Here is a 143,266-nt window from a genome sequence, read left to right as displayed (position 1 = left end):
TGTCTGCCTGGAGCTCTTTAGAAGTCTAGAGTGGTGTTTTTCCCACAATCAGCACCAGCCTTTATAGACTTCTCTCATTGAGTCTGCTGAGCGCCACGTGTTTGGGAGCATTTTAACAGTTTTTTGACAATGAAACCTGTTGGTAACATGATGAACTGTTAAAACAGGGACTTTGCATCTAAGTTTTTGGAATTGTAATATTTTTATAATAGTATTTCTGACGTTCTTATACAAATCTATTGTCTTCACCTTTTTAAAATAAGAAACAACATCACGACTATTACTACTATTTATTGGTTCATTCAGGCACGTTGTGAACACTGAAATGAACCACTGTTTATTTGTTTATTTTGTTTAAAATGAAAATAAATGCAGGTAAATCAATCAAAATGGTGCCACTAATTTTTATATCACTAGAAATTGTTGTTGTTCAATAACACTGGTCATTTTATGAAAATCTTTTTTTAAAAGTTCTAAATCTGACTTTATCCTAAAACTCACACTTACAATTCAATGGTGAATGATTTAATCTGATAAAATAAAAAAGAAATAAGACACAAACATCTTGTATCTAAGAGAATGATAAGAGCATGGAATAAGTGTATGATCAATGTAATCATACATTTGTTTCTCTATGCACAGCCGAAACAAGCCAAAATAAATATGGCAAAGCTTGAAAGCAAAAATTACTAAGATGACTACAAACACATCTAACTGTGGTGAAGTTTGTGCTCCTTCAATCTAATTTGTCTCTTTTGCTTTTATGTTATCCTTGGCTTGAATGCAAACACATCTTCAAAGGGAGTATTTGACCCCTGTTCCCCTTCCCTCCACCCACACACACACACACCGACTACTCCTTGCCAACACTGTTTTTTAAATCTCCTTGAAGATGGACACATCAAAGACATCTGTTGGCAAGAGTGACCCAGTCTGACCACTATGACTGGAGCGTAGTTTCTTTAAACAAGCAGCAATCCAAGCTATGATTCTGCAGGTCACCTGCCTCACCGCAGCCCGGGGGAAAGAGAGGATGAGGAGAATGAGGAGAGGGGGTTGCGGGAGTATTTCTCCCCTCCTCTCACACCTGCCGTGGAACAATTTCCTTTCACGTTGCTGTTGTCCAGTCTGTTTTAAACATGTAGCCCTCTTCTAACCACTTTCCCCCTCCTTTTCCCTTCATCATTCTCTCTTCACCTCATCTGGGCAGCATTAGCAGGGCTGCTGACACGCATGACTCTGATGGGCAGCATGGAGACATGCTAAGTGTGCCAATGGAAAATTCTCCTCACAGCTGACAAACAGAATGCCCCATAACCAGGCCACTGCAATACTGCCACCTGGGTCAGCCTAGTGTCTGGAACACGGGTGGTGGTAGAACAGATGTCCTTGAGGAAAGATAAAGACAGTTAAGGAAAGAAGAAAGATGCAAGACTTTCTCCAAACATGGAGTGCATTGAGCAGTGGACTGAGCTGACAAGAGGTGGGTCCTGACCTGTCACTCAGGTTGATGCATTAATCTGCTGAAAAGCACAGCTGCTCCCACAGCTCAAGCATTCCCAGAGAGACTCAGCTCAGAGCAAATTGGCTGTCCTCTCAAGTCAGAGTTGCTTGACTCAGATCTATGGACTTAGCTGTTACCTGAGGCAAGTCAGACCAAGAGGCCGCCTCCCTCCCAGCCAGCTCTCCTAAATTATAGCCTTGGTCTGCTCATAGTGCCTCAGGCCATGTGCGTGTACAAATGCAGTGGCTAACTTGTTGCTTTACACATAAACACAAGTGCAGGCAGCAACACATGGAAGAAAAACACATTAAAATAGACAATGCCCCCTTTTTTGTGCACTTATCTTCGAACAAACTGTTCCAGATTAGCAGTTTCAGAGGCCTTGGACATCCTCCCCTGCAGACAAAATTTAATGCTGTAATTATCCTGTAATAAGGCTGTAAGCAATAAATGCTCTACGCTCAACTGTTGTATATTTCATGAGGTTTGCTGTTTACAGTTCTGCTATAATACTGTGGCAACATTATGTTTGTATGCATTGTACTGAATATATTATAGTGTAAACTATTTTTTTAAAGTTCCTTTGAGCACTAGTGGCCTTTATTTAACAGTGGATAGACAGAAAAGGAGGCAGAGAGAGTGTGGGAAGCCTGGTAGAATATTTTTTGTGTCTCACTTTAGATGATATTCTCATTAACACCTATATTGCAAGTAATTAAAACGCCAGTTCTTCTTGGTCTGGTCCATGACACCTCATTGTGCAGTTATGTGTGGTAAGAATGAGCCATTATTGTAGATGTAAATGCCACTACACAGAAATATGTTGTATAATGTCTCCCTACTGTGATAGTTCTTGATTCCATCATTGTAGGTGTTACGTTTTTCAGAAGTAACTTGGGGTAAGATAACTGCCTGAGTTAGTTTTCAATGTCTCCCTAAAATGAAACATTGAGGGCTTCATGTTCATACACTTTGAATTCACAGTGTAAGTGAGCTATAACCCCTGACAGTGTTGGCTGACGATTTGGTTTGTTGTTAAAAGTCACAGCACAGAGAAGAAAAGCTAGTCTCTTGCTTAAATAACTTACAGGTTTAATAACCTATGTCAAAGTTTAAAATAGCTACAAACATAAAAAGTACTTAAAGTTATCAGCTAAATTAGGAAATAACAGCCATGAGGTAATGTCTAATATGTGTATGTATTTTGCTGCAGTGATATCATCTGAAGTAAGCATGCTAACCAGCTAGCGCCAGCCTATTTTCTTGAAAAAAGTACTTTGTACATCAAGACTGGACAGTGAGTCATTGGAAAATGCTGGCTGCCCTCCGTCAGACATTTAGCTTATAAAGCAGATGGATTTCTGCCAGAATTGCAAGTTCATATTCAAGAGGGAATTCTTCTTGCAAGTTATGCATTTGTTGATAAGGTAGGGTCTCAGTAAAATCTGAACAGGAAAAAATTACTTTAACCATAGCTATTATTCTATTTATGGAAAGATTAATAGAATACTATCTAGACCAAGATATCTAGACCTGTTCTTCTGTTGTTTGCATAGTCCATGTCACAAGTGAATACTGCTGCACTGCTTTAGATGGGAGATAAGAGCATGATGTTCATTGTATCAAACACTTTGGAATCAAGCAATACAAAAAGATCAGAGTCACCAGCATTAGCAATATGTAAAAGATCATTAAAAACTCTTAAAAAGGGTAAATGTTGCATTGTGTACAAGCAATGAACAAACACAGTATATGAGTCAAAGAAACACTGTATAGTCAGATTCAATTCAATCAATTTAGTGGTTAAAATGATTATCCAATTAGCCAACCAATTTAAGAGCTTTGCTCTATGGCAGCTAACCAAATACTGTGTATGTTTAGTACAGTTGGTATAGTGCTTGTTGTAACAACACATGTAGCTGTGTGAATTGATGGTGTGATCTACCCTGAGGTCACCTCTGCTTTAAACCTTAAAGACAACACAGGACAGCCGTTGAACAACTGATAAGACTGAAAAGGCTCTATGTTGACTACAATGGGAAAAAGAATACACAAAACACCACATGACTGCAGAGGAAGTGAATAGGCAAAATAATCGTCGACTTGAAATGTAAAACTAAAACCAATACCTTCACACTTCACAGTACATCTCACTTTCAATCTTTCTTGTTTTCGCAACTCGTCTTGCTTTCAGAATTTTGCTGTCGGCAACTCAAATTAAGACTAAGTTCTGTAATCTATCTGTACAAGCCAGCAAGAGAAAGATGGGGAGAATGAATGCCTGAGAAATGGGGACAAAATGAAACAGATAAAAGGGGATACGTTACAGACAGAGACCGAAAGAGTGTGTGTCAGTGTTCTCGAGGTCTGGCGTCTTTGATGTCGGCCGAGTAGTGCCCACATGTCCAGCCCCTCTCTGCCAGGAAATTACAACTCCGTCCCCCCGGAGCCCTGCTGACTGCTGCGAGAAACATTCTGTTTGATGTTCTAAAGAAGGATCTCCGATGCAATTTAGCCTTTCATCTCTTCGCCTCTCTTTTGTCCGAGATACATCCAGACTCAGACCAAGTTACCAACATTTTCACAAGTCTAAAGTATTTTATACTGCTGTGAACAATAAACAGCTTGTTATCCAAAGAGAGAACAGCAAGAGAAAGATGTGTGTGTGTGCACTCTCCGTCCCTGTAATCAGCAGACATAAGCGATGGTCACCTGTGTAATTACTCCTTAGCTTGTTAAGTTCTCACCTCAAGGTCCATTTTGTAGCCATGTTGTACGTTTTAATTATGGTACAATTTCTGAGCATGTTAAAGGTACTGTCATCAATATTTGTTTATCAAAGGCTCACATAATGCTTCAGGGTTTTTCTCCCCTACTTTTAATGTGATTTGTACCTGTTTAGGCCTTGTTTAATGTCTTCAAAGTTACAACGACATGCACACCAAAGGAAGTTTTTTTTCTATAAAAGACACTGTTCCTGAGGTCTAAAATGCCTTGTTTGTTGTCCAGACATCTTTCCCATTACTTGTCTATATCACCACGAAGCCCATTAGAGTTATGCCTGTAAACAAAAAAAGATGCAACAATGCACTTCCACTTTCCACAATCCACTTTGTCACCAATCGACACACTGCGGTCAGGGCAGACTATGCCATTAAGGAAGAGGCCTTAAAGACACAAGAGCTAAAACAGAGCATTTTCATACAGTAGGGCACAAGAAATGATCAATTTAATGGTTTTGAATGAAAGATTTTTGTTAATCTATGACCTTATTTGCAATCTCTGGAGTAGATGGATGGTAAAACAGAGCAGAAAGAAAAGGTAAAATTGGACATAGACTGAAAAATGGACCAGAAAACAAATGTAAAATCAAGTTCAGTGAAGATAACATTGCTCTGCACATGTTGGTTGCTCCAATAGGCAAAACTATTAGGCTATTTTATTAGTATCTTTGAAAGGGTCAGTGAAATCCTCTCAATACTATATGTTTGTGTTGGGATTGGGTCTTACAGGCCTATTGTTTTGCTTTCAGTGGTGATCTTGATGTTGCCAATAAGTTAAAACACAGCACTCCTTTTCTTCTCCACCCTTTTGAAAATTTACTTTTTTTCCCCTCTCTCTCTCAAAGCCTGTTTTTTTTCTTCTCAAAACCATCACATATCGGATCTACCAATGTAAAAACTCCACATCCAACATCTGTCTTATTTCTATTGGCACTGATATCTACATTTGGCAGGATTTCATTACAAATTTGATACCCAGAGCACAAAAAAGAAACTGGCTTCTCAAGATTCATCAGCCACGGTTGATGGGTTCAGGCAGACACAAACAGCTGTTTTGTGTTGCCCTCCACTTGCTCTTAGCTTTATTAATCAGCTCTTGGTTCACCCTGGTGATTTATGATACAGTAACACTTGAATAAGAGATGTAGACCTAAGACCCAACTGGGGGTGTTTTCCTCAGCACGGAATCAGATTAATGTTCAACAGCCTGTTGTTTGGCTAAAAAGGAATATTGCTTTTCGAATGTAGCATGATTTCCCAGTGCCACTCGGCATTACCACATCTTTCTGCCCACTTCTCTGAGGTTGCAAGGTAAGGGCCAGGTGATAAAAACCAACATTCACTGTTTAAACATCTTTTCTGGTTTGGCTTATTTCTTTTGATGTGACCGGGCTAAATAAATAAATGTGACCAAAGCAGATGATTTGACTGTTTGGAAAAGAGGGGGACCTTTTATGACATCACCACATTGAAACCACCACTGTTGACAATGTGTTATTCTGAGTCCCAGGTTTTCTTTTGCCGCTGGACCTCATGAGAGTTAAGTGAGTAACAGCCTGACTTTGGCTGACCCTGGCAAGCATTAGACCTGTCCACTTTGACTTTCCACTAAAGGGCCTTAATAGCTTCTTTTGTAACTCCACTGGCATGGAGCAGTACGGCTAATAAGACTCATGAACAAATGATTTCCTAGGTGAGACAGCTGCCTTTGATTTGAAATGGACTCAAAATTACAAAGCGTGGGGATATAGCTTGCATGAAAAGTCCCAGCAAACAGTGCAATTAGCAGGTAAGTGAGAGTACTGATGAGTGATGATCAGAATCCCAATATTTGACAGCGTGCAGGTATACCATCATTGCAAAAGCCACATAACACCAGTCCATCCATAGGTGAGTTGTGCTTCAACTAATTGTACATGATAGGACTGTGCAGTCAGGGGATTTGTTTGAGTTAGCCTTAACCTGAAACATATGAAATGCTATAATTTCTTGGCAGGCTTATGGGGCAAGTGTCTGACCTCTTCCTGTGGTTCTTTTGTTCTGAGAGGGGCTGGGAGGTATCAGGGGATGGCTTATCACTCTGACACAGGATGCCAGCAGGGGTTCATAGTGCAAGAGGGGAAGTGACAGTGTGGCACTTGTTTGTTTTCGTAGGGAATGCAGCGATATTGTGACACATGGCTGTGCACCTCAACAAAAAAAACAGGAACAGTAATGACGTCCCCAAAGATTGTCAAATTGAGTCGGTCGTATTATTATCTACTGCATATTTGTTAAATCGGGTAATGGGGTCAAGGTTTACTGCTCTTCATATATAATTCTCTAAATTTGTTTTAACCTTAGTTCAAGCCTCTGTAATAAAATTGCACGTGCTTAAGAAGACACATGGAATGGGGCAGACATAAAGTCATGTTTTGGTTTAGGGTATATGTGCATGGTGAGGGGATGTGGTTCTAAGGTCAGGCTTAGACACTTGCATGGAGGGGTGATAATCTCACTCTGTCACAGGTGCATTTCCCTCGAGCATCTGTGGTTTTACAGACGAGTCACACAGCTGTGCGTGTTTGCGTTCCCTCCGTAACAAAATGACAACAGCTGCTGGAGTTTCAGTATGAAGCCCTGGTGCAGCTTCAGTGACCAAACTGATTTCTAAAATTTGTGGGGAAAAGTAAGACTGACTTTTGCATTGAGATGTTGCTGTAAACTCAAACATGACTGTGAGCCTCGAGAATGATTTTAATGTGTAGCCTTTTATTGTGAGTTAACTGCATGCAGGAATGTGTTCCAATGACAGTTTTGCAGAGCATGTAAATGCTCTTTGTACTTAGCAAGAAGAAGTTGCACCTAGAGATATCAGTGGTGAAAAAGGAGATCAACTACTTAAAGTACCAACACTCTATTCAAACATATTTGAATAAGAGTAGAAATCCTAAAAAGTACTGATGTTGTTTATTATGTCTTACAAAGTGTGAACCAGTTTCCCAGCTTTATAAACGATTCAGAATTTAAGTGTTCTGAAAAGCTTGAAGTGTAAACTCCAGTTATTAATGCCACCAGTGGCTTAGAACTGCACGTCAGCATTCTGTTTCTTGAGTGTCTTGCCTACCAGCTTCAACAGGGACATGATATATGAGCAAATAAATGTGATTAATAGATTGATTTCCAGATGATTCTCTAGAAGGTCCATGGCTTGAAATTGGTTAGAAACAGGCTGGCTTTTGACAGAGAGAGGCAATTCTAAGTGGCTTCATCTGTAATTCATACATTTCAGACAACAGTCCGGGTTGGAGGTCTGAGTTGAGTTAGTCCAGACTCAATCCAGACCTCCTTTTAGGAATGCAATATGTTATGAATTACAACATTTTCTATTTTGAAATGAACATTTTAATAAACAATCAATAAATAGATCAATAAATAAATAAAATGAATATAGACTGCATCTGGAGAACAGTCATTGCAGTAAAATGTGGTATTACATCTTTCTCAAAGTAATGGGAACTGCTTCAAAGACTGTTATGTGTTGTCTCAGGTGAGGTCAAGCACCAGTGATTCACAGGATTTTTTTTTTTTGTATCTACACCCACCCGACAGTTCACCATATCTTAAAAACTTAAACCCAGTCAAGGTTAGCTGGAGCTTTGTAAAACTGTTCCAATCCATGTTATCGAGTTGTCATTGTTATCTTCCAACTACAGTTGCCTTTTTATAGGCTAACAAAGTAGATTACTGGCAGCAGCCACAATGAGACCCGCAGCCTCTGTGGTGTGTTTCTCTTTGAGAGACAGTGAAAGTGGAGGAGATGGTGGACTAGTTGTGACAGCAAAAGAAAAGAAAAGAAAATTTGAAAAAATGGGCAGCAATTTTATTAACAAATATTAGCAATTAACAATATTAGTTGATCTTGATTTTAATGGCAGCGAAAAGAGGGATGAGAGGAACAAAGGCTAGAAAAGTAAGTTATAGATAAAAGAAACAGCAGGCGGAATATGTTGTAATTAATTAGATTAATTAGCAACAGGTCTGTCCCGTCAGGCATAAAAAAACACATTAGAGAGGTTCAGCAGTTTGCAAAAGGCTTGGTCTAAAGGGGAGGGGGGTTGTGATGCAATGCCAGAATATTGTTCCTCAACATAAAAATATGAAGACTTTGAATATTCCACTGTACATTATATCAAAAGGATTTGCAGAATCTGGAGACATCTTTGCAAACAAAGAGACATGGCCAAAAAAAAACAATCCTGGATGCCAGGAATCTTTGGGCGCTAAAGGTGGCACTGCATCAAAAACAGGCATGGTAGTGTTACAAAAATCCCTGCATGGGCTCTTTTCTTCAGATTTCAAAATCATTGCATCATGTTTCTGTTAACATTTTACACACCATTCCAACCCATTTGCAATTTGGATTGTATAAGGTGGTTTATGAGGTGTGTTGACCATTCAAAGCGCTCTTACAGAGCAAGTTACATTCATGGCTGCTTATTGTATGTAGTAAGTTCCTTCCCTACTATGAACACACCAACAGGGACTTCAGAAGAAATGTTGGGTGAGAATTTTTCCAAAAAGTTAAAAAAAATAACTGCTGTGTTTTTGCACTTACACTTTCTTTATTGACGGCATAAGTGCATTCACTCTGGCAGATATAGTATCCAGTGTTGCACTTCAAGCAATTAAAAAGCTGAGTGTTCTCACTATCTCGACTAAGAGTTGGAAGAGGAGGAACCACAGACTAAACCTTAGCCTCATGAAGGTGGATGTGCTGTCAGAGTTGATGTCAGTGTTAATGCTACTGACAGTAGCTACCCAGCAGCAGATTTTTACCACACACTCTCACTGTGTGCTTTGTAGCACTATTTAGCGTCCATGCCTGTAAAACTGTCATCTTTACTGAAGAAGTTGTCAAAAAAGTTACAGCTTTAAGCTGTAAACTTTTACATAAGTTGCAGTCAAAATTTATAGCCCTTCAGTTCTGTTGTGCAGGCATCTCGCCATGTTCGACACGTCGCTATCAAAATTCATGCATCAAGTATTTAGGCACAAGTTTTTAACAGTTTACAACATGGAACTTTAATTCAAAATGAGACAATGCAATTTGAAAATTGGAGAATATCATAAGTAGAATAATGTGGAATTCCTTGGATTTTCAGTTCTTCTCACAGAAAATATTCCAAGAGGAACAGAGAAAGGCATTAACGGTCTAAACTTTAGATTATGTTTCAGTCAGTTCCAACAAAGCAGTCAATACATTTAGATATCTTTGAATTGTTACATACATATAGTGCATTTAAGATCGTTGTCAAAAAACATGCAAAAAGTGAAAAGTTTTAAAGTCATGAACATTCAATTCAAAGCTGTCAAAGAACAAGTATCACATTATGAGAAAAAGAAAAAGTCTGAAGTTCATTAGCTCATAAATCATAGTTGAACATGTTTGTTTTTGTCTACTCAGAAAAGAGAACAGAATTCAAAAGCTGGTCAAATGCCTCCATCCCCTGACCTCCTGGCCCCTGAATCCCAGGTCCCATTTAAACCCCAGAACTTGAGGGTCAGCTGTTTGACCCCACCCGTTTTGGCTCAGCACGCTAATGGCCTGCCACTGTCACTGCCTGCCAGAATCTGACAGCTCTGTGAGACCCTATCGTATTGGGCAAACTGGAGTACACAGGCCAAGGAGGTGGCAAAGGGCATTTGACTGTGCACTTCAAATCTCAGTATGTATTTGTGTCACACAACACTGATTTCTGTTCCACTAGAAACACACATGCACATAGGCCATCGTTTCAGACATGAATACAGAGGGATTTTGTGTTTGTAGTTGATGGAAGCATGTAACCCACTGAATATCAAAACAAGGGTGACTCTGGTGGTTTCACAAATGGCAATGCAGAAGAATTGTGAGTGTCTGTGTAAGAGGTCCTGTGATGCTGAACAATGGTTCCTCTTCATTTGGTCATGTGGTGTATGTGCATGTGTGCACGTGTGATTTTTTTTATGCAACTATTTGAAAGTGTGTGAGTATGTGTGTGTCCACTGCAGTGCAGCTTAGTCACATGGAAACAGTGCTAATGAGGGACTACTGTTCACAACTGGCACCAGCAGTCAAACCTCTGCTGCACTCACAGACACACAACCAGAAATGAGAAAGTCTGGCAGTAAACAGTACCACCGGACACGATTTTCCCCAGGCCTCAATGAGAAGGTTCATTCTGTCATCATGTGACAAATGTCACACATTTTGTGAGGTTTGGTGCCTCGACAAAAAGCAACTCCATAGCAGTTTATAGAGTTCTGTTTAGTGTCAGAAAAACTTAGATTCATTCAGGCAAATAGGTACACAGTTCTGACATAGCAAATGTTTGTCACATGACTGATCACATGAACAATCAGTTGTTTCTGCAAGGCCTCTGTTACATGAAAGAATAAAAACACATCCTGGTCCTAAAAATCTGTCATTTGCACTGATGGATACAATTTGAATTTTCTCTTCTTGACTCCGAGCACAACTTTCGATGTAATGTATAGAAACAAAAGCTCACTGTGGTGATAAAGTACTCTAACTTTGTAATTAGATCTCCAGGCATCTCTCGGTGTTTTGTAAAGCTGCTGTTTTTGGTGTTTTCTTTTATTGGCTTTGTTTACCCAAGCCTTATTCTTTATTAGTCTGCTGTTATTTTTATCGTTTGACCTTTCAAGTGAAGGTGGCAGATGCCAGCAAAAGGGAATACAGAAACAGTCAATTAAAGACCATAGTTAGTTCGTCGCAAAAACATTCACATCTGCTCACAAATACAAACACTTGTACATATAGTCATTCATATTCACATGAGCACACCAGCATATGTAACTTCACAGAGAGTTCAGCGACTATTGTACCAGCCACAGCTCCATCAGGAGACTTTTGGCTAGAGGGGATTGCTTTAAAAACCTTAATCCCTCGTCCCAGCTTGGGGCGTTTTCTGGCCACTGTCCAGCGTGCAGGTGATATACTATAGGACAGAAGCGCTTGTTATTTGCTGCTTATGCATGAGTGTATCTAGTGCAGCAAGTTTATTGGAAAAAAGCCAGCTGAAAGCATTTGGCCATACCTACTAAATCTTTGTTTGAAAACTTATTTCAATGAGAGAACCAAACACAGTGTGTAATTGTTGTTCGTGTCAGACACAATCTACTAAAGACTTCTGTTATTGCTGCCAGATGAAGATGGGTCTCAATGTTTGTCATTTGGAAAACAAAGGATCTTCCCTTATTTTTTTCCCAAATATTCTCTTCTGCTGCCTAATTAGAGAGTTACATTAAAGCAGCCAGCGTGACTCAAGAGGAGCCACCTCTTCCCAGATCCTTTTGATGGAGGAGATTCGCTGCTTTAATTACCAGTCTTCATTCATTCGTGCTTCACTCAGATCGCTCCATGGTCACATGATGGGAGATTAGCTGCTACTTTTGGTCATGGTTGGTTGTTTGAAGATCACACAGCTTCTGAAGTGTATATTGTACAAACACACTAACTAACAAAACACTTTCTCTCATCGGCGCAATCTTGTCAACGCGTTAGACTACATGATTTGAAAGACTTTTGTTTTTGAAGAAGAAGAAATGAAAGACTTTATCTTTGTTTTATTCATCAAAGCACATTTTTCTGAATCCCAGGCTGGTAAATCACACAAAGAGAATCAAAATTTATGTAAATTTGAAGAAAATTGCACCAAAAATGTGTACGTTCATTAAATAATCCAGTTAGATTTCATAGTTGGGTACTTTTTCCTGTACCTCTTCTGTAACTGCTGTTCTGTTTGCAACATCAAATCCTGCAGATGCATTTTGTCTGACGGCACACTGGTCAAACCTAAGAAGAATGACTGTTCTTTGGTAGAATTTTTTCAATCATTATTATAGTTTTTTTTGCTGATAAAAACCATACACAATTGATATTGCCAGAGGGAAGATGTTCAGTGGAAACAGCAGATGAGCCTGAGACTGTGAGTGATACATTATTGCCTAACCTTGAGGGACTGCTTGGATGATGGCGGGATCAGAATAGTGCAATCAATGCCACATGCCGCAGGGAGTGAATGCATGCAGAGTGGGAATCCATCACATCTCCGTGACAAGACCGTCTTAGAGTTTTGTTTCTGTTAGGAAATATCGTGATATGGGGTTACTTCGTGTGAACGCACACGTGTGCTGACCCAGAAATTCAAAACAAGTGAATGAAACAAAGAAAATAAAAAGTGAGTGAGGATGGACTATTAAAACCATGTGTTTGAGGCAGTGCCATGCAGCCACTGATGCCTTGAAGACATGGCAGGGTGTTTTGTGAGCCCTCACTTTGCTTCTCAATCAGAGAGAGAAGTGACAGAAAATCAAGGTTTGCAGAGTATGAAAGGGGGGGAGGAAGGTCTGGCTGGCTTTGGTCACGGTGATGTGGAAATAAAGTTTTACATCCCCAGCTGTTTTATAGTGCCATTTACAAGACAGCAGGTGCAAGGCTATTAAAATCTCCCTTTACTAGTAAATTCACTTCAAAATTAATTGCACAGCCGTCCTGTGTGACGACTAATAAGATGTTGAAGCAGGGCAGTAGCAACTTAAGATGAGAAGCAGAGAGGAGTGCAGAGGGGTAGTTGCAGAGGGTTAGAGGTTAGTGCAAGTAGAGTTGAATCACCTTAAGTTCATAAGCTTAGCTTTAACTCTACTAAAAGTTTGACTCTTTGTCTGCCTTCTAAGCTGCTCAGGAATACACACACACAAATGTTATCTGCTCACACACAAATCAGCGAGGCGCGGAGAGCAAGGCACTCCCTCTCACGCAAAGAGTTGTGATTGTGTCAGTTCATCAGGCGTCCTGCCAAAGGGAGTGAAAAAGTTGAGGTGGGGGGAGGAGGCACACAGGTGCTGAGTCTTAAACGTGGGGGAGGAGGGGACAAAGGAAGAATCAGGGTGAAGCAAGTGGACGTATTAGGAAAAAGGAGAGAAGAAGGAACCCTCCTTCCCTGTCTGTTATTGAGAGCAAACACACAGTTTTATGACTTCATGACAGCCAGTGGCCCCAAACAGTGCAAGGAGGCAACTGCACGCAAAAACCAGCGGCAAAAAAAGTTTGAGGGGAAAAGCGTGGCGTCCGAATGTGTTAACAAAAGGAACTGAAATGTTTTATAAAGATATCCAAGCTATGATATACACTTGCCTGCTGCATGATAAACACTTTCTGCAAGTTTTTCCCAAATGTCTGTGTGAGAAGCTGGAATAACCCTGAACTTAAATCTGTTCTAACATGAGTGTAAAGTCTCTTTTTACTTTGATTTTTCAGAGCAAGTTTTCCTTTGCCTTTCTGTTCCCCACTCGAGTACACACACATGCACACACATTAAATTAGTCTCTTTCTAAAAAAGAAAAGAGGGAGGAGGAGGGGAAACATGCTGGTAGATTGTATTTGCTCAGCAGAATTTAATATGAGCGAGCTAGTGGTGCTTTTCTTCTGGGGCCAATTCCCTGGAGACACATCCATCTCTGAGAGATGGTTGGGAGGACAAAGGAGGACTGCCCCCAAGGCTCAGCCCAGACGTGCTTAAATACACTCACACACATAGAGCATGATGGTGCACACAGATAGCAACAGTTACAAACACACACATAGCCATGCACATATTCACACAAGTGCAGTGCTCAGACAGAGTCCGCCTTGTCTGACAACAACTACAGACTTGGAACAGAGGGAGGAGGAGGGAGCTAAGAAGAAAAAGAATTGAAAGGGGCACTGAGAGGTAAACTAAAGTAAATGGATGGACTAAAGGAGAAGGCATTTAATGGAAAGCGACATGCTGGATGCTGGGATTTAAAAGACAAGGAAGGTTGCTTTGAGTGGAAGAAACAGAGAGAAAAAGAATGTAGTAAGCAGTAATGTCCCATGGCTTCCCTGTCAGTCACAGGAAACAGTGCAAAGACATGTTTATATGAAGAATTATGGCAGTCTTTCCAGGCAGCTTGTGTTGAATCTTCACCTACTTATGGTCAGTCGCTGTCAGTCATTTCTGACTGCTCAGTTAAAAAAGTTACACATTCCCTGAAAAAACAACAAAGCAGATATTTTTAAAACTGGACTTAGAATATAAGTAACTTTAGAAAAAAAAATTGCCATTCTAGTGTACCCCTCAAACCTATCTCTACATATCAAACCCAACTGTAACCTATTACATAAATGTAGTTTAAGGAATTGGATAATTGTGTTTTGGTTAGTTGGTATAACAAGTCTCATAATCACTCTGGTGAGAACCCCTTGGAGAATTCATGCCCTGGAACAGCCTCTAGCCCTGCTTAGTTCATTTCCTGTTCCTGACGGAGGCAATGAAGGATAATAAGCTCCATGCTACACTTACTGCTCTTGATGGTGGAGTCACACAGCATCTCTAAGAAGGCCATCAGAGGAGAGTTACAGAAATAGCAGGATAAAGAACTGTCTCATTAACCCCCCCTCCTTCCCATATGTTGGATATGATGGATACGCAGACTTCCTTCAGAGAGAAGATCATGTTGAAAACATGTCATCAAGAGTGCAAATTGTGATGCAACTATAAAAAGATGCTCATCTTCTTGTCTAAAGTGATGGCTGCAGTGAAACACCAGTGGCACAGACCGGCAGTTAGATATAGAAGCCACAGTCCCCTGAGGGTTATAGGCAATACAGGCTGCTCTGGAAGCAGACTTGAATAGATCGTATTAGAGGCCAACAAGGCTCTAAAGTGCTGTCATATAATTGTGATTGTTCACGAGGAGTGATGAGTGTGCACTGTCAGTCAGTTAAACCTTATGTTCTGTAAAGTTTCTCTTTCATTTTAGCTCCTTCAACGCAATCATAACACACTGCTGCGGTAATTAAATTATTCAAAAAAGAAAACGTGATAACATGCAAACCAATGAGTTGAGGGATGTGAGTGATTCATAGTACAATGCTGCAGCTTGAACCAAACTTAAATGTGATCGTTACCACATCTCCTCTCCCCTCAGTCCGCCCACAGCAATCCCAAAATCATAAACAGATCCTCAGTTATTTCACAAACTGTGCTGCTGCCTGGGTCACATTTATCCCAGCCTGGCTGCAGATACCCATGACCAACCATATTACACACTTACCCAATTACCTAGTGGGACTTAGCAGGTGGGGAAAATGGGGCACACTTCTCACACACATATGCACATGTACGCAGGGTTAACATGAGGCTACAGGGGTCGTTAAGTGCACAGAGTGAATGGATACTGAAAAAGTGCACCGACTTGTGCACAGGCCTGGCCTCATCCCAGCTGGCTTTGGGCCGCGATACAGGTGCCACACTAGATCACCACCCGACCCGTACAACACCCCCCATGCATATCGCTCTTCAGCTAGAGTTAACTTCCACAACAGGTGCAGTAGGTTAGGCTACAGGCCCCAGCGTGCAAGGAAACAGACTATTATTATTGTGGACCTTCCTTCCATCATCTCCTCTTTTATTCTTTATTTTTCTTAAACGTTTACTCCCTTCCACCTCTTCTCTTCCCAACGGCCCCAGGGAGCAATCGAGAGGTCCAACCTGAACGAGTAACCCGAGCGCAGCTCTTCTGCATTGTGTGAGGATGTTGAAAAAAGCAGGGGAAGAGCGGAGGATATGTTGGACAGCTTGGCGTTGTACTTGTGTGTGCATGTGTGTGCGCTTGTGAGTATGCGGTGTTTTTTGGAAGCAGTAAATAAGACCACGAAATGATAGATTTCTAACTTACTGGCACTTGCACAGTCAGGCACAGGATTAGACACACTGCTTTCACTTGCTGACAGTTAGATGGTAATCCATCCATCTCAGTGTCCACTAACAGTAACAGCATAATAAAAACACAAAAATGTGAACAATGTGCTGTCTTTGTATACTGTTTACATGCACATGCACATGCAGAAGTTTTTTTCAAAAGACATTTAATTGACATTCAGTGACTGTTCTCTACTGTATTTTTTATTTTTTGCACAGAAAAACTTTGCAGCCTACTGCATTTCATTATGTGAAATCCAGATGTTCTTCTTGGCTGCTGGTGAATGTCTTCAGCTGTGTATGACACCGCTGTTGGCCTCCCTACACTGAGCACAGACAGAGAAACGACGCCTCAGGGCAAGACTTTCTGCTCTTTCTTCCTGTCATCTCTTCATCCAGCCTCTTCTTTGTCTCGTTCTTTCAGCCCCTTCACTTACTCACACTTTTGCACCCTCTTCCAAGTCTCACCTCTCATCCCATCATCCACATCTCCCCCTCTTGATGAGTCTTTTTGCCACTCTTATCACTTTGTCTGCACTGGGAGACAAGGTTTTTCTGACCAGTGACAGGTAGTCAGAGGGCATGTGGGAGCTGGCTCCAGAAAGTCTACCTCTATGCCTACTTTGACACTAGCGCTCCCTTATTCACACACACTCTTACACACACACATTCATAGTCATGTGGAGCCTGCATGGTGGACCAGTCATGTCAAATGTCAGCTAACAAATTACTCAAAGGAGTCTTTGGAGTTCAAAGAGAGCAATGCTCATATCTGTCAAGCCAAACACTACATCAACTTAGTCATTGTTTTGAATGAATAGTACTCATCAAGACTTCAGCGTTGACATTTAAAGTTTGTGCATGATATGAGCAAGTCCTAGATCAGGGCTTCCTCTTCTTTGTTCTGAGTTGTATGGAGAATATTGTGGAATGAATCGGTTGGGAGCAGGTCATGGTCACTGAATTGTTGAAGAGATGTTGGATTGTGGTCGATGAGCAAAAAAAGAGAAGTTTTGCTACAGTTTTTGTTCAGATATTCATTTTCTAAAGCAATGCATGTCCGCGAGCCCCTAATACATGTACAAATCAATCACTCTGAAGCATTGTGGGATCTCTGGAAAATAACAAGTAACACAGATTCTAGTATTCTGATGGCCAGGTACCATGTAACTTCTGGGTCCAAGTGTTCTTTTGTGCCCAGGGATTGTCACCATTATTGTCTTTTACCTAGCCTTTTTTCCCACCTCTCTCTGGAAAAAATAGCAAATTACGTGATTATGTTTTATCTTTGAGTCTCACTGATCAATTATTCTTATTTTTGTGTTGTTGATAGGGACCTTAAGAAACCTTGAATTTTGGACAGTTGTGTCATTCTTCCCTCTACTGATGATAATATGCAATTACACAATGATTTTTATCTATAACAATAATATTCCAACAATTTTATAGAACCTTGGACAATTGCAACGTTGTGTTCAACAAAATAAACTTTCAGGATTTCAGCATCTGCATCCCTCAGTTAAAGCAAACATGTTGACTAACTGTCACACTATGCCCAGCTTGCTAGATAATGTTAACAAAGAGCAAGATCCACCTAAGTACACTACACAGCCTCACCTCAGTAGTCCCATTGACCTAAGCCAGACAGGTCAGTTGTCAAAGCTTCAGTTGGGGCATCAAAATGAATCCGATCAGACACAGCTGACGGACCACCGTCTAGACAAAGAGCAGACCCCTTCCTAGTATTGTTTGTTGGTGGTTAGTGGTGGGAGAAAAACAGGAAGACTGTGTGACGAAGCCAGTAAAAGCTTTGGGCTGGAAAAAGTAAAGGCTTCCTGCCTTTAGATGTTTCTTTTCACAAGAGCTGACTGGGGTTAGGGTTAGGCAGAGCTATTGTCTCAAAGGTTGATGTTTTGTGTGATAAAACATGGGATGAGTCGTGGGTCATTGCCTAAGCTGCGCTGCCTTTCTTCAGCCACACAGTGGCAGCACTGCATTGATATGTATTTACTCCCTGAGAAATTCTTCTTTTGGTGTATAATTTAATGATTATAAGCGTCATTGTTTAGGGATGTTTTATGATTTTATGAAGAGTTCAGCCTGCACGAGCAATTTGTCTTAGAGTGGGTTGTCCAAAAAACACCAATATCATGTTTCTTTTTTTTTTTCATAAATTGATGTGTTCTGCATGAGTCAACTAAATTAATGCCAAGAGATAATCACGGAGTTCCAGAGGGGCTATAGGGTTCTACAGTGCTGATGTTTTGCACTTTTTTTCCCCAAAAAGTGACAAAAAAAAGATTAGATAAGATGACCGACAGATTGATTGTTTATCACTAATTTCATGCCCTCATCAGAGACTGAATAAGGAGCAATGATGGCCATTCACTGGTAATTACAGACCAGGAACATCACACTGACAACTGACTTAGTTTGCATTCTTAAAGAGAAAAAAAGGTTGCTATCACTCTCTTGACTGTCTATTGAACTTGGATTTGGAGCAAACAATTTATTACCTTTGCTTAACTTAGTTTAGAGTTTGGAAACAGGGAAAATAAGTGGCTCTGTCCAGAAATGACTAAATCCACCTACTGTATCACTCAGACTTTTTGTTTAACAGACAGCTTTTCTGTTTAGCTTATAAAGTTCAAAATCTCAAACAACCTAATGTAGTTTTCATGTCCCAGATTATTCCCAGAACAATCACACTCTCCCGTCATTTTAAAACAGCAGGAATTAATTTAGTGAACTTTCAATGTGCCTGACTATGCTCAGAGGTGACAACGGCCAACTTTCTGTTTTCTCCTGACTCCTATATTATGCACAGGTTACTATAGTTTCATCTTGAATAGAATCACATGATAGGTGTATTAATTCTCTCATTTGAACTATCTCACTGACTAACATGGAAGCCCTGCCGCAAAAAGAGTTTTCATGTTGCAATGATCACCTTTTCATTCTCTCTCACATCAGTGACTTTGTGCTTTGTTTCACCAACTTGTGTTTTATAAGTCAAGTAAACATAGAGTTTATGGATCCACAAAGGTATTTATACAGCACATAGCTCTCACTCCCCCCTCATTTGACCTGTTTCTACTTTCCTTTGGCCCATGTAACTTCAAGTATGCACATGCCGGCTATGCTAATGATGTCAATTTGTTGCTTCACCTTCGTAAAGGTCAGAGAACTCACACATTTCTCACATTCTTGCTTCTGCCGCCTGCTCCTCCCCCTCAAAGACGGGAGTAATTCTGTGTCCCAGACATAACATTAAGCAGTGATCATTTTCCCCACGCGAGGTGGTTGTTTCACATCGCCGTTTGAGTGAGTGGCACTGTAATTATGAGAATTTACAGCTGAAACACAGGTTGTGACATTCCTCTACCAGCTGGAGGTCTGCCTGTAAATCTGGCGCCTTAACCTGTGGATCCTCCTCCACTGAAAGCCCACAGAAACTGCTAGAACCATTACAACATTGGTGGTTACAGGTGTACGTTTGCATGTCCACATGTTAGTTAACCATATCAAATAAAAGAAATATCACTGATTTATATTTGCTAAAACAGCCTCATTTACTTGACAAAAATATAGCTGATGTAGACTAATCCTTTTTCATTTCCTTGTTTTTCCAGTGAAGAAGAGCACCGAATGTATTTTATAGCTGCCTCTGACAGCTATAAAAGATGATCACTTCTCTTTTCCTCTGACAAAGACAGAGAGTCCTAACATTTTCTCCCCGTCAGTTTTGGTTCTGTTTGCTGTGTTGTATGGTATATGGCAACTTTAAGTTATTATTAAATGTAGCATGAAAAGAATTGCTAAGTAAAAACACAAAATCCCTAAATACTGCGTTTAACATCAGAACGATGGATCACTTTATTGCCTTTCGGCGTACTGTTTTGGTTTACTCTTATCTTTCATCTTGTCAGTGATGTTTCAAGATGTAACAGGGAGCAGTTTACAACAGCAACATCAAAGCCCGAGTAATCTTACTCCGTCCTGCCTTCTCGGTGTCAAATGGCAAACATAAGTGATGAACATGCAGAACAGTTAACAGGCCTGTAGGCATGATTTTTTTCCCACTTGGTAGTTTATAGAAACTAGTTAAGAACTAAAGGGTGAGGAAAAAAATTCAAAAAACACATTTTTGACCAAATCATGTCTCAAAATATGAGGAAATAAGAATTGAAACACAAAGTTATAATGGCGAAATACTCTATAATGTCATAAAAATTGCACTTAGAGAATGCTGTAACATTTCTACAAGAGCGAGGCATACAAACACAACACAGTTTTAAAGTTTTAAAACAATAATTATGTCCAGCTACATCCAGTCAATGTATTTTATTATCAGGACGAAAATCTGGGTTGTAGCCACACCCTCCGCTCATTTACTGTAACTGTAGACCTTTTGAGGCTCAGGAGTACAACTGTCTCAATTATCTATTGTATGAAAAGTAAGATTACACAGGACAGGTGTTATGGGAATGAGATACAGGGGTTCTTTTAGGCTCCAATCCACTAAGGAATTCACCGTCATCACAAAGATTTGCAGATTAAAACTTCTGAGAGGGCCACTTAACGTTCCGCTGCAGCTCCACAGGGGTGAGCAAGTATGCCACTTGTATTTGTCAAACAAGCTGGTGGCAGTTTTCTCTGTAAGGTCACAGGATCGTCTGGTAAAAGGGGTGCAGGGAAAGGGTGAGTGAGGCCTAGAGCTGGGCGCAATTTGGTGCCAGAGGATTTGAGCCATGACTGGAGGAAGGGTCTTAGGCTGAGTCATAGTTACTCATGATGCCAGTCGAACCCAGAAACCTTATGTCGTCATTACAGCTCTTTTAAAAAGTGTTGATATAGTTGGAAATAGAAACTGCTAAATGTGTTTGGACAGTTTAAATGTGTGTTAATGAAACTGTATTACTTTGCTCATGGTTGATGTGTTCTTAAGACTTGAAAACATCAGGAGGAAATATTGTGCTTTTTGTTTAGCCTTTAACTTTTTGTGAGAGTAAAAGTTCTGACAAAGTGACAAAGTTCACCTCAGAGAGAGTTATTGTCTTCCACTGAGGGGACTGCCCCAGAACTTCTTGAAACTCTTTATTTGTAGTCCATGCGTTTCCTTAGTTACTTGCCTACATCAAACCTGACAACAAGAGCACAGTGTGCATGTTGGGAGGGAAATTAAACTTTTTTTTCTTTTCAAGAATAACAGTAAATATCTGTAAAACTGCATTCCAGTAAACAGAATGATCAAGGTTGATTTCAATTCCAAGGTAATAACGTTTAGGGACATTGATATGTTTATAGGTTTTTATGTTTATTTTACTATATTGTTCTAATGCACATTATTGCCATTTTGTGCACACTATCATGATTTTTTTATAAGAAATGTGCCTTATAAATTCATTTCACTGACTTAACAATATTGCTTTCTTTCTTTTTTGCGAAAACTAGACACCTTATTTATGCATGCTTTCAATGGGACAATTTCACCTCTAGATTTCCCCATAAACCACACACTGAACCTTTAAACAGCCAAATTGTAACTTGTTCACAATAACAAGGCAAGTACTCAAGCTTAAATAGTATGTTGTCAGCTGCATACCACAGTTTAGAAAGTTAGAAGCTAATGTTGGCGGGACCTCCGTTGTTATTGTAGGTATTTTGTCCTCAACAAAAACATTGGTCATATTCAAATCATTACCCGTTGACTGGGGCTATATAAAAGGTGGGGTTCAATAGTTCCCTCAAGGGAGATTAATTTAGTACCTAATTTCGTGGTAATTCGTCCAAAAAGTCAAGTACTTTCACAAAAAATTCATAGGTATCATCCTCATGGTGGTGCTAGAAAACTGTGGGAATCGCCCATGATTAAGATTTCAAATAGGAATAAGGCAAATTGTTTTGAAATTATGAAGGTCTGTATTGATGCTAGGCCATCTGGTATAGGGGAAGATGTTTTACAGTACGAGACAAAACTTTCACTCGCTGATAGAGTAAAGTTTAGAGGATTGCTCCAATATTTGTTGAAATATTTCAGTCTGCACCAAAATGGTGGCGTAACCAAACAACATGAGTATCTTCAAGCCCATGCCACTATGGTTAAAATCACGCTGAGATTAAACTTGTCTGGTCAAATCTCAAGGAAATAAGTAAAAAGACAGGTCAGTTTACGCAGCAGTGATTTACATGTCAAGATTCATGATTCACTAAACTGATGCATGCTTCAGAATAAATACGTGTTTCACAGACTACAAAGCCTAAGGTGCGTATCGAACCCTCAGGACTGTTTGACCTCACTGAGCCCTTTAAAGCTCAAGCAGCACCACTCGGAGTCAGGATTGTGTATCACTGTGGAGCCAATGTGCTGCCGTGACGACTTTAGGGTTATTGCAGGACACAGAGAAGAAGACCGCAGGAGACCTGACGGTGTCACAACACATTATTATGGTCCCCACAAGAAAAACAGCAACTGGACAAGACCTCACAGAGAGAAAGAGGAAACAAAGTGGCAAAAGTAAGGGACAATGAGGAAGAAACCAGATGTCATAGAAAGAGAAATGATTCGCTTACATAAGAAAATCGTGGTCAGAGCTTTTGTGATCCTAATGTTAGAAAAAGTTTTGGAACTTTGTCAGGGTCCAAACAAGAGTCACCTTGGATGGTAGTGATGGAAAAGAGTAGTTATCATCTTTGTTTTTAACTTTTTATCTCAATATGTTGTACAGCTGTTTTCTGGGAAAACTATCATGGTGTTACATGTGGTTTTCTTATTTTGGCTATTTTTTTTTAAAAATATTGTGTTCCAAGACATTTTTTCTTTATTTTACTGCTTTTTAAAAACAAACTGATGACATTATGTGCTTTGCGTTTGAAACAGACCATTCATTAGTGTATGTGTTGCTTAGTCTTCACACTAAATGCTCCATATTTCCGCTATTTAGTAGATGAATTGCTTTGAAACTCTTTCAACTGTCAGTATGCATTGCCATTAAGCCCCCTCTCCTTACTCCAACCTCCACCCATTGGCCTGGATCAGAAAAGTAGAGTTCAGCAAGGCACCATGTGCTCATTCAAAGATAAGCTTAACACCATTGATTGCCAGGACAGTACACTGATACATGAGAGGAAAAAGCCTAGCGCACATCCTCACTTCTTTTAATCAGGTGTGCCGCACGCTGTACACTTGCTTGCATTCAACACTCCATATCACACTTTACATTCAGCCCTGTATCTCCATAAGCCTTGTATTGCTGCTTCCAGTTAGTTTACTTCCATAACCATCATTCACACTCATCTACAACCCTGGAAACACATCCTCACCAGCAGCCTGACACCTCCACTGCAGCACAGTGGTGAGAGGCAAGAGGAGTGTTGGGCAGAAGGAGAGGTCATCTTATCTGTGGGACAGATCCCATACCCTGAGCTTTCATCAGGATGTGGCCAGGAATGATTACAGTAGGTCACCTGAAGAAATGTCCACAAAGCCTGTCTCTTAGTCACCACACCAGGGGCTCCAGTGTAAGGGAGGGGGTAGCTGATGATCTGTATTTTCTCAGAGATCTGTGACTCAGAGCATCATTAGCACTCACACACTACAGTTATTCAAGCTGTGTAAAACGCCCTTTGGTGCCCCACCTTTGTTTGCTCCATTAAGAGTCTACCAACACTCAGGAACGTGGTGTTGCAGAAGAACATGGAAATCAGACATGTGCAGTTAGTTATGCATTGGCCTAAATTTCTTGGATCATACAAACAAAGCCAAAATTATGGATAATCTGACTGCTGACATACTTAACAATGGAAAGTTTGCCAAATGCCATATTCATGCAATATTTGATACAAGGCACATGTTCAGAAAGAATCTGAGGTGCAATCTCTGGCCTACTGATTTGCCTTCAGAGAAAAATACTCTTCTTATAATCCTGTATAGCATTTGTGTTGCTAAACTAATACAGAAAAAGCACAAGGTGCTGTTGTGACCTTTTTATCTAGCCAAAAACAGCCCTCTACCCTATGATAGCAGACTGAGGGTCCTGCGAGAGCTGCCATCTGGCCCCATTCTCGGCAAGTGCATGGAAACTCTGGCTGTCCAAGGTCCTGGTCTGATCTGTCATAAGCCAGGATGGGTGTCCGGCCAGCGGTCAGCGGGTCGACCCATTTGACGAGTGCTTCAAGCAGGGGATACAGAGCGGGAGGGAAGAGGGAGAGGCAGAGGACAAGAGCTGATTTGTGTTTCAAGGGCTGATTATGCGTGCTGTGGCGCTGGTTTCCTGGATGTTGTGTTTGTGTTGGAGAGAGTCGCTCCAGGCAGATGTTGCAAATGAAGGAGGTGGTGTTGTGTGCTGACATAGTGGGGGTCAAGTCATCCCAAATGACATCTGATTGGTGTTTCAAGAGGAAATATTTGCACTGATAGCAAAAATTCATATGAATTTATCCACTTTGGGAAACATAAAATAGGAGGGCCAAAGAATTGCTGGGGTTACAACAATGTGTAACACTGTGACAATCAGCTGCCAGCTGTGCCCACCCACATACAGACCATCCATTTGTCAGTGCAAGCACATAAACACAACTTAAACAAATACAACACAACCTTTTACCTCCCAGCAGCCATCTGTATACACAATCAGACACCTACAAACACAACTAAGCACACGTGCACTTCTCCACACACAGTAAATAAAGCTGTGGAATGATATATGGTCTTGATAAGGTCGGTTGTTTCATTATAAGGCTCTTACAGACAAACGGAGATGCAAAACAAACGGGAGAAACAGGAGCCTTACATGAAATGCAGCCTGTGAGATTAAATGTATGATCAACAGCCTTATACTACAGTAATGCCACAGGTGATTTATTTCATTTTCCCTGAACATTCACTGGGGTTTAACCTGAATTAAAAGAATATATATTCTTCAAAACAAAGATCATGACGCACAAATAACTTACATGTGTGACATGTAAAGTTGCATCATTGAGCAGCCCAGCAGCAAGTTGTCGGGCACGGATAAATCATTTCAAATCCTCCCCCCTTTCGTTCCCTCTGACTGGTCGGTGCCTGTGTCACTCAGGGGGAGGGGTGCAGCGGTAATTTCTATATGCCTGTATGTCAATTTAAGACTCAGATTGCGCGTTTATGTGTGGCTGACAGTAGCGAGCCCCTGCGGACGTCCGCAGTCTCGGTGTTGGATTTCTAAGTGTATTTCATCAAGCGGATGAGGCGCTTGGGACGTGCGTCTACCTGCTCTCGCGGAAGCTTTGTCTTTGGATATTGCTGCCACTTAAAACGCATCCGCACACTCCTGTCTCGAGGTGCGTTTGCTTTTGAAGTGAGCTGCTGTGAAAGAAGCAGCACCCCAGAAGAGAAGACTCGTCACAACACTTTATAGAAGACTTGACAACTTTGAAGATAGCCTGGGTCTAGTGGCGTAGACCGAGGTGGGTTCATGTGGTTTGTTATCTGACAGAAGCGGATCGTTTCTCTGGAAGTCTTACTGAAGGGTTTTGGAAACATGTTCCACAAATGCTCCGTTGTGTTACTGAACGTCCTCTTTTTGGTGCGGGTGCTCTTGGCTCATGAGTGCACGCCATGTAACCTCCGGACTTGTCCCGTCAAATCACCGCATGGTTGCGAAGGTGGCCGGACATTGGCGAAGGATCCGTGCGGATGCTGTGATCGGTGCACCAGCCTGGAGTGGGAGTCCTGCGGCGGCCAGGACTGGGCACACGGTTACTGCGCCCTGGGGCTGACCTGCGCCTCTATCAACAAAACCGGAGCTGCCACCATCCCTGAAATCGGAGTATGTAAAGGTGAGTAAAACTATCTCGTGTGAACTTAATTGAATTCTCACATTTATTCAACGCAGAAAGAAGGGAGAATGTGTTAATGCGATTGTTGAACTCCAATTATTCTGTTGGGCACCATTCAAACGTCATTCAGTGACTGCAGCGTCTGTGTGCCTGGAGTAGTTCTTCAAGTCTGAGGGGCTCTTGACTTCCAGCACAGGAGACATGTTCGGCAATTTACTTTCGCTCAAGCCCCGTTCCATTTTACCTCAGAAGCACGACAATACATCTGGCAGCAGAGATTCGGCTCAAGGTCTTAGCTCTTCTAGTAGTATGTCCTGTTCTTTTCACTTAAACAACAATAATTAACAATTTAGAATAGTGCCGAGAGAGTCTGCAACGGTCCAAAGTTGTGGATCACTTCATTTTTAATCATGGGAGCACTTTGTCCGGAGCTGTCCGGTTTTTGTCTGTACTGTTTACACGGTTGGCTTCAATGTGTTCCTCAGAGAGCCTCTAACAGTCTGACAGCATGATTGCAGGTTTTTTCATTTGCAGCAGTGCAAATCCACAATGCTAAACTGTTGTGTTCTCATCAAGCAGCGCTAGCCTTCCGTACAGTGGATGTGCTCATTTTACGCACGATTTGAGCAACGTTCTCAGCTTCAAAGAAGTGTGCAAGGTTTTAGGTTCGTCATTGTGGAAGGAGTCGGTAGCACAGGCCTTCCCCTGAGGGCCAAATAACTAGTGGAAGGACCTCCTCCGGCTGTGCCACCTGCACACTGTCCAGCTTGTTTCTGGATGATTGAGGAGGACTGACAGGACTGTAACAGAGAGTAAGCAGCTCTCAGTTGGGGTCTGGATCTCCTGACCCTGCCCTTCCATCATCCCTCTTTAGGGTGGTCCATGTCAGGTCTTTAACAGGGTTTTTTCATGGTTCTTTGTTCCCCAGGTGTTCCCAGGAGACACAGGTGCTGATTATGCCTCTTGCACAGGCGTCTGGAGGACATCTCCTCTGCAATTTAACAGCTTTGGAATGAGCGGGAGACCTAGTGGCTCCTCTGACTGAGTCATGCTTCTGGTCCTGCTGCTGACCCCCTAAATCAGCCACACATATGCACACAGCCTCGATATCCCAAAGGGTCTAGGTGGGGGTAAATCAACACCTCCCAGTGTGTTTTTTGGGCTCACAGTAGGCCGGCTGCTGGAGGCTGATCCCTGATTTCCCTCCTCAAGCTGCAAAGGTCTTAAAGTGATTAGTCCTGCAATCAAGAGTAGGGGGTAAATGTTTCCGCTTTTCTGATTTCCCCTGCTTTTCTGCTCTCAGTTTGATTTACTGGGTGGTCAAAATCTGTCAGAGGAGAGGCAATTTTATAGTTCAAGTGACATGTTACATATTGTATAAGTGGGATAGCTTGTTGGTGTATGGTTGTTTTCCTGTCCTGGAAATTGTATGCAAAAAAAGAAGTATCTCCAAAGAACTTTAAATGAGGTGTAAGTGAGTTTCTAGTCTCTGTCTTACTGGATAAATGTGTAATTCCAAGCTTTGTTGCCAGTAAATCTCTGTATTCCCAAAGATGCGAAACCAAAAATAGTTGCGCAAACCCCAAGAAACAATTCTAGCTCGCCAGAAAACTGTTAGTTATTTGAATAAGGTGTCATTCTGACATTTAAGCTCTTCAGCTGACAAAAATCTTTTAAAAACTGAATGATTTGTAGAGCTTTGTCAAGAAGCACCTGTACTGTGGAGCATTCATCTAGCCTGTTAACCTGATCATTTTAGCTTCAGTGATCAGTCTGTCAGTGAGGTGAAATCAATTGTACCAAGTTTCTTTTAGTTTCTAACTGTTTTCTTATGTCTGTCCTCCCAAACCAAATTCTTTAAGCTCCAGAGACACTTAACATACCATGTGACAGAATGCCTGTCTTACAGGGACGCTATGTGCACTGCCCTCCTTCACATGCCTTCTACTTCTCCCTTCCTCTAGTATTATCTAACGTTTCAAAGACTTCCTTTTAAGCTCCCTATCAGACTTAGGGCCTCTAGAGGTCAGCTTTCCCGTCTTGGCTCTGGACGCCAAGACAAGCAGTCTCAGTGGCTAAGAGAGGAATCCCCCTGTGATGAAGCCTCATATACTTAGAGCCGTGCCAGACCGGATAACAGATAACCAGGAAGGACCATAACAGACTCCGGTTGGGCTTAAGGGTCCTAGGCTGGGACAGCTTAGAATAAATGTAAAGAGGGGGTCAAGCTAAAATTAGGTAAGACAATGTCTTCACTGTCCTGCCTTTCCATAATTGTTTTGACTCCTGCCTCCTTTTCTACAAACTAGATTTAGCACCTCACACAGACAAGCTCTACCACCATCTCAAATCAAAACACGCTCACAGGCACAGGAAAGCCTCAGGATGGAAAAATGTGGAGGTGAGGATCATTCTAGGGTGAAAGGAAATCACAGAGAAAGTTTTGGTTGGGTTTATTGAAAAGGCTGCTTGTGCTTTGCCAGTTCACTGGCATTCTGGGAGAGCTATTAAAAGCTTCGGCTGGCTCAGGTTAAAGGTAACATTACCTTCACAGCTTCCACTGGCCAGTGTTTACTGTGGTGCTTGTAGTGCAGGAGTCCTCAGCAAAATCTGCTCTAAGAGTTTAGGGGGATATTTTCCGTTGCAGTCACATTGATTCACTTCAGTAGTAAATTTTATCGCAGCAAGAGATGGTCCTATTATCTGTTTTGCATTAATATTGATATACATATGTGTTATATTATCATTTGCAGAATTTAAAGGCAAAGCCATGGGGTTGGATTTCTTTCACTTTAAATCATCTCATTATTCTCATCTTACCAGGCTTTTATTGGGGTAGGATCTCTACAGTAGTCGGGTAGCTACACTATGAAGAGGTCATGTTTATATTGGACGGTTAAACCTTTGACACGTATTCCTCTGGCGCATTGTTCCGGTGTGTTGCAGTTGGGAGAAAAAAGCCATCGTGTTTTGACGAGCTGCAGTCATGCTTCCACGCTGTTGATTTGAGGCCTGGGAGCTAAATGCCTGGGAAGGGGATACTCTCTGTAACAGTTTGTCTCATCCTGTTTACTCTGCTGCCACTCTTATTGCTCTTGGATAGCAATGAAGGAGGGTAATTTGGGCGTATATATGTGTGTGTTTATTCATGCATGAATGTGAAGGGAACACTAAGGGTAATGTGTATGTTGGGGCCCTTTTAATCTCGGGATCTTGATGGATATTCAGCTCACACGGCTCTAATGTGACATTCCTTACCATGGTAAAGTTCTGTCCAAGTGGGGCTAAGCCTTGCAGTACCACCTCGGGGGTAACGCTCATTGGAAGAAGCAACAATATGTGGGTATGGTGCAAATGGCTTCAGATCAGAGGAGGCGTTGCTGCAGCCGGCAAAGATGGAGACCCTTGGAGGGCCCCATACTGTGGAACAAAAGCAAACAAATGGGCTCCGTAGCCGTAGTAGTGTGGCACAAGGAAGAGGGAGGAGGGACTGCAGTCCAGAAATACACGGGTCACTTGAGTGTCAGTTGTGCCATCGTAGTGTGTTGCAACAGAGGCTGCAAGTTGGTTAACTCCTCAGCAACTCTGATGAACAAATCCTGATGACTAACACATTGCTTCTTGACTTTTGTTTTAACTGTATCTCTTTTGGTTAATGTAAATGTGATGATAAACAAGGCTGCTGCTGTGCCCCACAGTACTTCCTGACCATCCAGATGCAGGTCTTGAGGATGAGCGTTGTCCTCTGATGATGGGCTGTGACAGAGCGGGAGGTCAGTGTGTGTGCGATGCCCGTCACTCCTGCTTGGGCTCTTTCACCTATCCAGACCAAGAGACCTGTATGAAGACCAGTAAGTCAGGTGAGCTCTTGCTTTCCATCTGTTTCTATGTTAAAAGACACTGATGCACATATCGGAGCACAATCTGAGTTAGAGGGTATAATACCATCCATAGAGAGGAGCTAATCCATAACAGATGTGGCTCTGAGGTGGCTCTTGCATATCATAGTGATGACACACAAGCTAAACACACACATAAGCTTTGTATAGTGGTTCTGCGCTCGCCCTTGAGTGCTGCTATTGTATGTGAGTCATTGGTGACTGTGGTTTGTGTGTCCATGGCTGGATTTCAGATGGTCGGAGGCATGAGCACCGGGAAAGACACAGAGAGAAGTATGTGGGACCGTCCAACCCAGAGTGCATGTTCTCTGGGTGTAACCTGACTGCTGAGGGCTGTGTGTGCGAGTCTCAGAGCTGCCACCACCACTTCGCCTACATCAACCGCAGCCAGTGCCAAGAAGCAGCAGGTAACCCTAAAATGGCATGAGATTGACAAGCTCACAGTAGGTGGTCAGGAGCTCGACTTAGCTTATTTAGTGTCTGAAATAAATCCCACAACAGCAAGGTTACATTTATATCACAGAGCTGAACATTTCTCCATTATTGATAGAAGTATTCATATACAGGAAACAAGGTACAGCTTCTAAAGTTTTTCTCGATCAAATCCCCTCAGAATGAAACACAGTCATTGCATTCCTTATGTCACAACTCATTATGTGTGAAGGGAAACGTATCATTGCTGACCAAAGAAAACCTTGGGACTAAATATGTTCACTCTTAGATTTGTAGTGAAAGCACCATGTGAAGCTCAAATATGATATTTTTATTTTGCCACTCTTGTCATAGTAATGTAGAGGTTGAGAAGGGGTGAAAGCAGATGAAAGATCCTGAGAGTGAAAGAGCGAACATGTGAGTGAGGCTGACAGAAGCAAAAAATGGAAAAGATCTGCATTTGGAGAAGGAGAGCTGTCAAGACTGTCATTAAGGTGTGAGTGAATAGAGAGCAGCATGAATGCCTCTCCTGTGCCAGAAGTGAAAAGGAGAATCTTCTGAATGAAGCGAGCGAATAAAAGAGTGTGTGTTTACCTCCGATCTTAGCTGCTTCTTTGATTGACACCTCTGTTTGAAAAACTTTATTGGCAGAGTGAGTTTAGTTTCCTCATTTGGACTTTGAGGTGTCTAGAAGATAGACAGGCGTTAAGTGCTGACTGCCTCCTGAGTGACATTTGGTAAAATAGAACAAGGCTGTTCAGTGAATGCACCATGTAGAACTCCCCCTAATATTTCTGCGTCTTTGAAATTCTTACTGAAACTCAAATTAAAAGTAGTTTGGTGGTATAGTGAACAGGTCTAAAGCATGTGAGCATGACTGCCTGTCTACAAGCTTCCATCCTTTGAAGAATTTTAGATGGAAAAAAACTGGTTGCTAGATAACCAATACTGTGGCTGGCAACAAGCCATGAAGACACATTAAAGTTTGTTTAGTCTACAGCTAACAGCAAGGTTATTACAGAACATCCACAGTACAGCTGTATGGATGTTTATCTTGAACCATTTATGCGGTAAATCCCACAGGAAGAGTGTTCATCAAACATTATATTGTGTAGACGTATCATCAAGTCTAGTGTTTCAATAAAAATGGACTGTCTGTGTTTTGTAAGTCCTCTCAAAGCCTGAGCCCACTGCATGACAGTTTAAACTCACACCAGTGAAAACTTTAAACAACATTTTTTAGCAGCTTATGAGTTTTCACCGCAGCACACGCCCACCCATGTTATGGCCCATCATTAAGCAGAAGAGCAGGATGTGTGCATCTGTGTTGTCTCACAGGATATATATGCATGTGGGACGATGCACACATGCGCATGCTTGCATGTGCTCATATGCTACATCAACACGTGTGTAATGAGCCCGCGTGTTTGCGTGTGTTTGTGCATGTGTCTGAGTGAGATAATTATCTTGTTTGTCTTGATGTCGGGGCAGAGATTTTCCTTTTGTCTGTCATCAGAAGGAGCTTCCTCTGTGAGCAGTCTGGGACTCTCAGTCCAGTTGAACTCCACAGCCATGAATCCTTCACTCTTTGGACACAAGTACTTACTAAGTTCTGTGTTACCATGTCCTGCTTGAGTGAATGTTTACTGTAAACCTGCTCACTGATAGGACTCGTCTTTACCATATACATATACATGATATAGAAGTTAAAGATGGTTGCCGCAACACCAGCCATTGGTTTGCAAACAGCTGTTCTAAAACATGAAGTTCAGCATTTAACTGTTTTGGGTTTTGACAGTCGAGTGAAGTGGAAGAGATGGATCTGAGTGAAGTTGAGGACACTATGAACATCTACAGGGAAACACACCTGTCGGCAAAAGTCCCCCAGTATGTAAGAATCCATAATTTTAAGTCTTAATATAGTTTGCCCTGGCTTTATTTTGGTTTTACTTCAACACCCCTAAAGTTGTATTTTGACCAACAGAGAACTGGTTCAGTTGTCATTTGCACATCAGTATCAGTTCTGATCTGGACTCACAGAACCAGTCACCCTGTAAAGCATTTCGGCTGCAGCACCGGTTCTACAGTCCAGTCAGGAAGGTGGTTTGTATTTCCAGGGCTAGATGTTGTCAGGATTCCTGTTCAGATCCTGTAGAAGGTTTTAGGCCCAAAACCAACTTTTTTTTTTTTTTAAATTTCAAATGACAACCACAGCAGTTAAAAAGCCCTATCAGTGGTCTTATTGGTTTACCCTTTTACTGTGACTCACAAAGATCTATTCAAACTCAACCTCACTGCTGTTGCTGTTCGACTTTATGATGCTTCATGTGTTAGTAGTTTAGTAAACTCTGATGTAATTTGTTATCATTCCATTAGAAACAACATGGTACACCAGACGTTGTGTCCACATGTCAGGGAGGAAAGAGGATGTGATAAGTGTAGCAGAGGAAGGGCAGATGCAGAAAGATAAGAAATCGCAACAGAAGCCAACCATTTTGTTGAGGTATTTGTATACAGGCCTCAGGGTCATGGTAGGGTGGTGTTTGGTAGTCTTGCACTCTGGGATGGTTTACATATTTCATTCATGATAACGTCCCTCAGTGCTATTTTAGAGGAATTCCCCTGCTGTTGCTTACTAATAGGAGCATGCAACGGTAGGTTATGCATTTTTTGTGTTTCAGGAAACTGGCATCACTTGATGCTAACATATGATCAGAAGTAATGTGAGTTGGAAACCCACGTTATGCTGAAGCAGTCAAGCCATCCCTTGTTCACTCCCAGGGTCTAGTGTTGGGGATCGACTTAAGAAACGGGCCTCACAGGCATGCGGTAGTTCACAAGTGGTTCATCAGACAGGGAAGCGGTGCCCACTATGATGCCATGCCACCAACTGACCTCACTTTCACAAATCTGCTTGCCTACATATGCCCACCTCCGTCCTGCCTTTCTCTGCCCCTCTGAAAGGACTGTTAGTTCTGCTTGGCTGCAGCCTCTTTGTGGCAGGGCTATTACTGGCCAAGCCAGACCGCCATCGTCTAGCGGGGGCACGAGACGTCTCAGTGCTGAGTGTTTGTGTGCCGTCTAAAGAAACTGCGGCCCCGTCGGTTCCCAGAGTGTGTATTTATATGTGTGTGGAAAGTGATTTATAAGAGGAAACAAAGCTCCTGTGTGGATATTTAGACAAAAAGTTCCCCCAAAGGCCTTTTGGGATATCTGTCAATCCACTTCCTACTCTTGGTCAGCCACTAACCAAGCCAGGCAGCATTAGTCCCGCAGGAACAGCTAAAATACACATGCATGTCGTATTAGACCCCTTTCACATGTCCAGGTCTAACCTATTATCTTTTTCTCGGCCTAAAATCTCTACTTATTGACTCGGGCGTAACGGTTAACAAATCAAAGACACTGAAGCCTTAGCCTGCCCCTGATGTTCTCAAGCCCTTTCGTTCTATCATCATTCTGTTCCCTTTTTCCCTGCAAGGGAAAAGATTCCCTTGGCCAAAACTCATACACAGTGCAACTGTCTCTTTTACGATTTACTCAACAGCTGTCTATATCCCAGGTCCCCTGCAGACTTGTTTTCTTCAGTTGCAACACATAAGGCATGAGTCTGAGGGACTGTAAAAGTGCCAACTGCTCAGTTTAGTTTTAAAGTGCTGTATGTGCAGCCCACTGAAGCAAAGTATGTTCAGTTTTATCCCATGCTTTTTTTTCCCACCAGGTACAGTCAAATGTGGTGGTTAATTTGTGTCTGGGGAATGGGCTCCTTAGCTTGACTCTTCATCACTGATCTAGTTTTGTACTATTTGACAGCAAGGAGCTGGTGTGTTTCACTGGAATGTGCACATGCTTTGTACACTTGCTGTGCACACACAACCCTACATGAATACATCGATGTGCAAATATTCACCTACAAGTCGTGGACATTCTCGTGACCTCACTCAATCACACATCTGCCGTGGTGTAAGTTAAGAGGCTGAGATCATGTCTGTAAACCTGCAAATATTAGCTAAGGAGCAAGATAACAAGTCATGCAGCAGATGCAGGACTGCTGGCTGCTGCATGCCTACGCCTGATGACTTCAAGCCATTGTCTATGGTGTGAAATGTTTCTACCTGGTGATCATGTCTCTGCCTTTTGGGATGGATCTCTTCCAAGATCTGCTCCTCTGCCCTCACACATATACCCATGCAGACGGTGCACAACCCAGACTTTCTCAGTTGTAACTGCTGGTGGGCGTGGGGCCAGACCCCCACAGCTTAATGTGAGAGACGGCCCTGATGTGTCCCCTTGTGGAGCAACTTTATAAAACCTGAGGACAGAACACAAACCCACGGAGGGCAGCTGGACTGAGACGGCTTTGTTCTCCCCTGACTTGTTTCCAAAGTCAGTCTGTGAACAGAACTCACATTGTGCACTTTTTCCATGAGTAAACTCAGGCTGTCAACGCAGCCTCCTCTTCCTGGTGGAGTTGCTCTGGTTTGGGGAAAAACTACGCTCCTTGTAACCAGTCTTGAAGGGAAGAAAATAAAAAAAACTTTAGAATTTAGGATTTTTCTTTCCTCAATGAGCTGCAGAGATGCCAGAAAAAGTGCATTGTTTACAAAGGAGATCACTCTGTAGTTACAAGGCAATTTCCATATCTCACCTTTTCCAGACCAGCATTGTGTGTGTGAGTCACTGAGTTTTAGAAATCCCATATTGTTGCAAGTTGTGCTTTATGGTCAAAGGTTTTACATTCTTTGCTATCTCCAAGTCATAAAAGAGCACATGTTGCCTAATCTGCAGAGAGAATTTATCAAGCATACCAAATCAGGGCCTTTGTGTTCGTGCTAGCTGGAGTATTGCCACTATTGTGATAGAATGATTGGTTCTGTGGTTGCTGACTCACTAATTACAGCCATTTATACTAAGAGATAGAACACAAACTGCGCTGGATGAAATCCATTTACTGCTGACTTTTTCATGCCTATTGTGCTTATGAATGTTCCAGCTAAAAATTATATTAATTAGACCTGCAAGGGCTGGACCATTTCCACAGATGGATACAATTCTATTCATTAGAATGACAATGGTGTGTCTGCCAGCTGCTTTTCCCAGCGCTCTCTAACCCCAGCCATTATTACCACTGAAAGAGTAATCAGCCTTCTCGGAGGCACATACAATACACAGAAAGTGTTTTTCAGTGCGGAACCTTGCGCAAGATTGTTCCAGCGCATTTTCTGTGGTTTTTAAAAACCTGAGGTTTTCATATGCAAAACCAGTCTTAAACTGAGCAGCAGCAGACAGTGTTAGACTTGATTGGAAGTAAAACATTGGCCAATCAGCACTTCCAACTGAAGTTTATTTTAGTCCAGCATAGAAATTAGGCCAAAAACCGTTAAAAGGGTTGTAGCCTTGCTTAATTCAAGGGTTTTCCCTCATTTTGTATGACACTATTCAGATAAAGAGTTTATCAATGAGAGCTTTGTGGCAGTCCTCACTGTTCCACGGTTGCTTGAGTAAACATTACAGTAACAGATACCTCACACTCCTGCTGTATTTATCTGGTGCCAGAAAAATTCAACATTTCCCTTCTCTTCAATTTCTTATGTCAGTTATATTACCTCCACCCAACGGACTACAGCAGTCACAGCCAGAGAACCTCTCCTGTGTTTATTCTAAGTCAGGCAGAAGTCAAACAGGTACTTAACCACAATCCAGCAGGTGAGACGACAGAATCTATCTTTTAAAAATGTAATCAATAAAAATGTACAGTTTGATTCATTGGACAACTTGTAGCAGAGCTGAATCATTATCAGGGCATGAGTTGTCTGGACCCTCAACCTGTATACTGGTTCAGTTTCCCCAACTGGTGGCAAAACTCAGAGGGATCCATTTACTGTTCTTTAAATGTCAGGTTTCAGACGTATCCTCTGAGAGACTCGTGTTGCGCTCTGGAGCCAGCATCAGTCTGGGCAGACCATCAGCAAAACTCTGGAAACTTTATGGAACTAAAACCCCAAACACTGTTATGCAATCTCAGCCTGTTACATTCCCTCCAAAACCAGATGTATGCAAAGATTGTCAAGTATTTCTCATAACCGAATTACAACCCTCTTGATTTAACTTCCACACGCTGCAGTCATTTATTGACACATTTTCTCCTGTAAAGGGGATGATTTCAACTAGATATGGGATTATCACATTTTCATCCATGATCCCCACTCATGTTAATGCTGCCTTTCCTCTCTTTCTCCATTGTTTCTCTAAAAGTGCTGCAAAATGTTCATCATCTGCATTTTTACCTGGGAGATCTAGGGATAACTAACTACTTACAGTAGTTGATTGATAACAGGATAGGACGTCTCTCTGCTTTCCACAATACCTCTGCTCTGCCTAGCTTGTGTACATGACAACAACACCGAGAACCAAAACAAACACATCCCTTTGGTTTGAGTAATCCATCCTTTCTAAGGAAGCTACTTTTCCCATGCAATATCTGTAAAGAAGGTTGATCCACTTTTTTATTTTTCCTGAAAAGGCTCCAAAATATACTCCTGAGACCCTTGCTCAGATTAGCTGTACCCCTGCACCTATTTTCCCCCCTAACAAGGGGTATCAGCGCTATTATGTTGGCTCTGCAGATGAATAGACAAACATGCCCTGGTATGCTAAGTGAAGGGGAGTCTGTAAGCTGGTATGAAGAAAAGCTCTGTTGAAGGTTGGCTGCTATTAATGACTGGTTTCAGAGCATGAGGGGCTGTTTGGATTATGGGCCAGTTGAGCCAGGCAGGGTGGGATCAGAGTCGCGTCGACAGGATATGCAGAGAGCCTTGTCTTGTTGAGAGAGCGCTCTCGCTTCCTTGACACGATGCCGTAAAGCTGTCACAGACTGAAGTGGGGATCTGATGACAGTTTGTGTTGGGTGAGTGTGTGAACTCAGCCTTTAGTCTGTTATGTGAGCAGCATCGTTCTAAAGTGGCTCAGCTGACACTACAAGCAGACTCACACAGACATACACTCTAACATGTAAGCACAGCAGCTCCCCTCCTTCCTCTGAGAGAACAGTGATTGCACTGTCAGAGCCCAAAGCAGTTGAAGGTAGTGTCACCAAAAGGGGAAAATTAAAGGAAAAACTCAATCCATGTCTGTTCCTTTCACTCTTTGTGTTTACATAAACTTGTATTCTCCTCACCAACCTGTACATTAAGTTGAATGTTTAACCATGTGGGTGTTTTCTTTGCAGAGGAGCTGAGGTGTGCTGGGGTGACATGTCCTGCTCTGCAGGTGCCCTCCTGCCCTGTGGGTTCAGTTCTCACCAAGAGTTATACACCCCCTGCTGGTTGCTGCCCCTCCATACCAGCCCAATGCACTTGCGACCTCCAGACCTGCCACAAGCCACAGTGTCCAGGCGGACAGCACCCTGTACTAATTAGTGAGGCCAGCGGTCAGCCAGGAGATTGCTGTGATGTCTTTGAGTGCCAAAAAGGTGATTGCACTGAGATGCTCAATTTACACTTTGATTGCTCTCCCACTATCAGCGGCTTTTGCACAGTTGGTGTTATATACATTGTGTTATTGAAGGCGATTAGTTTCCTTCATGTAAGGCTTTCCTTCCTGCTGAACTATTCTCCACAGGAAAAAGGAAAGTTGCTGATTGGATAATTACTGTTTGGCTGTTTATCACGCAGGGCCAATGCCCCTGAGAGTTAAAGGGCCATGATTCAAATACCATTTTTTTTAGAGTTACCAAAAGAGAAAGTAAAAAGTAAAACAAAAAAAAAAAAACTGGCTTGTCCCAGATTAGCTGGTGTACCATTTTCTCATCTGGTGCAACAGGGGTAAAGGAAATACAGAGGGGGAAAAAGACGTAAGAGGGAGCAGATGTTTAAACTCCGTGTGCCTCTGTCATGAAGCAGAGGCAGCCAGGAGAGTCAGGAGGAAAGGGAGGGGACCTGTGGTATTGGCCTGTTTACTCTGTGCACCCAACAAATATTCACTGTTTTACCAACAGTACAAATTCCCATTATGGCCCCTCCAGATGTATAAATGAGTGCCGTGTCCTGGAATTAATGGACTTAACAAGCCCAGTGACCAGAAAAGTGCTTAGGCTATGAATTTGCTCAACAGAAGTGCAGTGTCAAAGAGTTCCTGTCTGGTCACACATCCAGAAGGGAAAAGGTTCAACAGTTCATTGATGGGAATGCTTTTTATGTGCTCCAGTCTGCCAGTGGGGAGGGTAATCGAGTCCGGCAGGCCGGCGGGGGCTGAATGGCAACCGTGGGGGCCATGGGATCAGTGTTTTGATAACAAGTGTCTGCTGCTCTTTGGACCTGGAGCTTGATGCCTTTTGTGCTGCTTCTACTGTCCGTTAGGCCTGCATGACTGCATGACATGTCAGAATGCTCCACATATAGGAACATGGACAAGGACACGCACTGGGCTCCCTTGTCAGCTCCCCAGTCCTGCAGTGGTCTCCAAAGCACCATCTGACTGCATCTTATAAAGTCTAAACTGCTTTGAATTGCCATCTTCAATAGAACACACTCAACACACATTGTCTCTCTGGGAGGCTTGGACTGATGAACTTGTTTCCATTGCCCACTTGGCTGTGAGCTGATATTTAGTCAGGGTCAGTGTGTACAGTTTCAATATACTCCACCTGTGTCTTTTGGCCTCCATGAACAATGAACTCTGCTACACTATTGGCTTAAGAACTGCTGTATCTGTGTGGCAACGCAAATCTGGCAGCACAGTCCTGACCTAATGTCATCTGACGTTACAGATGATCCTTCTTGATCCTGTTTAACTGCTGTTTATCACTTTTTGTTGAATATGTCCCCTGTTGTCAGGAGGGGATGCAGAATTGGTTTAGCACTGCACATGTTGTGTTGAGATTTATGCTGGTGTTAAGCAACAAGGCTGAGATCACCACACTAATGATTCTCAGGGAGCTCAGCTTGACTTAGTTATAAACATGCAGTCCACAATAGCCCTGTTCTCAACAGTTGATAAGTGGTTTTGTTAGTGACATGAGTTTTACTATTTCTTTTTCTAAAGCCGATGTTGACAAATCCCTTCATTATTCATTTCTGGGAAAAGTTTCTCAGAGTGGGTTTGGTTTTTATGCCCTGTGCACTACCAGAATGGCAGTTCATTGTGAATGATTTAGAAGAGCATTTGGACAATGTTTTACAGCTCGTTTATCTCCACATCCAATCCTCACCTTAATTTAAAGAAGACTGAACATCAAAAAGCATGAATGGAATTTAGCCGCAAGTTGTTTTAGGGATTACCATTAACAGACACTGCGGAAATCACATGTGAGCATCCTCTCATGTGACTTCCTATTGCTTCTGTGAGCGTTAAAGAGCTATTACCTTGCCTTTTGAGTTCAGCCAGCTAAAGTGCTTATTGCATTTTCTCTGCTTGGTTTTGCTGCATGCAAAGCCGGACAATAAAGAGTTGGAGAGGGGGAAAAAAAAATGGCAAGGAGGAGAATAAAAGATCAACAAATCCCCGCTTGACTTTCAACTCAGCTGCCGCACCTGCTTCGTGTTAAAGGCGCAGCTCTGGTTGTCGGGAGGCATGGGGTCACTGGCGTAGACGCTTTGAGTCTGCACTCAAAGGTATGGCATACAGATGCTGCTGTAACCTCTGCTTTTATTTATAGAAACCACTGCCTCCATCTGTGCAGTACATTATTCACCTAGCTAGTACTCCTCTGTGAGTATGGAGACTTTCTTGCATAACCACATTGTCACACTTTCCTCATGTTGAAGTGTGTTAGATTAAAAGGTACGATGTGGTTACTTTTGTTGAGCCACCCAAACCACTGTGGTGAATTTAATTGCATGATTTACAGTTGCCATTTAGTTGTTATGCTGTAGTCTTTCCATCTTTGGACACAAAAATACCCTAATTAATTTTAAACGGTTGAGCCCGTTACTTTCATTTTGAGAAAACTGCAACTTTTGGCATTTCTGCGGTTATTTTTCAGCCTCCCCTCCAACTGTTTTCCTCCTCCATGCTTGGATCCAGAGACACATTGACACTTATTGAATCATTTCCAGAAGTGATGTGAAGAAGCAAATTTCATTTCAAGGTTGGGAGAATGCAACTGAAAGCTGAAGCTGAAAGCTAAATGCTTTAATGCTTTTGAGAAAGACAGGGCAGAGCATTGATTCACTCTACCTGCCATCAGCACACATGAGCCCAGATTCTGCCAAAGCCTCAGACCCATACTGTTTTCTTTTACTCTGCACTGCAAGTGTCCAGAGACCTTTCAAGATTTGATAGATCCCTGTGAAATTCCTCCCCACTGACTCGGTTTCATTGTCCGATAAATGCCATTTTTCACTCTGAAGGCCTAACTTCAGCCATCTGACTGCTCCTCTGCATCATTTAAATTAGATGAAACATTCCTTCATCAATAAGATATGATCAGATGTTTTCTAATCTGTCATTGATTGTACACGGTTGTGAATTTTTTTCTCATACCATAGTCATGATGAGAAAATTGGTGTCATGCACTTATCCATAAACTGCAGTGTTTATTAACATTGTCCTTCCCACATGGAATTCAGTTTAAGGTTAACTACATTCCTCTTTTCCATGTTCCTCTCCTCAGTCTCTCCCAAGTGTGTCCACAATGGAAAAGAGTTCTTAGAGGGAGAGGTGTACCGCATGGACCCTTGCTGGCTGTGTCAGTGCCGAGGAGGAATCTCCTTCTGCTCCAAGGCAGAGTGTGCTGAGCTGGACTGTGAAAACTTCTACATTCCTGAGGGCGAGTGCTGCCCTGTCTGCATAGGTAAACTCACTTCTGTTGTTATCATGTTAAAACGTGGCATCATTTTGCTGAACACCAGACTGTTCAAACAGTGTAATTTAAAGCTGATTCAAAACCTATTTTACCTGACACTCACACCCAGTGACCCCACCTTGATGGCTCCCTCGTATAACCGGCTTCCATAGTTGTTAACATACGTGGCGTGTAAGAGGAGCCCGCCAGGGATTAATTTACACTGGGGAGACTTTTCATTGTGTGCGGCTTGACTTTGTAAGATCTAGATCTGGCTTAATGGGGAGACACTTGCAAGAACACATGTGCTCAAAGCCAGGTAGGGTGCTCTGAAATGTGTTTTTGGCATTGTTAAACAAAAAGGGCATGCTGCGCATATGGCAACCACAACACAGTTTTCCAGAAGCCCTTGGCTGGAGATGGTAGCCAGCTTTGGCCTCTGCCTGCATGGCTACAGTTAATCAGATGCATGAGAGAGGGAGGAGGACAAAGAGCAAGACTGCTGAGCAGTAAGTGCTGGAGCTACATCTTCTAGTCTGCTGCTGTGTTGATGGTATGGATTCTTTCATCATTTGGTTATGAAAGCTACCATATTTTTATAGCAAATAGTGGCTTTAACACTCAAAGAAACGTTGCAAACATGTAATCTCTTGATCCAGATGAAATGATCCTGAATCATTATTTCTGCAGTATGTAAAATTGGTTGCTTTTAAGCATAAACCCGCAGAGAATTACCTCCAAGAGAAAGTTCTGAAGTTCCCCTCAGTTCTACAAAGCATCTTTCAGTTCATGGTTCTAGCTTTAAATCCCAAAGTTTGTATTCTTATCACATTTAACAGCGATGTTTAGCGAAGTGGCAAAAACACATTGCACACTGTGCAGTCACAAAGCATCAGACAATGTTTGCAACCAGCTGGTAAGTGAAACATTTCTATTGTATTTCTTTGATGTGTGATAACTAAAGACAGAGCTACAGGGAAATGGTCATTTTGGTCACTTGACAAATTGAAGTCTCATATTCAAATGCTAACACATGCCAAACTCATATGTAATTTTCCCCTTGTTCTAATATTATCAGTGATTGCAGCTTTAATTTAGAAGCAATTTAGTAAGTGTTTAACCATTATTTCTACAAGCCAGGTTAACATGGTGTGGGGAATCAAACTTAGTCAGTAATCCAACTAGAACATATTATGTACTTGCATTGTGTGTACTTTTGGAGCTTTTGCAATGTTTTTTGAATATGCTGCATCACTTTCAACCAGTCGTTATTTATTTTCTTTTTCATCTGTTTGCTAATATTAAACATGTAAACCTTCCCAGTTTCTGTTATAACAGTAACATTACAGCAACAATTAAGTATGAGGGGGAAAAAAAAGATGGATCCTATTCAGGTTAGCGGGCAGCCAGATAAATGAAAATGAAATCAAATGAAAATTAAATGAAAAAATGCTTTATTTATCCCAACAGGAAATTATATTGGAACCTCAACAGACAAAATTTTAGCCTCTATGAGAGGACAAAATAACTTTTTCCCTTTCACACTCTTAATAACTTGTGCCATACATGTGAACACACAGAAAATATATTTTTCAACAATGACACAAGGAAAAGGCCGAGGCTGCCTTCTAACTTCCCCGAAAAACCAATTAAACCGCAAATTAAAAAGCAAGGTTCTCAGAGCTGGGCTAAGGCATCATCCATTATCTCCAGCTGAGCAAGATAGCTTCTCAGATTGGCTTTTAAACTATTTAAGACTTCAGGGCTTCAACGTAAGGTTAATGAGTAGATCTAGAATTTAAAAAAAGAAATTTGCTTTGCTATGTAGAGAAGTTTATGGTATGAAATTCTGTCCTAGCCTTCGACCTGAGATATCACAGCTAAAGCTCACATGGATGAGGTCAAACTTTTACTAAAAGTGTGCGTGGACACTGGAGACGAGACGTTATGAAAGTCATTAGCCTCTCTGTGTTTCCAATTACTAAATCTCCCTCAGGACGAAGCAATACCCCAAACTGCATCCCCCTTATTTGAACGTAAATCCATACATATGTTTTCATAAAGCCAAGAGCCTCTCCCCACTTAAAAATGTAAATAAGTTATCTGAAATCATCAGTGTTTTTTCCTTAGCTCTTGGTCAAAGGCCAGTTTCCATGTCTTGTTAGCTCCCATGTGGAGTATCCTGCCTCTCACAGCTCTGCGCTCACTCTGCCTCCCGTTATTCAGTCACAGTAGAGGGGTATAGACACATTGGACACTGCAGCTTTGGGTTGGATTTAAAAGATTTCATCCATGGTTGCAAAGCCAAACTTTACATATTACTTAGCTTACAATCCAGTCAAAGATTGTCCTATCGCTTTCCACCCCTCTTAGATGTGGAGTTGCTGTCCATGGACAGCACTAAAGCCAGCTGCTGGGTCAACAATAAGCTGCGAGCCCATGAGGAGCAGTGGAAAGAGGACGACTGCACCTTCTGCCAGTGTGTGGATGGAGAACCACACTGTACAGCCATGGCCTGCAAACAGAGCTGCCAAAACCCTGTGAAGATCCCCGGAGAGTGCTGTCCCTTCTGCGAAGGTATGTGTGGGTCTTCATACCAAGTAGAGCCTGTCTTTTGAGAGCCTTCTGTCTGTTATGCAGAGATAAATCTATATGATCTATATGAGCTACACATTAACCCGCATGCCACATGTTGAAGGCTCATGTGGCCCCACAGCTTTGCTACAGTGAGCATGTCGACGTGGGCTCATTAAAGAGGAGGCCACAGAGCATTCTTCAAACTGCAGGGTTCTTTATGTTCCTTTATTACCCTTGCCCACCAAAATGAGACCCACCTGTGTGAGTGAGGTTACAGCATGCTTTTAAAGCAGGAGGCTGCATAATTGAGGTGGATTTTTTTTTTTTGCGTAATTAGTCACAGCTCGTTGAACTGCTCCTCCCACAGAACGTGGCCAGAGGTGTTTGATGGAAGAAGTGAGGGTGCATGTGTGCCTTTTGTTCTGTCCTCGTTTATTGTGGATTCACTCTAAAACTAGCCCAAGATCAAATCAAAATCAAATCAATCAGGAGCAGTTTCTTGAATATGACTTTCCCAGCAGACACTTGCTGATCTTCACTGGTTGTCATGGAGCTTATACAGCACATCTGCAAGACACACTTGACTTATTAATGGCAGACTGCTCTGCACAATAAAACAGAGAAGTATAACACTTCTCACGGTGCGACCCACCCTAATGTAATTGCTCAACATTTATCTGTAATTACTGTTTTGGGCAGTGTAAATCAGTAGCTATTACAGTTGGCACAAGGAATATGAATGAAATATTACAACTGAGAGGTTTCAAGCATGCACTCGTGCGTGCGTGCGAGCGCACACACGCACACGCACATACACACACACTGTAAACAGAACTATTTTCAATATTGTAATATGCAATGAAAGTATCTTTTCATTGCAAAGAGCAGTTTGGTTTATTAAACCCAAATACTTACCATGTCCATTCCAATTTGTGACCTAAATTTTTTGTCCATGAGTTTTTCCTCTTGCAAATGACCTTCCCTCCCTCATCTCTTTGTTCTCCAGAGCCTTCTTATGAAACAGTTAGCCCCATGCTGTGCCCACCCTTGGAAAACTGCTCCCTGTCAGGGAATGACTGCCCCTATGGCTTCCATCAAGACAAAAGCGGATGTCTCCTCTGCCAGTGTCTCAACAGTAAGTTCTGTTCCCTCACTCTTTGTTGAACCTCAAGGGTTAAATTTCAGGGAATCACTTTCAGACGACTGAAGAATTGATATGTGTATTTACCTGTTTGCTGCTACTGGTGTCAAAAGAATTTGGCAACCACTTGGTTTTCACTGAAGCATAGGCATGCTGATATCCATCACAGCTTATCTGTGTCTCTGCAAAGCTCTCTGTCACGGGAATGTTCCCGTGAGCATAGCAAATCATGCTTTGGCTTTTTGATGGATTGTTGTGCCCATGATCAGATGACCTCTCTCCCAACTCTTTCAGATGACTCCTGTCCTGACCTGGGAAAATACTGTTCTCTGCAATGCCCAATGGGATATGAGAGGGATGATTTTGGCTGTGAAGTGTGCAAGTGCAGTATCCCCACGCCCAAGTGCCGACCTCTGACCTGCACAAAGACCTGCCCTTATGGATATGTGTACGTATAGCCTCTGACCCTGTGGGTTTCTCATCGTCAAAGTCCAGCTAGATCATTTCTCATCCATGCTTTCCCTCTGTTTAAAAGCATCTGTCTCTGTCAGTAAAGTAGCATGCTGGTTTGCTCTTCTACACTCATAACACAGAAAAGCTTATGTGAGTTGCAGTCTTTGGAAATTGTGTTATTTAATTGAAACTTGATTCATTTCTGCATGAACCATGTAAAAATAGAGTTTTTAAGTTTTTTAGCTTGACACCTCTTGCTATGATTATATAATAAGTTCAATATTTTTTTGTGGTGCCTTGCAGCCAGTGCCAGTTCATTAGTTGGTGAGAACAGTTCTTCCAATGCAAGATCAAAGAGCTTACCTACCTTGGTGGCCATTCCCAGGTTTCTAAATCTACGTGCAAGTGCGTGCAAGTCTGTTTGTGTGCGAGTACATTTCTGTGAGGTCCACATTAGCCTCCCAACCCCCTGCAACTCCTCTCCTCCTAATCCCATTTAACCCAATCAAACATCTGGAAGTGCTTTGTATGGGGATGCTTGGTCCCCAGGCACCACTCTCATTTCATAAATCATCATCCTGTCTCAAAACAACAATCAAAAACACATCAGGACAAAAGTGGCCTTTATGAAATGTATATTGTCGGGATCCTCCTGATATCTCAATCGTGCTGTCCGGAACCACAGCTAAAGATGAGCCCGATATGTCTGCAGAAGAGAAGGGCGAAGATGAGGAAAATCCTGTGGGGAATAGAGGGGCAGGAAGTCCTGGCTTTATCCTTTAGAAGCAGCTGTTCAGGTCTTGCTTCAGAAGTCTAAAATCCTTTGAGAGCTTGCCGGTCGCACAGTGCAGATCTGTCCTTTAACACAGAACTCCTCCATGTGGCCACCACAAAGGAACAGAAAGATCAAATGATCTCTGTGTTTGTACTGGATGCATTAATGACATCCTGTAAGTATTTTAATGTGCATATCCTAAGCAGGATGAATACAAACCTTGTAAAAATGAACACGCATGAGTCAAACACTTGTGTTAACAGTTTTTTTTTTTTGTTTGTTTTGTTTTTTTTTTAAGGGTAATACCTGCCGCTTAAGAGGTGTTTTCCATCTCTTTATCGCTCAAAATCTGGACTCTGACCACTTGGGTCCTCAATGGCATTCTACTGGCCATCACAGTTGTGCCACACTGGAAGTTGTGCTGAGCCAGCAATCTAAGGCCAGGGCCCCAAATATCTCCTCAAACTCCTCTATCCCCCTGGAGCCCGAAGCACTGCTTGGCATTCCTCATACCATCTTTAAACAAAGCATTGCTCCAAGGTCGACTGACTCTGTCTCTGTGTTTGTACAGTGAGACACTGGTCAGCCTCTCGTAGTGTTGTTTCTGTAGCTGTTATTGCTGTTTCAGCACGATAGGTTCCTCTGTTTGCTGAGCCTGAATTTTATGTCCTCTATAATGTACGCATCATAGGTTTCAGGGTCTGATTTTGGCAGATGAAGATTAATAGGGTAATTATCAAGGCCTCAGCATGAGATGGGCATCATCACTTACCTGGAGATAAAGGCAAAGAAGAAGGCTCATTGAGAATGAATGAGACGGGGAGGGATGGAGAGGAAGTCTAGAATGAGAGAAGGGTAGAATGTGGTCATTCTTTTATCTGGGTTTTGACAATTTATCAACCCGCAGCTCATCCATACTTTATTAGGTAGATAATTGAATCCAACTGGTCTGTTTCCAGCTTCTACAGCTTCTTTACTTCATACTGTTCCCCTCTGTACATGCAAGCTTATCCCTTTACAGTTGCTCTTTCAAGTTACTTTCCTGGTCAGTTAAGTAGAATTATCAGCCGTCAGCTATGACCGTTAGAAGCCTCTGTCTCCCACTTTTTTTTTTCTGTATCAACAAGCTCTCATTATCTACATAAGATCTTATCTGGCCACTGCTCACTAATGCCTTCATACTGTATGTTTGCCAGAGGCTTTCGGAGCAATAAAGATGGTAACGGGATGAATTGGAAGCATCTGAATTGGCTTTAGATTGCCCCTTTCAAACTCTTTAAGGCTGGTATGATGTGCAAACCACAGGGTTCTCACATGTTGGCCTTTTATTTGCCATTCTTCAAAGGGAGCTAATATGGAGAGAGCAAAGTAGGTCCAGATGTTGATTATTCTTGACTTGAGCATCTGGGTCTCACTGTGTCACAACACCAGACTGTTCCACTGATCTCAAACTCCATTTGGGCTGGTATTTCTGACCTCCTGACTCAACTGTTGTAGAAAACTGACTTTTATTCACTGGTTGTCACCCTGTAGGAGGAACAAGCATGGCTGTGAGATGTGTCGCTGTGTCAAGTGTCCTCCCTTTACCTGTGACAAGCACTGCATCAATGGCTATCGTCAGAACAGGAAGGGCTGCTCCATCTGCATGTGTAAAGGTAAGAGAATCCTCTTGGAAATCAGATACTCATCATAGTTAAAAAAAAACACACAAGGGTAAGGTAACAAGAAAGAGTTGCAAATGAGTCATAAAAACGATCAGACTTTAAATCCCACACAGCCCATAATTCACCCAGGTTGGGTACTTTGTTTACACCTGCCTGCTAAAGGTACATGCCTTTTAACTTTTAATTGTGCCTGAGTTCCTTTGTCCTTATTGAGAGCAGAGATGGATGTTTGTGACTGGGGCCTTTTGTATGTCCATCATTAATATTACACAAAAATTGCCAAACTCAAATGCATGAAATTTGCTGAATACATGGCATGAAATAATAACATTTACATGATTATTGGGAATTGAGATCACTAACATTGACACTTACATTTTTAAGTTTTAAGAAATTTGAATAGACAGAAGTCGAAATGCAGTGTTTCAGACAGAAAGATGGCCAGAGGGCATTGTAAACTATGTTTATGTTTATGCATTTGGCAGACGCTTTTATCCAAAGCGACTTACAGGTAGGCAGGTAAAGGGGTCTTGCCTAAGGACCCCCACTGGATGTAGTACCTTTCATGCAGGGGTTTTGAACCCAGGTCTACCACAAGGAAGGTGGCTATCATACTACTACACTACCCAGTCCCAGTATGATGAATATAGTGTTTTTTATTGGTTTTCTTTTGCATTTTTTAGTATGCATACTAATCTACTCCAGTGGGCCTATTGGGGACAATTAGCAACACTGTGCAGTCCTTTTTGTTGATGTACCTAAGGCTTTCGACACTTGCAGTATTAACCCGAGGACCCATTAGTGCTAAAGCATCTGAGCACACTATGGGACGGTTTGTACACATTGATAGAAATTTTTCAAAGAAGACATCGGTTTCAAATACCTCATTGTAATTAAGTGTGCACCTCAGGGGTCTGTCGTGGGATCACTTGAATATAAAATTTTTTTCACTTTTATGCTGATGATGCTGTGATGTACGGTGCTGTATCTATGCCCTATTAGGCTTTATGTCTGCTACAACAAGCTTTTAATACTATATAACGCACCTTGTGTGACTCAGTGGTTGCTTCAACAAAGCGTTTGAATATGCTGCCCCTACACTCAGCTCAAAAACTGCTGAAATCTTAAAGAGCAGGTCTTACTAAAGCAATGTTGTTGCAATGACTTGACAATTAAGTGTCTGATGCCTTTGCTTTGGGATGTTTATAGTTTTAATGGCCTTGTTGTTCGTTTCATATTATGTGTACGTGTACAATTTATTGGGCTGAGCTGCTACTTGTCTTGGCCAGGACATTCTTGAAATGGAGATCTTATCATCTCAGGAGTCTTGGTTAGATGAACGTTTGGTAATAAACTGTTGAAAGTGTCTTACCTACTTAAGGACCACAGCAGGACACAGCAGTGAAGATTTCTCATTCATGTGATGAAAAACCTTTCACCTAATCATCTTTTTCTTACAACCACTGCAAAACATAAATCTTTGATGCATGTTCATGACCTCCGAGGGATGAGCCCAGCTTATTTTTCAAATGACATTCTAAATGTTTGTATTGTCATGTCACATCTTATTATCCAACAGGAGCTACACCACAATGTTTGAATGATAAGCTGCACTGGAGTAGAAGCTAAACTGAGAAAGGGAGATCACTTTAGGCAGCGCTGAACTTGTGATCCTAAGCTGCACCTTCGATTCCATGTGACCTTTTGTTGCTCTGCTGTGAGACGAAAAGTTTTATGTTTGCTTGTTTTGGTTCCTGTTGGTGTTTAGCTTTATCCAGGGGATATTTACACAAATCCAAGAAGATTCCCTCAGAGTTTAAAGCTGGTATGAAGGAGCAATATTTATGCTCAGCCACATTTTATGTGATGTGTTTTTTTTAGCCAGTTTAGCTGAATTATAAATACTTTATAAATAAATACCGTATAAATACGGCCTCATACTGTTTCTTGTATGACAAGGATAGCAGTGCACCTGGCTCCTCCTCTCCACAAACACGCTGACCAGTACCCACTCCAAATAAATAACTCTTCACTGGATTTCAAAACTCATGAATATGCCTCTCTGTTCTCTACCAAAACATTTTGCCACAAAAAAAAAACAAAAAACCTTTGGGAAGTATGATTGAATTGAATCTAATTTCATTTTTTGCATGGGTTTTTCAGATATAACAGTAAAAGACGCATCCAGACATCTGCCTAAACTGTGCCGCTCACAGGGTTCTATTTTATTCCAGTTTTCTTCCAACTTTAAAAGTGTGACAATTTGGCTATTTCGGCACTCATAAGGTCACAGGGTGCAGTCGAATGGTCTTTTGTTTTTTTGTCTTTAAGGAAGGTTCCTAACTTAGTGAAATGACCCAGACGTACCCCAGTGGCAGTCATGATAAGTGCTGGTCAAATTCTCTAAATGCAAAGCTTTTTTTCCCTTAATCATAGGATATACAGAACCATAATTCATCATGTGAAAGGACTTAAATCTAAAATTTTCTTTCAATTTATTTTTCTAGCTATAATTTGTGTTTTATAATTCCTTCCAAACACTTTAATGGCTTCCCCTACCACTCTTTTTTTCTTTTTAAATGACATAGTAAAGTCAAGTATCCGGCCAGGGGGAAGTATCAAATGCACTTTTGCAGTCGGGTTTTCTTGAGACTGCATGTCATTTTGGATCCTTGCTCACATTCTTTATTACGTTTTAAAGGAAAATGTCAAGTTAATGACCTCCTGTGTCGTTTTGCTGTTAGACTCTACCATACAGTATGTGTCTCACAGTGGTTACCTATTAATTTTTTTTGTCAGCTTACAAAGAACATGGGACATTTATCCATCGTCATTTTTGGCTGCATTATAGATTTAAATTAACAACGAAGGATGACCAAATATGGACCGGTGAAAGTTTCAGTACACGACATAGCTCCCCCATTAGCCTTTATTTGAATTAAACAGTAATACTGGCCTATTTTACTGTTGATCATTAATGCACCTAATGAAACTACCACAGTGGATTTATTCATAGTTTCTTTGCAGCAGCAGGTCCTACAAGTTTTTGGGTTTTTTTAATTAGACAAAACTGTCTACAAGTCCTGTGCTGCCACATTAATGTCTGTGCCTTTCATTTTTGTGTTTCTAGAAAGTGGCCATGTCCCAAGCACCACTGTCCCAGCCCCGACTCCCAGCTATTGTCTAACTTCCAATGGGCAACGATTTGAGGAGGGTGATAGCTGGCACGATGGCTGTCGTGACTGCTACTGCCACTCTGGACGGGAGATGTGTGTGCTCATATCCTGCCCCATGCCCAGCTGTTCTCATCCTGTTGTCAAGCCTGACCAATGTTGTCCTACCTGTGAGGGTATGTCTCTGCATTTCAGTCATGATTCTATTCACACAAGATTAAAGGATCATTTCTGGTTGATACATCAGTAGTGAAACAGCTGGGACACAGTGACAGGCTTTACTCAACCCCATGTTAATTATTCTTATATTTGCATTTATAGCTGAATTATTATCATAACCATACATAAACATCCAGAAAAACAGATCAAAAAACTTTCCTCAGGTCTGACCAATCAAAATCTGAAATTCTCTTTGAAAGTCGGATTTTGTGTCATGTGGGTAAGGGAGGAGAGGAATCGTTTGGCTTGATAGGACATAGCCCAAAGGCTAACATCTGTGGTGGTATGGGACAACATTTGAGGTATGTTATGTAACTTAGACATTTGTGCAGGCTCCATTATTGTAGACCCATGTATTTATTTAGGCAAGAAATAACCAAACTACGCACGTAATGCAACATGATGCCTCGGTAGTAAAAGATCCCAGGCACTAAATTGGCCCATCTCCAGTCCAGAACTGTCACCCTCTGCAAACATTTGGTGAATAATGAAATGGAAAACATACAACAAAGGAGGTCCTGGACAGTTAAACAGCTAAGGAACAAAGAAGTTCCGACTTACACATAACTTCTTTTTATTGAACGTGTACAACACAGAGGTAACAGACTCCTGTCCCAGATTTTTGGAAAAGCTCATTTACGATGAGCACATAGTTTTCCAAAATCAACGCAAATCTAACTATGAATCTTCAAAATGATTGCAAGATGATGTGATGGAAGCATTGAAATAGCTTTTACACCTCAGGGCTTTGTATCATCATCACCTAGCTCCCAGGGTCTGACTTGCTGGCCCCTTCCCCACATGCAAACTCACAGTCTCTATCTGTTCCTTTGGAATTGGAAGGTGCACTGATCCACATCCACACTTTTTTATCCACAACTCTCCAACTCATGAGAGATATTTATGGAGAAGCAACTCAGTTGGCTGTTCAAATATTTAGAAGTGAAAGAATGTCGACAACTTTCAGAAGCTATGCGCTCTATGCAGTCAGGGGACAGCAGGCTAACTCTTTGCAGATGTCTGCTCCTCTGTTGGACAATAAAGATGTTTACAGCTAAATCAGTGTTAGCAAAAATAGACTCAGTTTACTCTTTGAATACTTTGGTTTTACTTTATCATGTAGCTGTTAAGGTTGAATGAATGAATGCTCGTGAGAATGCAAATTTGATGTTGGAGGACAAATGTGATAGTTTCCCTTCTTCCCCTAATTTCTGCTGCAGATGAGTCGGGCAGTGGTCAGCCAGAGGGGATGGACATGGTGGTGTGCCGAGCACCTGGCGGAGAGTTTTACGTGGAGGGAGAGACTTGGAACCTGGACGAATGCACACGCTGCACCTGCAGAAAGGGACGTGTCCTGTGCGAAACTGAAGTGTGTCCCCCAGCTCTCTGCCAAATACCAGTCAGGAGCAAGGACACCTGTTGCTATGTGTGCCCAGGTAAGCAAAAAAAAGGTTAAGATGGGTGTTTTCAGAAAGAAAAGAAGTGAATGACTTCAGTAGGAGCAGAAGTTGGGTTAGAAGCAGAGAAGTATATAGCTGTTTTGGATGTGCTATCAGCATGTGGTTTTAGAAGGGCTTGCAATTTGCTCTGTTGGGCAGTTTAATGTCAGCCACACAGACTCATAAAGAAACCAGCCAAGGCCAGTCAGGTTTACATAGAGATCCTCCAGGCAGGCGGTAGCACATATGGACAGCTTTCACATAGCGACCCACACCAGAGGCTCGTCTTTGATTGCTGGAAGGCCAAGAATGTAACTAATCTTCCTGAATGTTTGCCATGTCTTGTGACGAGAATATGCTTATACACAAATGTGTAGACAAATGCAAAACCACATGCAGGTTTTATTTACAACTGAGCCCAAACACTTCAGTATCTCTTACACATTTATAAACTTATAAACAACATATCCCAAGCACTCCCAAGCATGAGGCCCACAAATCAGCAATGCATGACTGCGCCTGAGAGCTGCTCCTTGAGAATGCCGGCCCACCTTATCGCTGAATCTCCCCTCACAAAAGGAGACTGTCAGAGACCAGGCTTTGATATATGTATGGGCCTGGTCACCAGGAATGTGGGAATAATGCACATCTCACTGACAGGCATTATGATGTATGTGTACAGTAGAGCAGGGCAGTGTGTACATGCTAATGAAGTCCCCGGTCATGAAAAGGCCATAGATCACAGGCCTGTGGGGGTGTGATGAAAGAGCCAGAGATAAGGATGGAGACTGAACCGACATTTGCCATATGGAGTCAATTGTCTTTGTGTTTGACATACAGTAAAGCATCTTATCTTGAAAGCAGTTTTTAAGGCCCAATAAGCCTTGTGGATTGAGATGTTATATAGCCAGGTTAAATACAGAAGCAGGTCCCTCACACTTATGCAACTCAGACAAAAGTGGGCCACTTTCCATAAGCGGTACACCCACATTTCCAGGTTTGATTCGGTGAGGTAAATGGCTCTAATGTGAAATGCCACACAGTCTTAACTATTGTTTCATTACTAATCCTATTTACATCTGTTTCCACCCGTAGACGAGACACTGAACCCCTTGCTGCCAGTGAACACCAGCCAACAGGAGTACTGCATAACAAGCGAAGGAGACGTGCTGCTCGCTGGGGACTCGTGGAGGGCCAACGCCTGCACCAGCTGTACCTGCAACAACGGCACCATTCAGTGTTTCTCTCAGCGCTGTCCGGCTGCCAATTGCAGGGTACCAGTTTTACGCAAAGGCCAGTGCTGCCCACACTGTCTCGGTGAGTTTTTAGGGGTATCTCAATAAAGAGAAAGCAGCCCTCTTAAAGTTGCTGTGTAGAACTTATCAATTACTGAGGGACTTGTTATAATTTTAAATTAATTTGTAAATTATATGTAGTGTATGTTACACTTCTCACTTCATTTTCAAAAATAATCTTGATGCAGTTATAATTCATGATGTTACATGTGTAGCAAAAAAGATTTTGTAGCCAGTGTATACAGAGTGTGTGTGTGTGTGTGTGTGTGTGTGCATGTTTGTTCGTCAGACCTAGCCACTCTGTCGCTATATAAGCAAACACCATCACTCTTAAAATATTCCATGCGACACACTCAGAGTCCACTCAGAGCGAAAACATTCCTCGAGCATCCGCACATTCACACGTTTTTCCTGTCCCCGACTGATTCGGCCTGCAACGCTCTCGCCTGCAGCAGCAGCACAGGAAGGCAAAGTTCCATGTCAGCTTTTCCTATAGACGAAAACCTCTATTGTTTCCCCTGGTATGGTGCCATGTCACCAGGTCTTTTGTTTTTGTTAGTTGCCTGGTGGAAAACAGAGCTTTTTACGCAATGCCTTCACAGACCCGTCCAGTCGAGGTAAAGAGGACAGGTCCTAAAAACACAGCTTATCAGCTGAGAAATCAAGGACTGTAAACACTAACTTGCTGTTAAAAATATTTATGCCTGGCTAGTTCTGCATAACACCAGCCATATTGATATGTTACTCCTGTCTGAACAGAGGTGACAACATCGGTACCGGTGGTGGTGTCCACCAGTAGCCCTAAAGCAACAGTCACTACTAAAGCAGCGATTCCACACTGGATCACCACCATCACTGTGCCACCCATCACTGCTGAGTCAGGTAACTGCTTATTAAACCTTCACCTCCTCAAGCTCCCCCAGTCCTGACCCAATCTTGTTCTTCATTTGGCTACTTTGCCAAATGGATAACCACCTTTAATGTTTGGAATGGCTTGATACATTTATTTATATGAATTCACACGGTCTAAACACTCTCTCTCATTGAGACTCCAGTCAGAATGACTGAGGCTGAATATCTTCCAAATGGTTAGTCATAGAATTGAGCTGTTTATGATGGCTATTAAAAATCGGTGTTGTTTGTGTCCAGCAGATGAGCCAGGTTTGGGTGAGAATTATCCAAGCCAGACAGAGATGGCCCTTGTTTACCAATCAGCAGCCTGGATCCTGGCAGGCCTCCTCTTGGCCATCATCATTTTCCTCATTGTCGCATTACTCATCAACAAGAAAAAGAAGTGGGTGCAGATGTCCTGCTACAGTGCACCAAAGAAGGTGAGAGATCCTCTGTAAATCACAAAATCTGCTTAAAATGAGACCAAATTACAGACTCTCTCCAGCTAAACTGTAGATGGGTCCGGAGATTTTTTTTCCTTGATCTTTCAGTTTCTGTTTCAACCAACACTAAAACTGTCATGACGTTAGGATAAATGTTGTTTCCCTTGGCCTGTTTTTATTTGAACGGAAAAGGCCATGCCGCTTGTAAAATCTCAATCTTTAAATGAGGCTGTAATGCCAAAAGAATTAAGTTATCACCTCTTTTAGAATAAACAAAAGCCAACTACACAAATTAGCAAGTTGTCCAGCTGTGACCCAAAGCGTGGCCTCAGCATTTTCTTTCTCCTTCTTCACCCCTCTGCAGACTGTGATCTTGAAGAAGCACATAAACAAGAATTCAGTGGTCTACATGGAGCCCTCTAAGGAGAACAAATTTCAGAATGTGAAGAATGACTGCGGCATCATCCACTTCTCTCCAGAAATGAGCTCCCCCTGCACAGAGAAGATGACCATCCCCAGGGCCAAGCTCAGCATGGGCAACGACTGGACACCACGCTAAGAGAAAACAATCAAACAAACAAAAAACTCTGCAGGTCAGAGCTGTCCTGCATTTCTCACTCTCTCCTGCTGTGGCCCTTGTGGTTTGTGTAACCATGCACACTCCTGGGGAGCCGCCTTCTTCCCACCCTTCCCTTTGTGTGACAGTTAAACCGAGGATTCTCGACAAGAGACAAAACAAGTGACCACTTTTTCATCATGTGTCCATATTCTTCTGTGTTTGGACATCCAGATGGAGTGGCATACTGGGAGTTTGATGGACAAGTGGACACGTAAAGGACACAGCAACTTTGGGCTTTGCTTTAAAACAGAAAAGGAGTCAGCCAGAGAGGCTCCACTGTCAGAATCAGACTTTGACTGTGAACACTGTAATATTACTGTTTCTTATTGGCTCTTTTGAAACTGGAACTTTGAGGCAATAAGAGGAGCATAAAAAGCTTTAGGACAGGGGTTTGGACTATAAAAAGGACATTGAGGATGCTTCACCTTTCATGTGCAAAAGTGCTTCGTGGATGCAAACATTGTTATCAGTAGGGAAGCCAAAAGAACCGTAAAATTGAACACCTCTGGCAAAACAAGAGCCAGCAGGTTTTATAAACACCCCCAGATCTGAACCCCTGCTTTAGCATGTGTGGTTTCTTAGTTTTTGTATATTTCTACAGTATTTATACTAGATGTTGTCTTGTACTTGGCCACCTCTTGTTTTAATCGTGGCAGTCTCTGTAGGGCCAGACTGAAAGATTTTGAAATGCCAGTCATAACATTCCCCCCCCCCCCATCTCCTGTATGAGGAGGACACGCTTCCCAAAAAACAGAGTTGCGTGCACCTTCAAATGACCCGAGTCATTCCATTCAGAAATATCTCAGACAGCCAATGGCAGTTTCATTAAGAAGAAATGTGTGAATTCGCTCTCTAAACTGTAACTAATGGGCATCAACTTTCCATTCACCCTTATGGGATTTTTTTTGTCTTTCAAACCAGCCAGAAGGACGTAATTCATCTCAAAGATATCAGAGCTAGACAGGAGTGATGTTCATTCAGATGGTGTCATTTAGTGAACAACAGAGGGGTAAAGAAAAAAGTGCAGGTGTTTCCTCTGGATCTATGTGGAATGTCTTTGATGCCTCACTTCATACAAAGCTGTGTGTGGAGGGAGCTATTGTGCACATGCATCAGCAACGTTTTGTAATGATTCTTTGTAAAGCCTTAATTCTAAAGCCTTAATGCATTTTCATTGTGGGCATCTTGTTTTTCTCAATAACTGTTAGACTATATCAAGAAAAAAAAGGTAACTTACACACAAATAACGAAGAGTTAATGATCTCATCAGCTCTTCATATCCAGGTGAATAATGTGATGTGTTGACGTAAGGGGAGCTTGCTAGCATGTGTACATAATCGTACACATTGCACCATCATAGTGCGTTAAAGAGAGTTAAAGAGCACTTTTCTTTAGAGTCAGTGTACGAAAAAACGCCCTGCTGGATTCCTGGAGGGATAAAGTCCCTAATCGGGGACTTGATGGGCATATTAAGTGCACAGCGATGTTAAAGCACTTGAGCGGACACACTGCTCAAGAAGAGAGGCTCCGTGCCCCTCTGATCTGTACAAGGAGGGACAGAATGTGAGAAGCATTGCAGACCAAGCCTAGTTTTTGAATAGGAGTCCATTGCTAATATTTCAATACAAAGACCATTTTGATGCCAAAATTGGTTAGAAACAAATTCATATTGAAGTGTTTCCAGTTCATTTGTATGTGTTTGTGTGCTTTAAAATGAAGAGGTAACTGTAAGAGCTTATTCAATTCTTTGTTCTTTTGTGTGTTTAAAAAAAAAAAAAAAAAAAAAAGTAGTTTGAATAAGTAGGACAGAAGAATACCTTATTTATTTTTTACATAGCTTTATTTATTAATACTAAAATATAGTTGTTTTTTTTCTAAATGAACTTTTAGTAGCCGAAGCTGCTGTATGTGTAGACTATTTACCATTTCTATCTGCTATATTCTGTACAACCTTATTTATTTCACTGTTGCAAATCTTGTAAATATGTTTCTTAGATTATAAACTGTAACATTTACACTCATTTTGAAAAAATAAACGTGTGAATCAAGGTGGCTTGCGCTGATATTTACACTTCAACTCCATGAAGAGCAGTGATGTCATCCAAGATGGTATCAGTTAGTGCTTCTGCTTCACTTACATGCTCATGCACATCTGCGAATTCCACTCCAAATGGAAATTTGTCTTTTATTCTTTTTATCTAGTTGTTTTCTCTTGCTTTCCAGTTGCTCTTATCTAAGTAGCAGATGCAGATGTGTATACCAGAGGTATAGGGGAGGGGTCCTCTGAGATTTAAGCACTCGTGAAAACGGAAGAAGACCTCATCTATCCAATGGGATAATAAAATGCCAGAAAACACAAAGGTATACGGGCCGGACCTGGAAACCTGAACAGTCCCGCGCTGTTGTTTAGGCTTTTCCTGCAAAGCTCACTGATAAACTTCAAGATGAGGAAGCTTTTCCGGAACAGTCAATAAAGCAAACACTGAGGCCAGTGTCCCATGACTTGAATATTTCAAATACTGCAACATAAAGCTTTCACAAGTTGTGCTACTTCATAACTTCTTTCTCCGAAGAGCGAAACACAAGTTGATGAGAATCTGTTTTAGTAAGTGCAACTAGTGGTACTTTTGCTTTGTGAACCCCAGGCTTTTCAACTTTGTTGGTATAGTTGAGAATTTGTTTAGTTAGTGGTGGCAAAACGGGCTCAAACAATGATACAACCACCTCCATGTTTCACAGATATGGTAAAGTTCTTCTTTGATGATGGACTCTTGAACATAACTCAAGATGAGAGGCCTTTAGTTACCCTACATTTCGTTTAACCACTCAGACCATTACATGCCTGGTTTTCTGACTGCTTTTCGTTGGTAAACCACAGGTGGGGAGAGTAGCAATGGTCCTGAATTCTCTATAATTGTACAGTCTTACTGTAAACTCTGAGCTTTCCTAGCTTGATGAGCATCAATTCTTTTTTGGAGGTCCTCAGAAATCTCTTTTGATCATATGACGACAAACTCCCAGAAAGAACCTATGAAGACCATTTTGATCAGTTTTTTTTATAACAATGCACCCATTTACACTCAATTATCATTCCATTGATTAAAAACATCAGAATCTTTAACTTCAAATAAACAGTTTATCCTTGAAATCCACACAGTTCTGCCACTCACTGGTGTGTAATAATAGATCATTTTCCTTAAGAAATATATGAAAAATTAAATAGTATCCAATTTATTTGTGTTCTCCGTGTTCATGATTGCTTATCTGATGTTTTAGATAATATTCACATAATTACAGAAAGTTCTTAAGAGTTCAGATAGCGCTCAGGTTGTGAGGTAAAATTGAATGTTAAGATTGTTAATCATCAACATACTAAGGATGAAAATGTTTATTCAACTATGTCATACATACAGACAAGTAAGCAAGGCACAGCATATGAGGAAAAGTGTGATTTATTCCTTCCATCCACTCTGCTGCTAATTATAAATATAACATTTTCTACTCATGACACATAATCTTCAGTAAAAAGCCCTTTCTCTTACAATTTATCTAGATCTATTAAGGCAGTGAAGTCCAGCGGACCTCGAGTCTAGACCAGATGAGCCTAAAAGGTTTTGAGAAAGATGCAGAGTTTGGCTCTAATAAGCTGAATCAGCACTCAACATGGTAAAACAAAGTCATTTGTGTCTTTGGGGCTGACATTTTCCAAATGGAAAATGTATGAATATGTCAAAAATCTTCAAGCAGATTCTGTAGGTCCAAGGACAAAAACAGTCTGAGAGTCGAGGGAACACCAGGCAAAGTGGAATCTCTTGTTTCTCACAGAAGGATCTTGTAGTAGTCATCCTTATAGCTGTACAAGACCACCACAGCCACCCTGAAAAAGGACAACATGTGTTTGTTATATAACGAAACGATAAAAAAATGATGTCCGACTTCAAAATGGAACATCTCAAAATCAGGACCATGAAAGTCAGCCAGAAGTTTTTCTGGGAACTTTATGAAGAAGCCAGTTCTGTTTAACAAGGGGAAGCAATCCTGCCAGGAGTCCATATCCAGGGAAACAGAGCCTCGTAACTCAAAGCCCACGTGAACATAACATCAATACTTTGAAAATGAAATCCCTTGTTTAAATAACTAACAACACTAATGACCAAATACTGGTGTATAACCACATCTGGCACATCCAAATTCGAGTTTGCCTTATACTATTATTTATCCCAAAATATCTCCAAAACTAATTCCCATAAGCCCAAGTTGTGCTTGGGGTTTAGTGCTACAGATATAACCTCTCCCTGTCAAATTTCCAGGTCATTTTTAGCCACAGATTCTGCACAGAACTGGCTGGGAAGTGAAAGGCTCCTGCATAAAAAACCCAGACCTTTCTAAGTAGCTGCATTTGCAGCATAACGACCGAGTGTAAACAATATACACGAGAAAATAAAAACCAAAAGAAAAGCTAAGGTTAGCATAATGACTGCGTGGATGGTCTCTTGTAGGCATAATTAAAGGTCCAACCGTGTCTAAGCACAGACTTACAGAGCCGTCAGCGTGGCTGTAGAAGGGTTCAAACAGTGGTGAAGACACATGTTTACAGGCAGGTCTTTCCCAAAGTAGTTTTGGCTCACAGAACAAGTAAGTGACTGCAAAAGCCCCTCAGATAAGTTGAGTTTATGGTCCTGCTGCAGCAAGGTGACTGTTGCACAAGTCCTTTACCCCACTCATCTGGCCTCAGCTGCCTGTGCCCCACATTCAATGAAAACGATGCTGAATATAGCCACTGTTGCCTCTGTGACGCTTGTTTATCAGTCAAGTGTTTAACCCCCTCAACAGCAACTCAAACACAAAGCAGAGACAGGAAATTAAAACCAACTGCTCTGGAGACGCTTTGATTCTTTCTTGTTCAGATCTCATTCATGAAAGAGAAAATCTGCCGGATCCCTCAGAGGGTTGCTCTCTATGGACACTCACAGCAGCTCTTGAAGCTCAAACATAGGGCAGTTGGCCTTAATCAGTCAGTTTATGTATTGAGATGTTACGAGGCACACATCAGAGGACCAAGCAAGGCAAAGCCTTCTCCAGATTTCACCTCAGGAAATAGGATCAGCTGAGGATTTAATGTTCCTCAAGGCAATGGTTATCTGTCTAACAGCCCTCTTTGAAGGCCCGGCTGTCACTGTTACACCTGGAGTATGTGGGCTTGGCTGGAGTTTGGGAGTGGCAGCTACCTGCAAAAGGAAGTCTGTTGTGTTTTGTTTTTTTAAACATTGTCTTTAACATTTTTAAATCTTTGCTTTGAGCTTTATTTTGAGGAAAAATAACAAGTTAGAAGTGGGAAGACATCAGCAGGGATTAAAAGGAAAAAAAAAAAGTGCTTTTTATCCCCACAAATTCAAGTAATTTTTCAGTGTGTATTGTAGGATATTGCATTAAAGAATGCAACATAGATGTGGAATATGAAAGCTGCATTTGACAAAGCCTCCAAATTTTTGCAAAAATATATACAAAGTAGGACAAAAAAATAAATATTTTGCAAATAAGTTTTAACTCAAAAGAAGCATACGGTGCTTCCAGGTATAGATAAGAAACTAAGTCTATACCGTCTGCCATGACAGATTATTCCCAACGCAGCCCACTGTCGAATAATCCATAAAACCTCTTTCCTCTTACATACTACAAAGACGACATATTTTAGTTTTTTTTTTATTTCTGTTCCTACACTCTCTATTCATTACAGCTGAGGGAGTATTATGTGGAGTCAAGCTTTTAACTTAAGCATCTGGCAACATTACGCAGCTTAGTATCTATTCTAAAATCTATACTGGGAACTGAAATTTGATACGAATGTTCATGATTCCCAGATTATGGATAGTGGATTAAGTTTGATGTTTTTTAACTTTATCAGGTTAATGTTTATTTCTAGTTCTCTAATAAAACTCCTGGGACATAGGCAAGGCAACCTCAAAGAGACACTAGAGTGACCACATAGTCTTATTTTATTGAGGGCCAAGTAGCAGAGCCCCGCAGGCACCCATAATGTGTCTGGCTGTTTAATGTGTTCCCCCTTCTTACTTTGTCATGATAAGTCCCCAGGAACCGCAGAACAGCAGGATAAAAAGTTTTGAAATTTGAAACCTGCGTTAATACCGTAATTCTTCTTTTAAGTTTCATATCAATGACTCAACATCTGTAGTGCCACCGGTGGGTTGAGGTTCACTGTTCATTTATAAACGTAACCTAATGTGGACAACATTCCAGGTTTAGCAACATCTTTGCCAAAATTGGAATTCCAGAACAAGTCTTGATAAGTTTTTATTTTGGTTTTTGATATCCATCTATGAAAATCCTTTGTTAAAAGCTCTCCCAGCTATGCCTATGTACAATGTGTGCAGTCTGTTACACCGGCAGCTACAGGGAGGTAGTAGGTGTGACAAGTATCAACAACGGCAGGTCTTAGCGTAGCTGCTTATTACTCAGTTATATCAAACTTGCAGAGGATTTTCTCACTAAAAAAGGACAAAGAGCAGCACTCAAAGCTTTGGAGTGTTGTGGCAAAGACGTTTTCACTCTTCTCCCAATCGGCGCCCTGCTGAACTGCTCGATCCCCTCATTACTACTTGTACTGATATCTTTTTTTTTTTTTTTTACTTTGACACCAAACGAAATTCAAAAGTCAAAAGTCAAAAGTCAAGGGCAACTCAAACATGACATGGCAGCGCACCTTTTGATGATCTTAAAGTGGTGGATCTCATCACAGATGGACTTCAGGTAGCGCTGCTTCGGGAGATGAGACAGCAGCGTCTTGACACTGCTGTTAAATTGTTCTTCACTTTCAAACTGGCGAAGAAGACAAAGAGCAGATGTTAAAAAGAGAGACTAAGAGAGACTAAAACTCAGGAGCGTGCAAGACTTTGACATCAAACCCAGGACACCAAACAAAGCCTGGAAGAGATTAGGTGATATATCTGTAAACTGGTCGGTGAAATGCTCCACCATGGAGAACCATGTTTGTTTACAGATCTCAGAATCGTAATGTAGACAACATTTAGAGGAAAGAATGAGATTTTTCATCCGTAACCCTGAAGTATATTTTTGCATGTCAAGTGTAACAGGGCAGTAAAGCCACAAAGCAACAGTGTGACTTTGGGTAATTTGCCATATTAAAACCAGCCCTTCCAGGGATTCCACAGTGTGTATTGTCTTGGGTTTCATACACAGAGCGCTTTGTCTTTAACACATGTGCTGCAAAGGGCTGACTGTAAAGGTGGCCCAATCATTTTTGCAGTGGAGGCTTTGGCTTATATAACTGCAGTGTTGAGGCCATTTTGAGCTTTCTTTGTTTTTCCACTCTATAATTAGCATTTTCTGAAGGGAAGCTGGGATTTTATGTGCAAAAAGTCGTGGTGAAAAGTTTTGGAATGTGAATATTCACACTTCCTAAGAGTGTGTTTTGTTAACTGCAATGCATGTCTGTCACATAAGTTAGCCTTGTCAAAGGGGTGTGAAGTTGGACTCTCAGGTCTCCCTGGCTGTGGAAAAGTAAAAGTTCTGGGGAGTTCCCTCGCTCCACTTCTCATCAGACGGGTCCTGAAAGGAAGGAGACGGGATTCCCTCTTCCTGTCTCGGACCTTGACCTCTACTGGCTGTTCTTTCCATTTCCCCCCCGCCCACCCTCATGTCCTTCATCGGGATGTAGCCTTTTATTAACTGTGCTGCGCTTTTGATGAAGCTAGTAGGGAACCCACCTCCAGAGACAGGAAGTTGATCAGCGTTTCCTTCTGCAAATCCACCTGCACGATAAAAACAAACAAGCATTATCTGACAAAGCAACATACTAAACAAAACACAATATTTCAGATATTTTGATAAGACGTACTGTCAACGTTATTGTGCAAAAAACACATTGAGAGGCTAAAGGTCCCCTGGATTCACTCAGCTTGACTTGATGGACAAGCAGGCTGCTGACATGCAACAACGGGGACTGTTTGCCAGCATCACTTTAAGTAACTGCTAGCCAGCATGAACGTGATTATGCCTTTTGTGTCTCAATAAATCCTGTTTACAGCCCCATCACAGAAGCAGTCCAGATCCAAACAGGGTTGAGAAATGATTTGAAATATGCAACAACAGTGTAAATAAGACAAGCACAGAGGATTTAATTTAAGAGTATCTGGCCATAAATCTACGACGCAGCCACAAATAAACTCAATATGGCAACCATTTACATCCACCCAAAATGACACGCTGGCTGCCTTCTGTTTAGTGTTCATTGTTCTGTAGCAACTGGAACAGATTCACAGCCATCTCACCACCAGCAGGGGGTTTAAGCACAAGGAAAATAACTCTAAAAGGGGCTGCTCCCAGTGATGTTTGTTGTTTTAGCTATCAGAAGCCCTTTACTCATTCTGCGATTTCACACATGAGTTCAACAGATAAGGTGGGAGAAGAGGGGAAAAAAGGGAGTTGGGAGGGATAAAATGAGTAAACAAACAAACTTACTGCAAGAACCTCAATGTCATTGCTCTTGTTCTGCAAATTGCTACCAAGATTTTGTAATCTTGTTTGGATCTGAAATGGGAGAAAGAGAGTGTAACAAAAAAAAAGAAAGAAAATAACTGTTCCCATGAAAATCAAATTGCTGGAAAAAAAATCATTTTCACATCCTATCTTCATCTAAACAAACCATTGGAATAGTTTTAAGTTAGAGGCGCTGTATTTGTCAGGAAATGCTCAAATGTTTGAAGCAGACATGCATAGAGACACAAAAACAATCCCAAAAGGACTTCACAGAAACATGGGTGTGACTTTCCTCATTAAGAGGTCTTAAACTCCCATCATCTGTTCACACTGTGTTAGCACAATGGCCCTTGTGTGAGACTGTGTCACGAAAACAGTCTATAGCTTCAATCACAGCTTTAATTATCAGCCTTTAAATAAAGAACATTGGTTGGTTTAAAGTGATCACCCAACATCAGCTCTACAGAGTGTTACACAAGGAAAAAAGTAGCTGAAAATGCAGCTTGAAACTGACCCAACTCATTGAACTGCTCACAGCTTGAGTCAACACAAAGGCCTGAGTAAAAGCTGAGAGGTCACAGCTGACTTTATTTAACTGAGTCACAAGCCGTAAATTTAGGGGGTCAGTGCTGCAGAGAGATGTTCTGATGGGCAGGTGTAGCACGAAAACAGGAACAAGCGTAACGGGGCAGGCCTTTAATCCTCTCAACGGGAAGGATTTTTGGATAGAATTCTTTTTGCCTCAGTTTCCCACCATTGCTAAGCAGTAAATACGGTGATAACGGTGATCAGCAGAAGCAAAAGAGAGGTTTGTTCTTTGCTTGATTGACTGAGTTTGTGTGTAACAAAAAGAAAGAAGAAAAGATGCATTCTAATTATATAGGCTGAAAGGGTTAGACAGAGAGCAATGTGATTGAGGGGCAGAAAGAAATGGATTTCATAAGAGAGGAAGCAAAGTTCCATCTTTGGGAGTATCAATGCGTCACAAACCTGAGTCTCGTAGCGTCGTCTAGTACTTGCAGAAACTTTCTCTGGGCTAATGACGTTCACATTCATGTTTGTGGTGCTGCTGCTCCCATGCTGCTCCGAAGAGCCTGGAGACAATTTGCATATTTACTCAGCCATTACACCACGGCTTCAAGCTATATCTCGCAGGTAAACAAACATGTGAAATGTACCCTTGTTCGACTACCGTTCAGTTTAATTGGAACAGTTCATGCCAAAAACGGTGAGAAATCTAACAGTTGAACTCATTCTTCTGTCGCAGTGTTTGCTCATCAATCTGGGCAAATCAGTTAAATACCACATTTTTATATAACGTGCAGCACTTTAATGGGGCCATAGCCCAACTGTATGGAAACAGAAGCGCATTTGTTTAATGCTCCATTTATGAAACATCCAGCATATAGAGACTGCCTGTTAAAAGTGTGGTGGCTGTCAGTACCTGTGTTGTTGAGCTGCGATCCTTTAGGGTTCTGAAGGGTCATGCTTTCAGAGATTTCCCTGCAGAGACACAAGGGCAACATTCATGAGAACAACTCCTGAACATCCGTCACAGACATCTGAATAGCACATTACACAAAAATGTCTTTACCTGGTGTTCCTCTCATCGAAGAATTTGGTCCGACATTTCTGAATGATGTGGTCCACCAAGTCCGACTCAGGAATTCGTTTCTCGGACTGTCTGTCCTTCTCAAATGACTTTACCTGAGGAAACAAAATCTATTTACCATGTGCTGGTGTATACAGCCTTCATATAGCCTTCCTATGCTGCATGTTGGTTCACCTTAACATAGTTTCCTTCTTTGTCAGAGACCAGAGCCATGCACGTGATGCCTGCCAGCCTGCAGTGCTCCAACAGCGTCTCCTGAGACTGAACACACGAAACAAAAATGATTTTAGAAAAAGGTTTAAAGGTGCAACTGAGTTGTGAGAACACATCGTGACAATGTAGTAAAAAAAATGGATAAAGCAGTTATAGAAAATGGATGGATGGTCTATTTGCTTTTATAATTGGGCCTGTGGATGCTGGCCAATGTGAGCTCTGGATTTCAGAGAACTATAATCTTGGACGTGTTTTCTTCCATTAATCACAGATCAACTTGTAAATACACCAGAATAAAACCATCTAAGTTCGGTACTTCGCAATTTCGGCTGTGACTGATGTGATTGCTGAAAGACTGAGGGAGAGGCTTTCAATTAAAGCTTAAAAAAGGAGCTCATTATCTGCATTGTGACCTAAAAGTTCTGCAGTTGCTGCATTTATTGATTTTAAATCAATTTTTGCATGGAATCGCAGGAGTGGGAGGTGAGGTAAGGCGAGACTTAAGACCAAAACCGACGTACATTCAATGCATTCAACCATGACGGTGAGTAAGTATGCTTACGTCCGCATCGGCCCAATTTCTTCTCATTAATTTCAGCTTGGCTCCTCTTTAGGACTAGTTAATGACTGTTAGGAACAAACCCTGCAGTGTGCCATGGTGTGTTTGTGTATATGTGTGTCACTTTGCTTTGTCATCAAGTCAGCTTTTATACTTCCTCTTTTCTTGAAACTTTCCCACTGCCAGATCAAATTGTGTCAAAGGTAAGCTACTGCCTGGAGGAAGATGGGCAGCTCAGAGTCTTAGCTGACAGTATGTGGAAGGGGTTTGCAATTTTTGCCTAATAAAGTGCTAAAAGAGTGGACCGATCTCTCAAGGATGACCTAAAGCTGCAGTATTTGTCTGTTAAAAGAACAGCATGTGAACAGTGTAAACAAAAATTGAGTGAAGGGGAGTGATGGGTGAGGAGTTCTGAACACAGTGTCCTCATCAGCTTTCCACTGATTAAGGCACTTGTCTGCATACATAATCAAGAAAAACACACTCAAACACTCATTTGGAACTTAATGCCGTTTGTTTTAAGTGAGACTTAAACCCTCTAAGTTGCTTCTAAGGACTCTTGGGAGCATGTAAGGGTGGACAAACACTTGTGTCCTGTGCCAGTAACAAAAGACAATGAGGCCAATCAAAGCAGCCAATGCAGTGGTGGAAAATTAAGACAACAATAAGTTCTAATAAGCAGAGGAGGAAAAAACAGGAGGGCGTTAAAATGCTGACATAGAACCAGAGGATAAATGAATTCCATTGAAAGGGACGTGATCCTAAGCTTGGCTACCTTTCAATTACAACACAGTTTATATCAACAACAAACCATCAAAAGACTTTATTATGAGTGTGCCTGATCAACAACTGATGTGGCGTCAGTCCCTGTAGAAATGGAAATGGAAACGATACAGCGTTGTGTAAGTGAGCCTCTTTCAAATGTAAGCACTTCACATAGCTCAGACTCAACAATAATTCCTATTTCTGATGCTGTCACAATAAGCCTGTTGCTGACAAATGAGCAAAGTTCTCCTGAAGAACAGAACTTGAGTTTTGCCCTCTGTGGGAGGGATGAAGATACTACAAGACCAGAAACACATGGGATATGCACCCTGAAAGGTAACCATTTTGATGGTTCCTGCTGTCCACTATAAATCTGAGATGTGGTTAGGTTTAGGCAAAAACAAGAGCTGGGATAGATTAATATTCTTGATAGATAGATCTGCATGTTTAAAAATGCTTCACCTACATTATCTATGCAGACGTTTCCCTTTCACACCTCCAAAAGACACATTAAACAGATGACCAAGAGAGAAAAAAAATACCATAAAGGCATTTATAAATTCAAGCATGTGAATGTTTGTAGCTTTTCACTCCACAGCGGTGCCAAAAAATAATTAACCTAATCAACTGACAAGTAAAAACTAAATTGATTTCCCTGACTTAACTTAAAGACACTCTTGTAGAGTTTTTCGTATACTAGCAACACCATGGGAAAAGAGTTTTGAGCACTTTCTCAAATGTCTGCCGCATTTTTGCCTTTATATGGTAGGAGTATTAGAGAGAAACAGGCAGGAAATGTGGAGAAAGTGAGCAAAGGAATTATACCCTGCAAAGATCCGGCTGGCAGGGATCGCTTGTGGAATGCGGCTATATCACACTATTGCACTTATTTACAAATGTCAGTAACAACAGTAATGAACGAATAAAGACAAGGAATAAGTCTTCTTGCAAGCCAGTATGAACCTAAGCAAAAGATTAAAAAAAGATTCAAAATGGTTTTCCAAATGCTGCATGAAACTAAAGTTTCAACCATTTTGCAGACCTGCTTCTTATTTGTACTCCAGGGGTTGTAATTTCCAAAGGAAAACTATTGATGATTAATGCTGCACTGGGGTGTGTATACTCATTTTGCATCTAATAGAGCACTTAGAATTTTTTTTCCTTTCCTTGCCCATGACTGGCTCTGCACCATTAGCACAACAAACACATGCCACACATGCGTTGAATATGCAGAGCCTGTATACCATTTACAGGGTTTATCTGCCAGCGCCTACACAAGATGCTCCAATTACATCCAGCAGCACTTGCGGCACATAAACCCATCTTGATCTTATGGCTGACACGAAGACAATCAGTTGAATTCATTAAATTTCAGTCTGGGCATTGTTTAGTCAACTGTTAGCGACACACAAACTCTGATCACTCTGACAGATTTGAGCTGTTATTAAGTAATACTTTGTTGTGCCAGAAATGTAGTTTTCCTCAATTTAAGAGATATACCCTACCTTCGCTGTTCATCATTGCCCCAGCAATAGGACAAGATATAGACTCTGTACATTCAAGATGTAATGTTTGGACACAAAAAGTATCCCGCTATTGGAATTCACAATTAGCTTCCTTTGGTTATTTAGGTGGAAAACAGTTATGCTGCTAACCTGTGAGACATCGTAGGCGATGTCTGCAGAGACGCCGAAGCTCCACAGTTTCTGGACAACATTGATGGCTTTGGACATTGAAGAGTGTCCCACTGGGACCACCAGAGCATCACAGGAGCTGACTGTGGGCTGATGCAAAGAACAACACATATGATCACGCTTGGCAAGAATGTAAAAATGTCCTCAGTCAAATATTCTAAATACAGAGAAGTGACTTATAATATGGTGTGGGTGTAATAAATCAGTAATTTCAGACAGTTTTCTGTCTGAATCCAAAATATAGAAAATGATGTGCCGCCAAAAATAAGTCCATGGAGTCAAGAGCAGCAGTGATCATAGTTATTAAATGTTTCTAAATGTGTCTGTGTGGCAGCCGACTGCTGTAAAAAGGCATCATTAAATATGAAACTGCCTGCTGCTCCTTCATTACAATAATTAGTAATCTCAGATCTGTGTGTGTGTGTGTCTCACTGGCTCCTCCATGTTGGCTATGGCAGCACAGACTTTGTCCAGAGCGACGCTGGCCCCCACTGCATTAGGGACTGGCACTGTGGGAGCTGGCCCTCGAAATTCCAGTATCTTGACAGAACAAAGAACAAACCACAGAAAGATACCAAATGAGATGCATTACCAAAACAGCTTCATATGTTATTGATACTGACAGAGATGGAAAAAAAAAATGGGCCTCACATATGTGCATATGCAGAAGGAAAAGTGCCCATATTTATTTCCAATAATAGCTGTGTATTCAGGTTATAATTTGCTGATTTATCAGTTGGTTTTTATGTGTGAAATGTGAAAAGATGACCGTAAAACCCACCATGTGATCATAGCGTCCTCCAGCAGCCAGTATATCTGGTACAGTTCGCTTGCGTTTCCTGATGAATGCCACAAACTGAAAGATGACACCAGAGTGGTGCTGCACTTTGTACACCAAACCTAAGTTGACCACCACCTAGAAAGGAGGTACGCCTGCATTAAATACAGCGAAAAACATACAAATTTTTTTCACCCTTCAGTTGTTTGGAATCTAATTCACCCTCAGTTTGATGCCAAGATTGCGCAAAAGCATAGTGAGCTCTTCCAGGTCCTTGAGACCCTGCTTGGCCAGCTGGGTGACGGCGGTCTTCTGCTTGGTGAGCGATGTCAGAAGTGGTTCCAGCTCCTGCAGATTCCCCTTCTGTTCTATGTACTTGTACAGCGTCTGCAGCTGAAATCAAGAGATGAGTGAGTGCAAGTGCGCTGCTGGAGAACTGAATGCGTTTGCATGCACGGAACACCTACACTGTTGGTCGAGAGTGAAAAGTTGCAGAACTTTGCCTCCACCTCGCGTTTGGTCAGCTTTTCGTTCTGCAGTAGAAACAGACATCAGGGAAATAAAAAGTGCTACCTGTGCTATGTCTGCCAAGGACACTGCTGATTTGTTCATACCAGCATATCAATAACACATGGCATATGTAAGCTGCACTGACCATGGCGTCACACAGAATGTTGGAGGCCTGGCTCAGTTTGTCCTCTGGCACACCACTGTGGAGCAGGATGGCCTTCAACAAGCTCGTGTGGTTCAGGTAGATATTATAGTTCCTTTCCTGCAGTCACAAACACACCTTTAACCCTCTCAGGTGCAATTACAGTTAATACAAACAGCCCTACGATACAATGAGCACCTCAGTGAATAATGACTGTTGTGTCCGGCTGCCCTCTCATTCTGTCTGACTCACATATTGTTAAAAGCTTTCACACAAAGAGCAGGGCAATGGAGAGGATCAGAAACAGGATCTATGAGGGATGAACTAGAGGCCAGACTCAAGGTTGACTGGGTACATGAGGCATCCACACTGGAGACTGACAGCACTGGGATGAATGTGGACAGGAAATGGATTGTACTGGAAGGGAGGGAAGGAACCGGACACAGCCACGCATAGCAGATTTACTACATAAACAATAAATACAGTGTAAATCAGTCAGGCTTACACATATTTTGGTATGTTAAGAATGTGAGCGGGAAGTAAGGGGGAAAAAACAACAAAAGGTCAAGCTGAGCTAATGGCACTCGGGGAAAAACAAGAGAATGATACATCTGCCTGTGAGCCAACCGTTCTGTCTGAATGTGAATTGCAACAAAGCAGCACAGCACAGACTCATGCATGCAGTGCGTATAACCTGAAGCGCTGGGAACTCCTGGACTATTTCAGAGATGGTGTAAATGGTCTCTGCATCGGGGAGAAGGGTGTTGGTGACGGGGGTGATAATGTCAAAGGCACACTCCAGGAGCTCCCTCGGATGTGCACGATCCAGCTTCCTGGGACGGAAAACGCGCTCGATGCTGTACCTTGAGGCAAATATAAGAAACTCACAGTGACTGTGCATCTTCTCGATATGACATCACAAAAGAAAAACATCACTTTTGACATTTTGGGATACCCTTTGGGATGTCTTTGAGTCAATTTATTACCACAAAACTGTCTGTCTGAGTTTTACTGAAGTAAATCACAAGTTTAATCTGTATTAACAGTTAAACGGCTTGTTGCTGTAGTGTTAGAGCTTGCACAAAACATCTAACTAGAGATTCTAGAAAGCTCTAGGTTTGATCTCAAAGACATACCAATCTCAAGATCTTCAGAAAAAAAACTATCATTATGATCAGAAATAATAATAACAATCGAAAGAATACATAAAATAACCTGCTGTATCAGCTGCTGTAATTTGATGTCCACAGTTTTACCATTTATGTCAGATGCAGGGGCTTTAACTGCAGCTCGAGGTTTCTTTGTCATATTTGTTATGTTTTTTATTTCCCGAATTCTTTACAATTTTATTTTGTATCAGTTTTTTCTTTGGTTACAAAGTGTTAAACCCCAGAAAGATGCCACTAAAGATGCCACTCAGGTATAATTGCTCAGAAATCACACAATTCTGTATTTATTCAAGTTTTACACAGTGACAGCTTTTATGGAAACAATGTTGTACTTTGTAAGAACATGTTAAAAGACGTGTTAAATCATTTGAAAACTACGACTTTACCTCTTCAGGTGTGTTATATTATTGCGGCCGACATATCTCGCGAACGCCATCTAAAGTGAAAACAGAGTTGAGACATGGGGTGCACTTATAATGACAGTGCAGCCAGTGCATACCAGGCTGTAATCAATCACAGTGTGGAAACAACCATTTAGTCCTCAGGGTTTCCTGAGGCAGCAGAATCTTAAGGCGGCTGCTGATTGCAGCCTCACACTGAGAGTGTTTGCATTTACTAATGCAAATGGCTCTATAAATGGTGTTTGTGTGCAAGCGTGTACATGCACCCCTGTGTGTGTTATGTCTGTTCAACTCACACGAAGGTCATAGGGCAGTGTAACCAGCATTCCGCTGTGGTCCATGAAGCAGGCCAGCTCGCTGCCATCATACAACTTCCTGTTTCTGGGGAGAAGCAGCGGGGTCTGGAGACGCACTGCACCTAAAGACGAGCGTTACGCATTACTGCTACATTTCAATGAGATAAAGCGACCCCAAAGAGAACTGATAACATGTTAATAGATACGAAGAACAGCTGGATATAATCAACAAATTGCACAAAGGTAACACTAACACCTGTAGAATCTGTGCTGCCCGACAGTGAGCTTATTGTTTAGCTGCCTCACACTGGAGCAGATGTGGGGGGTCCAAAACACTCTTACAACAGGTCAGCAGAGTAAGGGATTTGCTTTTGAGTAAACTAAAGTTCTCACATTAAACAACGATAGTGCACTCACCATGCTTCCTAAAGATCCTGGTAATGGTTTCATACACATGCTGCTGCAATTTGGCACTGCTGAAGCTGAAGCTGCCCTAAAGAGAGAGCAAACAAACAGCCTGTCAGGGACTGATGAAAGACAAAAAGGCCCTCTGCTTACCTGTTGAAGCAGAGTGGGAAAAAGAGAGGGGACAATGCAGCCATTTATGTGTCTATAGTGACATCTACAGGCAGAGAAGGGAAGAAAATGTTTTTAAAAAAAATCCTCCACTGGTATGGTTACTTCTCCTGTTTCCTCACAGTAGCTCAGCTGTGGCCCCTCTGTGCTCACATGCCCCCCCCACCCACCCCCCACCCAGCAGCCCTCCACAGGACGAAAGGGACACAGATAAATAAATATAATGGAAATGAGTGGTTTGACATGGTCTAACGTAAAAACAATGCAACATTATCTACTACCAGACGCTGTCAGCTTGAGCAGCACCTCACCTTATGCAGGTCTATGTCATAGGTGTAATCCATGACATGCGAGGTGTTCTGAGCAAACAGCTGGCCCACCATCGTGCGGTAGGCCTTGCCGTTGACATTAGCCATGGTGTGCTGCAGCACCTCATGAAGCTCTGACTCCTCCAGCTGAGGCGGGGGCAGCAGTTCGCTCTTTAGCAGCTCCTGAGCAGTGGGCCGAAGGGCTGGGTCATGTTTCAGCAGCCACTCTAAAACGCTCTTCTAAAGACCACAAAGGAAGACCGTTAGACTGGGATTTCAGAGCAAGGAGGAAAGAGATTTAAAACAAACTCTGTGCTACTGTCACCTGTCTTTCCTGCACATCTGGAGCAAAGTCCTCTGGGAAGGAGATAGGTTCCTGTAGTGTTCAAGGAGATGGTGTTTAATAAAAAGTAAGGTTCAGAAACCACCTTTAGCTCATATTACTTCTCCTAACGTACCACGCGTAGCTGGCTCAGGACAGAGATGCGCTCGGCACCAGTGGTCATCGGCCGGTAGGACATCTCAAACAGGATGATGCCCAGGCTAAACAGGTCAACTTTCTGAGCACAGATAAATACAAACAGTTAAGGAGTCATACAGAGGTAAAAGGTTGAGTTGTAGTAGCCATTTTGTAAGCCACAAAATTGAATTTTACTGTCTTACTTGGTTATAAGTAGCTTTGGTGTTTCCTTGAACCTCCGGACTGACATAGAGGGCCGTGCCAACCATGCCTGTCAAGTTATCTGAAGACAGTGATACATGAAAATCAAGGTGTCAAATAAGGGAATGAATTCCATCTTCCATGTCTATCAAAGGTCAGTGTTACATGAGTATTGTATATCTAAACTGTCTCCACCTGTCGGGTCTGGTTTGAGCATCACCGCAGAGCCACCCTCTTCCACTTCAACTTTACCTGCAGCCTGAGACAGAGACAACTCTTAAAAAGATCGTATCATGCCACCTTTTATACTTTCAACAGCTTTTCAGCTGGATGAAGCTTCAAACTGCGTACCACATTAGCAGGATGGTCTGTAGCCAGGCCAAAGTCTCCGATTTTTACATGGTCCTGCGAGTCAAGGAAGATGTTGACAGGCTTCAAGTCCCTGTGAATCATACCCTGAAAGAGGGACGAGGGCCATGAGAGATTTTAAACAAAGCTTCAGTCATGTAGGACAATTATATATTTAATAAACTAGTTCTAAACCTGCTCATGGATGTAAGCAAGGCCATCCAGTATCTCTCTGAATAGTCTCCATAAGCGATTCTGGTCTTGGTACAGGCTTTGATCTATCGTGTCCCTTAAAGTGCTTTTTTCACAGTATTCCATCTGTCAGGAATAGAAGGCATGTGTCAGAAGTAAAGCAAACATTTTGATGGGTAAACGTGAAGAAGAAATGAGAGGCTTACCTGTATGTACAAATAATGTGCTACAGTGAGGTGTCGGTCAGAGTCTGAGCTCTCCCCGGTGTCGGTCATCAGCCTCTTGCTCGGCTCAACCTGCAGATGAAAACACCAGCTGTTTGTTGCCCCGTACCCGACAACAAAAACAAAGAGAATAAATGATGCCATCAAAGTTTTCAAACCTGTGACATCTCCCCTGTGCTCTCGTCACCATTATCGAAGATGATGTCACTCCTCGAGTCGCTATCTGATGGCCTGCATAGAAATAAAAGAAGAGCAAACACCTGTTTGACAACAGTTTGAGAACAATAAAAGTGCTCCACCTGAAGAAAAAAAAACATACAGGAAAGAGGCCCCAAATACATCATCTTCATCCTCATCATCATCGTCGTCATCATCCTCATCACTTGACTGGTGTCCGCTGCACTTGGCGCTAGATGATCTCTCGATGGAGGTGGACCACTCCACGGAGCTTGACAGAGCCGGAGGCGGCGCAATGTCCTCCACGTTGTCTGCGAGACCGAGCTCGTTGAAGCGCTGCGGTGGATCTCTGCGCTGCGGCTCCCTGTCAGCTGTGCTCTGAGGCTCCGAGCTGTCGCTGTTGCTCAGCACTCCTGTGGGGGGCAGCTCATGCCGCTCGATCCACGCATTGTAATAGCGGACAATGTTCTCATGGTTCAGGCGCGAGAGCAGCGTCACCTCGCCTTTGATGCGTCTGAACTGCTTACTGGCTGGATTGACCTGGATACGCTTCACAGCATAGTAGCAACCATCGAGTTTGTTCTGTACCTGCATGAAAAAAAGACGGGAAATTGAATAAAACTCTCCTGCCATATAACTCAATGTTTAGACTGAGGGGATGAAAAAAAAGTGCAGTTCACCTTTATTACAGCACCAAAGGCTCCTTTTCCCAGAAGCTGCAGTTCCTCAAACTCATTGAAGTAGCGAGAAAACTGCCTCTGCATCCCTGAACTGAAAGGAGCGTTGAGGATGTGGCTGTGGGGAATCACTGACGACGCAAAGTCCACAGCTAGATCTGGAATATTACAAATGGAAAAAAATAAATAAATTTAAAAAAATCAAGATTATCATACTTTTTTAAACGAAAATAGTAACTATTGCTAATGATTTCATAATTGTGTGTACCTGTTGCTTTTCTCTGTTTTATAATATGGAAGCATAAATCCCTTTTTTTTGCCAGATTAGTGCATTATTTTTGCATCTGTAAAATACTAGACTTTGGACACTCTTGACGCTATATAGGTTGTTAGGGCTAAGGCTTATTATTAAGGTCAAAAACCTTTATAACTACTTTGACACCTCAAACGTTGTGCCAGAAATCGGCAGCTATGGGTTTGAACTAAGCTGCTACCGAGCTCGGTGAAAATGACAATATGGCAGCAGTTTGGTCATATGTCATGCAATGTCTGATCATGCTTGGGGTTTGTGACATTATTGTTGTCATTAACTTGTGTTTCTCTTTTTCAGCAGGTAACCCTGACCTGGTGATTTTTAAAGTGGCTTGCAGCAAATGGCACTGGGAATATTTCATCATAGTCTATGTTTACATGCACAGTAATATTCTGATATAGGTCACTTCTATGTAAAAAGTATTTTCTGATTAACTTCCCCTGAAAAGGGTTCAAATTGATAGTAAATCCTAATGAAATTATCTACACGTGTGTACACTTTAATTTGTTACAACATGTTCAGGGCGTCATGTGACACTGCTGCTTTACACTGCTTATATTTGACGAAAAGAGGATGCTTCTACAAGAGGAATATGATCCTCTGTACTACATCCATGCTCTGACACATCAGAGCAGCACAAACGTAGCCTACACAGGAATATTTGTAATGGTGAGTTAGATTGGTGGAAATTTTGGTTGTTTTTAACATTATGTAAATACTGTATTTTTGGAGCTGCTGTCAACATGTTTATCTGTTGTTCTGAAATGTTTGGCCGTTTTGCTCCTATCAATCGTGCCAATAACGCATGTTAATACAAATTTAACTGAATCAAGAGGTTCAAATAGTACTGATTTTTTTTTGCTTTTTTGCTTTAAATATTTTGTTCATCTTATTCAAATATGGCAAAGTGAGGAACTTGCAACCTTCTGGGCTGGATTCCTGGTAATGCGGCAGGTTTTTGGGTGAAGGAGGCTTGAGGAAAGAATGCTCCAAGAGCTGCTGAGTTGTCCAGCGTTCAGCATCATTCAGGCACACGCACCTATAACACAAACGCAGTTATTCCTGAACCATTCTTACTGCAAAACATGAAACGTAAAGAGACAAAACGCCATAATCTAAGTGAACAAACAACAGTTGGTTCGGTATCCCTGTCCTGGTGTTACGGTGTTTGTTTGTATATCAGTCCTGTATTCACACCCTGAGGCAGATGGCAGAAGAAAGGGAGTTTTTCCTCTCCACTGTCACTTGCTGCACTAGTTTCCTTAACTTCCTCTATAAAGTGACAGCAATCTAATAACCACAGGCATTTTCAAGTCAAAAGTGTGATTGTTGCTACTTTTCCTCTCATCTTACAGCATAATATACTGAGAAATATGGAGGAACATAAACATGGAAATATCCAACACAATTTTATTCATATTGAATCGCAATCAGACTGTTTATCTAATTGCATTTCTAAGAAGATCAAACTAGTAAAAATGATGGGAAATGTTAGACAAATAAATAAAAAAGGTTGCTGAAAATAAAATAATTGATATCAAAATGTTGAGGCCTTCATCTGTACTTACTTGAGGAGGAAATCCTGGAAGTCAGCAGGCAGGCTGGCCGGCACCGTCACTGGATACTCTTCCACTTCTTTCCCCTGGCTGAGTGCCAGCAGCATCAGCCCCAGGTTCCACACGTCCCCCTTCTTGCCCGTCTTTGTTGGCATCGCTGTACCCTCAGAGAAACGCACGTGGACTTGCTCAAAAATGTCTTCTTTGCAAATCTCAGCAAACCTTTTTGACAAGCTGTAATCGGTCAGTCGAACGTTGCCCTCAGAATCCAGCAGCACGCTGGAGGCTCCCAGCTGCTTGTGGACCACAGAGTTGGAGTGAAGGTAGTCGAGGGCAGCCAGCAGCTGGGCCGTGTAATGGCAGAGTTTATCCAGAGGGACTGGGCTGTGGGTGATCAGGCTTTGCTTTAGGTTTATCCCCGCCACGTGCTCCACCAACAGGTTTACAACAAGGCAGTCCTCCTTCTCAAACGAGTTCAGCGCCGTGTAGTTCACCAAGTTCGGATGGTCCAGCCGCAAGAGGGAGTTGAACTCATTCTCTGCTGCATGGATCTACACACCAGTTGAAAGTGGCAAGCAAGTATGTTGAAAACGGCATTCAGAGGCATTAAAGCTGATTTTCCTGCTCTTAAAAAGCTATATACATGTTGTCTAAGAACTAAACAGCTGTGTCTCTACTTGCCTGCTTTTTACAGTTCTCAATCTTTGCTTTCTCCTGACTGGTGAAGAACTTGCTCATCTTCTCCTTCCAGCGCAACGACCACTCATAGATCACAGAGAATTCACCCGAGTTCGCTTCAAATCCACAATAGACGCTACGGCCGAGCCGCTGGCTTTCACCTGTCAAAAACATACACACAAACAATCTCGTGGCTTACTGAGGTGGAATAAGGCACTTGACACCAGACCTGCAGCATTACCCCTCATGACTCTCACCTAAACTTTTCCCCTTGTGGACAACAAGCTCTCCAAAAACGCTGCTGTTAAAGTGAAGCAGCTCCTGCGGGCGATCGTCATTCACTGTGTCGCGCCTGGTAAAACATGTACATTTCCAGGCATGAGTGTTACATTTCTAAACTCGAGGAAGATTTAAGGTATTTGTAAATGTGCTGAATGTTCACCGGGTACCTGTGGCGTGTATTGGAGGTAGTGCGACGGCGGTTACTGGCAGCTTTCTTGACTTCAGTCAGTTCAGGGGAAATTCCACCTGGGCTCGGTGGACTCTTCCCTAACACAGAGACCGGCTGCTCCATACTCTCAAGTCGCTCCTTTTAACATAAAGCCAACGAGTAGTAATTCAAAAGAAAGTAAATCATGACTCATCATGTTCTTTGTGTTCTGCTTCTCTACAACCACAGGTGGAAATACTTTAAGACAAACACCTGTTTGGCCATTTCCTTTCTTCTCTTCTCTTCCCGCTTCTCCTCCTCCCTCCTCTGGATGACAGCTATGATCTCTTTTTCCTGTGACAATGAAAAAAAGTTAATTTCAATCAAATTCACAAAAAGCCACTGAAAAGGTTAAAATCAGTTTCGACACATTAAATCCTCTCATTTCTTACAAATTCTTCATGTATGAACCAGCTGAGGCCTTTACGGTTCCGCTTTAGAGTGATAATGTTAATGGTGTTCATCAAATTACAGAGAAGATTAAATAAACTTTATTGCTCCCTCAAAAAGGAGATAAAGATCATTTAGTTTGTGCAACAGGGTCAGACAAATCCCTTCAAAATGACATTACAGATAACACGTATTGTTTCGTCTCCCTTCCTTACCATCTCCTCCTCCTTTTTGCGCTGCTGGTCCATTTTCTGCTGCTCCTCCAGGGCTCGTTTCTCCTGCTGCCTCTGCTGGTTCTTCAGCATCTCCTCGTGGAAGGAGCGCGATGGAGGCTTGTTGTGCTCGGTCAGGAATCCCTGGATGTGGTCTGCTAGCTCATAAATCATCACCTGAGAGGGCAGGAGATAAGCTGGTGGAAAACGTGCACAGGCATGTGACTGCACGGCGTGTCAGTGCATCCTCACCTCGCCACATCGGAGAGCTGCCAGCTTGGTGAGTTCACTCTGGAGGTTCTGCAGGTTTCCATTTGAAAGACCTTTGGCATTCTTCAGCTCCAGCTCCGGAGGCCTGTTGGTGCCCCATCACATGTAAGTAAGAGAGAATGATAACCGCGGGTTGGCATTAAAACTCTACACTGGATCTTTGGGCTTAAATCACTAACAGGCATGTGGGACAGTCACCCTGGAGCCCAAAGAAGCCAGTGCTTCTTTCCAATTTCTTCCTAGCCATGTGAGCCCACGTGGATAAAATCAAGATAACTTGCTTTTAGGCTTTAAGTAGATTAGAACATTAATTAGATGAAAAATCTCAGTATTCATTTAGCCATGGCAGAGGCTGTGGGACTTTTTCCTACGAGCTATGGTGTTATGCATCACATATATTCATGTTTTACACAAAAATCCACAAAATATGTATCTAATCTAATCGAACAAATTTAAAGCATTAAAATCTGTTTCTATTACTTTGATGTCTGACTTGTGCCATGTAAGACTCATTGGGCTTTACGGAGCAGAAAATCAACTTTCAGAATTTGAGAGTTGCCCATTATTGTTACACAGGAACAGTTTGGTCAGTGGTGGTATCAACATGTTCTATCATTTAGTTTAATAAAAATCCCGGTTCCAGTACCCTCAGACACCTGTTCTCTAAGAATATTGATCATTATTTACATTCTACCATCAACCTTTTCCTTTAAGATGCTTGAAGTGGTATTTATAGATTGCACTAAGTCAGGGATCCGGGCCGCTGTCCTGCAGGTTTTCGATGTTTCCCTGCTTCAGCACACCTGATTCAGATCAATGCATCATTAGCAGGCTTGTGCAGAACTTAACAATCTTTTGAAGAGATCCATTTCATATCTTTGAAAATGCATTTATTACTGTGCCTAAAAGGGCAGATTTGTACTGGGCCTACAGGCCTCTGATTAGTTTGGAGTATTTTGTCAAGTTTTTTTAACAACAGCTCCCTAAAATGGGCAACACACTGCAGTATGACAAATCCTAAAAGTTTACTGCTAAAAAAAGTGCAACAATGTACAGATAATATATATTCTCTTACTTTACACAAAGTAAACCTTTGTGGGCTGTTTAACTGACAAAGGTGATTTATCCTATCAGACACTGGCCAACAAATATGGCTTTGGAATAAAAAAATTGAAAAAAGCATTTGAAAAAAAAAAAAAAAAAAAGGGAAAAGAGTGTAGCGATTAATAAACAAAAACATTTCAAGTAAATTCCCAAACATGTTCTTGACCAAATATATTTTCTCTCCTACTTTCTGACACAACAACTTTCACACATTTAAAAAAGTTTTCATCTTTTTAAGAATAACTAATTGTTTATAGAAATAAAATATATTAAGTCTTACCCTCGTTGCAAAAGTAGCTGAAACCTGATTTTAAAAAATCCCATGACTGCAATATGTAGTATTTTTCAATCATCTTTTCTTTTATAACCAGATAAAAAAGAGAACAAACGCACAGCGACTCATATCTGCCTGTTCATGGCAAAAACAAAAGTATACAGAAGAACAATAAGGTGAAATACAACTAGAACTAATTCTGCAAACTGCATTCTGAATAATCTAGTCGTTTTGCACAATACAGTAAATACTTGTATGAGACAACTATACTATTTTCTTATTATAGGACTTCTTATATGTCTTTTATTAATCTCTTATTTTGTGTCTCTTTGTAGACATAATCTCCACAGAGGCTCTAGTAAATGGAGACTATTTCAAGAATACCATAGAGATTTCAAATGACCAGAAAATCAGAGTGTGTTCTGAGTGCATTAAAATAAAAATACAACCTCACAGAACTCTGTAATTTCTCATTTTGGGGACCTCTTATAGCACAGACCTGGTTTCTCTGTTGCAAAAGCTTCACTGTTTTCTGACACTGGACGGTTAACAGGAGACGTGTTTGTAAGCAGGGTGGCATCTGTGCCTCATACCGACACCAGGCCCTGTTGGACCAGCTGGACACTATATGTGTAAACATACAGATTACGCGTCAAAGATCAGCTGAGAGCAGTATACTCACACGTCAGGGTACGTTGGGGGACATTTCACCTGCAGGTCCACAGTCACGTAGCGTTCCTGGCGACTGTTCAGCCCATTGGGCCGCAGGCAGAGGTGCACCTCTGGAGGCCTTTTAACCTGAAAATCAAGTCACACGTGCCTCACTTGTTGCTGGTGGGCATAATCACCGCTACTCGCTACAAGTTAACAGTAGTGCTTGCAAAGTTTAAGCCATCATCTCGCTCACTACACGCTGTGCTAACATCTCTAGCTACCTTCCACGGGTCCTTGTCCCGCAGGTCCTGGAAATCATCTCCAAAGATAGACGCAAGGGCTTCTAGTTCATTTTCCTGCTGCACCGTGTAGTCGTCTGTCCCATCTGTCTGAGTGTGCTGACTGCTCATTCTTCTGTCTCAACTACATGGCAGTGCCCTCGTCCAGTCTCACCCACAGCCGTCAGAATGAACGAGGAAGAGGAGCTGCTCAGCACGCCGCTGCACTCACCGCCGATCTCCTCTCCTCCGACTCTTTAGAAACTCAAACTTTAGAGGATCCGATACATAAGTCGTTGGCATAAACTGGCGTTACACTGTACTCTGCATTTGATCACTGTCTACACACGACCACAACAACGCTGCAACTGGCGCATGGCTGTTACAGGCTGTGCGTCGCAAGTGAAACGTCATCACGTCGCTTCCTCGAGAATGACCTCCAGGGGGCGGTAATGATTCCTCGCAGGTGCTGAGAGGCTTGGATACATAAAATAGGAAATCTGCAGGGTGGATGCTCTCCTTCAAATTCCACAATACATTTTGCAATTTAGAAATGAAAAAGAAAAATGTGACAACAATTACTTTTAGTCACAATTAATTTATTAAACATAAATAATGTTTATTAATATCAGTAACTAAAGAATGAGATTGTGCAGAGAAGAATAACTTATAGAAAAACTATAACTTTGCATATCATTGTTATAGAATCATTGTGCCATTTGATTATGATTTTGACATAATGATGTGCAAATGGCCTTTTACTTAAAAAGTTGGCGTACATAAAGTTATCTATTTATATTCACTGAGTATTTTGAGTATGCATGATTTGCAGGTTTTAAATAAATCATTTTGTAAGTTTTTTTTAATCAAAAGTGGTTTTAGCTAGTAAGATATGTCAGATATATGAAGTGGATGAAAATTGCTGCAGCAATTTACCATTTTTCAAAACCAGTGACATCTTTTCCTCTGTTTGGGCTGTATCTGTGAAGTGCCTTGAGATGACATTTGTTGTGATTTGGCGCTTTAGAAATAAAACTGAGTTGAATGGTTTGTCCCAACATTTATTCAGGGTTTTCCTTTTATTTGCTGCTTGGGTAGAATGGTGTTACTATAAGAGAACTGTTGCAGCCCTTCATGAAGAATGCATCATGAAAATGGTAAACTCATTATAACATACTTTTACTACAATCAGGGTGCGATTTGTGAAAAAAACAGAGGGGGGGATACATTTTAGAAAAAAATTTCAGAAAAATGACCACACAACAGTGTGAAAACATGAAAACTGTTGATTCTTGTGTAGATAAACCTTACATTTAGGCTACATAACGTAGGCGGTAGGCCTATTTTGAACGTGAACTTAACCACTTAACCACTGCATATTTTCTCAAAATATTGTTTTTAAGTTTGTCAAATAGAAATAAAATTGTACTTCTTTCACGATATCAGTTAAACAGAAAACATGAAATACCACAAAAAAATACCACAAAAAGTCATCTTGACAGCACATCATTTTTTTTAATGGTTAATCTGATTTACTATAGGTCAGATTATGAAAACAGTATATTTTTTGTTGTAGTCCTGTAAAATATGACGATATGCTGCTCTGGATTCTTTTAATTTTTTCTCCATTTGATTTAAGCTTTTGTTTTGGCGCGGATGACGCAGACAGGATGTTGGACTTGTGAAACGCAAGAAAATCCGGTTGGTTTTGAAAGTAAAACTGCTTTCTGCGTGCGCGACGCCTCTGACTCGCTCCCGGTAGATTCAAGTCACAGCACAATCAAAATTAACACGGACCTTTTGAATTTGGTTGTTAATAATTACGATGTAGTGGTGAAAATACTTTAGGTGGGGGGAATAAATTTTGTCTCCACCGAGGACAAAAAATAATTCAGCAGAGGGTAGGACGGATAAACCCCCTGGCAGGGTGCGATTTACCGTTGGGGTAAATCGCACCCTGCCTATAATGCTTAAAGTGTTTTTGAGGCATTCTTTATTTTCTTAATTTTCAAAGCTTCACAGTTTAAGTTGAATACAGTTTGTCCTTTTCACTTTGTAGAAAAGGCTGATCATGAGTCATTTATCTTTTCCTGGAAAAGTATCAGTCCAATATATTATAAAAACTTGTTTTCTTCATCCAAATAACTGTGAGATGCTCAATCCAGCTCCTATCTGTGGAAATATAGCTATAAATAGGAGAATAAAGTGGGGTTGTGTGGAATGCTTTCGCATTCTTCCAACTATGATATAACCTCACATTTTATTTTCTGTACTTTCTTACATGAAGGTCTGACTCAAGATTTTTTTTAATATCGGAAGCCTATTCTGTGAGATTTGGATATATATGGTATTTGCTTTGGAAACAATTGAATGTCAAACTGCATAATTCCTTCAGGAACAACATTATTCCCTCATAAGGTACAGTGCACATCAAGGAAAATAGACTGCAAGTAGTGGTTGGCACAAATATGGAGCTCCTCTTTTCAAACTCATAACTTGGAAACCTCAGTGGTTGCTCATAAATGACTCTGGTACTCCCCATAACCCTACAAGGAGACGACTGAGCCAATCAGGATGAAGCACTGACACGGCCAACCTACTCAGTTAGCCAGATTAGACACAGAGCCTGGCTGGCATTCCCATCAGCTGTTCCCCACGATGAGGAGGCTCGGTGCACATACCAGCAGTAGCTGGATAGTTTACAGACATTCAATGTTCTCTTCACTTTAACGAGACACCAGTGACTCTGCATTTACTAGGTCAACTTACTAGGCCTTCTAGGTGCTATGAGTAGAGTAATATTTCTAAGGGTTATGACATATGTGTTTTTGCCTGGTGCAGAGTCAACGTAGACTTTGGAGAAATTAAAGCATTTAAAACATCATAGTGTCAAAGACATCCTGGATTAATCATGATTTATAAGAAATGAGTCAGCAACACATACATATTGCGACTATAAACTGTATTAAGCATTAAGTAGCTCTCATTCCTTTCCTTGTTGTTTAACGCAAAATAATTATATCCCAAATCGATAATAATCTTTGCACTTCCTGTTTCCAAAGACCAGCCAACAACTGCTGAACCTTTTATTTGTAATACCATGAAAACTGTCAATTCGCTTACTGACTTCCTTTTAGAGGTAGAAGCCCACCTATTTTACGGGGTCTATTGATTTATGTTGGAAGCTCTTATTTGGACTTGTGTGAACCCTCAGCCCCGCCCCTGGTCCCAGGACTCAGCGTGGGCTTTATTTAAGGAGCTCTCCTCACCGTGAGCTTTGTCCCAGTGGAAGCATCCGTGTACCAAGCACCTTGGTGAGTACTCTGAATCATTGAGAATAGTGCTGAGGTAGCTGGTTTTCTTTAAAAAAAAAAAAATTCAACGATAAACTGTTGTACTATACAAATGAATGAATGACACATTGTAATTACTTATTTTACTTGTGTGGTAGAGTTAAAGCTGTTGTTTCTGGTTATGGTGGTGTAAATGCAAAGTTAATACTTAGTGGATTAATCACTTAGTGGATGATGAGTTATTCTGCAATGAATAAGTTGTAGAGGAAGTATCCACAGGGAAGGATTACAATAGGACTCAAACTTCCTTATGTTGTATTACTTGAAGTTTTTATTTACCAGTGGCCAAACGATGAAGCTAATAGGCAGCTGTAACATGGAGCTGAGTAATAAAACAAAAGTGTCACAGTGCAGACAGATGGGTCCTGGCCTGCCACTTCTGACCTGAAATAGATGAAGATCCATGTGTCACTCACTTGTTTCACCCTGTTAAGCACAGCAAGGGGTCTGAGCCTAAAATAGATTCCTGTTATGCCCCTTTTTGGTGCTTCATCAGCAGCTCTGAGAAGTACCGGGAACAATCATAACTTTGGAGATATGGTATCAATGGTTGCTCAACTCTAAGACCAAAATAGCACCTCATGGCACGTTGAATTTGCTCTCTGTAAATAGCTTTATGATGGTGGGTGGTGTTAATGTTTGCAATAATACCTTAAGAAGAGTTATCAGATGATTTGTTGACAGACCTTCAGAGCCTGCATATCAGTATTATAGATGATTACATGATAAATCAATTAATCACCTTTTTAGACAATCTGGAGAAAAAAATCTGTGACTGTTCAACAACAACAGCTCTTTGTGGCACACTTGACAGCTGCTCCTAACTCCACAGTCATAACCTTTGTCTCTTTGTGTGTCCATTCCCCCTACCCAAATTTTAGACCATCCCAGTTTAGCTCAATCATGTGTGACGATGAGGAGACCACCGCACTTGTGTGCGACAACGGTTCTGGCTTGGTCAAGGCTGGATTTGCCGGAGATGATGCTCCCCGCGCTGTCTTCCCTTCCATTGTTGGAAGGCCCCGCCACCAGGTACACTCAAAAGAAAACATCCTTTAAAAAGAAATCATTCCTTCTAAGTAAGAGTGATTAAAAGTAAGAGTAAGGTCTGATGTTTCCCTTGTGCTTTCTTCCTTAGGGTGTGATGGTGGGTATGGGTCAGAAGGACAGCTATGTAGGTGACGAGGCCCAGAGCAAGAGGGGTATCCTGACTCTCAAGTACCCCATTGAGCACGGCATCATCACCAACTGGGATGATATGGAGAAGGTGTGTATTGACAGGGAGACTAATTTAGAGCATTCGAGGCAGCTGACCCTCAGCAGTCTTTACAATTTACAGCCTGGCCAGTCGTCACCATAAGCTATTTATAGATTCAACAATTTATTGTCAAGATCTGGCTGTTGTTTATCCAGCCAGCAGTTTCCTGACCTGACATCAGCTGTTGTTTTCTTCTGTCAGATCTGGCACCACACCTTCTACAATGAGCTGCGTGTGGCCCCTGAGGAGCACCCCACCCTGCTTACTGAGGCCCCCCTCAACCCAAAAGCCAACAGGGAGAAAATGACTCAGGTATTTAAAGCCTCTTCCGTTTTTTTCTATCATATTACCACTCAATCTGAGGCAAGTTTTTCTCATTCTCTTTGATTCTCGTTGCAGATTATGTTTGAAACCTTCAATGTTCCTGCAATGTACGTGGCCATCCAGGCTGTGCTGTCTCTGTATGCCTCTGGCCGTACCACTGGTTAGTAATCATATTTCATGTACCCAGTTTAGGCTGTTAAAGCTGTTAAAGCCGCTAAAATTGAAAAGCTCCAGCATTAATGTGTGAGTATGCAACAAATGTTTGTGACATTTGGATGGATTACCTCATTGTAAAGGGAGGTGTTAATCCCTTCTCTGCATAGTGGGTGCACAGTGATGTCAAGAGTAATATGAAGTTTATAATGTGACACAAAAGGCAGAGATTACTTACATTTAGCTCTGTCACTCTCTCAAGTATGCATACCTGACTGCTCTGCTTTGCTTGCTGAAGGTATTGTGCTGGACTCTGGTGATGGTGTGACTCACAATGTCCCCGTCTATGAGGGTTATGCTCTCCCACACGCCATCATGCGTCTGGATCTGGCTGGACGCGACCTGACTGATTATCTGATGAAGATCCTGACTGAGCGTGGTTACTCCTTTGTCACAACTGGTAAGGTGATACCGTCATCCGTTTGATTTCTATGTATGTGGAGATGATTATCCTCAATACTCAAACTTTTCGCTCTTCAGCTGAACGTGAGATTGTGCGTGACATCAAGGAGAAGCTGTGCTATGTGGCTCTCGACTTTGAGAATGAGATGGCCACTGCTGCCTCCTCTTCCTCCCTGGAAAAGAGCTATGAGCTGCCCGACGGTCAGGTCATCACCATTGGTAATGAGCGTTTCCGTTGCCCAGAGACCCTCTTCCAGCCTTCTTTCATCGGTGGGTTTTGCATATGCACTTAATTTGGTTATATATATTTTTTGCTTGATTCATTTGTCTCTTCTGTTACAATTTTTAAAAAAAATCTTTTGCTCATTCCGATCAGGCATGGAGTCTGCTGGCATCCATGAGACCGCTTACAACAGCATCATGAAATGTGACATTGACATCCGTAAGGACCTGTATGCCAACAATGTTCTGTCTGGGGGTACCACTATGTACCCTGGTATTGCTGACCGTATGCAAAAGGAGATTACAGCTCTGGCCCCAAGCACCATGAAGATCAAGGTGAGAGAAGTGTTTCAGTAATCACACTCATGGATGAAGCAAATAAATATTCAGTAAAACTTAACAGAGTGTCTATTTCTTCCTTAGATCATTGCTCCACCTGAGAGGAAGTACTCTGTCTGGATCGGTGGCTCCATCCTGGCTTCCCTTTCAACTTTCCAACAGATGTGGATCAGCAAACAGGAGTATGATGAAGCTGGCCCCTCCATTGTCCACAGGAAATGCTTCTAAACACATAGCCACTTCGTTTCATCTGGGCATCTTTACATCATTGCCAACTGTATATAAGTGTCTGTCTTTTATTGTAATAAAGATAAGCCTTTGTGAGAGTCTTTTGTGTACTATATTGTGACTGACAGAAAAGATTACAGAAGTATGGGTAGAAGAAAAATTATGTGATATCTATCTATCTATCTATCTATCTATCTATCTATCTATCTATCTATCTATCTATCTATCTATCTATCTATCTATCTATCTATCTATCTATCTATCTATCTATCTATCTATCTATCTATTCATAAATATATGTATATGAGGATAATATTCTAGTGCACTTTCGGTTTAAAGTGGTCTCGTTGAGCATAAATAACTTCTTTCAGTCAGATACTGGCTCAATATCAGCTGCAGTAAACAGGATATGCTTCGAGGTCAAATCTAGGCATTTTATTAAAGAAGCGAATAGTTTAAATTACAGAGTCGACCGGTTGTACAGACGCGTCCATTCGAATGTTGATGCTCAGGAACGGAAGCTGCACCGCCCATTTAGGCGAACCTAAATATTAAAACACGCATCCCCGGAAAATTTGTTCAAACAGTCTCCATCCAATCACCACGCAGAGCGCAGGGAGCGCCGCTGTTTGAATGTACTCCGGAAACAGTCTGACAAAGTTGGCAACCGATTTGACGAGCGAACTGTAGCACAATGCAGTTAGCTAGCAAACTATTTAAATAGGTGTAAATTATATTTTACCGATTGAAAAGAGACTAAAGACGATGTTATGTCGTGTGATAACGAGAAGCGTTTTTGTTTTTTCGGGTAGTATTTGCTAAAAAGCTAATGTGACTTGCCAACCTCCCCGGCTAACGTTTGCTAGCTAACTGCATGATTGCGACTGATGCATGAAGATAGACGCTTCATAATGTAATATTGGACAATTCGTTAACTTTTTTGGACTGTGACACTTCGTTCGTCTTGGTTCGTCTGACCAGCTGTTAGACGGTTGTTGTGCTTAAGCCTCGTGAGCAGCAATAATCAGTTCCACGCGAGGATGAAATGGTGCCAGACGTTTGAGTGAAGCAATTGAGTTAGACTGAGTTGAAGGCTGAGCTGTTGCGAATGTCAGTGTACATTTTAACTCAACAGGAGAAAGTGAGGTAAGAGTGGCAGAGGAAGCTAAAGAGCGCGTTTTGTAAAGTTTGAAGGCAGATTGGTTCAAATGAAAGTAATGGAGAAAAATGTAATGCGCCTGGTGGCTGTGCAACAGCTCCGCACAGCTTATGGGATAAAGACAAAGAACTGGAACAAAAACAAAGCAGGCAGCTGCAAGTCAACAGCCAGCAACTCGGTAAGTTTATAGAGAATTTGTTTCCATATTATAGCAGAGCTGTTCCAAGCATTATGTGGAAAATGTACCGAACAATGTGCACTCGATAATCTGTTCTGCCAACCACAAAACAAGCTTACTGTTGCCTGAAAACAAATTAGCATACGGCCGAAAGCACCCTCCACCTCTGAGGAGACACATTTGTTTTCACCCATGTCAGACAGCTGCTTTTGTGTGTTCGTGTCTTTGATTATTCACGCCATAAACTCCTTTGGCAGTAAAATAAGGCTAATCAAATAAAACACAAAAAGGGAAGTGCACTCCCACAAATGCTTTTCTTTGCACATTATGTCAATATGAATTGGACTTTCACAACAACATTTAACCTGTGTTTTGCAGTGCTTTCAGTATTCAAGAGAGTATTTTTTCTTGCTTTCGTGTAATTGGCTCTCAAGAGTCACAAGGATTGTTGCAACAGATTTTGTGACTTTTGCGGTGAAAGTTGAACTTCTGTATTTTTATCCTCAAATTGCGAAAGGAGGGGTAAACGAGCTTTGAGCTTTACCCCAGACTCTGTAGAAATCAAGAACCAAAGGCTCTAGAGATTTGAGATAAACATCTCATTATTCACACATGCATAGGAATGTTTGGTATCCAACCAACTGTGTAATCAGAAGCAATTCTGTTGGCCATGATATAGATAAATGCACGAGGGCTGTGATGGATTCTTCTTCTTTTTACATGGTGTGCACCCTCTTGATAAAAATATATCGCTGAGCAGTGTTGATATTTTATTTCTACCGTTTTCCCAGACAAAGGTTTTTGGTGTAGCCTTGGACAGCTTACCGCACTATAACGTGGAATGTGGGAGCGTGCCACGGTGAGTAGACATGCTTCATTTATTCGTCTTGAGCTCTCAGTTGGCAAGTTATAACTTGCGCCTGTTGTACATTTTGCACTAATATTTCCCTGTGCTCTTAGCTTTCTGGTTGATGCATGTATGAAGCTGCTGGCACATGTCGACACAGAGGGCCTGTTCAGAAAATCAGGCTCCGTCGTTCGCCTGAAAGCGCTCAGGGTGAGTGATGGCCGAAGCTGACCTTGCTTTCACTGAGAGACCTCGAGGCTGAGCGAGAGCCAGATAATAGAGCTGTGTTTTGTCTGTCCAGGCTAAACTGGACGCGGGAGAGGAGTGCCTGTCCACCGCTCTTCCGTGTGACGTGGCGGGTCTGGTTAAGCAGTTCTTCAGGGAGCTTCCAGAGCCTGTGCTGCCCACAGAGCTGCAGGACGCCTTCATCAAGGCTCAGCAGCTCCCCACTGAGGGGGACAGAACCTCAGCCACCATGCTGCTGTCTTGTGTTCTACCAGACAGAAACACTTGTGTCCTGCGTCACTTTTTTGACTTCCTTCACACTGTGTCTCAAAGGTATTCTTATTACTTGTAGTGGCGTTGCTTTATTTTCACATCTGATACAGCATCTTCTTGATTATTTACAAACATTTATCATAGATATTTCTGATATTCCTCTGACATTTTGTCACTGTAAAATGTTTTATTTACATTTTGTTTGCTTGATCACAGGAGCGCAGAAAATAAAATGGATAGCAGTAATTTGTCTGTGATATTGGCCCCAAACCTCCTTCACTCTGGAGATGGTTCAGAGAAGATGAACGCCGCCACGGAGAAACGCCTGAAACTACAGGCGGCCATAGTGCACTGCTTCATAGAAAATGCTTGCAACTTTGGTATGACTTGAGGCATCTTTCCTGCACTTCCATCTGTGTGTCAGGCTCCACTGTCGTGTACCACTAAGCCCCTGGCTGTGCTTCTGTATTTCAGGTGCGTTACCACAGTTTCTTCAGGAGAAGGTGCCAAGCATGATGGGCTGTGAGGCAGGGCTTCTGTCTCCCCCTCAAGACGAACTCGAAGAGCTGGACTTAAACTCAGGGCTGAAGAAGAAAATCAGACGGAGCTTTGGTGGTGAGACTGTTATCAGAGATCTAGTTATCTGGTGAAATTTATAATGCAGAAATATATGAACCGAACCTTGAGGTGGTCAGATAATTTCTATTGGCACTGGTATAACGAGGGCAAAAACATTTAGGAGCGTAAAACAAACATATCCAAGAAAACTGACGCACTGTGCTGCAGTGAGCATAAATCAATCATGATTCCTAAACAGCGCTTGGATTTGTGTCACATTTCAGATATGGTCAATGGTGCACTGAATAAGATAAAAACTAACAGAACACCCACAAAAGTCTCCCAGGCAGACAGTCTTGGTAGGTACTGTCGTCAAATGAGATAACATTCGTTTCAAGAAGCATGAAGATACTGTAATAATCCAGCTCATATGCATGTGAGATGACATGCTTTCTGCCCTCCAAACAGAAATCAAAGTCTTTATTTTACACCAAATCTTTTGATCTGCTTCAGATGAACTCGATACATTTGCTTTGATAATGAAGAGTTGCCTGGCTTTTGTTTCTTTGCCTGTCTGCTGATCAATTGCATGGATAGTAATCCAGAAATGTCTAAACCTGTTATTTCTTGGTGCTTCGGTTCAAAATCACTTTTGGAACGTTTTTCTACTATTTCGGGACAAATCTACATGTGTTTGACAAAGTTAATCCTTCTGTGATTTTTGCCAGTCTTTTCCTCTGCAACTCCTGTGATTGCAACGCCGTCTTCCAAGCGAAAGCTTCCTTTGGAATCTGGTCACTCTTTTGGATTTTCAAACAAGAAACGTAAATCTGTCAAAAAGAGCCTTGGGATAGAATTACTTCCCAACGCTTTATTCAACGGAACCTCCACACCTGGATCAGGTACTCGTGATGGTTTGATAAAACTGTTTTGCCATCTTTAAAATGAGTGGTTAAGTTTCCATATTTTCTCCTCTATATTTTTCAGCCTACAGTGCTTCAGGGGTCTTGGACTCTTCTCAAGATACCCTCTTGTCAGCAGGGAGATCGAGAAGGCAATCTGCTACCTCTGTAAGGAGGAAGAGCAAACGTCTTAGCAGCAGACATGTTGTCAACAGGTAAGCCAAATCTTTGCTTTCCATCATTCAGAATTCAGTTTTTCTTGTTGGCCTCTTAAGAAAATATGACACAAGTCCTGCTACATAGAATTCCACAAAGTAAGGCGCAGTCAGGAAAAAAGATGACTACAAAGTGTTTTCACCAGTGCCATAAATGATATTTTATACATTTATTGGCTTTTCAGTGTAGCTCAAGAGGGGATAGAAGGGGAGTGATGACAGAAAGCAGACGGCTTATGTCACGCACAATCTCCTATTTGTCATTTTGATTTAATCTATTCCTTTTCAGAATTGAATCTGGAAGAGCCGGCTGCTTTTCTCCTAAAGTCGGCAAAAAAGAAGCTCCGCGCAAGTCTCTGCGCTTGCGTTTTAGCCTGGGGAAGAGCAGCAAAGAAGCTGTAAGTGTGGTGGCCCAACAGAACCCAACCTCTTATCGGGTTCACTGTTAAACGGTGAAAGATGGGTTTTTAATAGAAGTCATACGATGAAATTAATTAAAGTCTAATAATGATGTGTTTGCACACCCAATTTAAAGCTGGGATGAATGGGTGCACAGTGGCACTTTTTTGTTGTATAACAGTCTAAAGTTTACTCTCAGACACTAATGTTTAAACTAATGGATGCAGGGTTTTAAAGATGATCTGTATTGCATCTTTTAACATTTTGTAATGTTAGAAAATAAATGTTCATTGTTTATGGTACAAAGTCTTAGGATTGTACCAACTTAGTGATATACTCTAATATATTGTCTTTGGGTCCGTTGGGTGAGCTGTTTAAGATGAATGATTATAGCTATCTGTATATTATTGTCTGAATAAAAAGTTTGTTAAAAACAGATCAAATATCTGGTTTCTTCTGAGTGATTTCTATCATCCTCTGAAGAACTAACCCCAAAACACGCTATTAACCTATCAATGTTACATTTTGGGTCATTTCTGTTGGGTCCTTTTTTTTTTTTTTTGTTAACAAAATACTAGCTCTATCCTTCTTGAGGTTCTTTCAATATTCATTTCTCCTTTCATGCTGGTGGTAAAGGGATCTGAGTCCATTGGCTGGCGACTTGCCACACAGGAGAGCACCACCAGTTTCCTTTTCACCAAAGAGACAGAGTTCAGTCCATCAGTTCTGCCCCGAAAAGCTGAATCCAAGTGTGAGTACCACAAAACTGTAGCCTTACTGTTATGAGAATCGTCCCCTGAATTGTAAAGGATACTGATTCTCTACTTGCTTTTCTAGCCTCCAAGTATATAAGCAAGTCTGAAGACAACCTGCTGACACCCCAGTGTGACTCAACTCCCTACCAGACCTCATGGAATGGGGAAACCCCCGTAGGAGCCCAGGCTTTCAGAGGAGGGTCTTTCACAGACACCCCCATGACCATGTGCCTCAAGAACAACTACATGTCCGAGCCTGCCATCATCACCACTCTCAAGCCTCCAGCACTGACCAGTCTGCCACTGAAGCTGTGTTGTGCTTCCAGCGCAGAGAGTCTGGAGAGCGATGGCCCCATTGCTGAAACTCCGAGACAACCGGGTCCGACGCTTCTGAGAATCAAGACGGTGTCCACAGAGCTGCAGAGTGGCCTCCAGGCTGGCATAGGTGGCTCCTGCAGCTCAACAGGAGAAAGTGTTATAAAACCATCAGACAGCATGCCCTTTACTCCACCTGAGACTCCTGCAGTCAAAGTTTTGTCTGTGGACACGGAGGCCTCCATTCTGGCTGATGCACAGAACGTTACTTTTGACATCGCCGCCCTCTCTCCTTTGCATATTGATAGTGTAATGTTAGAGTCCAGTGCGCACTGCACTCCGGTAATAAAGGATGGTACGGCTGCTCGGGTGAGCGTCCATCATAATTCCATGATGAGACAAGTTGAATTGGAGGCAGAGGAGGTGAACAGTAGTAGGCTCATCGATGCTCTGGACATCCAGAGTCCTGCTCATTTCAAACTGGGCGTCTCCTCTGGACTGCAGTCAACGCCATACAAGCCCAGTGTTGAATTCAAAGACGAGCTTGTTACATCATCTAAAACGGGTACTCCAGTATTACATGAGCAGATCGAATTGTCTCCAGAAGTTGGTACTAAAGTCCAAAAGCAACAGCCCCTCTCACCACACAGCCAGGAGGCTGAAAAGCGCCGGGTGGCAGAACACATTCAACACTTCAACCAGCTCACCCTTTACTCTCCCACCGGCTCAAAGAGCAAACAAAGCAGGTCGCCCCTCAAGTTCCAGCGCACCCCCGTGCAGCTGACCGTCCGCAGGATCAACTCTCTGTTGGGAGAGCGCAGCAGACCCGTTAGAAGAGCAGAATTCACTGCATGCCACAGTGGTCACGTGGCAAAGGCTGTGAGTCTGGAAAGCGGCCTCTCCCCTCACCCACAGCTCAGGCCTCGCCAGGGACTGTCCAACAGCTCATGCTCTATTAAGAAACCACCTCCAGTCCCACCAAAAAAGCCAAGCACCGTGGCCATGTCTTGTGTTCTGGGCGACGTGACCAACAAGGTCCAACCAAAGGCCAAAAAGGACTGCTCTGCTTCCGAGCCATCAGGGGCCCAGAAGCCTCTCTTGCAGGAGATGGCAGCGAACAACATGAACTATTACCGAGGTTCTCCCAGAAACCCTCTGAACCAAGGAAGACTGCTGTCGGCCACAAAACCCATCGATTTATAGTGGGCTTCTCCTCCTTTTTCTTTTTGTCTTTCTCATTTTTCTTTTTTGCTACGCAGGTGTCTTTTTCTGGTAAGACGACATGACATTAAACGTTCCCATTTAGACATCTTTTCAGTGTCTTAATTTATTTTTTGGTTACAGTCGGAGCTATTTTAGAACCTTTTTGGGAGATTTTAAAGCGCCTTACATGTGTTGGATATGGACACGTCAGCTATAAGTGTGCTTGGAAAAGTGTGCTTGGAGGTTATTTAGAATGCGATTGGTGGAGTGTTTGAGAAAGTTTGATCAGTGAGTTCTCTTTTATTTATGCATATTACAGTGAATGCTGAGGTAGATTTATGTCGGGCTACAAGTGAAAATGTTTCTTTAACTTTTTTTTTTTTGTTTAATCAGAATATTTTCTTACTGTTTTATGATTTGGAGAAAAAAAGCACCTTTTCATGGAAAAAAAACAAGAAGCCGAATAATGTTGTTTAAATCATGAGACCATTATTTTCACAATGTTCTGAGAACACTTTGCCATGTGAACTGCTTCAGACAAATAAAGTCAGACAGCTTACAGTTTTGGTGGTGGACTTTTCTGTTTGGAGAAATAATTGAGTCTTGGCGGGACCACTAGGGGGCGTCCTACAGCAACTTTTCACACATCAACACACCAGCGTGCGCTTTCATTTAGGCCCCAGTTGAAATTGTAAAAGGGTCAGGAACTCATTCAGTCAACCTGAAACTGAGCTGACGGCTTTTACACGCTTGTTAAGACTTTTATCCAGTTCTAATGTGTTTAATGACAGTTGTTGAGAAACGCTTTACTGTTTGCAGTATGTCTTTTAACAAAGTTCTGGTGCTTCTGTCTCCGGAGGTTCTTTTATGAAACAAATACTGTTCTGCTATTTGAAAAATCAACCGCATGAGCCAAAAAAAAAGTCGAAAACAAAAACTCCCAGCCGCTATTAAACATGTGATCTGAATCCGATGAGTTTCTAGAGATTGGTTTTCCGCTGTCCAACAGAAACTTGGACGTTTTTCATGTATAACAGGATAGATTGGACTTGGACACAATGTACCGTTAAGCTCGTCGGTTATTGCAGTGATGGGAGTCTCTCATCATAAAGTGGTTTATGGTGAGAGCGCACCAAATTTTCACTCATGAAAATTCACCATTTTTAACAGCTTTTATTTATGTTCACTGTCTGATTTACTGATGTTTTATACATCCACGTAAAGCCGTTGAGAGGATCGTTGCCAGGTTGTAAAGAACTGGTGTTAATGCAGCTTTAAAGATGCACAGTTAACTCAAAATCCCGTGCTTAAATGTGTTATTTGTGATTAATATTCATAATTTCACTTAGCATATTGGAGAGAACAAGCGTTCACAACTGGATTTACCAAACACGAACAGCAAAACAACCACTGGCTATTTCACAATCTGGCAACAAAAGTTGCCCTTAACTTGAACTTTAAAAAATAAATACAAATTTGAAACACTTGTGGGTCAATTATAGAGTTAATAAAGAGAAAATTGAACATAATAAACTGAGATTAACACATTTACATGATTAGAAAATTGTTGAGGGTGCAACTTAACACGTCAGTGCACTTAAATGGTCTTAAATAATACTGGTTCCCAGTGTATCAACTTTCCCAGTGGATGTCTAACATACAGAGCAATAGATGGCTCCAATAAAATTTCCCTCAGGCCTACTCTGTAATCTAAGATGATCTTAATTTTAAGATCAACATCCATCACCCATATGTAATAAAGATGAAGTATTTCGGACGACTTTTATGAATTTGGAGGAAATTACTTGTAGAATGTGTCATCTGTGTGGATTTCGTGTGTGCTGTTCTGTTATCATCAGCTCTTAGAATTTGCTCTTCATGCACGAACCCCTTTCCTCTTGTAATGGCAATATTTTGAGTGATATTATTTCTATAAAAGAAAATAACTTCCAGCTTTTCCACGTGCGCATAAACTCCAGGCCTCCTCTCTCTCAACTCCTCTTCCCTCCTCCTCCTCCTCCCTCTTTTCTTCCTCTTCCCTGCCTGCCTGCCCTCGCTGTTCCTCGGTTGTCTGCCTTCTTGAAGTGGGTTCAACGAAGTGTTGAGGGGGCGGATAGTCTTGATTTTCTCTACTTGCTTAGCCAATAACTGTTGTGCACATCTCAGCTGGCAGACATTTAAAGGGAGACAGTCCGGCGCTGGAGCAATTTGTATTAAACCCCCTGGCCCCTGTCTATGGAGCGCTTAGTCTCCCACCCATCCACAGTCCCACCAGTGTACAGTCGACTGCCGTAGGTGCCTATCACACCCAAAGGTGCCGGAGAGGACCGACAGGATCACATCATCCCTCTTGTAAGCAGTGCAGACTCACACAGGTAAGTTAATTTTAGGCTATTCTCTTTGGAATACATCCCTATTATCTACCACCACTTAGATTTGAACCATCTGATATATGGTATATAGAAATAACAAAACTGCATGTTAGTTACGGTGAGCATGTGCGGACACGGTGATAGCTTTGGACAACGTGAAAGTTTTTGCTTTTAGTTCGACTAAATCTGCTTCCTCTTTTGGATTATGGATAAACTATAGAATCATAAGTATATTAATCTGTCATTCAACTGGCATATGGTTATTAAAATAATAACGAAAGTCTAATCTACTGAAGTCTAATTTCCATGCGGTTTCAAAGAAAGAAAAAGTACACTGCGTTTTTACGCTGCGTAAAAGCTTTGACAGCTGTGCGTAACGCTTCCGAAGTTGAAAGGCTGAGGAGATTCATTCTTTTGTCCTCTCTTCTCCCTAAGGATGGCCATCTCGACGCGCATGTTTTGCAGTGTGCTTTTCATCATTGGGTTGCTGTCTTCTCCTGTGGATTTAAAAAGAAACCGAGGTTCACAAGGGGCCATTCCTCATCCTGAAAAAAACAACCCAAACGAATCGGAGCAGCAACCGCAGCCTCCGCAGGCGGGCTCTGGGTCCCGCCAGAGGCCGGGCTCATCCTCACCAGCCGATGAGGCGCTGGAGTCCAGCCAGGAAGCCCTACATGTGACGGAGCGCCAGTATTTAAAACGGGACTGGTGCAAGACGCAGACTCTCAAACAGACAATCCACGAGGAAGGCTGCGAAAGCCGCACCATCATCAACCGCTTCTGTTACGGGCAGTGCAACTCCTTCTACATCCCAAGGCACATCCGCAGGGAGGAGGGTGCCTTCCAGTCCTGTTCATTTTGCAAGCCGAAGCGTTTTACCACCATGACTTTTACTTTGAACTGTCCGGACTTGCAGCCGCCCACCAAGAAGAAACGCATCCAGCGCGTCAAAGAGTGCCGCTGCATTTCCATAGACCTGGACTAAACACGCAGTGATGGTATGCGCGTTATTCCTCGATGACAGGATTGTTGTTAAAGTGTTCTGAGAACACCTGCCTGTCTCCGTCTGGAGATGTGCACCACATACAAAAGCACGCACGATTATCTTCTTGCACAACGTGTGAACAAAAATGGACATGCAATATTAAAAACATCAACATTTTACTCCTCACGAGTTTCAAATCAAGCATCACTGCACGGAAACCCTGACTTCAAACGGGCACATTTTAAGCACGGCTTTCTCACCCCAAGTAGAAGCAAAGAGTGAGGACCGCGAAACCCCGGTTCTTTTCAATAACTCACTGGTTCAGACACTAGGTGTGACGGGGAAATATTTCTGTCCTTGACCTGTATTTTACGCATAAGTTTGTAGAACTGGATGTTTCCACTGTGTGGAATTTGATGAGTGAATATTTGTAAATGAAAAAAATGTGATTTTATCTCGATATTTCAAAAAATCTTTCAAGGTTATCCTAACTGATTTCTGTGAATTTCGAAGTTCATTCGTAAATGTTTTTTTTCCGTGTAAGTTGGGAGCCTATACTCAAATAGCCTTTAGAAACAAAGGGCTCCTTAGTTAGTTTATAGGGTCGATGTACAGTGATGGTTTAATATCGAGACTGAATAGGTGTAAAATGTAAAGCCATCTTTGATTTAGCCGGTTTGTATATTCCCTCGATTAAATTATCCACAAAAACCTAATAAACTGATGCTGTAATATTGTGCATATTATTTGTAAGTCATTGTGTAGAAAATTGTATTAAACAAAATGTGAGATTACCCATTACTCTGCGTGGAGTGAAATCTTACTTAGTCATTTGCACTCTAACTTTGGGAAGACTGAGTATAGATGCAGTAACTCATTCCAGTTATCTCTTTATGTGATGCCATTTAAGGCAGACTTCTTTTTTTATTCCATGTGAATTGGGAAATGACTTATCCTGAGGCATTGAACGACTGACAGTATTTTTCTAAGAGCAAATAGGTTTATTGTTCTTCCCTTTCACACTCCTATCGAACTCGGTTCAGTTTGAGAAAAAAAAAAACAACAGAGGCATGACCAATTCTTCTTGTTAAAACTATTGACTTTATTTCAGGAGAGACTCAGCAACAAGTTTAAATATTCAGAAACAAGGCTGGGCTGTCAGGCTACTTTCTGACTCAGTTTTACTGAGCTGGCCAGACACTTTTATGAATGATCAAAACCCTTTGATGACTCAGTCTTCATAAATAAATATCAGATCTAGTGTTGTTGTTGACAGCAGAAGTGGAAGTGGTTCAACACAAATTTCAAAGTGCGAGTCCTCGTCCAAATGATTTATTAGGCATCCAGTAGTTTATTCTTGAAATTTAAAACAATTCCATAAAATTACAGAGCACCTATGCGAGAGCTACTGAAGGTTGAACCGACATATTCACACACAAGAAAGGCTACAAGTCCTTGCTCAACATTAGCTCATTTTTTTTGTTTGTTTTTCAACCCCTCAGAAGGAAAATATAGCAGATTAAAGTTTTCGACCTTTATACAAAATAAATGGCATCCATGAAAGATTTTGGAGATTAAAAAAATAAATCACGGTGCAGTTTTATAGATAGCCTCATAATGGAAGTCTGTCTGAGGTATTACAGCTCAGATGGCTTGAGGTGACAATCTTAACTCCTCATTACTCAAAACGAAGCAGAAAAGGCATCTCTCTTCACTCTATGCAAAGAATTTCAGTTTCACTGCATATGTGCACAACATACAAGCAACATCCATGTGAAAATATATATTTCATTTGAATGAACCATCAAGCAGCTTCTAAGTCAGTTAACTTACAACTAAGAAAGCCTAAAAAAGGAACAGGGCTGATGTTTTTGGCATAAAATAATTCTCTCTTTACATGAATAGACCTTTCTTCAATGACGCAGGAGCGTGGTCACGTCAAACATTTGTACATAAAACTCAACTTTAATAACGCACCGTCTTAAAAACAAAAACCTAACAGGAGCGTATCATGAAGCATTAAAGTTTATACATCTTCTAGCAAATAACCCATATTCTTACATAGGAAAAGAGGTGCAAAAATGCAAGACAATTTTTTTAAAAATGCACGCAATTAGCAATAACGGGGAGTGTGGTTTACAGCGTGCAACAACATAGCGCTAACACAAGCAGGAAAGTGCTTAAAACTGTGCTGAACGCAAGGTGATAACAGCACAACTTCTTTTATTTCTTGCGTTTTAATAAATTGTAGGCGAGTGAGTGTATGGCCAAAAGCTGTTTTGTTCTTCAGGTGGTTTTAAGTACACATTTGTGTATGTGAGGGGGCCCGAGGCTCAGCATCAGACTCACTGCCAGCTTCTGCTCTCCTCTGGCCGTCACCCAGGAGAGGTCAGTCTGGTGCAGTGCAACACACAAGACAGCGAAACCTCCACATGCTGGCACACAACCTATACACAGCAACTGAAACTCAACATGTCTTCATCTGCACTTGAAGCAGGGTGTAGGTAATTTATCATATTCCTTGAAGCTGCCAAGTCCCTGCCGATCCCATAATATGACCTATTTACAAGACTCTTAATGACATAGTGAATGAAAAGCTGTTCACTATGGAAAAGGACTCTGGGAACTGCTAACTTCCTGCTTTGAGAGCGAGTGAGATGTTTTGTCAACAGGGATTTTCCTGTCGGCAGACATTACCAGGAAGCCATATCTGTTCCTGCAACAGCACCAGCGGCTGAATATTTTCAACATTTCGGAGCATGTTCAGTACGTACTGTATGCTGGCTGATAAAGATTAGAAAAGAGACCATTCTCAGCTTCCTAACATCCAACAGGAGCCTTTTGGCACGGCTGAGAATCCCGCTGAACCCCAGAGACCTTTCACAAGCTGGACACTCCGAGGTCACGCTTCACTGGATGAATGAGGTCAAGCTTTGGCCTTTAAGACTCCCATCACTTCGGCTATGTCAGCCATGCATTCTCGCAGCAGGGGTTGTACAGAAAAACCTCAATATGGAGGTGGTGGAGTGTAGGGAATGGCTTAGAAATGGGATGTGTCACTGCTTTTAGTGGGGCAGAAATATGGCAGTAAGTCCGGTGAGGTTTTTTTTTGTTATTGAGAGGCCGGTGCTAAAAACAGTAGGGATAGGGCCTACATGCTCTCTCATTTCTTCTTCTGCTTCCTCATTCGTCATTTCACTCAGTTGGAAGACACTCCGGCTTCCTTCTGCCGCAGCCTCTCTTTCTGTTGGCAGCAACCACATAAGGATTCAGCACACTGATTTCAGTGCTAAGCAGCTTTCAGGAAATTCTACTTCTTTGCTGAATATAGATCATTTCTTACCAAACTGTTGGCATTGATTTTCTTGGTTTCAACTCGCTTCTCGGCTGTGATCTTCTTGATGTTTTCTTGGGCTTCCTTCAACCTATAGAAGAGGAAAAATACCCACAAGGGTTTCATATTAGCAGAACATTTAAAACTAAAAGGACATACTAAAAATAAAGCAGACTGAGAGAGAAACCTCTCATCATGGTGTCCTTGGAAGACATTTAAGTATTTCCCTAGGGCCAAACTCACTCACTCACACACACACACACACACTGATCCTCTTTGGAGTTTGCGGTCAGCGAAAGCAGTAGAGAATGACAGTGGGTTGATGAGATAATGAGGTAGCCTTTAAAAAAAACACTTGGTTTTTATGAGTGTGCAAACAGTATTTAAAATAAAGTTAATTGTACATAAGCACAATCAGCTGTGAGTAATGTGAGACACGATTACAATTAAAAGAGAGCACACGGATCCACGGCAGGGCCGCGAAAGTCTCCATGTCACAGGGAGTGAAGGAAACTTGGCAAACTTTGCTCAGAAAGCAAAGATATGTGCAGGAGCCCACATGAAAGCAAAAAGATCGATGTGCGACTTCACCTTCAGAGAGCGACGAGGGCCATGAGGGCACCACCCGAAACTTAACACTACAACTCCAAAGTCTGTCTGCAGCGGCGGCTCTCCGCTTCACTCCGAGAGCTACAAGTCGTCTCTGCACGTGCGGCCGTCCTACACTTTGGACTGCACGCCCAGCACCATTATTGTGTTCATCAGTTCTCCCTTGATGCGCAGCCTTTTAATGGCCAAAGGCCCCTGTCTGCTTGCCAGTAAAGCCAGGCGGCCGCCAGGAGGGTCTGCAGTCTCTCAGCGTAATAACACTACCCCCAACATGACGCTTCAGGTCAGAGAAAAGATCATAAATTCAGGCCCCAGTCCTTTAAAAACAGGACAGAGGCCTCAGCTACTCTCATCTGCCTCCTCTTTCATGGCCTCTCTCTTTACTTTAATTACAACCCAGCATCTGCAAATCACCTTTGTACTCTCTGTGCTAATTTGACATGATGTTAGGAGGTGTTAAGCACCTATTCAAAGCTGACAGAGATAAGAAATGTAGTTCGACGCCTTGCTTTACTTTACACACTGAAAACACAAGGCACTTAAAATATGTCCCTTGAAACAGCCCTCCAGAAATAAATTTAAGACAAGTATTTGGAGCACTGAAGAGAGAACCATTTAAAAAACATTCAAATTTTCCCAGCAGAGGCCAAAATATCCCAATTTTAAGACTCCATTGTGGCTTCCAGCTCCAAAAGTACTGAATCCCTTGTTCCCCATTATGAAATTCTATCCATCTTCTTTTTGTTTAAAGAATCTGAGATAACCCTGCGCTACTAACTCCTCCCGACAAGTAAACTAAATCTTCAAGACAGAGAAATTAATGGCACAACTATTCAAGAATTCAACTCACCTCTCCTTGGAGATGTTCTTGCTTTGTCGTATCCAGGTGCTCTTGAAGTCGTTGCAGAACTCGTACCAGAGCATGAAGACGTAATTCGGAGTCACTTCTTTATCCCCAGGCTTTGGTTTTACACCAAAGTAGCTTGCCACATCCTGGAAACTGCAGAAGGAAACACAGCAGAAGCTTAAACAGCTGTAAATTACTCCAGATGGGGATAAGAGTGCACTTTGGTGAGCAGCTTGAGATTTTAAACAGCATGAATAGGCTACAAGGATGTTAACGGTAGGTCCAAAAAGTAATGCAGAATCCATTGTGAACACATTCAAATTTAGACATTGCACCACTGAATTTGATGGATGTAGTCAGAGTAAGAGGCGAGAAACAGAGCTGGAAGGAGAGTGTCCACCCCGCTGGGGCACAGGGGAGAGCCAGTAGCGGCGGCTCCATTATCACATTGACCTCCACAGCCTGCAGAGGGAAGACTGCCAGAGGAGATAGAGATGGCCAAGAACAGGCACACCATCTCTGTCTCAAACACACACACGCTGAACTGTAGAACTCACAGCTCCAAGAAAATACTGGCAGACAATCAACGATGAAACATCAGACAAATTTGATCTGTGTAAATATATGGATTCTCTGTAGCACCACTGTTAGCCAGCCCCTCTGCTAATTCAATTGTAACCAAATACGAACTCCTCATGAGGCTCTCAGCAGTACACATAAGACATGAGAAACAGCCTGCTGCTTCAGATTCCCTCCTCTAACACAAACATGAAAGAGCTTTTCTAGCTGTGCCTGTCAGAGGGTTGATAAAAGGGGGCCATGATTCAAGGGACGCTGTCCCATCGACACCCGGATAGGCGCTGACCTCCAGATGCTAGGTGGCTTTTTGTAACACTAATATAAGACATGTTCATGTGGAGTGAAATGGTGCCCAGCGATAAGTCTAAAAAAGCAAGACTTTCTGCATGAGCCTGCTCCCAATTTTGTCTTGATGTGTCATTTTACTGGGATGCTCAAAATAGGGAGCACTGAAGATCGCTCTGGAGTTGGAAGAACAAGGCTCTGAGATGTTTTGATTGACCAAACAGACGTGCCGTCACAGGTCCTATGGCTGCAGCTGGCCTGGTCTGGCATGACGAACAGGGACTCTTGTCTGTCAGCTACTCTCCTGACCCTGGGTCATTATGTCAAAGCTCGAACAAATCAAGCAAGGAGCTTTTCCTTTTAGCCACCTGCGCATGTGAAACAAGTAGAGACACAAAGCAGCCCTTAAAACAGATGCAACAAACTAACACATGCCTACAAAACACAAGCAAAATAATGCATCTCTGTTTATTTAAGAGGACAGACCGATTGCACTTGCACACAAACACAGACTACTTTAATCTATGCTATGATGCCATTGCCGTGAGAGGGTTTACTGCAGCACCCACAGTCAGCATTCCTTACTGACAGCTATAAAAAAAGACCCATTACAAAACCATGAACAGCCGTGAGAATCAGAGGAATATTTGGACAGGCAACTCTGCATTCCTTTGTTTCCCCAGTAAAAAGACTGCAGAAGTAAACTGCATGTTGTTGGCTGATTCAGCAGAGGCACAAATCAGAGGCCATTTTCATCCAAGAGGAATAATACGCCCACTTGCACCAACAAAACCAAAGCTTTACGGTGACTTTAGAGGCGGCACTTGAGCCAAATGAAATTGAGCGTGATGGGGGAGAATGAAAACTTAATGAGACAGAACTGAGGACAGAACCAGGAAACCTCAGTGGAGCCCAAACATGAAGCAGACAAATTAAGACTGCATGTTGAGGAAAAAGCCAAGTAATGATCAAACAGGAAATTAACTTTGAAGATGTAATTGTCATAACGTAGATGCTTGACAATTAGGCTTGAAATTGCTTAGAGCAGTTTGATTAGAACTTTTTTGGTTATTTACCAAATAAGATTACTGATAACTGATTCTCGGCAATGAAATATATTTCTATGCCTCAATGACAGTCCAGCAACCATGTATTAATTAAAATATCAAAATCCGATTAGTATGTTTTTTTCTAATTTTATAGCTACACCAGAACAGTCCAATGTTAAAATCTCCATTCGTATCTAATTGTGAATAAATGTACTTCTTATGCCACATTTGCCTTACATGTGCTTCTGCAGGTGTGTATTGTTTCAATGTTTCCAAAAAGTTGGGATGCTGTGTGAGATGTAAATAAAACCAGAATGCAATAACTTTTTTTTTTGGTTGAAAATAGCACAACATAAATCAGTGTTGAAGCAGATAAAAGATAACTGTTAATCATTTCCAAAAAAGTTAGGGACATTGCATGTTTACTGCCGTCTCGCATCACCTTTTCTGTTAACAGCACTCTGAGAAGACCAGCGGCTGTAGTTTTTGAAGTGAAACTTGATGGAGAATTTCAAGTGCTCAACTGTGCCGGACCTTTCGCATGTTATGTTTTGTAATGCAGCAAACACTTTCAGTGAGTGACAGGTCTCAACTGTAGGCTCTTTTAACACTGTATTACCAACAGAAAGTGCTTTGGCATTGCTATTGGGCATAAAGTCATTAAACTTTTCCATTGAGAAACACAAAAACATTTCAAGTCTCTCAAGGAAAGGGTAACCTCTTCTCATCTTTACTTTCAAATGACTTTAATACCCAGTCCTATTATTGTTTTTTTATTAACCGTTTGTTTTTGGTTACTTCTGTCAAAACTTTTTTAAAAAGGTGTTGCTGCCATCAATTTAAGAATGAGAATATATTCAAGACAAAGCAGAACAAAAAATAATAAATGCATTTTTTGTGTCCCTTAACATCAATTTGACATGTTGTCTTCATATTATTTCGATTAACTGATTAAATACTTACAAATCATTGGCATCTGTATATTTATCTACATTTAAGAACGATACGAAACAAGCTCAAGACCACAAGTTTCTGTTTTAAATGAGTAAATAGGTTTGTGGGTTCTTCCATTTAACAGTGGATGATAATTAACTGAACTTTAAGAAGAGGTTCTGGGAATTGTAAATGTTTTTTTCAAAACACCTGTCATATGTGTAGCTGAAAATATGTGAAACGATTATCAAGTTTCCTTTCAGATCAAATGAATCCGTTCGGAAAACATCAAGTGGTGAAGTCAAGGCGAAGTCTAGATTTAAATCTTACTGTTAAAGCTTTCAGTTCTTGTCATTAAAGATGAAAAAAATGTTTTTTAAGGGATAACTGAAAGAATAGAAATAATTTTTTTACTATTTTGATGATGAATTATTGCTTTTCTGAGTTATTTTTCGAGTTAATTTCCCATCTGGCTACAAACGTAATACTTTTTGGCACTTTATGCCGTTGATCAATCAAATCCTGCAAAATAAATTGTCTCTGGGATTTACAGGAAAAAAAGAAAAAGGTTCCCCATTTTGTCCCATTTCATAATAACTAAGAAAACAATAACCAGAATTATAAATCAAATAATTGTTAACTTTGGTTCAATTCCAAAGATTTTCTTATTGCCACGATTTGAAAACATTTTGAGGTTCAACACGTTGCCCTAATTCTCCTAAGGATCCTGATTCATGTTGTTCTCCCCTGCTCTCTGATGTGGACTAACAGGTTGAGGCTTTTGTCACACTGTGGATGTTCCGTCTTTTTCTTTTGGCAATAATTTTGCCACTGCTGCCGTTTGTGCGACGATCCCTCAACCAGCACAGATGTGGGAGCCCACCCAGGGCCCGGAGAGCCCGCTGACGCCCATATTCATCAACAGCGTGTCACTTTTACGAGGTGGCTCTGTGGGAACCTGCGAGCGAGAGAGAGACCCCCGCCTCCCTCCTGCTCTACCTAGCGCCAGGCAGCCAGCCCCTTTCCTAGGTGAAATTAAAGGAGAACTTCATTAAAAGCAAAGGTGCTGTCAGCTGCGGGACCCTTTTGATCTATATTCCCCTCCAAGTTCAACACCTTAGTTACAGTGGTGTCACTCATGCACAAGAGGGTGCAAATGCACACAAACACACGCACATTTAGGTGTGGTTCAGTGGATATCACTCTATAGTGAGGGAGGCATTCAGAGAATGAGAAGTGCAGCCATACTTAAATGATTCTCTTGGCTCGAAAACGGCAACATGAAGCAGAGCAGTTCAGAGGCATTTGTTGAGTTATGATGTTGTCCAAAGCAATCAACTTTCTAATTGTTTATAGGTTCCATTTTCTTGCGTCCGGTGTCTTTCACTGTCTTCTTTATGTGCTCCAGTGATTTATTTTGGAAGCTGGAGCGTTACGATATAAAGCAAACAAGTCTGCTCTCTATCCAAACACGGCAAAAATAATCTATTTGCTTTGTTTGTCTGCTCCACCATCTTTTTCCAATATGAAACGTTCCAGATATGATTTCCCTCGGACAGCGAGCTCAGCGGCTGCCAGTGTGTCTTATGCCTATAAATCAAGATGCCTCTCAGAAAACTCTTGGGAGTCTTCTGCACAAAACATGGCAGATAAGAATGATAGGAACAGCAGGGTAAGAGGTTCAGGGCGTCCAGGTTTATACGTGTATGTGAATTCAGATAGCTGTTTCTGTTGAGCAGAGGGCACTTTTATTCGTCTTTACTGTCAAAATAGCCTAGAAGTTAGCACAGGTGTATAACTGCTGAAACGTCCAATTCAAATCATACTAAAACTGCCCAGTCAATGGCTGACTCTTTCAGCAGATAAATACAAAGAAAAAGTTTTTTCCCTCTGGAAACTTTATCAGCTGCTACCAATATCGTTTACATAAATAGCAAAGCATTAGACTTGTCTGTTACCAGCTATGTTATCTCTATGAAGCGTGCTTAATAACGCAGAAGTGCTACGTCATGTTTCCAGTCCACGCTTCTAGTCTTGTGCTTGTTACAGTTGGTTTCCTACCTTTTCTGAGCTGCATTGAGCCGGTCTTCTTCAGCAGAATGCTCCTTTTGAGCTGCAACATAGACAGAAAACATTTAGTCAGATTTGTGTGGCAGATTATGAGGCTTGCGTTGACACAGATAATCAAACATTTTGTACTGACAGTTACTGACACCAAAGGGGGGCGCTGTGTTATCCTTGGCGTTATCAGTCCAGGGGCGAAGAAGATGTGCTCAGGGTTGCGATATCATGGACAGTGAGCATGTTACTCATGTGACTGCTAAGCACATTGTGAAGTTTGACATGATGGCTGGGCTCGGGGGCAGGGAGCGGTGTTCTGTTTGTGCAACAGAGTGTGTGTCTATGAGTTGACATACATGTGCGTGTTGTTGCTAAAACAGAGAGGCTTGGGAACTGGAGGCTCCTGTGGACTCTTGCCATGTAAAAGTGTCTAAATGCAAGGCAGATGTGTGCGGCGGGCCAGGCCGAGGTGCAAGAATTTATCTAGGGCCAGAGAGTGCCTGTGATCTCAGATTTATTGCATTTTTCCAGATTCATCCTTTTTACAATGATGGGGGACCTTTCCTACTTGAAGATTTAAGAGGGGGAAGTCTCCAAAAAATTGTTCAAAGGCAGGTTTGGGGGTCTTTTGGGAGAAGGTGAGCTAAAGCCTGCGATCAACAACCCATTTTATTTTCACTCCTTTTTTACATGTTGTTGGGTAAACCTAACGAAGGGGGGTGGCCATGTCTGGAATAAAAGGAGGAAGGGGAAAAGGAGAGGGGCCGTGACCAATGGCGTTAGTCTCAGTGGGGGTCAGGCTGGCGCCTGAGGTACCCCTCTGGTGCGACTGTTCAGAGGTGGCACAGGAGCCGTGAGGCTGAGAGAAAGAGAACGGCCCAGCGAGGGGATGTGTGAAGTTTCTCCTGCTCTGCTCCCAATGTTAACATGAAACCACTAGTCGCTAACTAGAAAGTTATGAGACGTGCATGCTGAGAGGGACAATAAATTAGGGCTTTAAAACTCTGACACACTTTTCCAAACTGCCGCTTTACCCTGCAGCTAGATAACAAAGAGATGAAGAGCGGTCTAAGAGGGATGCTGAAGATTTCCATAAAACATCTTTCCTCATCTTCGCACTCATCTCTGAGCACAGACGAGTCTCAAAGACTTCATCAAAACCAGCTTCCGCAGACAGTTATTACCGGTAAATTCTAACACGTCTACGTAATTCACAGTCACTCTAACAAGTGGAGGTTTGGTTGCTTGGTCTGACTCACGGACAACAAAGAAAGTCCAAAGATGTGATGATCAACAACTTTTTTCCATGGACAGCCAGGGGAAATGAGACGTACACAAGCTGAGAGTAAATGCAGGAATTTTTTTTTTCTGTTAGTCATGGAGTATATTTAACTTGAAAAATATGTCACTCAGAGCATCCCCAGATGTTGCAATGAGTTCTTATTGAAGAATAAGACAAAAAAAAAGAATATTAGATAAACATATCAAAAAATCTGGAAATTTTTCCATTTTGTTCTTTAAAGAATAGTTAAAAATAAGAGCGTCAAGTCTAAAATGAAGAGAAACAAACTGTTGACAGAACAACGACACCTTCTGATCACTGAAGAAGATTATTACACACTGATCAAAACAAATCAAATATAATACTGAGAGTTCTAGAGGTAAGACTCAGCCTGAAGGAGGAGCAAGAGCAGCCATACAGGAGGATGGATCCCTGGATTTAGATTCAGGAGAGATCACACAGGTTTAGCACGTTTAAGAGGCAAGAGCGCACACCTGCAGGGTCTGCTCAGGCTAAACTCCCTGTGCAAAGTTTGTTCTTTATTTGTTCATTCTCTGCATGAGGAAAAACTTACTCTTTCCGAGGAGACTTCCACCTCTGGATTGTTTCTTGTTTCTTACATGTTTGTGTCAAGATGTAAAATCATGTGTGCGACACATGTATCTGTGCGCGAGCTGCATGGGCTTTTACCTGACTGAGAAATTCGCTCATTCTGTGATGAGTCAGAGTTTTACAGCCTCAGCCGCCCTTTGATGTGAATGCTGTTGCTTTGCTTTTGCCCTTTTGAAGTCATGGAATCATTTCAAACGCTGAATACACTCCGGTCCTCCCAAAACAATGTTAATATGAAAAAAAACAAATATTCTACAGGAAGGTTTGTGTTCAGGATGTGCCTTTAAAAACCAATGCCATTTTGTAGCCAGTGGCAACCACATTCTTTGACACTGACCAAAGCTTGCGGGGAAGAAACTGATTTAAATAATGTCAAAGCGTGTGCTGGGAAGGCAGTAACAACCTTACACAGATTATACTGAAAATTTTCACCCTGCACCACAAACATCTTGCATTTTTGTGGTGCACTCATCTTGCATACTTGCACTCTCCAGAGTGGAGATGAAAGTATGCTGGTGGATGATGTCTCTTCAATGCTTGTTCCAATATCAGGTCAGAGTCTACAGGCTAACTGGATCTCCGCCCTTCGCTGAAAATGCAATACACAACTCTTGCCCAAAGGCATTAAGAGCAAAAACATTTGGGAAAGGTGGATTTTAATCTGGCTGACGAACCAGTCTCTGGTGCCACTTCACCAACCCCCTGATCTGTAATATGAAGAGAGCTCAACATACCCAAAGTTCATTTTTATGATAGAGCTTCACCAATCCTAACAGCTCTAACTGATTAACAACACAGAAAATCAATTGTCTTGGAGGCAATTAACATCATCTAGACAAATTTACAAATGTTACCTGCAAATCTTATGAGGTCAACAAGGTTAAGCTTTGATAAGTCTCTAGTTAAGATAATCAGTTACTTCCACTATAACTCAACGTATAAATTAGATTTAGTGTCTAACTACTGAGCGAGACATGAGAGAAGAGACCTTCTATGCATACCCAGGATTTTCCATTTCCAAAGAGAGGTGATAATTTCTTATCCCAAACATAACCCCCTCTGTGGCAGCTTGGGTTTTCACCATCATGTTCCATATGGATGCATCCACGTAAGAAGTGAACAACTACTGACACTGGAAATCCAGGGTTAAACCTTAAGTCCCCTCATTAAGCCAAAAATCTTGCCCGGCAGTACAGACCCCTGGTACTGGTGTGGTAGCAGGAACAGAAGAAGAAAAAACTAACTACAAATGCTTTTTCATGGCAGTAACTCAGATGCACAGAAAGGTTTCAGTGAAGCAGAAGTTTCAGCCCACATCTTTATATGTGTTTAATTCTCACCTTCAGCTGCTCACTTCCTGCTGAACTAAAGTACTAAAAGTATCTTTAAGCAGCTATGGTGGGACTGTGTTTGTCATTGCTTTCTTTTTAGGTTTATTTCAGACGTTTGATGGCACAATAAAAGGCATGAAGTTGGAATACTTTGAGTGTCAAATGTTAAGTGTAAAAAAAGAAAAAACTAGGTTTTGGCCGCTGTTCACCAGTGCCTGGGTCAGAAAAGGTACAAAGAGCAAGATGATCAGAGTGTTTCAGGGAAGCTCTGCTCCTGTGCCGGTGGTCTCCAGGAGTGATCCACTGAGGCCGGCCAGGCTTTACAAGGCCGAAGCCAGAGATGTCCTGCCAGCTTTATAGAAGCTGAGAGTACATGAGAACCATGTTAGAGGCAATGTGATCCCTTCTACAGGCCTGTAGACTCCTGTCCTCATGCTGTCTTAAAGCGCACCGAGACGCCCTCTCTCAGCAAGAACAAAAACACACACATGCACTGGGAGACAGATCCTCCGGCAGCCAGCTGACTGTCTGACATAGCAAAAAACATAATTATAACTCCCTGTTTTTAAAGGCCCCATGCTGTGTATCTGGGTGAAAACAGGGCCTTTTTACCTCTGTAGCCTCGGTTTCACGGCCATCTCCTCAGCCGTAAATATTCTGTCTAAATGAATGTTTCATCTTTGAGGACACTGAGAATTGTCTTAACAACGTCACATGAGACAGGCCAGCTTATGAGTGGGACCGAAGGCAAACATTCATTTTCACTACCTGACGGTGAGGACATGAGAGTGTCATTGTGCATGATTTGGGGGGAGTAGGGGTGATTTAAACAGCTTATTCCTCATCTCAACTGACATTTCTCCAATGTTCTCAGTGGCATAAAATGATTTAGGGCTGAAAATCAGTAAAAGGAGAGCCAGAGATTACGCAAACTTATTTAAACAAGGTGACAAGCCTCTCTTGCTGTTTTGGCAGCGCAAGGCTACATCAGTGATTTAATGCAATGAGTTTCACTGGTAATGTCTGACTTTTTATTTTTGTTTGATTTTTTTTGGCAGTCATTTTCCGTGTTGGCTTCGCACTGAATCTTTCTTTCTGATTCTTTTTTTTCTGTTCGTCTGATGAAGTTTTAAAGTAGACAAAACTAAATTGATACTGAGTGAGGTTTGGGGGAAAACGCTGAAATTATTTCATTTGCTTGCCATCAGCTTAGCAACTTAAATAAAAAACACTGAGAAGCAACATTCTTTATGACAAAACCAAAATAGTGAAAATATATATTTAAAAAAAAAAGAAGTTTACATAACAAGCAGAGTTAAAACAGGGACACATGACTTTGCAGCAAATAAAAAGAATATCAGCCCGACTTACCAGAAGATATGAATGCTTCCATCTTTTCCTTAAAAGGCTGCAGGTTTTCCTCTGATGAGTTAGCACACACTTTCTGCACATCCTTCTCACAAACTGACGGAAAGAGAAAAACAAAGAATAAAGGGAGACAAGTGATGACCAAACAGGCATTAACGGCATGAGTGAAAGATTTAAAACATGCGTTATGTAGAAAATGGAACACTGAAAGGGGGTCTCTAATGTTTCTATTAAATAGATCTGGGATACTAAAGCCACTTTCACTGTTACACATATGCATTTGTCATACACATCCGTCCAGAAAAGTCTCTGCGGGGTAAGCTGCATGTCTGAACTTTCAGCATGTAACAGGCCTCCAGTTCGTTCCTGTGGAGAGTGGTGATCCATCTCCCAGCTATACTGACCTCCGATGATCTTCATTTATATTACATCAAGTATTGTAGTAGGAAAGATTGATGTGAATGACAGTTCAGAAGAAAAAAATTTCCCAAATGTTTTTACAATGACTTGTGGTGGTTTTTGCCTTCAAGGCAGACGTAAGCACTTTCTCTGTAGAAAGGAACAATTTTTTCATTTCCATATGGGGACACTAGGTATTGTATAAAAAAAAAAAAAAAAAGAGGAAATTTCTTTCCCTTTCAAAAAATACTTTCAGTTCAAAGGCGATGCTCAGATCTTAGACTTATCAGGTCCTACTCATCTTAAATAGCCAGGAGAAATAAAAAACAAACAAACAAAAAAAAAAACGCATACAAAATAAATAGCTCAGGTCTCAAGACGGCAAGAAACACGCTGACAGGAAATTACATCGTGTCCCACTGGCCATGGTGATTGGTTTTGTCCACAAGGGATATTTGGTTGGTTCAGTTTTTTTTTTGTTTTTGGACCCAAAGTGGATCCAGGAATTTTCCATTTAGCCTTGAATAGGTATGCAGTCTTGGACAGCTCTTGTTTTGTTGCCTGTTAGTGACCTTTATATCTTCTACACATCATTACAGACATGTGTAATGTAGCTCATACAGTATCTTGACAATGAGATTTAATTAAACTGTGGTTGCTCTCAGTTTTTAAATTTTGACCTTTAAACTTCAGGTTTGTTTTTGTGTATTTACCTTTTTTTCCCCTTGATTTACTCATTTCATCAAGTGGTCCTGGTAATATATAACACTGGATATACTGTAATACTATATATAATACTGGTAATATGCTATTCAGTGTGTTGCATTTACTACTTTCTTCACAGACAATTTTGCTAACTTATATTGAAAAAGATTTTACAAAATGGCGTGCAATACAATGCTATTGTTCTTCACCCAAAACACTCCACTGCCTGTGAGTGCGGCAGATGTGTTTGCGGTTTGCTGATGGTTTTTCATTGTCGTGCCAAATGATCCAACTTACACAAGCTCAGAGGAAACAGCCGTGACTGAGCACGTTCCAGCCAAACCTTTCCCCATTTCCTCTCAACTGTAAGCCTAGGTTACTCTGCACACAGGCGCCTGGTGAAAGAACTTTGGCACAATCCTCCAACCTGTAAGTCATTAATGGCTGCAATAAATACCTTTACTTGCTTATGACTGCATTACTAAATCGTTCTGCAACAGAACATGACCATTAACTGGTCTGGCTGCTGTCTTACTTTGCTGCGTCGTAGCTTTTAGATCTTTGCATGCAGAGATGCTGCACCTGCAACACAGTATACTCAGACTATGACATCTTTCATTTATTGGATGTCTTCATAATTTTAGGTAGGAAACACAACGTGTGAGCATCATAACTGAGTAGTTACACACAGTCACAACATCTGAATGCCAAAATACCTTTTAAATATAGTGAAAAACAGCAGATATATATATATATATATATAAAAAAAATAAAAAACAGAAATCAATGACCATACAACTATGACAATCAAAACGGTATGTTTGGATAAACTATGTTTCCTTACCAGAAATCCCCCAACTCAAAAGGACCCATTAAAATCGTGTTCAAAACAGCAAGTCTACAATTTAGAGGCGGCTCACTTCCAAATGTGGTCCAGACAGCAAAAGCCACAAGGAGGAAGCCCACAAAAACACAACAGCTGTAAAGAATAAAAACCAAAAGCTTGAGTATGAGACATTGTCTTGGAGTGATAACATACTTTTTGGAAAAGTGCATTCAACAAGGAGGATTCGCCTTTAAGTACATGAGTGATGCCACCAGTCTAGTCAAAATACCTCAGATAATAAGGGCCTTGGCTGAAGATTTTTCTTTTCACAAATAAAGTCTGTGCAAATGGAGAGTGAGTTCTAATGTCCGAGGTAACAGATAGCCTAAAAAACTAATAAGAGACAGAAAGAATGGCGACCAAAACAAAAAAGAAAAGAAAAAAAAAAGAAAATTGCCGTGTGGCTTTAATATGTCTTCATATCCAGCTTTTTTAAAGACCTGTTTGCATCATTTTTCCTTGGATGGAATACAAGCATTATGGAAAAACCTGCTCCTTGTTCATGTCCACTCACTTGCAAGTATTTTGTACATTTGTCAAGAAAAACCCTTGAATGTTTATTACTGCAATTTTATATTTTTCATGTTTTTTTAATAATCTGTGATCAGTTAAACCCACGTAGTTGCAGTTTTGTTTGTTAAGCAAATATGCATCAAAACACAATGACTGTCTAGCTTACAACAACAATCATACAACTGTGTTTACGCTTTCATACTGAGAACCATATCAGGCTCTTTGTCCACTCATGGAACCACAGAGGACTAATTTACCACCACAGACAGCCAGGATATTGATGGGAACCACAGCTCTGATCTTTAAAGTGCTCCACTGTTGGCACAGAGGGAAACAGATTCACTCAGCAGTTTTGCAACAGGGATGTGAATGTAGTCTATATCAATACATTAATGAAATCAATAAATCAGTGAGAGTTGGGGTTTTGTGCTTGACTCCAAGTCATTAATAAAACAAGCTTCAAGATGCACATGAACTTATTGGTCAATGAGAGAGCTACTGACTTTATTAAACCTGCTAAACAAGAGAAAACTTTAATTTTTTTCTTAAATTTTAAGAAGTAATGTACAACTAGCCACATTGTGAGGATAAACGGAGCTAATCGGAACCGATGTGAGGAGGCACTCAACCAACACTTCCAAACGTGCATCTCTATGGGACCGCTGCTAAATCCATCATATCTGCATGGATGAGAGGGAACAGCTGTGTGTAAAGGGGGCGCTGCTGGCCCTGGAGTCAATGATAAGAGAAAGGAACAGGAAAGCCAAACTTCTGCTTAAGATCCAACCCCATGTGGTTTGTAAAACTAATATCAATATGTACTTGTAAGAGGAGAAACATTTTGTTCAGTAAGCAAGAGCCCCCTTTGCAGCTACCAGGATATCTCAGCACACCAAGACAATTCACAATTACAATGTGTGGATTTAAAGAAAATTGTCAAAAGTGGATGGAAAATCTGTGGAACACCACAATATCTCCACTCTGGCTGTTTGATTAATGTTTCTAACTCCGAAATGTGGCAATAACACCCTGCCACCGCTCCAACTCTGAAGCAGTGGATCATGATGAAGCATAAACATTGAGGGAGTTAACAAACAAGAGCAACTACACATACAACACATGTGTTTCTTGTTTCTGCACATAAGATAATGCACCATTTGAGCAGCGGCTCCAATTCATGTAATATGTTTCTCCCCTTAGAGTCAAATTTAGTTGTACAAATATATACATGCAGAAACAGACAATGACACTCATCAAACCTGACGCAACAATATATTTTCTTTCAAGGTTAAACCAGTTCAATGCTCCAGCTCTGGCGTATTCTAGTTATTTATACCTGGAAAGAGAATTCTCTCACTGATCCCCAATTATCTTTAGTTCCAGCAGACTGTCAGGCTTCCAGCTCTCCTTTTCTTTGGGATGAAAAATACTACAGACTCTCAGCAAAGCCAGCCAAAAGACTGCCTCAGCAGGGAAAAGGTAAGACCTTCTCTCCCCTCTTTAGCCCCCATAAATCAAGCCATATACAACTAACTGCAACTCTTCTCCCACATTTTTGCTGGAGAGCACAGCACTGACAGGTAAAAGACTCTGACCAGGACTTAGAATACGAGGTGAGACATTAACCTTGGTATAAATATGGATCCAAAAAGTGTAAAAAAAACAAACAAACAAAACAAAAAAAACCAAAAACTTTCCACATGAGTCAGGACTGTATTTATCTGCACGTGTAATACTAACTCAACAGTAAAAAGTCTTATCTAGTAAAATAGCTCATTTGCGTGCTGATTAAATGAAATACATTTGCTGAAATATTTACAGTTTCACTATAAAATAAGAAGCAGTCTTATCTAGTATGACCACATGCAACAAATCATTTAGAAAAATCCTCCAAATTTCACATTATTTTTGTCCGGTTTAGTCAGAGGAGGTGTGACAGCACCTCCGCATGCTGACTTCACACATGTTGCTCTGAGTGGAGCCTCTGTCGTAAAACAGACCTCAGGCTAAAGGCGCTGCCTGAACCTGACATTAAAGGCCATTTAAAATCAGAACACTGTCTGATTTGCCACAGTGATGAATGTCTAACCTGGGCCAGGCCTTCTGTGAAACACTAAACTCCTCTGAGTAGCAAATGAGCTCTGACTGTTTCTTTTTATTTGATCCTATTTCATTCGGTTGCATCCCTGACCGTCTGTCTAGTTCAATTATGTGGCAGTTAAAGGAATCTTTTTGTATGTAGTCACTGATCTGAAAGTGGTAATTTGAAAGGGTAACTTAAAGAAGAATTGTAGCTTCTTGTGAGAAAGCTCTAGTTGAACATAATTTCAGTGATGTAAGTAGTATTTAGTTTAGACAGTTGAATGAACACGTTAATAGCGGCATAAAGCTAAATGCAAGACATTCGTCTCAATGCTCGCTCTGAGTCCTACAGTAGGTACTAGTGGCCTCTCACTCATCCCTCTCCCTTGAGTGGAGTCCAAAGAGAGGTCACCACCCTCTCCCCAAACAGGAAACCCCATCAAAAGAGGATCATGTTTCTGCAAAAGCCAGTGAAGAAGAGGGCAGCCAAGCGGATGGCGGCCCGTCCCGGAGCATCGCCGATGACAAGCAAAGCAAAGAAAGTCATAACTCCTGCTGGGACACTCCTGCAGATTTAGATGCAGTATCTGCCAGAGATTTGTTCATGATGAACACATGGAAACTGTCAGCAGCGATATGAAGGAGGGGATTGAGCTAAGAGGAATTAATTCCTCACTATTAGCATCAAGTCTCTTGACCTTTGGTCCAAGTCTGGAGGGCAAGACACTGCCGATCACTGCAGTCGCCACCTCAGGATCAGGTGAGGGGCAGGTCGCTTCACACGCCAAAGTCAAACAGTGCATGTAAACCACAGTGTGATTCAGTGTAAGCTTCGCAGTGTCAGACAGCGTTCACGTTGTGGATGGAAGTGATCTGTGTTAGCTTTATAATTAAGACCAGTTGCGTTTTCTAGGCTGGTTTATAATAGCCAGGCATAAATATTTATTCCTGGCGGCTGAAGAGGATAAAAATGGTGGGAGTCATAGGTGGAGCTCACCAAACATCCAGAATCCAATGCCCGCCCTGTGATGCTAATACCCCCGAGGACTACTGTGCCAGACTGCGCTGCAGTAGAGATCAAATACGAGGGCCCTTATGTTGCATTTATTGTCTTCAGGTCTTCCATTTTTCCTAATAAATGAGTGACAGCTTGAGGTGGGTCTGGGTACTTTAGTAGAGTCTTTGTATTTTTCCCTCAGGTCAGAGAGGAGAGGGCTTTAACAGCAATGTGGAGCATATCTAATTGCTTTCATATGCCATATTATTGCTTGATTTAAACAACGACAGACACCAGGGGACTGGGGGGCATCGCCTTTAACCTCTGCATGGCCCTGGCTAAGACTAACTGGCTGCCTTACTGAGTGGCTTGGCGGACAGGACGTAACAAGAACAGAACATCAAAAGTGGATTTGTTTATTTATCTGCCAACTTTTCCTGCAAAGCGGTCTTATTGAAATGGAACTCTTGTGATTACTCTTGCTTTGAAAATGCCCTGGAGACAAAAACATGAAGATGCTTCTAATTGTTCTGCCATTGGTGCCAAAACAGGAGAGCCTGAGGTGATATGATGACAGTGGCAGTTAAGATGCATTATTTGGAAACTGAGAAAAACTGCTGTGGGCCTTCCTAGGTCCTAAAAACCTGTGCAAAACTCACTGAGTGGAGGCAGGAAGACTCCATTAGAGGGTAATTTACATTCAAACTGCTCTGGTGAAAGAAGGTAATGTATGCAAATACACCAACTGAAAAGCAATTTAACAAATATGAACAAATCAGTCAAATCTGAGCTGGTGTTACGTTAAAGCTTGAAAGGTATTGACTCAACAGGTCATGTCCTACCAGTTAGATCTCTCTTGAGTTTTCTAATGTCTTTGGTGAGGTCGTCGAACTTGACCTGAGCAGCCTGGAAGAAGTCTTGAGACTCTGGCAAAGGGAACACACTCTTTTCTGTACCAGCATGCTGAGAACAAACATAAAAGTTCATGAATGTGGCATTGCAGATGTTAAAAATAGAAGTCTTTTTTGAAGTTTGATGTAAGTGATTTGACGTACCTTGTCAAAATTACGCAGGTAGTATAAAACCACATAATCCACCAGGTTGATGCGATTGTCCTAAAGTGAAACAACAAAAAGGACAATCAAGATTAAAATAGATGTTTGAGCCTTTTACTTTAATACTCACCAAAACACATGGCACTGTGGTAAGCTTTTAAGTGCCATTTACCCTGCTCTTGACATCCTTTAGCTTAGGGAGGATCTCCAGCCCAAAGCCATCCGCCTGACCTCTTGTCCTGTTCCCTCCATTCATATAGTTCCCGAAGGCCAAAACAAGGCCAATCACATCCCGCAAGCTATCACACTCTAGCAGATCCTGACACAGAAAGACACATACATTTCAGGGTAAGTTAACCTTTCATGTGGCTTAATAACACCTCTGAAGTTGTGTTTGTTGATGCGATGTCCTTACTTTAGAGACATTGGAGATAATCACCACCTTGCGACGTATAGACGAGATGGTGTCAAGGAATACTGACTGGAAGATGATGCAGTGGGCTCGGCCTGCAAAGTCAGGAATCTGGGAGAGCTCATAGAGAAACCTGGAAAACAAAAGGGGGAGGAGGAGCAGAGGGAAGAGGAGGAGGAGGAATGGGGTGTGATGTGTTATGACAGAATTAAACAAAATGTCTAACAGGAAGAACTATTTTGGGGCCTTGGCAGGCCGAGCTTCCCCACACAGGCAGGCTGAGTCAATGTTGGTGTTCTCAGGCAGGCAGGCAGCTGATAGTCATGAGCAGCGCTGCTCGGCTGGGTTTGAAAGGTCCATGGGGTCGGGTGGAGGGAAAGCAGCAAGCGGCGCACAGAGACTGATCAAAGACGGCTCTGGCCTGATGTGGGATGACTTATGTAAACAGTGCCGTGTCGGAGGGGAGCGGAGCGGTAACATCCTGTGTGATTAGGGTCTGCTGATAGAGGTAGACACTGAGTAAAGATGACTCAGGCAGCAATAGTGACAGCTCTGGTCAAACATGGAAATAGGAAGACCAGGCTGAGCGGCACCATTGGGTCCAAGCCTCGTTAACTGGCCTGTACTACTTAATCCCGACAGGAACTACTGAACTACTGAAGCATTGTCCAATAATGCCCAACTGTGCAGACAAGCTGTCGAAAAATATGTTGAAACAAAAGCAAAAAACAAGTTTATCTAAATATGCAAATTATGCCCCTTTGTGTAAATCTAGGTGTTTTATTCATTCATTTCATCTGGCTAAATTACTTAAATTAATTAGAAATATAGGACAAAAATGCAGTCATCCTTGTGAACATTTGATATTAAAGCTCCATATTTTCCATAAAGATGGACAGATTTACCATGATTCATGAAAGTTAAATTTCCAACATTATTGTATTAAAATCATCTTAGAACAACTGGTAAAAACAATCTTACTGCTCAGGTTTGTCCAGTAGTTTGACTTCATCTTCTTTTGAAGTCTGATAATGTCTCGTTATTTTGGCCATCTCATCACTGGTGGCCCTCTGTGAGGACACACAACACACTGTCCATAATCGAAATTTTAATTTACATAACTTTATATGTAAAAAATGTGCTGCAGTTGTTTCAGAGGGAGAACATTGTTAGCAATGATAATACAAATGTTAAGCATTAGAATAAAAGTATCACGTGACATAGCAGCCTCATCCTTCTCACCACTTTATGTTAAATATAAACTTACTTACATTTTCATACAAAGCCTCGATGGTCTCCAGATCCACCACAGAATGGTCCACATTAAGAACAGCTGGTAAAGATATATTCATTAAAATCAGCCAGTCTTATAAATGGGTAAAATCTCCTGCCTCCTTTTAAGTGCTGACAGTGAGAAACAAGCCTGATGACAAACAAACTGATGATAGCCCTGCATTTTGTCATCAGTTAGACTAAAAATGTATCAACTGTATTTGAGGAATCTTGTACATTATAGAAAAAATTCTATTGTCAAACCCACAAAAAAGAACATCAAACTTAAACCAGGGTGCCGCTTGTAAACTACACCACATCTACCCCAAAAATCAAAATGCATAATTTGAAAACCATGTAGTTGAATTATACAAGTAGAATTTTAGTTTTATGTGGTGAAGCTGGAAGTCACACTGTGGGTGCAGAGACCACAGACGCCGAGATCCTCTCCTCCCTTCTCAAGCGAAATGGGGGACAAAGCCTCTCGGCATGGCTCAGAGGAGAAAGCCTGAAACTGCTTAACCTCTGAGCCCACAGCTCGAACCACCACAGCCGACAACTAACTAATTATTATAGAGCGGGGCAGCAGAAGGTGAGATGGGTGAGAAACAGAGAAAAGCTTTTGCCAGCAGACTGTGTCTTTTTACTTGAAAAGCAAACGGAGGACAGAAAAGAACAGCACAACAAGGAAAAGTAAGTCCTGTTCACTGTCTCAGGGGTGTCAGAGGTTTATGACTTAGAGGGGGAGTAAGGGCGTCATGATGAGAAGGACGGCTCCTCTGCTTCTGGATCAGCTGACAGTTGCCTGGTTGGTGTCAGCTAAAGATGCCTGCGCATCAAATTCTCCTCTTAAATCAGTCACTTAGTGAAAGAAAGAATCTTTCAGATGAATCACACAACAGAAATGCAAGATCAGGAAAAAAAAAACACTGTAGATATGTACTGATACCCGAGCTTGTCTGTTGAGTCCGTCAAACATGAAATGCTTATAAAAATCATTTTAATTTGTGGAAACACAAGGGCCAAATGGTTAGGGTGCATACCACCAAATTAAAAAAGCTGTTAGGTAAAGGACCCATGGTTGAACTCTCAGGTAGCTGGACCTTTACTTTATTCATCTTGCTGTCAAATCTTTTGCTCTCCAAAACTCCACAAATACTAAACTTAGAAGAATTAAAAGAATTTCAAAGAGCTAGATGCTTTAACGATTACCTAGGCGTGCTAATCAAAGGTTTTTATCCTTCATTTTATCCAAATAGGGTAAATGTAAGGCACTGTAAATGCAAAGCTTTGTCAGGAAAAAGCACATGCTAATTTGAACCATTTCAGCAACACTGCCCTTGTCTTCCTAATCACGCACTAACCTAATCAACTTCCACTCTGGTTCGCAGCTGTTCTGTAGCAGAGAAGCTGTCAATGTGGTCCCAGAGTGTGGATCAGAGTAAACGCTGGAGGTCCATTTCCTACATCTTATTAGAGTGGATTATTCAGTCCCTCAGCCATGCAGCCGTCAATCACACACCAAAGGGGGGCTTGCCCCAGTGTGCACAGGAGCACTCTGATCTGAGGGGAGCCGGATATCTCTCCACACAGACAGATCAAAGCCTGCCTCACAACGGCCTCACACCCTCTCCTTCCACTTTTCACTCCTGTGCGCAAGTGTGTTTGTGTGCGTGCAGTGAGGTGGTGTGTGGGGGAGAACCTCCCCTTGCCCTTGAACCATGGTGGCCCTTGAGGTCCCTCAGTCACTGCGACGGGTGTTTTTGACCCCTTCTCTTAACCAGAATGCTGCCTTCCCCTCCCTCTCCCTCCCTCGTAGCTGTAATTGCATTACATGTACCATGTCCTTTTAATTTGGCAACAAAGGGGAGGCAAGCAGGCAAGGCCGGTCTTTAGAAGTGCTTTTTAAGGTTCTGTCCTTTATTGTCAAATTCAAATTGTCCATTTCACATACACCTCCCATTAAGGCAAAAGGAGGCAGCCTCACGCTGGGTGGGAACAGGCCGTTTTACCAAAGCACCTCTGCAAACTAACACAGAGAAAAAGAAATTGAGGGGAAAGGAAAAAAAAAATTTAAACAAGATGGTTGCACTGGTGTATGTACTCTTTGGCTTGCGTTTGAGGTGGTTTTATGTGGTAGCACAGTGTCTGCTAACTGTGGAACGTGGTTTTGTACATGCTTAGATCATTAGTGGGGTGTCAGTCCCATTAGGCTTGTGGAAACCGTCACTGGCTACAATAAACAGATCCGCTGGCCGCATGCTCAGACTAGCAGGCGGCAGGCACTTCTCCGCCACAGTCCCAGGACAGGAGTAATTCCTTGCCCATCTACAATGTCCCCAACACACATACTATGAGTTTACACACCCAATGCAGCCACACACGCGTGCATTTTCCACAGAGCAACCAAGCATGCAATCAATCTATGCAGCTCTTTAAATGAAGGGGATAGCTATTTGATTTTAAACAGTGCCGGCCTGACAGAAAAACAGAAAGGCAGCTTTCATCACACTGTTGCAATCTCTTGTTTTGACAAATCGAAGCATTTTCTTTCCCACTGTGGTAAGTGGAAAAATCATCCGCAAGGTTCCACTTGAGTCATAGATTCATCTGAAAAAAAGTCTCAAATTACAAATTAGTTGCTGTCAAGTGGTAGGAATTTATCCTCCACTGCAGGGTTCGCTATCTCATCTCTCAAAATAACTCCATCTGCAGTTCATCAGGAGTCATCCTCAGTTTATTGTTAAATGGGATGTAAATTGGGGTTGTTGCTGCAGAAACTAAATCAGAGAGCCTTTTCTGACGGAGGGAACATTGCTCACCTTGCTGAATGTCCTTCATCTCTAGATGCAGGCTTGAAATGAGGATGCCGACTGCCTGTGAACGCTTCCCATCCAGCAGTTTGATAATCTAGAAAAAAACAGAATGTAATTTATGTCACGGAGGTTTAAGTTTTCATAAGATTCAGAGCAATTACAGTCTAGAATACTAATTACAAAACATTGCTCATTTTCTGAAGGCAACAACATGATATTTTGCTGTCAAGTTAAAACAATATTGTTTTCTTGACTAAAACTTACACCTTAGATTTCAGACAAAGGCATAAATTAAACTGAGGAATGGATAGTATATAAACAGCTAAATAAAGTAATAAGAGGGTGGGAAAAATCAACTTAGTCTCCTCTGAGGCTGTGGAAACAGATGACAGATAATGATCCACACCTGAAACTCAATTTAGTCTAAGCGGCCTGCGAATCATCTGGATTGACCCTAATGACCAAACTTATCAACGCTCATTGTTATAACCTGTCACCCTGACGCACGGACGGGAAGTGTGAGGCTCGCACGAATAACTAAGACTCACTTTGTCTATGTGGGAGCGAAGTTGCACAACAAAGCACCTCCTCCAGTTTAGCCAAGAACACGTGTGAGATATAATCAAAAAATATCAAGTCGCAGTGAAAGTACAAAGGCAAAAGTAGTACCATAAAAGGACAGTCTAGAAGAGCAAGGCGAAGAGAAGCAGGGTTTTTATAACAAACTATAAATTCACAGGATTTTTATTTGTGCCTACACATGGTCACAATTACTTATGACTGAATTAGCCGTAAAGCCAGAGAAAGTTTTGGCAAGGTAAAGCCCTGCTCTAAAAGTTAATGTGTCAGGCTTCTTCATTAGGTATTATGGCGTTGTCGGCTACTGGGCTGTCCAGTGGGAGCTGGAGAACAGAAGCCTTAGAAGTGGGTATTGCATTACAGGGCGTTAGTGGGTGCCATGCTGCTTCCAGCTCTATTACCTGGATCACTGGGGATCTCCCACTCTGGGGACTTGAGACGGCTGAGTACCAGGCTTTCCCAACACCTCTAATTAACCACTTTGGACGGGCCACACTAAAAGCAGCCCAGGAACCCTTCCCGCTCACCGTGGCTGCAGAACTCGCCAATTAGCCTATACAGTTAAGTTAATGAGAAAAGACAACTGATGCTGGATGCTTGGTTTTAGACACGCAAACAGCATGGAGAGGTGGGGGGGAGCTAACCGATGCTGATGCTGAGACAGGTAGACAGCAAGAACTAATGGCTCCCTCCTGTGGATAAAAGATGAAGTGAATGGAGGCTTTCATTTGAAATTGATGGACATTTGAGTAACAAAGACTAGGGGAAAAAAAAAACATGAAGCGAAAACATGAGCGGGCTAAGAAAATAAATAAAATGATGGAGGGAGACACTGGGAGCTTTGAGCCAAAGCAGGTGGCTGATGTTAAACGATGTAGGATGCAGATTCAAAACAGAGCGGATAGTTTACACTGGCTGAGAAATCAGTCTGCTCATCACTGACAGTCTGTCTCATTATCTGTCTGGAATCACCCAGGCACATGTTACAATAACAGCTGGAACAAGACTTCCCATCAATACCCACCCCATTCTCACCCAGCAGTGTTAATCTCACACCCACACTCTCACGTCATAGCCAGAACTTCAAATATGTCTTTAATAAACCTACAGTGATTGCTCATAAATTACAAACGGTTAAATACAGTGTTTGTTTAACAAGATCGGCCGTGTATAAACTTGATAGAGCTTTGATTAATGTGTATATAGGAAAGTGTGTTTACTGATGCGCATATTTGCACACAAACTCAATAGCACATTAAGCTGGAATGATTTCTTCATCTTCATCCATATCTCCCTCCTTCTACAATCTCACAAGAATGCACCAACATGCCCATTCTCAGCACCCCCCTTCACTCTTATAGGTGCTCTGTTTTCATTGCTTCCTCTAGCCAGTGGAGTGAAGCCACATGCATGCAATTATACCCCCGGTCCAGTCCAGTCCGGTCCGGTCCAGTCTGCTCCGGTGGGAGAGCACTCTTCCATGTCATCTCCCCAGCTTTGATATGTTAATCAGCGGAGAGCGAAGGGATCCAGAGTAAACAAGAGCTTTGATTTTTCTATGGCACACATGATAAAGATTAACTCACTCACGTAGGCATCGGCTGCATCCCCCAAAGTTTTCACTTTTGGCGTGCGCAGTTGTTGGAAAGTGGGGAAGTGGATCATATGCATAATGCAGACGCGCATTCCATTCCCACCCACTCATCTCCTCTTGCCATGCGGAGCCCCGGGCTGTGGCGTTAGCATGATCTGGTAACACTTTCTGAGCAAGTGCATAATGACTTGTGAGGACGTGCTGTCATCACACGCACACACCCAAACAAGAAACATACACATGCTGGTGCATATGCAAACAAAATCACAGGCAGACAAACGGTGACAAAAGCACACTTTCCTCACACTGATACAAACACATATTCGCAGAGCGAGTGTGTGCTGCCAGACCCAGGAGGCAGGTAGTCTGTGTGTGAACTGGTATTGGTGGTCATGCAGAAGGACATTCACACTACTCTGTGGTCAGATTCAGTCAGAGTAAATTGTCTAGCCTGGGCACACATTTATAAAACCGCTAAGATGTACAAAAAGTGCTTTAAAGAAACAACTCGGCAGAACCGACAGCCTTTGTTGGAACTACATTAAAAGACTTTTTTAAGTAACCAACTGCAGCTACAGAGAAATGAAAGGGCAGCACTCAAACATACATGGAGCAAAATCAAAAGTGAGCAACTAATCCTCTGCGAAAACGGTCTCTTAGTGTATTCTGCAACAGCCTTTTTCCATTTTCCTAATTATATCATCAAATCTTTTCAGTAACATCAGTTGTAGTAGTAAAACTGCTCAAAATTGGATTAAACATCTTTCATGTTTGGATTGTCATTACGTTTGAAGACCTCGTCATGACCTCAGGCAAGAACTTGCTATTTCATAGCCCAAGTTATTACTGACTGAGAAAGCAAGACATATATAACTTGATAATGAAAATTGTGAAAGTGATAAATAATTCAATAGACCAAAAAAATGGTGACAGTAAAATGTATATAAAGATAGAATGCAATGTCTGGAAGTCATCTGAACCCCGTCTTTAGTCAAACACATTTCAGATGACTTTTTCCCTGAAAAAGACTCCCTGAATGGCAGTTCTGAAACCTATATACATTGTCAAGTATTAACAGTGCTTTCACAGATGTACAAGCTACTGATGCTATATGCATTTTAATAACAGATTTGTGGGAACTTTAGATGTAACAAAGAGCATTTGGTACAAGCGAAAAATACCAAAACAGCAAAAAAGGGACAGTAAAACTTAAATGGAGAGATGCAACAAACAAAATTAGCATCAACAAAATAGTTTTTTTCTTTTGTGCATTTGATAAATAACAAGAAAGAAACGTGGGATAATGAGAGTTCCTAAAACAACTGCAAAAGAGAGCAACAGCTGCAACTGGTAACAAAACATGTCTCTCTTATATTACATATAATTGCTTAATATAACATATTGTCATTTCAATACATGACAGTGATCGCCTGCCCCTGAATCGTAGTATAAATGTAATAACCATTTATTTTGAATAACTTTTACTCTCTTGGATCAGTTGAATCAGTTTTTACAGATTGGCGGCTGAGAGACTCTCCCTTGTACATCATCTGCTTTGTCCTTATTTGCTCTCTTCCTGGTAACATGTACCTCCGTAATCCAGTTGCCTTCGACTCAGTAGCACCTAGTTTTCAGTCCCTGTCTCATTCCTTCCCCCTCTACCCTCCCTGTTCTTTCCCCTCTTTTCATTCCCATGCTGAACTTCTTGGAAGTCATCATCAGCTGGTGATTCAGATGATTTCTCTCTCAAATGATTTCTCTCCCTTCCACTCTGAATATAAACTTTCAAGGATTAAAAATGATCAAGTAAACAAGTCTCTATTATTGCGACGTTGGTTCCAGGAAGATGAACTTCGAAGGTGGCTGAAAACAGCCATCCCTTAGTGCCTTTTCTTTTCCTCATTAATCCTTGCATTGGACTCCAAATGCTGACCTTTATATTGAATGTAAAAATACTGTAAAATAACAGTACTATAAATAAAATGTCTAAACATTGATAGTAGCCCTGGACAGTGTGCCTTAAAGGTCCTTCTTTTAAACACCCTCATTTTCTTCTTGATTGATATCAATTAGGATCAACAGTTTCCATTTGAGCGGTCAAGCTTTCTCCAAGCTGATGTAAGCAAAGACAGGAGACAGTTGTCTGAGTTGGATCAAATGTTGGACAGTTTGAATGACCAGACTGAACAGAGAGATATAGGGACGGAGACCAAGGACAGAAAAACACACACACCCTGTGGCCCTCTGGAGCAGAGTGGAGCCTTAACAAATTGATCAGAATAGGGGATGTGTATGGATTTAGCGGAGAGTCTGAGGCAGTGGCCGATTTTTAACTGCTTGGACGCCAGGCTGAATACCATGAGGCAGCCAGGCCGCTGACACAGCGCTGGCGGCAGGAGAAGTGCAGAGTCGCAAGATTTGACAGGACATCAACAATTAAGTCTTTGGATGGTGAAAGGGAATGGTAGATCAACTCTTGAGCTGCTCCACCTTAACAAAAGCTTGCACAACTGGAAAAAATATATACATCTGAAGCCTGGTCTATAATACAGTTCTCTGCAGCAAAAGCAAATTACCCAAAAGGAGAGAAAACACACACACACACACACACACACAAGGGAGTGAACTTGATAGCCTGAGTTGGCCCAGTGTAAGACCTGGCAACTACAGGCAACAGTCTGGAGGAGGATCTGATGAGACTCGCAATCCATTTCATCCTGATTCACCGTTTGTGATATCTTTGTGGGATTTATGATTGATAATGACAGCACACAAAAGCATTCTTTAACTAAACTAAACAAAAGAACATGGCTGCAGGTAGGAAGATTTGAAAAATAACCCCAATCAGAAGAGGGGTTTAAAGGTGAGTGCCAGCACCCAAAACCAAAGAAAAAGACAAAGTGCTATAAAACCCAAGCTGAGATACTCTACCTTCTTGGTTTTGGCTTTCTTCTCATAAGTGTCAGACAGGGGCTTCTTCTTCTGTTGTAGTGTGGCCTTAGAGAAAAGGTCCTCAAACTCATTGGTGTTGACAATGTCAGGCTCCTTCAGAGAACCCCATAGTGTATTGTTGCTAGAAAAAAAAAAAAAAACAGAAAGAAAACAGAATATTCTAACAAACTGATACATAAAGACTCAGGTTAAAGGGTGCAAAACAATTTATCACAGTGGCTGAGAGAGAAAGCAAGCAACAAAGAGGCTACATGAGCTTAACAGACTTCTATTTGTGGAAGCTTATATGATGTTTATTCGAGCTAGTTTCCATTTTCCATTTTGCAGTGTGACAAAATCTTGGCAGGAACTCCTAGAATCTAGACTTTCAAAAGCACTGTTTATGAGCTAGGTGATAAAAATAACAAAAGATTCAGACATGCTTGTTTCTATATTGTAGGTCCATTTCCCACAAGGACAAAAATCAGGGAGGCAAATGTTGTGTTTCAGAAGTTGCTGAGTAACGTGGAAAAAAAAACAGAGGCAGAAACGAGAACAAGAGGTGGTTAAAGTCAAGAGGATGTTCAGCACTTTGCTGTTACAAATACATCTTCTCGCTCCCCTTTCCCTCCCCAAGTCTGTTAATCAAATGGACATTAATAGCCCATTCAAAAGGCTTGGAATCAAATATTCTAAACAAAGACTTTGCAATGACGACGCTCATGATTTCCAATTATCTTTTCATACGCTGAAGTTCCTCTTGCAAGTCAGTGTTTAATGACATACAGCTCACCTGTTAAGGCCCGTTTAGAGTGAGAAAAAGAACCCGGGGAGCAAGACATTAATGCAAGAATTGTGTAGCTTATCATGCCTTAAATAAAAAGATTTTCATACAAGACAGCTTTTTGACTGACTGATGGATTCTAACTATTACCTAATTAAAATACACACTAAAAATCTAACATGCAGCTTCCCTGGAAAGTCTGTCCAACAAAGAAATAAACAATACTTTGCGTTTCAGCTTACATTCAAACTTTGGGCATCACTTCAAACCTTACAGTGTTGCCCCATATAACTCAAAATTCTCACACCATTAACAGAGATCACACAGCTGATCCAGCTATAGTTAAACATCTGACCCATTTAATGCCCCTTAACTTGTCCCTTTACAGTTTAATTTATAGCCGACAAGAAACCGCTGCCATGTAGTCAGTCAGTCCTCCAGTGCTGGCCGAGACCTGCGAGAAAACCACAGCTCAGCTTCCCCCACTAATTCAGCCATGGAAATACAAGGCCATAAAGCTGGAAAGCTGGCACTCGGAGGCAACAACCACAGCCACTGTAAATGGTCTGGATAATCCACTTATTATTACAGTGTATTTCAGTAGGGCCTTTAGATGAAGGAGTGTCGTGCACCAGCTACATCTTTAATACCTCCATGCATAGGAGTGTTCAGAGCCCATGAGGACCCCATTAAGCTAAAGCCAATGAAGCTGTAGGCCTCACTGGATAACAGTACAGCTCTTTCAGCTCTGACTATCACCCAATTCTGTCTCTACTTTGGCAGTTCAGTAACACTCTGAGTGAGCTCTGCAAAACATAAGGTTTAGATCATTAACCAAGGTGAGACTAAAAGTAATAAAACTAACATCCAGAACAAATAAAACAAGTGACATGATCAATCTGAAGATTTGTTCTGTATGTGTATCCTTCAAATGGTTTGTTCAGAACTGGATTTTTTTTAAGATGCAACCAATAGATACTGAGTAGCTTTAAAAAAAACTTAAAAAAAAAATAAAATAACAAATAAATAATCTTAATTTGACTGAGTGGGACGTTAGACTGAGAGAATGAAAAATGAAAGTGCTCACATCAGCCTGAGCTGTAAACTTCCATCTGTAATAATGAACACAAAATACAATTATGCAAGACAAGTTTGGTATTTTACAACTTAGTTTTACTCTTTGTAATTTTGGACACCATTTGTTTCTGACATAAGATCTTGGGCAACAGAAACATCAGCACAGGAAGGTCCAACAGGGCAAGAACCTCAAGTAGTCACATGATCTCGCAGACCAGCGGCTTAGCCAGATTATCTGAACCAATTTATTTAGAGCTGCACAGGCAAAAGCTGAGTGGGGAAGTGTATTAGTAACAGGACCTGTGAGGTTGTCAAACCTGAAGATTTGTTTAAAAACTGTAATGCTGATAGTGTGTATTCAAATATATGCAAATAAGATGTATACATACTTATTTTGCTGTATCTGTATCCTGGTCCAGTACAGAGGCTTCATGGGACAAGCAGGCTCAATGGCAGGTTTCCGCGGGGCCGCTTCTACTTTCTGGCCGAATCCCCCCATTGGGGGAGGAGGTGGAGGGACACCGCCTGGAGGTGGGGGAGGAGGAGGTGGTCCACTTCCAGGTAGACCAGGTGGAGGAGGTGGTGGAGGTGGCGGACCACATCCTGGTGGAGGAGGTGGTGGAGGAGGTGGTGGCGGCACTCCAGTGTGACCAGGCAAAGGGGGAGGAGGGGGTGGAGGTGGCGGGCCACATCCTGGTGGAGGAGGTGGTGGAGGAGGTGGTGGCGGCACTCCAGTGTGACCAGGCAAAGGGGGAGGAGGGGGTGGTGGTGGTGGTCCTGAAATGCTTGGTGGAAGAGGGGGAGGAGGGGGAGGCGGTGGGGGTGGACAGGAAGGACCGGGGGTCGTTTCAGCTTTTAGATTCAGTCCGATTGAGTCCAAGTTGAGCTTTTTAGGCAGGCTCTGGTTGGGGCTCAGAGCGAGGCCACCTCCATCACCCTCAGGGCTCTTAATGAAAGTCTCCCGGTCCGTCTGGATACCCACAGTGCGGCAGGTCTTAGGAGACAGGTCATCTACAGTGGACACAGCGGCATCACGGACCTCACCACGCTCCTGACCAGTGCTGTATAACTGGTCTCTTTGCAGCTTAGCAATGACTCCCTCCAGGTTTGATATCGACACAGCATGCTCCCCTCGCAGTTGGAAAATGTTAAGCTCAAAGTCAGCCTGTAAAGAGCAGAATGCCAGATAGAAAACAAATACCCAGTGTGACAACCTCAGTCATGTGAATTCACATAATAAAGCTGTATCAGTTAGTGGACAATGCTTTTCTTGGAGTGAGCTCCAATTATTTTTTCTATTTTTTTCAGCCAAATGTTTAGCTAATCTGAGGTTAATCTAACTCTTGGAGAGAAATCTAGTAACTCCAGTTTTCATTTTTACAATTCAAACAATGAAAAACAATCCATGCAGAGCGAAGTTCTGATTTGAGACAGAAAGGAAATTGTTTTGCAATAAATCTTCCACATGTTCCTTATTAAGTCATGTCAGTTTAGAATTAGAAATAAGCACGTTCCCAACCTCTGTTGTGGGCCAAGTGTGGTACAAGTTTCTCAGTGTAAACATAAACCCTTTTAAAGGTTGACATCAAATTAAAGGTTTCTAGCAGACTAAATTGGCTGAGGTATATGTGAACCAAGTCTGAGGTCAGACTTTTCAAGGCAGTGGTCCATAAAGCAATTTATCAGTGGTACAAATTAAGTAACGCGGCCAGAACTACTTTATTTTGCTTTTTGCTTTTCCAAACGCAAGTTTGCTTCTTGTTTAAGTTGGCAGAGGGGAGACACCTGTGTAGCACAGCTCCAAACGTTTGCTTTTGATCAATGGAACACTGACACCTTTAAGAAGGATTTGTAGAGAGCCGTCATGATGAAGATGAGAGAGATATCCATCAGCAGTCTGAGCATAAGGGCTGAACATTAGCAGCCAAAGTCTGAATGAATGCTTCAATTGGAGTCAGTAAAAATAATTATTTTCTTTCTTTTTTCCAACATTTGAAAGCAAAACTCTATCTTCGATGTACTAATTTGAAATGATTAAACACTGAAATGGTGTAAAAAGGCTAAATGTGAGTATTACAAATCAGACTAATCCAATTTTTTTAATACAGTTAGTTCCATTATAAGGAAATCTTATTTGTGCCAATCTGATCATGATCTCACTGCTTTAGCACCGAGATGATGTTTGTAATGAAATTTAAGACCTTTTATAGATACCATGTAGCAACATCACAAACTGACATCTGCAAAGTTTTTGTGCCGTAAGAAAAAAACCTCAACATACTTTGCAATACTGTGGCTTTTGTATCTGAACATTTCATGCTTACTTAGCGCCATCTTGTGGTCAAAGCTTTCAGCTGCAAGGGCATAGTGCTGAATAGTCACAAGGGCCTCATAAAAGTTTTCAGATATATCTCCAACAAGTTACTGATAAAAAATAAATGAATAAATGCACTTGTAATGTTTCATTTCAACATGTCATATCAATTTTAAGTGCTCATATTTGGAGTCAACAAGTTTGGAGAACTATAAATAGTCTCCAGAGAGACAACAGGTGCAGTTTTTTTATCAGATGCACATGTTCTCAGTCCACCTTTGTTAAAGTCAACTTACATGCATCCTCTCCAGATCTTCTTTGCACTCTCTCTTGAGCTGCAAGAGAGCAGCCTGGTGCTCTGAAAGAAGCAAAAACATGTACACTTGTGTAAAAACTCAGGCTCTCTCTGCTGACAGAAATGAGAGAATACATATACAATGGAGTGTGTAAATTCATTTCACTGCTCTTTTTTTAGTGTTTTGCCCTTTGTTTCTTTTATATAAATCAACTTACTGGTAATAATTTCCCTGAATCGCTATCAAGTGCAAGTTGCTATTCCATCAATCAGTCTTTAACAATAAAATGCAACAGAAGGGTGTGTCACTCTAAGAATACAACTCAACCAACTGGTTTCAATTCCACTAAGTGACAGCAAATCATTTTGTCAGGTGAAAACACAAAGCAAAAACTGCTGATCTGTTGGTACCAATAAAGCAAACCTTCACAATGTTAGCGCAAACTTACCAGCTCATAAAATGGACTATCATAATAAGGGTAATAATCAATATGACAATATAATAATAAAGACTGAAACTAGGTTTACACATATCTGAAACAATATTTCTTAGTGTCCCTGGAAACAGCAGCATAATTCTGTATTTGTGCTTGTGTCGTGTATATGTGCAGCACAAATTATGTTAAATTTAATAGTTGTTTTCTGAATTTGCTTGTGGCCAATAATTCAATAAATTTGAGGGGATTTGACCGTTCAGATTTGCCTCTCAGTTCTACATTTGGCAGTGTTTTCTTCCATTTACTGTAAAAAAAAGAATTCAAAACAGGTTCACATTCTTCGTGATATCCTGTCTGTAAGTCTTTAAGCAGTTTGCTGATAAAGACTGTGCTCTTGTAATGACTAATCTGAGTCATTATCAGTATCAGGTTCGTCTTAAAATGAACTTTAACCAACAATTCTTAATAAATGCATGCTTCAAATGCAATTTAATGCACACTAAAGACTAGAATCATAAATGTATGAGTCAAGAGACAATTATTTGAAGGGTATGTATGTGGTAAACGTGCACAGATATTGCTTTTATCTATATGGGACACCGTCTGGACTTTTGCTCAACTTCTCATATTCCAAACTCTATTCTCTTTAACAAGAACACAGCTGGAACATGGAGCACAGATTACTGGAATAAACTACATCACCTCTTATTTTTCTATTATTATCTATATTTTCCTAAAAGAGTCGCCTAACCTTGAGCCTGTAAGAAAGCTTTTTACTTTGAAATTTAATCAACCTTGCTTTTAGTCTATTTGTGTGTCATTACACCTTTAGAGTACTAGATGGGCTAAAGAAACCAATTCCCTTAAAAGGTTTACCCCACTAACAGACACAGGCTTCACTGTTGTGCCATGAACCACATAAAAGTCATAATGGATTTTAAGGATGTTTACGGCATGCTGCTCTTACTTAGCCATCTCAGACATTTAAAATGTAAGTGCTCAAGAATTAGATAATGGTGGCTCTACTTTTGTTTCTGTGGTTTAATGATGACACTGATCCCAAACAAGAGATCCTTTTAAATGGTTATATTGTAGATCTGCTGGCTACTATCCACAAAGCCAATCAGTGGGAGTGGTGTCCATGTAAGCTTTACTGTCATGGTCCATCTTACAGCATTCCCTTAAATATAAACCAAGACTATGTCTAAATGCCTACCAGCTTGAAGTTCTTACCTGCCTCTGTGTACTTGAGGCCCACCTTCTCCTCCTCATCCTTAGGTTTGGGAGGGGGCCACACAGCCTGAAGGCGTCCTGGAGTCCGGTCCTCGCTGTCTGTAGGAGACGTAACCTCTGTCTGTAGGGAGAAAACGCATGAGATAACACTGTCTAAAATCATCATTCACCTCTCCGTTGTTAATACAAGGCACCAGGCAAATATAAATGTAAATATATAGAGATTTCTCATGAAGTGGCTGCATACACTAATCTCTGCGGCACTTGCGCAATCCTTGCTCGGAGATTTGGAGCTTCTTGCAAAAATCAACCGCAGATTTTCCTTGTCATTCTTGATTTTCTTTTTCACTGCCTCTATATCAATATCTTCGGTCTTCTCCTTTTTCACAGTCTTGGGGCCAAAAATGTTCCTGAAAGTTTCATAGGCCAGGTCAGAGGTTTTCTTTTTCTCAGTTGGGCATGTGGGACTTTCAGAGCCTGAAGATTTCTCTCCTGCAACACTTTCTCCATTCTCAGACTCTTTTTCGCCATGAACATTATCACCCTCCTGCTCATTTGACCTTTTAGGATCATCACGGTTGTCTAGGCTGAGCGGCTCTGTGTGCTGTCCCACTACACTTCTTTTAGACTCTGCAGCCGGTTTATGTTCAGAGTGCTTTTTGACAGGAGTGGTTGTCTTCTGCTCAGGAAAGAGCTTGGCTTTGTTTACGGACTTCTTAAGGCTGAGCAGAGCCAGTTCAGCATCCTTCTCCCTCTGCTTGATCTCTGAAACCACCTCCCTGTCTTCCCCAACCGCTCCTTTCTTCAGCACCCGCAAACCACTGAAGAGAGCTGGCATCTGGAAGGATGGAGGTGATGAGAGTGTTGTTGTGCCCTTAGATGGAGATGAGTTGGAAGAGGAGGATGGGGTGGCAGCAGATGAAACTGGTGGTTCTGTACTTGTTTCTGGTGTGTTTGGATCTGTTGTGCATTGTGCAGCAGAGCTAGCAGATGGTTGTCTGTCACTTGTGGACTCTTCGGGTGCAGATAACGTAGATGTGAGCATCTCAGTCTTTGAAAGTGTCAAACCAGCAGTGTCCGTTTGCTCCTCTGGATTGGATGATGATTGGTTTGAGATTTCAGGAGACTTTTGGTTGGAAGAAGCAGAAGAGGACAACTGGATGGAGCTAGGCTCCTCAGGTTCATTCCCATCTCTTTGCTCATGTATCTCTTCATTTTGCATCTGTTTTAATGGAGAGGCCACATCACTGTTATGGCCAGGAGACCCCGAAATGAGAAGCCCAGAGATGACTGAGGGAACTGGCTGAGAACAATCTATGCCAGCATAGTCATCATTCTCATCTGATGCCAGGTCTAGCCCAGTAGTCTTCTCAGCAGGTAATGTTTCTGTAACCACAGATACAGCATCTGTACTTTCCTTTGAACTACCAAGATCTTCCTGTTTTGACACTGAAGAGACCAGAGCTGGCTTTCTTCTACTGACAAATCTACTAGAAAATAAAATAGCCTCTATGCGTGACCTTTCTTGAAATTTGTGTGTTCTAAAGACAGGCACTTCTGGCTTATCTCCCTTCCCATCTTCCACTGAGTCATTGTCCCCAGAAGATGGAGCAGACCGACTGGAATCAACACATTTCTCCAACAGACTCTGGGTCACTTCATCATCCTCAATTTCTGTGTCACTATATGTATCCACTCTTGTGACCTGTACCAGATCGGGGTCAACTGCAGCAAGTTCTACCCTAACTTGTTCACCAGAATTCTCTATGGCTGATTCAGCGTTTTGTGCTGAATCACAGGGAGCAGTCACATTATCCTGAAGCACATGTAGCCTTCCTTCGAGGTTTTCCTCCCTCTTAATTTGACTACTTTCATCTACACTAGTCTCTCCATCTGACAGCTCTTTGAAAGACGTTAACACGGCTGGATTCATATCTGAAGAGGCGTCCCGATCCCGTGAGAAGATATTGCTGAAGACATTCAGCATAGAACTTGTGGGCTTCTTCGCCTGATCATCTGAGTTATCACTTGCACAGTCCATTTTTACTCACAGTGTCACTCCAGCTAAGAGCAAATAGAGGTAAACCAGAACAGGTAGCAGTTCCAGCGTCTATTAAAAACGTCACAAAAGGTTCATCTCCTCAGTGCCAGTTATCCAACTTGCTCCTATTCCATTAGTACAGTGGGGAACAAAAGGCCTTTGTGTGGACAAAGCTCCCCCACTTCTCTTACCTTCTCCTGGAGGCCACCATTTATAACAAAATTATTCTGTAATCCTGCTTAATGATACACAAACAAGTCGCATATGGTGGACTTTCACAATATCACATAAAGACTACTCGCTGTAGGTTGCCAGTGGTAGAGTTTAGTCTCCTCCCTGTGAGCAAGACTTCCATGACACAGCAAATAAAGTCAATCTGTAGGATGGTGGAAGCCTGTCCTGTTGTAATCTCTCTTGTTCAGCAGCAGAACAGAGTTCATCTGCCATTCACAAAAACATTTCCAACTCTTCTAGACAGTCTGAGAGCTGTTCTCCGTAAAGTTGTTGTCTGTACTTCTCAATGTGCCGGTGTGCAGTCTGGAATCCATGACTAAACAGTGCTTCAAGCCTGAGTTTGTCTTCTTCTGCGTGTGTCGGTCTCAGTTTACAGGATCACTTGTGTGCTGGTGTGTGAGAAAATCCCTTCAGGTTGGAGGAAAAAAATTTCACTGGTTTACCCAGTCAGGGACGCCTCCCCTCAGGTCCCTCCCTTCCTGGGAGGGGACCTGCAGAGCCAGGCACCACAGGTGTCCTATTACCTCTGCTCACTTCCGTAAAATAGCTGCTGATATAAAAGACAGCACAGGGGAGTCAGCTTGTGGTCAGGTAGAGAAGTGTGGAGATCCTGTAAGGCAGCATTGCACCATAAAGTGGTGAGCTGCTGCAACACAGGGCTTAAGACAAGGTGATTAGCCAGCCTGGTGAAAGGCAGTTGAGCTAATATGCTAATACGCTAACATGTGATTAGCAGCCTATGAACATTTGGGAAAACAGGGCTGAATTCAGCTGGAAAAAAACCCAAAACATTTTGATTCACCTACCTTAACTATGAAAGTCAATGTATTCTCCATACGGGGTTATTTAGATGAAAACTAAGTTGAGCTGTTAGGATGATCTTTGTAATGAGATTTGAAACACTTGTATGCTAATGCTAATTTAAATATAGAAGTTAACAACAAACTGTATGTATGGAGAAGATGGAAAAGATTTTAAGACTTTTCCTTGATAACATCTGCTCTATAATCTTTGATATAGATTTTGATGATGGTCAGGAAAGAGGGCCTGAAAGAAACATTCAAACTGTGGTTGCCCATAGCAACTAAAGGTCACCCTTGTTGAAAGCATTCCTTCAGACTGAGCAGTCTAAGCTGGAACAACCACTGGGCACACCGCATTAAATCATACTTTAGAAATGTTTTTTTAATTACTTTTACAACAACTTAAGCATAAATTAGAAATATGGAGGGGAAGTATTCAAAAGGTGACACTAAAACTGAAACAAGTTCAATTTAAAGTAAATTAATGAATGATGGAAATGTTTTTAATATTCTTGTGCAGTTTCCTAAAAGAGCCACAATAGGCTCCTGTTGCTGAGGAATTACACTGCAGCAGAGCTCTTTAATACACACTAAATCCCAGTAGTGGTTGTGCTAAAAAGAGGCACTGTGATCGATGAGAAATGATAAGCGACAGACATCACCTCTGAAGTGACATTTGACATTTACAAGTTACAGATAAACACAGATGGTGACATGCCCTTCTTCCATGTGCATTCAGCAGCTGCAACACACTGAGAATACTTTGTGTTCAATTGCTGTGAAAAAGATGACAGTGACAAATGAGCTGTGCCACAACAACATATGTGAGAACGCTGTCACTGTCATGACAATACAGAGTACCTGTCTGTAACGCATGGCATTTATACTGGTATGTTAAGTGATTATGTTTACAGTCACAGTGGTTCTAATGTCTTAGAAAACAATACAACACGCAGCTACCCGCCTAAATCCACACCCAGATAATCTGCCACAGGAATGAAGGCCCCAGCCAGACAGCGTGATGGAATCTGGACAGCCTTGGTGGAAATAATGTTCAGATCATTTTAACACCATTCAGAAGTTTGTCACTTCTTATACATACTTGCAAACTAAAGTACCTGAAAACAGCTAATTGTTTCCAGTTGAAGCAGAGTAAAGGCTTTTGGCACATTTTCACTTTTTTCTAAGGTGCATGTAAACTTCATGTATAGTAGGAATGGATGTGATATCTTGTTTTACAACTTTTGTGACCACGCCCACCATGTAGTGTTTTTTTCTTTTCTTTTTTCTTGTTTGTTCTGAATCTAAGGGCCTTGAGTGAAATGATCAGTTTTGGCCCTGGTCTCCAGCTTAGAATCCCTGACCTGCTAATCCATTTCCAAGAATTCACGATCAGGTGATCAAATACCCCAGTGGAGAGAAATCCCCTTGAGCTTCACGTGGGGGAAAAGAAAAACAGAGAGCCACGGGTACAGTTCTCTGGAAGTGAAAATGATTATTCTAGCCAGTTTTGGCCTTTCAATGTTTCTGTTGTTAATATCTGAGAGCTCTCACCGTGCACTCCAGCTTGGGATAGTAAGGTGTGTCTCCAATGATGTCATCCTCGGGTGGTGTGATGCGTAGGAAGTCCAGGTGATCAGGGCGTGGAACACGGCAAAGAGGCTCCTGGGGGTCATCACCATCCAGCATCCAAATATCCTCCTGACGCAAGAGGGAATCTTCTACACAAACACAAATAAACACAGGGCCACTGGGTAATCAATGCACTGCACTGTGTGAGGTACAGGCTATCTAAGCATGAACTAATTGCAAAAAGTGAAGAAATAACAGTGTAACAGGTGGGGTTGTGTGTGACATTGTTAACTAAGCATCTCTGACTGAAGCAAGTTGCTTTTGTTTCACATACATGGGTAACACAGCAACAATGGTACAAGAGTCTTTTACATCAAAGAGGCTGCAAGACAGACCTCTGTTTTGTGGCAGCCTCGAGGGCACACAGCTATTTTTATCTGCCCTTGTTCCCAACATCAGCACACTGATCCAATAAGAAAATTAAGCTGCAGAGCAATCATTTCTAAGACAAAAGCTACTATATAATATTGACTTATATTCATGACATCTTTACTGTAAGGCATACATGACAAAGCATTGCTCAGTGCTACCACTGTGCAGGGAGGTGTTAGTGATTAGCACTGTACATTAAGTCATCCTAAGGCCCTGATGTAGAGAGTAATACAAGACATGCATTCACATTGAGAGAGGCTGCCCTCTTTTGACTGTGAGAGATGATGATTGCACTATAATCCTGAAGCCTGCTTGGTAAACAAAGCTAAAATAGAATTCCTACTGGAACTCAGTCCTTCTGAGCTATTCTTACTGAAGGATGCAGTGAAGGTTGAATTCATTTCAGAACACCTGGCTCTTAATATTTACAGTTGAGAGACTCACTGCAGACACTGCACCAACCTGCAGAAGACATGCACAGAAGTAAGGTATATCATGCTAAGATGTCTGCATTCAGTCTCTTAAGAGAGGCAGTGATGCAAGTCGAGGGAGGAAAAGTAAAAAAGAAAATGAAAAAAGAATAGGGCAGGGACAAGTAGAGGGAAGAGTAAAAGGGAGGCAAAGATGAGTGGAGGGGATAGATTATGGTGAACTCAATTTCCTCCAGCTGTAAGACTACACCTTGACCTGTTTCATGATGTGAAAACTGAGAAATACAGCTCACTTTCTGTTCAATAAGATGCTAACATATCCCAGAACCTCAGCATGAGGATCCTTGAATAGGTTATACAGTATTACATGACTGCACAGCAGTCATGTAGAGACTTGAATAGATCCCCAGAGTCTTGTGTGTCAGCCAAATGCTTTCAATTCAGTTATGAGAACCCACACATCCAAACCAAATGGGGGTCTTCATAGAAAAATGAAAGCATTGAATTTCAGATTCAGTATTCTAGCACAATCACTCATTATGCAACAGCAGCGATGCCTCCAGTCCCTGCAATTACTGTGGATTTTGACAGCAGGAAAAGAAAAAAAACAGGATTAGATTAATAACTTCTCATTATGATAATGCAGCACTGCATGGTCCCGCAGTGGGAACTGCTGACTGTAGGCTGGGATGGTTCCAAATGCAGAGTTAAGCCCAATCTGGGCCAAGAAAAGAAAGTACTGATCAGGAACAGCTCTCTCCACAGTTCCTGGTTCAGCAAAGGGCTTATGGCCACAGTGTTATCTACCTGCTACAGACACAAATACATTTGTTTGCCATGTTCCTTAATGTATTTACAATAATATGAAAGTTCTCGAATGGTTGTTTGTCCATGTGTTCGTGTAGCTGACAACCAGGAGAAGCAAACAGTCTTTTAAATAATTATTAATAAGATGGCCCACACTGCCACCACCTGGACAGGGAGAGAACAGAGCATTCAAGGCTGCCTTTAGTCCAACTTCTACTCTTCAGTCATAACCTCGTGACAACCTCCCTAATACTGAGTGGGTCTTTGAGCCGTTTCTAAGCCTTTTTCTTTGTGAGGCTCATTGTTGCCCTGCTAGGGAAGGCTCCTACTATAGATGATTGTCAAAATAGCATCCACTCTATTGTAATAAGACGAGTAGTGGCCCGTTAGTGGCTTTAATGTTGTGGCTGATTGTTTACAGTGAAAGAAAGCTTTTTGTGAAACAGTCATTTCTAAGAGTATACTAATACAACAAAATTCATTCACATATTTTTCTGTAACTTTTGTTGAAGATCAGAAACTGTCACTTAAAATATTTCCAGACTGTCGCTCTGCTCTAATAAAGTCTTGATTTTAAAATTGCAGCATCATTTGACAAAAATCCCCATTCATTTAACTTAAAGACAACATCTGTGCAGTAAATTCTGCCATACTTACACATACGATAACCTTACATTGAGAAAGAAGTGACAAAAAGTATTCTCATAAAGTCTACAGTGCTGTGGCATTAACACTTAAATCAATAGTAATTAGCAATTGTGATTATTGTTGAATAATGTAAAGGGAGAACTGCAGACGAGGCAAGTCAAAAATAACAAAATTATACATTCATTATAAATATGCATAAATACGTAAAATGTTTCTATTTTTAAACAGCCCAACTTCACATTCTCATAAAAAAAAAAAATAATAATAAAAAAAAAATGGCATCACCCAATGTTTCCTATTTAATCTGCTAAATTCTCTAACCTCATCATTCAAAGTAAAAGCACTGGGCCATGAGATATGCCCAGTACATCTGGCAGCCTCCACGTCCCTCCATCACTTTTAACCAAAGAGAAAATTCATTGCCTTTTTTTATTTTGATATAAATCATGATAAATGCAGGCTTTATAAATCACACTGCTTCTTTTCCACATGTTACAGGCATTTTTTGTACACAGGCTTGTTGGCCTGCATGACTGTCAGGTTAGATGATTAATTGACTGGTTTGGCTGTCGGGGATAAGGTTCACAGAAACGCAGTTAGTAGGAACTGAGAGAAGAGCGCTGCAGAGCCCTGCCCGAGAGCCAAAGCAGAAATGCAGCATGACATGATGCTCGTAGAGACGTCATAATCCATCTGAGATACACTTTTGGAGGCTGATGGGATATACACAGCTGAGGTAAAGTGAAGAGTGCTTTTATTGCACCTGGCAGGCCATGAATCAGATGAAAGGGAATTTGGTTAACTTCCACTGGTGGGATTGAAATAGCTAGAACATTGAGGAGAGCCCATTTAATGCTGCCAATGCCAATGCCAAAAAAAAAAAAAAAAAAAGCAACATAGCTGACATTTTCCAAGCAAAGTTATTTATTAAAAAGATAGGTTGTACATTACAACAAAAGGACCTTTGTGCTTTGTTTTCTTGTATGCAGCACACAGCAACAGTGAGACAGACGCTCTTAGGCTACAAGAGAAGCTCTTGTAGCCTGTTTTGGCAGAATAGACTTCATTATGTGAATATAGCTGATCATTGTCTTCACTGGTGGAACAATGCAGCATGGCAGTGTACACTGGGTTGAATGACAGCAACCAGGGAGAGCAGCGTGATGCACCTTTCTTCGCGCTGATCA

General features: G+C 41.7%; 6 protein-coding genes across 13 annotated transcripts; 4 read left to right on the top strand and 2 right to left on the bottom strand.

Moving 5' to 3' along the window:
• Positions 1-25,182: 25,182 nt before the first annotated feature.
• On the top strand, positions 25,183-57,438 carry crim1 (cysteine rich transmembrane BMP regulator 1 (chordin-like)). 5 transcript variants are annotated; one of them, XM_072365338.1, is made up of 15 exons: positions 25,183-25,874; positions 29,573-29,734; positions 30,007-30,180; positions 37,434-37,676; positions 40,818-40,997; positions 43,362-43,565; positions 44,572-44,700; positions 45,001-45,154; positions 47,468-47,589; positions 50,729-50,947; positions 52,211-52,426; positions 53,525-53,746; positions 54,484-54,606; positions 54,877-55,055; positions 55,423-57,438. In XM_072365338.1, the coding sequence occupies exons 1-15, from the start codon at positions 25,577-25,579 to the stop codon at positions 55,615-55,617; spliced, it is 2,820 nt and encodes a 939-aa protein (XP_072221439.1). In that variant the 5' UTR covers positions 25,183-25,576; the 3' UTR covers positions 55,618-57,438. The 5 variants fall into 5 exon arrangements, with proteins under 5 accessions (XP_072221439.1, XP_072221438.1, XP_072221437.1 ...); XM_072365337.1 differs by having other exon boundaries at positions 54,874-55,055; XM_072365336.1 differs by having other exon boundaries at positions 53,525-53,760; positions 54,486-54,606.
• Positions 57,439-59,050: 1,612 nt separating this feature from the next.
• Positions 59,051-82,112, bottom strand: eif2ak4 (eukaryotic translation initiation factor 2 alpha kinase 4). Its single transcript, XM_072366148.1, has 39 exons — positions 81,719-82,112; positions 81,466-81,581; positions 79,388-79,490; positions 79,139-79,312; positions 78,747-78,827; positions 78,493-78,632; positions 78,301-78,395; positions 78,047-78,204; positions 77,378-77,916; positions 76,733-76,848; positions 75,500-75,654; positions 74,962-75,407; positions 74,801-74,873; positions 74,625-74,714; positions 74,422-74,544; positions 74,230-74,334; positions 74,074-74,137; positions 73,881-73,960; positions 73,676-73,777; positions 73,543-73,593; positions 73,221-73,457; positions 72,751-72,826; positions 72,334-72,455; positions 72,023-72,072; positions 71,162-71,330; positions 70,471-70,587; positions 70,283-70,348; positions 70,038-70,208; positions 69,819-69,953; positions 69,470-69,577; positions 68,999-69,127; positions 65,981-66,067; positions 65,789-65,901; positions 65,639-65,697; positions 65,185-65,288; positions 64,177-64,245; positions 63,423-63,467; positions 62,399-62,514; positions 59,051-59,554 (listed from the first exon to the last, which is right to left on the bottom strand). The coding sequence occupies exons 1-39, from the start codon at positions 81,845-81,847 to the stop codon at positions 59,497-59,499; spliced, it is 4,971 nt and encodes a 1,656-aa protein (XP_072222249.1). The 5' UTR covers positions 81,848-82,112; the 3' UTR covers positions 59,051-59,496.
• Positions 82,113-84,948: 2,836 nt separating this feature from the next.
• Positions 84,949-88,155, top strand: LOC140269731 (actin, alpha skeletal muscle-like). The gene is made up of 9 exons (XM_072364705.1): positions 84,949-85,029; positions 85,950-86,100; positions 86,207-86,335; positions 86,528-86,638; positions 86,726-86,810; positions 87,102-87,263; positions 87,344-87,535; positions 87,642-87,823; positions 87,911-88,155. The coding sequence occupies exons 2-9, from the start codon at positions 85,972-85,974 to the stop codon at positions 88,052-88,054; spliced, it is 1,134 nt and encodes a 377-aa protein (XP_072220806.1). The 5' UTR covers positions 84,949-85,029; positions 85,950-85,971; the 3' UTR covers positions 88,055-88,155.
• A 511-nt stretch (positions 88,156-88,666) lies between these two features.
• Positions 88,667-95,647, top strand: arhgap11a (Rho GTPase activating protein 11A). 3 transcript variants are annotated; one of them, XM_072365765.1, is made up of 12 exons: positions 88,667-89,391; positions 90,183-90,250; positions 90,352-90,448; positions 90,540-90,796; positions 90,953-91,116; positions 91,211-91,351; positions 91,579-91,653; positions 92,023-92,196; positions 92,282-92,411; positions 92,701-92,809; positions 93,447-93,561; positions 93,648-95,647. In XM_072365765.1, the coding sequence occupies exons 1-12, from the start codon at positions 89,263-89,265 to the stop codon at positions 95,081-95,083; spliced, it is 2,895 nt and encodes a 964-aa protein (XP_072221866.1). In that variant the 5' UTR covers positions 88,667-89,262; the 3' UTR covers positions 95,084-95,647. The 3 variants fall into 3 exon arrangements, with proteins under 3 accessions (XP_072221866.1, XP_072221868.1, XP_072221867.1); XM_072365766.1 differs by lacking the exon at positions 91,579-91,653 and having other exon boundaries at positions 88,668-89,391; XM_072365767.1 differs by lacking the exons at positions 91,579-91,653; positions 92,023-92,196.
• A 1,506-nt stretch (positions 95,648-97,153) lies between these two features.
• grem1b (gremlin 1b) lies at positions 97,154-99,224 on the top strand. The gene is made up of 2 exons (XM_072365768.1): positions 97,154-97,458; positions 97,891-99,224. Exon 2 carries the CDS (start codon positions 97,892-97,894, stop codon positions 98,438-98,440), a length of 549 nt encoding a protein of 182 aa, XP_072221869.1. The 5' UTR covers positions 97,154-97,458; position 97,891; the 3' UTR covers positions 98,441-99,224.
• A 294-nt stretch (positions 99,225-99,518) lies between these two features.
• LOC140270576 (formin-like) lies at positions 99,519-137,795 on the bottom strand. 2 transcript variants are annotated; one of them, XM_072365764.1, is made up of 18 exons: positions 135,359-137,795; positions 135,112-135,232; positions 133,443-133,504; positions 131,550-131,997; positions 131,222-131,447; positions 128,972-129,113; positions 123,874-123,961; positions 121,051-121,112; positions 120,761-120,849; positions 119,783-119,912; positions 119,540-119,686; positions 119,368-119,427; positions 119,155-119,275; positions 112,734-112,826; positions 108,138-108,189; positions 103,234-103,383; positions 101,784-101,865; positions 99,519-101,684 (listed from the first exon to the last, which is right to left on the bottom strand). In XM_072365764.1, exons 1-18 carry the CDS (start codon positions 137,150-137,152, stop codon positions 101,640-101,642), a joined length of 3,912 nt encoding a protein of 1,303 aa, XP_072221865.1. In that variant the 5' UTR covers positions 137,153-137,795; the 3' UTR covers positions 99,519-101,639. The 2 variants fall into 2 exon arrangements, with proteins under 2 accessions (XP_072221865.1, XP_072221864.1); XM_072365763.1 differs by having other exon boundaries at positions 131,222-131,997.
• Between the last annotated feature and the right edge of the window lie 5,471 nt (positions 137,796-143,266).

The sequence above is a fragment of the Leuresthes tenuis genome, unplaced genomic scaffold, assembly GCF_036924035.1.
Source record: "Leuresthes tenuis unplaced genomic scaffold, fLeuTen1.0.hap1 SCAF_15, whole genome shotgun sequence".
Classification (NCBI taxonomy): Eukaryota; Metazoa; Chordata; class Actinopteri; order Atheriniformes; family Atherinopsidae; genus Leuresthes; species Leuresthes tenuis.
The sequence above is the reverse complement of the archived record's forward strand: the minus strand, read 5'-3'. Positions and strand labels throughout refer to the sequence as shown.

Coding starts and splice junctions, on each gene's coding strand:
- grem1b (XM_072365768.1), top strand. CDS start 97,892: ATGGCCATCTCGACGCGCATGTTTTGCAGTGTGCTTTTCATCATTGGG.
- crim1 (XM_072365335.1), top strand. CDS start 25,577: ATGTTCCACAAATGCTCCGTTGTGTTACTGAACGTCCTCTTTTTGGTG. Junction 30,181..37,433: donor CCAGTGCCAAGAAGCAGCAG/GTAACCCTAAAA, acceptor TTTTCTTTGCAG/AGGAGCTGAGGTGTGCTGGG. Junction 37,677..40,817: donor TGTCTTTGAGTGCCAAAAAG/GTGATTGCACTG, acceptor TCCTCTCCTCAG/TCTCTCCCAAGTGTGTCCAC.
- LOC140270576 (XM_072365763.1), bottom strand. CDS start 137,152: ATGGACTGTGCAAGTGATAACTCAGATGATCAGGCGAAGAAGCCCACA. Junction 119,913..120,760: donor CTACTGGACAAACCTGAGCA/GTAAGATTGTTT, acceptor TTTGTTTTCCAG/GTTTCTCTATGAGCTCTCCC. Junction 101,866..103,233: donor AAGAACATCTCCAAGGAGAG/GTGAGTTGAATT, acceptor CCTCTTCTATAG/GTTGAAGGAAGCCCAAGAAA.
- arhgap11a (XM_072365765.1), top strand. CDS start 89,263: ATGAAAGTAATGGAGAAAAATGTAATGCGCCTGGTGGCTGTGCAACAG. Junction 89,392..90,182: donor AGTCAACAGCCAGCAACTCG/GTAAGTTTATAG, acceptor CCGTTTTCCCAG/ACAAAGGTTTTTGGTGTAGC. Junction 91,654..92,022: donor CTCCCAGGCAGACAGTCTTG/GTAGGTACTGTC, acceptor GATTTTTGCCAG/TCTTTTCCTCTGCAACTCCT.
- eif2ak4 (XM_072366148.1), bottom strand. CDS start 81,847: ATGAGCAGTCAGCACACTCAGACAGATGGGACAGACGACTACACGGTG. Junction 79,491..81,465: donor CCCCCAACGTACCCTGACGT/GTGAGTATACTG, acceptor GGGCACCAACAG/GCCTCCGGAGCTGGAGCTGA. Junction 65,902..65,980: donor AAGAAGGAAACTATGTTAAG/GTGAACCAACAT, acceptor TTGTTTCCTCAG/GTAAAGTCATTTGAGAAGGA.
- LOC140269731 (XM_072364705.1), top strand. CDS start 85,972: ATGTGTGACGATGAGGAGACCACCGCACTTGTGTGCGACAACGGTTCT. Junction 86,811..87,101: donor TGCCTCTGGCCGTACCACTG/GTTAGTAATCAT, acceptor TGCTTGCTGAAG/GTATTGTGCTGGACTCTGGT. Junction 87,536..87,641: donor CTTCCAGCCTTCTTTCATCG/GTGGGTTTTGCA, acceptor CATTCCGATCAG/GCATGGAGTCTGCTGGCATC.